Genomic DNA, 144,179 nt, shown 5'->3' with positions numbered 1-144,179 from the left:
ATGATATGATGATGATATGAATGCATTATGATTTGAGAAGTTATGAAAGTATACAGTACATTATGATTCTGACAAATATATGATTAAATGATTATTTTCAGAATGACGTATCTATGTATGATTTCGACGCAAGGCCGTATGTATGTATGATTTCGGCGTAAGGCCGTATTTATGTATGATTTCGGTGCAAGGTCGTATCTATGAAAAGTTCGACACGAGACCGTATTTATGAAATGTTCGGCGCAAGGCCGTAATTATGAAATGTTCGGCACAAGGTCGTAATTATGAAAAATGCTATAATATCACGTATTATATGTTATCAGAACCCGGATGTTAGTTTAGTTCAGTTTCAGGAGCTCGGTACCGTAGGTATATAGATAAGATATCTATGTTCAGATTTGTGCTAACCACCCCACAAGGGGGTGGGAAATGGATAGTCGATGCGGCTTTCAGTGTAGAGTTATAGATGTCCACCTAGTAGTCCAGACCAGGGTGAGGAGAGCCCATCATACTTACAGACATATTTTTGACTCGGCAGTGGTCGGCCAGCCATTGTCGGGTCCCGCCTTCGGGCCGCACAACCTGTCATGGGGGGTAATACATAACATTAGCTAACCATTCATCCTGTGTATGTTTTCAGTATTATCAGTTATAACAGAGGTTTTGTGTATGATATGACTTATTAGAAAATATGAAAGCATATGATTATTTAGTATGATATGATGAACGCTTACGAAAATATGAAATTTACTGTATATGTATAATTACATTAAATATTCATGTTGCCACACAACTGTATTTAGTTTATTTTTCCCTTACTGAGATGTGTCTCACTCCCAACATTAATTAATTTTTCAGGAGACCCTGAGTGATCGGCGGGTCGTGGCTGCCGTTGAGTTAGTGATATTACCCCGTTAGGAGGGTAAGATTTTGTACTAGGGTCAGAATTATTTTGTGTTTGATCCTAGAGCTATTTTGAAGTTTATGAGGATGTATATAAATACTGTATTATGATATTGTAGTAAACTCTGGTATTATGCTTGATGGATGAATGATTTAGATTTTACACTTACTACTGCTTAGGTTTCCGCTGTGATTGACAGGCGTCCCCATTACCCATGGGTTCAGGTCGACTTTTCCATTTAATATATTACATTTTATGTTAAGGAATTTGAGGTCGTTACATGTTATCTCAGGGGACGGAATTTCTGTGGATCCTAGTAAAATTGATGCAGTAGTGAATTGGGCTAAACCAAGGAACGTCCAGGAGATTAGGAGTTTCTTAGGGTTAGCTGGTTATTAATATCGTTTTGTTGAGGGGTTCTCATCATTATCAGAGCCTTTGACACGACTGACTATAAAAAATGTCATATTTGAATGGGACGACAACAGTGAGCAGAGTTTTCAAGAAATGAAACAGAGACTTGTCATGACACCAGTACTGTTAATCCCGTCAAAGGGTGAAGGTTATGTCATTTACAGTGATGCGTCATTGAAGGGACTTGGTTGTGTACTGATGCAGCATGGTAGAGTGGTAGTGTATGCTTCCAGACAGTTGAAAGAATATGAAAAGAGCTACCCTACCCATGATCTTGAATTAGATGCAGTGGTACATGCATTGAAGATTTGGAGGCATTATTTATACGGCGAGCGATATGAGATTTTCTCCAACCATAAGAGTTTGAAGTATTTCTTCACTCAAAAGGAACTGAATATGAGGCAGAGAAGGTGATTGGAGCTTATTAAAGATTTTGATTGTACCATCAATTATCACCCAGGAAAAGCAAATGTAGTAGCTGATGTGTTGAGTAGGAAGTCTACGAGACCAGTGGTAGCAGTTATGGAGATCCAGTATCTGATCATGATGGATCTGGAGAGACTCAGCATAGAGTTAGTAGAGAGCGATCCTCCAGTGTGTATCGTCAATTTAGTGGTACAACCTACTCTGTAGGAAATAATTAAAGCTGCTCAGAAGGAAGACCCAGAATTAGTAGAGGTATTAGTCAGAGTGCAAAATGGTTAGGGGGAGGAATTCTATTTGTCAGATGACAGAGCTTTGTGGTTCCGTTCCAGGTTATGTGTTCCTACCGATACTGACATCAGGAAAACCATTTTAGAGGAGGCTCACAGATCTTTGTATATAGTTCATTTTTGTAGTACGAAAATGTGCAGGGATCTGCGAGAGTTTTATTGGTGGAGTGGTATGAAGTAAGAAATTGTTGAGTATGTAGCACAATGTCTGATGTGCCAGCAGGTAAAAGCTGAGCACCAGAGACCAACAGGTCAGTTGTAGCCGCTATTTGTCCTAGAGTGGAAGTGGGATCATATATCCATGGACTTTATTTCAGGGCTGCCATTGGCGCCGCATGGCCAGAATGCGATTTGGGTGATAGTGGATCGGTTGACTAAGACCGCCCATTTCCTTCCTATCAAGATCAGTTACTCCCTCGACCGTTTGGCGGAGATTTACGTTCAAGAGATAGTTCATTCTCACGAGGTGCCAGTGTCCATAGTGTTAGATCGAGACCCGCATTTCACGTCATGTTTCTAGAGGAGTTTGCAGGAAGCTTTAGGGTCTCAGTTATCATTTAGCATGACATTCTATCTTCAGTCAGGCGGGCAGACTGAGAATACAATATAGATATTAGAAGATATGCTTTGAGCGTGCGTACTGGATTTTTGGGGTAGTTGGACTCAGTTCACGCCGCTGGTGTAGTTCGCGTATAATAACAATTATCAGGCCAGTATTGGCATGAAACCGTTTGAGGCACTGTACGGTAGGAAATGTCGTTCTTCGTTATATTGGGACGAGATGGATGAGTGGCAAGTTGTGGGACCAGAGCTTGTGCAGCAGGCGTACGATAAGGTTCGGCTTATCAGAGATAGAATCAGTGCAACTCAGAGCCGACAGAAGAGTTATGCCGATAATCACCGCAAGAAATTAGAATTTAATAGTGGTGATCATGTATTTTTTAAGATAGTTCCATTAAAAGGGGTTATGAGGTTTTGAAGGAAGGGTAAACTTAGCCCTAGGTTCATCGGTCCGTTTGAGATTCTAAAGAAAGTAGGGTCGTTTGCCTACAGGTTAGCTTTACCACCTGCGTTATCCAGGATGCACGACGTATTCCATATTTCCATGTTGAGGAAATACGTCCCAAACCCTTCTCATATAATCAGTTATGGAGAATTAGAGCTTAGTGATTTACTAGTTTATGAGGAGGTACCAGTACAAATACTGGATAGAAGAGAACATGAAATGCGTAACAAAAAGATTCCTCTCGTAAAGGTTCTATGGATAAATCACACGATAGAAAAGGCTTTTTGGGAGCTCGAGGAATAGATAAAACATAAATACCCGCAGTTGTTCCAAAAGGTTCAGTCATGATCAAGAAAATGTAAGTGATTGTATAATATTTCTTTTACAGGTACATGTAATAATTTAGTTAGTAAGTAATATTTTAGTTTTGGGAAATTTTTTTTATTTTACTTATGTAATCTCCTAGGACTTGAAATGTAACCACGGTATTCCTTCGCCATAAGTGAGGGTAAGTAATAAAATAAGTAGATCGTTTATCTTTAAGGGATGATGAATTATATGAATAGTAAATTTTGAGGACGAAATTTTATAAGGAGAGGAGAATGTAATGACTCGAAGAATAATGGTATTTAAATAATAAAGAGAGGGGAAAATGGAAATAGTAAAAGAGGGCAGTAGACTTCGTTGACTACATTGCATTTTGGGCTCGTTGACGAGGGTACACTTCGTCGACGAGAAGATACCAAGAGGATGTTTTTGGCAATTCTGAATTTCATTGATGAGGGGAGAGTTGGTAGATGAATTACCTTCTTAACCTCGTCGACGAAGTGACATGGCTCGTCGACGAGGCCAAGTGTATAAATAGGCTTAAAACTCATTTTTGGTCGGAAAATTTCGTTGAACTCCTCTCTCTCTCTCTCCTCCTTTCATCCCTTCTACCTTTTCTCTAAAATCTTGGGCCGGATTCTCGTCGGTTCGACGATCTGAAGCTACCACGACGCTCTTGGGAAAGTTCTCTACAAACCTACCGGAGTGGATCGTTGGTGGAACTACTTTGGAATTCATTCCTGGTTTAAGGTAAGGTTTTTTACTCAAAATTTGGTCTTTCCATAGTTATAGGAAATGTTGTATACGAAGAAATACTGAAGTTTAATTCTAAGAGATGTTGATTTCAGGGTGTTGAAAGGGGAACCCTGCGGGTGCAGGACGAGTGTATTTTAGGGGGGTTCTTTTCAGAAATCAGGTAAGGGAATAAACTAAAGCAATTATTTTCCATACAAATTATTATTATTTATTAGAAAATTAATTTTCAGGAAGCATGTATTATTTATATATGAGTAGATTGGTAAAAATGCATATTTGGGAAAATACTGCTATTATGTTGAAATGTGTATATATTATGAAGTGCCAGAAAATATGATTTTAGAATAGAAAGTATAGTTTTATTCAACATTGTGTGGCATGAATATTATTTTACGTGAGAAGTACTATCTTATGGCAATCTTTACGAGTAAAGTATGTTTTCAGAGATTATGAAATAATGCAGTACATTATGGTTTCAAAATACATGATAAATGAATTATTTATTCGGAATGATATTTATGAAATGTTCGGTGCAAGGCCATGATTGATAGCCGGCGCAAGGCCGTCTATGATGTATGATTTTGGTGCAAGGCCGCATATATGAAAGTAAATGGCGCAAGGCCGTATGTATTTATGATATTGCAAAAAATAATATCAATTCATTTATGTTAAACACTATATTATCATATATTATATGTTATCAAAACCCAAATGTTAGTTCAATTCAGTTATAGGAGCACGGTACCGTAGCTATACAGATAAGATTATTATGTTCAGACTTGTGCTAACCACTCCTACAAGTAGAGGGGTCGGAGATGGATAGTTGATGTGGCTTTCAGTGTAGAGTTGTAGATGTCCACCTGACAGTTCGGATGAGGGTGTGGCAGGTCCATTGAACTTATAGACATTTTTTACTCGGCAATGGTCTGCCAATCATTGTTGGGTCCCACTTTCGAGATGCACAACTCGTCATAGGGGATAATATATGACATCAACTAGTTATACATCCTGAGTAAATTTCAGTATTATCAGTTATATCAGACATTTCATGATGAGTATGACTTACTAAAAATTATGAAAGTATATGATTATTCAATATGTTATGATGAATGTTTTCTAGCATATGAAATGTATTGTATATGTATTATAACACTAAATATTCATGTTATCACACAACTGTATTTAGTTTATTTTTCCTTACTGAGAGGTATCTCACACCCAACATTAAATCATTTTCAGAAAACCCAGAAAGACTGACGGATTAAGGCTGCCGTTAAGATAGGTTGATACTACCCCACTAGGAGGGTAAGTTTTGATCTAGGGACAGGAAATTTATGTTGTGGGTTCCTAGATATGTAAATATTTTTGTATTTTTGGAGATTGTATATAAACACTGTATTTTGGGAATGTAGTTGGCTTTGGTATTACGCATTTTATGGTTATGAGAATGTGATTTATATTTACTGCTGCTTAGGTTTTCACTGTGAATGTCGGATGTGTCCCCGATACCCATGGGTTCGGGTTGACTTTATTATTAAATATGTTTTATTATATGATAAAATAAGCAGGTCGTTACAAAAAACATGTACAACAATCACAACAATATAAATATAAACATGCACGTGGGGGAATTTAAAAATTGTAGGGATAAAGAGAATGACACCGTGATTTTCAAGGTTCGACTATACCTGCCTACGTCCTTGCCTCAAGACAACCACTTGAGGATTTCCACTTTCTTGCTCCTTTAAACCAGGGGGAAACTGCTATTACAATCCCTCCTTGTAGGTGGAGACACCTATCGAAGTGATATGCCCTCGCTCAAAATGGTTCAAACTCTTAATCCCTCCTTGTAGGCAGAGATACCTCTCCAAGTGATATACCCTCACTTGGAATGGTTCAAAACTCGAACCGCAAAGAAATGAATAGAAATAAGGTTTTTGTACAATGGATGCTCCTTCAAGAGCTGATAAGTACAAATACAAATCAATCTAATACACTCTCAATGATTTGAAAATGAAGTTCAATAGAATATGATATAAAAGATGAATATGAGTTTGCTAGAAGATTTAAGGATTTTCAAAGTAGTTCAAAAGTTTTCTTCAAATGAGTTTTCAAAAACAAGTGTAGGAGAACTTGAAAATGATGTATAAAAGTGTTTCAATGATGCTCAAGAATCAAAAGATATTTAAGATAGATCAAAAGTTGTTCTCCAAGTGTTTAAGCTTGGTATTTATAGGCAAAACTCAAATATGGTCGTTATGTGACTGGTGGGGCTTTAAAATAATATTATCTTTAAAAAATATTGTGACAACCCGAATAAAAATGATATTTAAAATAATAAAGAGAAAGGAGAATTATCATAGGTCTCGTCAACGAACACAAGGGATTCGTCGACGAGTGCATAAGAGGGCCTCGTCGACGAAGTCAAATTTTGTTGACGAGGAAATACCGAGAGAGGTTTTTAAGCAGATTGAATTTCGTCGACAAGGAGTGGATTTCGTCGATGAAATTATTGAAGGACTCGTCAACAAGATGACGTGACTCGTCAACAAATCCAGCCCTATAAATATCAAAAATCGGGATTTTAACTTCACCATTAAGAAATCTCTTATTCTCTCTCTCTCTCTCTCTCTCTCTCTCTACTGTTTCCCTCTCCTTCTTTCTTCGATTTTGGGCCGGATTTACGTAGGTTCGACAATATGAAGCCACCACGACGCTCCTGGAAAAGTTCTTTGCATATCTGCCGGAGCGGATCGTCGGTGGAACTTCGTTGAAAATCATCCCTAAGTTGAGGTGAGGTTTTTTATGCCGAATTTGGTCTTACGGTAGTTATAAGAAATGATATACATGTGAAAATACTGAAATTTAATACTGAGAGTTTTCATTTTCAGGGTATTGATAAGGAAATTCTACGGATACCACAAGTAATGTCCCCCTTTTTGGCGTTGTCACTTTCCCTTAGGGGCCTTGCGCCCGTGGCAACAACGGGTACCTATCAGAGCACTTACTGAGATTGAGGTGTTACGTATCGCCGTCCCTCAATTCAGCAAGCCCTCGGGCGGAGAGTCTTACTTCCCCACAATCATTCATAAGCGAGAGTTCCCGAGGATTGGGGGTAACTACCCCTTTGCTCTGATACCACAATGTAATGTCCCCCTTTGGGGCATTGTCACTTTCCCTTAGGGGCCTTGCGCGCGTGGCAACAATGGGTACCTATCAGAGCACTCACTGAGATTGAGGCATTACATATCGCCGTCCCTCAATTCAGCAAGCCCCCGGGCCAGAGAGTCTTACTTCGCCACAATCATTCATAAGCGAGAGTTCCCAAGGATCGGAGGTAACTACCCCTTTGCTCTGATACCACAATGTAACGGCCCAAACCCTTACACCCGGGTCCGACGCGTTATACCTGATAAAATCCTAATAGTCCATAACCCATAACATACGCAGCAGAAAACATAACCATAATCTCCATATGACATAATACCAGAGTTTACTAATTCTAACTACCAACCATAATAAATTAATCATCCACCAGTATTCAAATATATACATGTCTTCAAAACATTATCCACTAATACCAGTATGTTTCGTAACCATCCATATCTTATAAAACTTAAAACATAAATTATAAAACATAAAATATACATATCAAAATTAACATAAATATATACCCTTTTATCGATATCTTCCAAAAAATGTTATAAAATCTCGAGCTCTCAAAGCTCGATCCTGAGAAATCCTGAAAAAGATGAATTCATATTCAGGTGAGACACATCTCAGTAAGGTAAGAAACAATATATTAAACTCAGCGTGTGACCATCATAAGATTATACATATCATTTTATAATATTTGCAAATCATTAACATAACACTGAAAGTCATTTTCTGAACCTAACAATCACATGCAAATATTTAACCCACGAGATTACCCGAGGATAGGGGTGATTACCCGCCCATACAAGTAGCACTCCTCTGCTTTGATACCTAGGTAATTCTAAGGTCAGAATTAAAACATACCAGAGCACTCACCTTACTCAGTAAGCCCTCAAGTGTAAGATTAATCTCGTACTCACACAGTTCAACAATAGTTTCCCGGCAAAGGTCCTAAGGATAGGGAATTCTACCCGCCCATATAAGTAGGTTCCCTCTGCCCTAGCGCGTTATGCAGCTACTGCCACATCTGAAGCTACTAGTGCACTCGCCTTACTCAGCAAGCTCTCAGGCGAAGAGTATGTCTCACCCAATCGTAACATGTTCTACGTACATAGATACTTCTAACATCATAATACATCATTATTTCCATCGTTATTCAATCATTCACATTCTTTCATGTTCATAACTTAACATTTCCTTATGTTTCACTTTAAGTGACTCTTTTCCATTTGTATCATTCACATTTCACATTTCATTTTATTGCATTGTCATTCCTTGTCATTTCATTTCATAACATTTTCATTCCATTCCTTTGTACTACAGCTGCGCTTTAGCCATCATTTGTTAGTCCACATAGAAATGCGTTAGAATCTAACACAACTCCTTTTAGCTGTCATCATTTAGTCCACATAGAAATGAGCTAGATCTGCTAACCCGGCTTTTAGCTGTCGTACATTTACCCAGGATCTTTCAGCTATTTTACCCAGCATCTTTCAGCTGTTTACATCGTTGCATTAACACACACAAGCAACATAGTCCATGTCACATTTTATTCATAATGTCTTACTTACTTAGTCTGCATCTCATACATTTAACATATAATTTGCACAAATTCTCATGTCACACAATTTAGTAATAAAATTCATACATATTTCTCATAAAATAAGCCAACCCACATTTAACATTTATATGCTCAAAATACATTTCATTTCTTATTTAATTCATCAGAAAATTCTTTCCACTTTCATTCGTTCATTTTCACATATGCATAATTATATTGACAATCCTAGGCTCAGAAAACATAAATTTCATGACTGAGATTTTAAACTCACATAAAAACATATATACATAAATAACACATAATCATTTTTAATTCATGAAAAACTTGATTTAATATATAAATTTTCCCTTTACCTGATTTCTTGAACTATGCCAATAGGGATCCCGAAAAATACCTGCGGCGCTCACCCGGACCCTGAATCAAAAATCCTAATTCCATTAAATTATTTCTGAATAAAATATTATTTTAATACTTCTTAGGGCCATAAATTCTAAATAATACATATACCCTTAAATTTAGTCAAATTGCCAAATTTTTCAAACCTCACTCTCACTTTAGAGTAGGGCCTAGAAAATCTCAATTGAAAAATTACCTACGCCAAAATGACGACAACGACGATTAGGACCCCATGGTGGTGCCTGATCGTCAATTTAACGGCATATTAAAAGCGAAATTGAGAAAATGAGAAAAAATTACATTTCCCAAGAAGCAGTGCCTAAGCTGTTTCCATGAAAAATCTGCTCTAATAAAAATGTCGGTGGCGGAGTCAGGAATCCAATGACACCTCCCGTTTCCCGATTGGTTGAATATTCACCAAGAAATGAGAGGAGAGACATAGGCGGAGATGGAGGAGTGGAGAGTGAGACGGACTGAAAGAAGAAGAAAGTTCACAGAGAGGAAGTGACGCAGGCCTCTGGACTTCAGCTTCTTTAATCTTCTTTTATCCTTCTTCCTTTTTTATTTTTTATTTTTTACTTACTTACTTTAACTTAACTTTTATATATATATTTTTATACATTAACTTATACTTTAACTTATATATATATATATATATATATATATATATATATATATATATCTTTATTCCATTTTTTTTCTTTACTACTTTATTTATTTATTTATTTATTTAATAATATTTAATTAATTCATTAATTAATTAATAATTTTTTTTTCATACTATTTATTTTTATTTGTTTATTTAATACATTAATTTAATAGTATTTAACCACTTAATTAATTAATAATTTTAATTAATTTAAATTTTTTTCCGAGTTATTACATGTTAGACAAGGATATTTTAGGAGCTTTCTCAGTAATCAGGTAATGGAATAAACTAAAGCAATTATTTTTCCACACGTATTATTATTATTATTATCAGCAAAGTAATTTTCAAGGAATATGTATTTTATTTTAATATTATTGAGAAAGTGTATGTTATTGGAAAAATACTGCTGTTATACATGAATGTGATATTAAAATGAAACGTACGTATTTACTCAACTTTGTGTGACATGAATATTATTTTTCATGAAATGCATTATGTTACGACAATTTTACGAATAAGCATGTTTTCAGGAATTACGTAATAATGCAGTATATGATGATTTTGAAATACATGATAATTGATTTATATTCAAAATGTTATATATGAAATGTTCGGCACGAGGCCGTAATTATGAAATGTTCGGCACGAGACCGTAAATATGAAATTATGAAAGATGTTATAGTATCATATATTATATGTTATTAGAACCCGAATGTTAGTTTAGTTCAGTTTTAGGAGTTCGGTACCGTAACTACATAGATCAGATATCTATGTTCAAACTTGTGCTAACCACCCCACGAGGGGGTGGGAGATTGATAGTCGATGTGACTTTCAGTGTAGAGTTGTAAACATCCACCTGACAGTCCGGACCAGGGTGCGGCGGGCCCATCGTACTTACAGACATTTTTGACTCGGCAGTGGTCGGCCAACCATTGTCGAGTCCCGCCTTCGGATTGCACAACCCGTCATGGGGGGTAATACATGACATTAGCTAGCTATTCATCCTGTGTATGTTTTTAGTATTATCAGATATAACAAATGATTTATGAATGATATGAGTTACTAGAAAATATGAAAGTATATGATGATTCAGTATGTTATGACGAATGTTTACAAATATATGAAATGTATTGTATATGTATAACTACATTATATATTAATGTTACTACACAACTGCATTTAGTTTATTTTCCCTTACTGAAAAGTATCTTACTTCCAAACTTAATATATTTTTCAAAAGACCCTGAGAGACTGGCGGGTCGTGGCCGCCGTTGAGCTTATTAAGTTACCCTACTAGGAGGGTAAGATTTTGTTCTAGGATTAGGATTATTTTTTTGTGAGGTCCTAGTTGTATTTAGAACGTTATGGGAGATTGAAAATATATGTATGCTATTTTGGTGTAAATAGACTCTGATATTATGTTTTATGGTTGGATGATTGAGATTTTATACTTACTGCTGCTTAGGTTTCTGTTGTGATTGACAGGTGTCCCCGTTACCCACGGGTTCAGGTTAATATTGTTATTATTTATATTTATTATGTGATAAGTTAAGGAGGACGTTACAAATATAGCCATTTTTCTGACCTTCCTTAGCCTTGCCCGAGAGTTCCGATCGACTGAATAGAGGTTTGGTTGACTGAACTAAAGGCGATTTTCCATATTCGCGAGATTCAGTCGACTGACCAATGATCCGGTCAACTGGATCATAACAAGGATGAACCTCGATCGACCGGGCTTTATATCTGGTCGACTAAACCCCTTATAAAATTGAGATTTCAGCATTTTTGAAGTTCAAGCTTATTTCAAACCTTTTGAATTAGTTTATCACTTTTAGTAAAAAAGTTTTATTCGAAAACTTGAGTTCCTAAGGTCAATTTACGGTCATGAATGAGTCTCATATAAAATCAAAGAGCCATGCATGTACAATTGAAACTTGAATGCATTACAACTAAAAAATACATGTCTTCAAGTTTTACTCTTCAGTATGCTTTGGAGTGTGCCATATAATGTGTCAATTAGAGTGTTTTATGACTTCAATTTTGCATCGGTCATTCGTACTTTTTGAAACTTATTCCTGTTCATATACTTAACACACAAATGAGGTATTTGTCATTATTAAAACAGGATAGAACTCAAAAAGTCAACACATAAGATAATAATATCTACACTCGTCGAAACTCAAAAAATATTAACAATAGGAAAGCAAAATATCAAAGAGTTTATATTTATATTTTTAATTATCAATGAATGTAAAAAAAAATAAAAAATATACGAATTTTATGAATAAAATTTTGATTTTGTACCTTATCAATATTTAATTTTTTCTTATTTTTGGTGTAACAAACTTTTGCTTTCAATAATTTTTAATATAAATAAATATAATAAAAAATAAAAATTCCCGTTATTTTCTTTTCTTTTTCTTTTTTCAATCCAAACGACCATTAGAGCTTCTCGGAAATTGAAATTTGGGGGCTAATTTGAAAAACTACAAAAAATTAACCGGAGTTTTGACTTTTAAGTCGTCATCGCCAAATTTTTGCGCGGTAACCAGCGCACTTGGCATCTGGGTTTTGATGCTCCGAGCAACTAAGAACATAATCGAGATTCGAGAACCACTCGACGAAGTTTTTCTATGGTTTCTGGAATAGAATCGAGTAGCGAATTGGAAGCAATGCTTTGGTTGCAGAAATGCAAATTAAAATCGCTGTTAGGAAATGAGTTTTATTCGCACTGAAGAGAACACTATCTTAGTTGATTTTGAAAACCCAGATCCTAAATACGTTGGTTAGTGCGCATAATCTGTAGTTGGATGCTGTGATTCCACTTCTCAAAAAATTCGATGGCACAATTCTACCGAGTTTTTTCCGATTTTAACTTTTTTTAAAAAAATATATATTAAATAATACCTCATTCTAGGAAGTATTTCCCAGAATGACTCTGACGTAATCTCACTACTTCAAGTAGTGAGATTTAAACAAATCTCGCTACTTCGAGTAGCGAGATTTACTTTTGACTAAAGGGCTCGTGCCAACGCGTGGCAAATCTCGCTACTCCAAGTAGCGAGATTTTATTCGGATAATTAATGCTTTGTCAACTGCCTTTCGACGCATGGTAAATCTCTGCCAACTGCCTTTTGACGCGTGGTAAATCTCGCTACTCCAAGTTGCGAGATTTTTTTGGGATAATTAATGCTCTGCCAACCGCCTTTTGATGCATGGTAAATCTCGCTACTTCGAGTAGCGAGATTTAAATGACCATCCACCTGCTTTCGACGCGCGGCGAATCTTGCTACTTGGAGTAGCGAGATTTGCTTCAGAATAACCTCGCCTGTTCTTCCTCCTTTCTTGCGCGAACAAACAGTACCTTTGTTGCAGAGCCGAGCAGGTTATCGTTGAAGGAGAGGAGACTCCAGAGCAAGTGACTGTTGCGGGCTTCATCAAATCGAGATGGGGTAAGTTATGTTTTCCATGTTCAGTGCATAGATTTTTAAATTATTTTTATTTCATCCAAAGCTTTGATAATCGGAGAGACAGAGTTTGTGATTTGTGTTGAAAGATTCGTGGATAAACACTTTTCTTAAGGTTTGTATTTCATTTTTTTGGTATTTGAATTTAATTTTTTGCCGAGAATATTTTATTTTTTCCATTCAAACTGTTGTTCAATATTTTTTTTTTTTTTTTTGGATTGTTGTTTCATTGTAAAATGTATTATCTTTCCTGCCCTATAATTTGTTGAAGTTTCCTCCACTCACTAAATTTGTTGAATTTCCTTCTACTCTTTTTAATACAATTGTGCAATTATAATTAGATCATATGGTTTACCTTCAAAATGGAAAATTTTATTATTCAATCCTTGAATTTCCTTTTACTGTTTTTAATATAATTGGGCACATCCACTAAAGTTTTTCAAGAACATGTAAATTGTATGGTTTTAATTGATGCTTTGAGTTAATGTGAGTACACATTGCAATTATAAATTGTATTGTCATTTATCGTATTAAGTGCATATACTTTTCTATGAGTTAACGAAATTTAGAATTTTAATTTTGACTTATTTTATTTCCTACACAAACTTTAATAATTTTAGCTCATTTAAGAATGTAATGCCTATGATATATTTCATAGATAACACATAGAGTATATATATACGTGCCTTTGATGTTTCTTATATTTAATTTCAAGCTTTAGTTTTCCTTGAATTTTAGTTTCAATTCCTAATGAATCAAGCTCATACCTTGAACCAACCACATAATAAAGTTCAAGTTGAGCCGCATGTTTGAAACATTTGGAATAGATTAGAATAGAACTTTATAATTATAATATAAGGAGTATCATTTGTGAATTTTATATTCTCAAATAAGAGGTCCTAGTGACGAGATTAAGTCCCCTCTCCCTCTCTTATGATTACTAGAATACAATAATTAATAGGATAAAAGATATTCATTTTCTTAAAATTTGCTTAAAAGACAAATATCTTTCCTGAAATTTCAAAAATGTCACGGACGTCTCCTAAGATATCAAAAATGTTAAAAACCTCATTTGATGTTTGTCAAAAGAAAATGAAATTTCTCTTAAAAAAAAAAACTTGTCTTTTTGCAAAATTTAAAGTGAGATTTGTGCATTTTTAACAAATCTCAAGAGAGATCCTTGAAATTCTTGAAATGTCAACGGACGTTCTACAAATTCTTAAAACCCTTGGTATCATATTTAAAATTCTTGAAACCTTAGGAAATGTGATTGTCTTTTTATCAAATTTTTGGGAAGATTAGTGTCTTTGCCTAAATTAATATACTTTATTAAAACTACCTAATAATTTAGTTCACCAATCACACTAAAAAACTGAAACTTGCAAAAATTATATTTAAAATAAATAAAAATAAATAAAAATATCCAAAGGAAGTAAGAGCAGATAAGGTGGGGAATTCATCATGAGACAGGCCCCATATGTATAAGATCCTAGGGTGGGGGGTGGCTGAGGAGGCCACAGTCCACAGAGCACCATTAAAGATCCAACGGTACGAGGGAGAAGCCGGCCTCGACTATTCACCGTCGATGACGCTGACTAGGAACACCGTAGAGATGATAGCTAAAAAGGGAGAGTAGTAATGAGTTTTTTCCTCCCCAAATTTATGTATTTTTCACCAATATATCGATATAAATGTAGTGTTCACATTTTAAAGCACTTGCCATAAGACGATCCCATTCCTATTTCATGAATCGGGATGTTATGCGTCCTAAGTAACATTTTTCCAAAAGATCCCTTCAACTCCTTTGAGTATGGCTGTTCGGATTAGCAATGAATCCTCAAAAGGCTACTGAACAAAATTGAACTTCAAATTAAGTGGCAACCCAACCCATAATAAGGCAAAGTACGAAGTACCATTTTGGAAAAATTACTCTTAAGAGCACCATTTCATAGTTCTTTGGATTATAAGTTGAATTACAATTTTGGGAAAATTCGAAGTATATGTCATATGGGGAAAATCAATACATATTCATGTTGTTTATTCATAGACGCTGAATTCATCTATTTATTTTCTTGGTGGGAAAATTAGGTCCAAACTCTAAGTTCATTCATTCATTAGAATTTGTATACATCTATTTGGTTTATAGTTATTAGTTATTTCGTCTCATTTACACATCACTTATACATACAATTTTGTCTTGCGTAGGTTTTTTTTATTTCCCGATCGCCGATCTAAATGGCAGGAAGCTCAAGCAGTGATCCGACCACGGTATTTTTATATATAGGGGGGAACATTATAATCGTATTAGATGGTGTTAGGTATAGTAGTCGGCCAGTTCGACTTATTCGAATTGGCCGTAGGTGTAAATTAAGTAAATTATATACGAAAATATATAAATATTTGCATGTTGATCCAGATCAATATGCATTGCGGGTGACCGCAAGATACCCTGCGCGAGAGTTAAATAATACAGCGTTCTACGAGGCTGTTCCAATATCAGATGATTATGGGTTGCGCATTGTATTGAACGCACACTGTGTCAGTGAGACATATTTAACGATGCAATTGTATGTCAAGACCATTCCTCAAGTGGGTGTAATCGCAGTTAGGCAACCAGACGAACCCGCAGAGCAATTGGATGAAGCCGGTGAAGACACTGAACAAACACATCAGGTCGATGTTGGTGGGGAGGTTCGTGCTATGTCCACGGTTGATTTTAACGAATATCCGGGATCATCATTCCAGCCGTCAGAGTACGAATCCTCACACGTTTCCGCACGGAGGTTTCGAAGACGTCCCGAGTGCGGGACCAGCATTGTTGTTCACCATTGCGAACGATGCATTAGACGAGGGCATGAACATTACGAACGATGTTCATATTGAAGACGAACACATGCACGAGCAGGAAATGGGTGAAAGGTTAAATGATGTCCCCGATGATGTGAACTTACCTCACCATGACACGGACAACGCAACGTTTGACGCGCAATTCATCGGCAAGCTTCCGATGTACGGTCATATTGACCTAGCTGCTGCAGATTTAACTGTGGTCGATGAGCTTCCCATACGCGTCACTCGTTGGGAAGAATCCTCTGAGTTGAGTAAGGGGATGCTCTTCGGATCAAAGGATCAGCTGATCGCCACAGTGCGAATATGTCACTCTCGTACCCACCATGACTTCCACGTGGTGCAATCTACTCCTGAGTTGTGGGTTGCTAGGTGTAAGGACCACGATTGCGCATGGAGATTGCGTGCCATGTATCGGATGATACAACGTTTTTTTGAAATCACCCAATATGGTGGTCCGCATACGTGTCTGAATGAACTTGTATCGCAGGACCATAACCAAATCACGTCGTCCCTCATTGCTGGGGAGATAGTGAATATGATCAGGGGAGATGCGTCAACGTCGATCGCTACATTGAAGGAGTTCATTGATCGTCTATTCGAGTATTCAATCTCTTATAAGAAGGTTTGGTTGGGCAAACATAAGGCAATAGCCCAAGTCTTCGGTGATTGGGAGAATCGTATGAAACGTTACCGAAGTGGATGGAAGCGATGCGCAAGTACAATCCTAGGACTATAGTCAGGTGGAGGTCAACTCCTGTTCCAGGTAGCACTAACAGCGCAACCTTCGTATCTGTATTTTGGTCATTTGCAGCATCTATTCAGGGTTTTTGTCATTGCCCTCCCGTTATATGTGTGGACGAGACACACTTGTACGGTAAGTACAAGAGCAAACTCCTTATTGCGACGTGCCCCGATGCAAATAGGCAAATATTTCCCCTTGCATTCGCTATTGTGCAAAAGGAAAGCCTTGACACATGGAATTGGTTTCTGTGTTCTCTGCGTTTGATTACCGACAAGGACGACATTTGCCTCATATCAGATCGACATCCAGGGATTATCGCTGCAGTGCAGCACAATCCTGATTGGCAACCACCACGTGCGCACCACCGATTCTGCCTTTGACATGTCGTGAGCAACTTTAATACGAAAGTGCAGAGTGTCAATATGAAGCAAATGGCTGAGCGAGCAGGAAGGGAGCATCAGGTGAGAAAATTTGACACCTAGATGGAGAGGATATTCGATGAGGGTGGAGAGCTAGCCAAGTCGTTATTTGATCAGATCCCTCCTCATATGTGGACTCAGTGCTACGATGGTGGAAAGAGGTATGGAAACATGACCATCAACCTGGTCCAATGTTTCAACGCCGTCTTAAAAGGCGCACGTAGTCTTCCCATAACGGCTCTCGTGCAACTAACATTTTATCGCGTTGCACATTACTTTAATAGTCGACGGGAGGCTACTCGTAACGCAATATCTGGAGGAAATATGTTAACTCCGCATATATTGCTAGCGATGGAAAGAAGGAAACTGAAGTCGACCGGACAACGAGTCACGACGTTCAACTGGTCTAGGGGTACTTTTAGCATCACGACCGCGCAGCGGGGATGTAACACCCCGACCGCAATGGGCCTGGGATATTAACTTTTTACTACTAATTTACAGCGGAAGCAAAATAAACTCAATTATTATTAAACCAAAGCACTAATTATCCATATTACAATCATTTATTTCAAAAGAAGAAAAATTACACAAGCATAAATATCTGACATCATACGAATATTTCTAAGCAAATCTTTATTTTTCTATCCCCACACGTATGCTTACTAAGCCTGATTTCCAACATGCTCTTCAGAGTTATCTGAAATAAAAATATGATTGGAGTGAGACGACGCTCAGTAAGTAAATAAAATTATTATTAGTGTGTGGCCAAAATGAGTTTTTTTAAAAATTTCGTAAAATAATATTTAATACTATAACTTCAAAATTTCTTTTAGAATAAATATAAATTTAAAAATTTCTGCATAAAACTTTTGTCATCAATTACAACAGTAAAATTTTATAATTATATACTATAACTGTTAAATTAAACTTTTAACTTTAAAACTGTATAAACATTTAATGATAAACGTACATATACTTTTCCTTATACGTTTTCCTTAGATCGTCATTTAAGCACCAAAATGATCATTTTCACGTAAACTTATACTTTTCCTTCAAATCATCAGTAACTTTGTACACGTAATTAAATATGTATAAACATATATTATAAAAACCACCCTTAGGCCTGTTTGCCGTAAGTCATGTTTACCCCCATGACTGGGTTGTGCAGTCCAAAAACTGGACTTAGCTGGCTGGCCGACCAAACTAAATCAACGTACGTAAACTTTAAGTGAGATTTTCCTTATTAAAACCTGGTCCGGAACCAGGTGTGCACTCAGGAGAAATCCACTAACATAAATAACCACTCTGTAAACAGTGTGGGTGCACTCTGATCCGTATAAACTTTAAGCTGCGGTACCGAACATCTGTAACTTTGAATTTTCACTGCCATAAGGGGTTTTAAAATCATCTTATTATAATTTATGCAATTTAAAATAATATCGTAAAAATCTCATCTTTACTCATATTTTCAAAAAAATGCAACGTAAAAATAAACTCATGCCACATAATTTTTGTGTTAAAAATATATATAATTTTATTTTTGAATAGAAAGAAATGCTGAAATTTTACTCGAGGAGATTAGAACATTTCTTAACCCAAAAATAGATGCAAGTATATTAAAGATAGAACTGGTATAATTAAATATGCGTAAAAATAAACTCATGGAAATTTTGTGGAACTAATTAAAATAATTGAAATTTACTTATAAAATAAACTCGGGTATAAATAAAAAAAAAAAAAAAAAAAACTAACATAATCAAAATTTACTTACCTTTTTCCTTACGAACACTGTAACTATCTCTAAGAAATGAAATCGGAAAGAGTGGGTGATTGAGAATTTATTCAAAAATTCTCTTTCCACCACAAATTCTTTCACTCACTAATCCTTCTCTTCTTTGAAAAATTGTTGTGAAAAATGAAGGTTGAGAGCTCCCTATTTATAGGAAAATTTTGGGGAAGAAATGAAATTTATAAAAGTGTGGGGAGATGGGTGAAATTATAATTTTTTTAAAATTAAAGAATGGGCAAGGGATGGGCAAGGTATGGGTTGAGTATGAGATAGGGATGGAGGCCATGTGGGAGTGCTTGCCACCATTCCCATTAAATAAATTTTTAATTAATCACTTACCTAATTAATTAGTCAATTAGTTAATTAATTATTTTATTATTTTATTATTTTTCTTAATTATTATTATCATTATTATTATCATTGTTTTTACTTTTAAACTATTTTTAGTATTTATTTATTTTTGAACAAAAATTAAATTTAAATTTTGAAAACTCATGTGGGTCCCACATGGTATTGTGGGCCCCACACAACTTCCAGACTCGAATGGATCCTACGTAACTCGAATAACTCTTATACGATTTTATGCATCCTACATAGTTTTGAGACTCGTGTAAACCTCCATACGGCTTCGGGACTCATGTGGGCCCCACACAGTCCTTTGAGCCCCGCATAGGATACCTATATTATTATTATTTTATCATATATTTCTACAAATTATATCAGTCAAAACATTATTTTATGTACTTATTTACGTATATAAATAGTGTCTTATGACTCTAGGACTCATGTGGACGCCACATAGTCTTGTGGGCCCCACATATGATACCTATATTATTATTATCTTATTATGTATTTTTACAAATTATGTCTGTCAAAACATTATTTTATGTATATATACTTATTTACGTATACAATCTGTGATGACCCAAAAATATATATATATATATATATAATTAAAGTACAATAATAATAAAATAATAAAAATGGTCATTAAGTTAATATTAATACAGAAGTGTTTTTCTGTAAGATCCTTGATTCCATATTTGATGCCTAAGAAAGACCTTGTCTAAGCGAGTGCTCAGAGACCATTGCGGCTCAATCGCTCCCTAGAGGTCGGCCTGGTCAAAATGGAATTTCATAAGATAAACAGGATAAACACTATTTGTATACGTAAATAAGTATATATACATAAAATAGTATTTTGACAGACATAATTTATAAAAATACATATTAAGATGATAATAATATAGGTATCATATGTGGGGCCCACAAGACTATGTGGAGTCCACATGAGTCCCGGAGCCATAAGACACTGTTTATATACGTAAATAAATACATAAAATAATGTTTTGACTGATATAATTTATAGAAATATCTGATAAAATAATAATAATAATGTAAGTATCCTATGCGGGGCCCACAAGACTGTGTGGGGGCCACATGAGTCCCGAAGCTATATGGAGGTTTACACGAGTCTCAAAACTATGTAGGATGCATAAAATCGTATAAGAATTATTTGAGTTACGTAGGATCCATTCGGGTCTCGAAGTTGTGTGGGACCCACATGAGTTTTCAAAATTTAAATTTAATTCTTGTTCAAAAATAAATAATAAAATAAATAATTACTAAAAATAGTTTAAAAGTAATAACAATGATAATAATAATGATAATAATGATTAAGAAAAATAATAAAATCATAAAATAATTATTAACTAATTGATTAATTAATTAGGTAAGTAGTTAATTAAAATTTTATTTAATGGGAATGGTGGCAAGCACTCCCACATGGCCTCCATCCTCATCCCATACTCAACTCATACCTTGCCCATTCTTTAATTTTAAAAAAATTATAATTTCACCTATCTCCCCACACTTTTATAAATTCTATTTCTTTCCCAAAATTTTCCTATAAATAGGAAGCTCTCAACTTTCATTTTTCACAACAATTCTCTAAGGAAGAGAAGAATTAGTGAGTGAAAGAAATTGTGGTGGAGAGAGAATTTTTGAGTAAGTTCTCAATCACCCACTCTTTCCGATCTCATTTCTTAGAAATAGTTACAGTGTTCGTAAGGAAGAAGGTAAGTAAATTTTAATTATGTTAGTTTTTTTTTTATTTAAAATTTATACCCGAGTTTATTTTATAAGTAAATTTCAATTATGTTAATTAGTTCCACAAAATTACCATGAGTTTATTTTTACGCATATTTAATTATACTAGTTCTATCTTTAATATACTTGCATCTATTTTTGGGTTAAGAAATGTTCTAATCCCCTCGGGTAAATTTTCAACATTTCTTTCTATTCAAAAATAAAATTATATATATTTTTAACACAAAAATTGTGTGGCATGAATTTATTTTTTATGTTGCATTTTGTTATGAAAATATAAGTAAAGATGAGATTTTTACGATATTATTTTAAATTACATAAATTATAATAAGATAATTTTAAAACCCCTTATGGCAACGAAAGTTCAAAGTTACAGATACTCGGTACCGCAGCTTAAAGTTTATACGGATCAGAGTGCACCCACACTGTTTACAGAGTGGTTATTTATGTTAGTGGATTTCTCCTAAGTGCACACCTGGTTCCGGACCAGGACTTAATAAGAAAAATCTCACTTAAAGTTTACGTACATTGATTTAGTTTGGTCGGCCAACCAGTTAAATCCAGTCTTCGGACCGCACAACCCAGTCATGGGGGTAAACATTACTTACGGCAAACAGGCCTAAAGGTGGTTTTTACAATATATGTTTATATATATTTAATTACGTGTACAAAGTTACTGATGATTTGAAGGAAAAGTATAAGTTTACATGAAAATTATCATTTTAGTGCTTAAATGACGATCTAAAGAAAACGTATAAGGAAAAGTTTATGTATATTTATCATTAAATATTTATACAGTTTTAAAGTTAAAAGTTTAATTTAACAGTTATAGTATATGATTATAAAATTTTACTGTTATAGTTGATGGTAAAAGTTTTATGTAGAAATTTTTAAATTTATATTTATTCTAAAGACAATTTTGAAGTTATAATGTTAAATATTGTTTTACGAAATTTTTAAAAAGCTCATTTTTACCACACACTAATAATAATCTTATTTACTTACTGAGCGTCGTCTCACTCCAATCATATTTTTATTTCAGACAACTCTGAAGAGTATGTTGGAAATCAGGCTTAGCAAGAATGCGGGTGGGGATAGAAAAATAAAGATTGTTTAGAAATATTAGTATGATGCCAGATATTTATGCTTTCTTCTTTTGAAATAAATGATTGTAATATGGATAATTAGTTTTCTAGTTTAATAATAATTGAGTTTATTTTGCTTCCGCTGTAAATCAATGGTAAAAAGTTAATATCCCAAGCCCCTCGGGGTCGGGGTGTTACACAAACAGTGTCAATCCTGTTTATCCTATGAAATTCCATTTTGACCAGGCCAACCTTTAGGGAGCTACTGAGCCGCAATGGTCTCTGAGCACTCGCTAAGACAAGGTCTTTCTTAGGCATCAAACATGGAATCAAGGATCCTACAAAAAAACACTTCTGTATTGATATTAACTTAATGACCATTTTTATTATTTTATTATTATTATTATACTTTAATTATATATATATTTTTGGGTCATCACAGGGGACCCCATAAAGGAAACAATGTCCAAACTTTGAGCATCCAGAGGCGCGAATGCTGCTGCGGGAAGTGGCAATCTTTACACTATCCCTGCTGGCACCTTCTTGTAGCCTGTGCCGAGACACGGCTAAATGCGAGCCAGTTTGTTGAGCCATATTGGAGTACTGCCGAGCACTATGCAACATATGCTGCCGAATTTTATCGAATCATGCATGAGGCATATTGGCCAACTTGCTCGTTGCCAAAATTGCAGGCAAATCCTGCATACGCTCAACATAAAGGTCGGCCTAGGAGCTCACGTATGCATAATGAGATGGATGCTCGGGAAGGTCGGAAACATATCACGTGTAGCATATGCCGTCAAGAAGGACATAACCACACAAGATGTCCGAGAAGGACACAACATGGGGATGCAGCTGGACCTTCGTGCTGACCTATAACTTATAGGTTATCCGGGATTTGCGTACTCATACTCCTCGCGTCACGACAAGTTTTTAGCTGCCATTCTACTCCTTCCTTCTGAACAAGGCGATTCCAAATGTTAAATCCTCAGACCGCTTTCATTTTTCGGTGAACACGCGAATGCTCCATGCTCAATTTGGTTCTGAGCAATTGAGTCACTGTGTTCATCAATCGAGAATAGTGTATGTTCAGATGAAAACTTGGTGAGATATTTTCATTTGTACACATATAGAATAAACCCTGAGATTTTTGTTCGGTTCCACCATACAAAGCACCGGTGACAGATACTCAATTCTGATGATTTCTATGTTAATGCTTTCAATATTCTGGTTTGTTTGCAGGATCGATCCAGAGCCGTCTGATACTACTGTACTGAGTATGGGCGATCGGCATCGGTCCAGTCGGGCGTGGATCGATTCGCATGCTGACGTGTTATATTGCCGAGGGGGCAGTTAGAGCGTACAGGATAGGATAGGCGCAGACCCTCGCATTATTGATTGGATACGTGACGCGGGTTTTTATGAGATATATCAGATTGGACATATCCAGTTGGATTGGCATCTTGTGACCGCATTGGTGGAGCGATGGAGACCAGCACTTTCCACTTGCCGCACGGGGAGGCGACTATCACATTACAGGATGTCGCGGTGTTGTTCGGGCTACCGATTGATGGGTTGCCTGTCACTGGTCGTACAGCTGGACCAGTACAGGATGGATGCGTTGGTTAGGGGGGAGGACTTCGCCGCATGTGTGAGAGATTGTTAAGAGTGGTGCCTCCAGATGGTGAGCTTGTTGGTGCCCGCATTCGCATGCGGTTTCTAGAGGGGGAGATGTTTCACCAGCTTCCGGCTGATGTCGATGATCACACTATAGCGTGTCACGCACGTGCCCACATGCTGCGATTGATATGTGGTACGCTGTTCTGTGACCTATCGGGGAGTTACGCACACTTGATGTTCCTTTCACTGCTCGCGGAGCGAGCAGAGATACGCCATTATAGTTGGGGCGCTGTGACGTTAGCCTGGCTGTACCGGGAGATGTGCCGCGCCGCTGACGTTTCGCACTCACAGATCGGAGGAGCACTCCACTTATTGCAGGTTTGGGCGTGGGAGAGATTCACGTCGTTAGCTCCTACGCGCCACGGTCTCCAGTGTCTTATTCAGAGGGACGAGGACGGACGGCCGATTGACCCAGCTCCACTCGCGTGGAGGTTAGTAACTCCACTTACAATCATTTCCTTCAGTTGTACTACGTACTAGTGGTTACACCTTGTTAACTTACGTTTCATCGTGTACAGGTGGAGGGATCAATTGTTGGCGCCTAATGTTGCGCAACACACTCTGCCCTAGTACAAATTCAAGCTGGACATGCACCGGGAGCACGAGGTAGTCTCGGTTATGTGTATTGATAGTATTTTTCAATATTTGCATATATTCCCGTCCCACCTCTAACATTTACTATATGTATACGCGCAGTTCGTATGAGCGCCCTACACTAATGACATTGTTGCCGACCTACCAACTGGCTATGCAGTTGGGTCGGACCTCTGGGTTGCCCGAGTGCCACTCATATGTTTTCATATTGTCGAGTGGCATCTCCCATACTGAGTGATGCGCTAGTTTGGCTTTCGACAGGGCATCCCTAGTCGCTTTTGTACTTTAAGGGTCGATGTACGTGGGGAGGACTTGCATGATATTGATGGTCGCGGTCGGGGGAACACAGATTGGGCTGCGGAGCACGCCATATACGTGAGTGTGTGGGGACATAGGCGGGAGTACATCGTCAAGGGAGTGCGGGCAGACGGCCTGATGCGTCCCGAGGATCCGTATTACACGTGGTACAGGTCGATCACACGTCGCTTCATAGATAGGACTGCGGCGGTTTACATGAGCCTCGTACACTTACTCAAACGTATACCTAATTTTTTACCGTTTACATTAGTAGTTCAATGTTGTAAGCACTATTTTCGTATGCTGCAGGCTGACGTATTACACCAGGTCGACTCGCTATCATCAGACCCCGTTGTGAGCGATTTAGCGAGAGCTGGTTTGGACATTGTCTACGAGGATGGGCGACGGATCCCTACCCCACGCCGGCCCCCGGCCCCACGAGGTGGTCGAGCAGCTCCAGTATGAGGGGGTCGAGCAGCTACCTCCAGCCGTCCATCGAGTCCGGCCTTCTCACCACCCATTGTACATGAGGAGTATGTGTTTGGGCCGTCCGCACCGTATGCCCCATCGACAGCTGCTGATTTTGCGGGACCCTCCAGTAGACTGGCGGATTATCGATCTGACTCTGCCGCGACGCCATCAATGTCGTACTTACTAGACGACCCTTTCGATGCGGAGGAGGTGGACGCACCTGGGTTGCCAGCTCGGACTCGTCTAGAGACTACATACGACATAGCTCCCCGTCCGCTTCACCTAGAGATGGATTATCCAGTATGAATGGGCAGAGACGACAGACATGTAGCCCCTCGACGTGACCGGATGCTAGACATGGACGAGCAGCTAGGTGAGGGCAGACGCAGACGGCAGCCACCCCGACACCAGAGACGACCTCCATGCGGTACCGAGTAGGCGATATATGTATTTGTTGATTAGTTCATACTTTCATTTGTACATCAGATATATGTTTACAACTTCATTTGTACATAATGATTTATTCATTATTCATTTGGGCATAATGTATTTATTAGTGACTTCATTTGTACAGCATCTATTTGTATAGAATATATCATTTGTACATAATGTATTTGTTTGGAGTATCATTTGTACATAATGTAATTGTTTGGAGTATCATTTGTACATAATGTAATTTTCTTAATTCTAAATCTATAGAGCAGCAATAGGTAAAGTGCCAAGCAGGTATCATTTAGTGTAGTAATTTGATATGTTGAATGTATACGAATCTGATGAATGTAACGTTGTGAACATACTGGTATCAATTGTATTTGAAGAATATTTTCTTTGCACAGGTGCGTGGATGGATATGCTCAATTTGTAAATAGGACTCTGCCGAAATTAGTATAGTATTTTGATAGGTTCAATGTATACGAATCTCGTGAATGTAACGTTGTGAACATACTGGTATCAATTGTATTTGAATAATGTTTTCTTTGCATAGGTGCGTGAATGGATATGGTCAATTTGTAAACAGGACTCTGCCGAAATTAGTATAGTATTTTGATAGGTTCAATGTATACGAATCTCGTGAATGTAACGTTGTGAACATACTGGTATCAATTATATTTGAATAATGTTTTCTTTCCACAGGTGCGTGGATGGATATGCTCAATTTGTAAATAGGACTCTGCCGAAATTAGTAAAGTATTTTGATAGGTTCAATGTATACGAATCTCGTGAATGTAACATTGTGAACATACTGGTATCAATTGTATTTGAATAATGTTTTCTCTGCACAGGTGTGTGGATGGATATGCTCAATTTGTAAACAGGATTCTGCCGAAATTAGTATAGTAATTTGATAGGTTCAATGTATACGAATCTCGTGAATGTAATATTGTGAACATACTGGTATCAATTGTATTTGAATAATGTTTCTTTGCACAGGTGCATTGATGGATATGCTCAATTTGTAAACAGGACTCTGCCGAAATTAGTATAGTAATTTGATAGGTTCAATGTATACGAATCTCGTGAATGTAACGTTGTGAAATATAATTTAGTCTCTCTATGTATGCTTCTTAGGTTTTATTTCTACTTTTATTTTCACAATATTGAAAGTAACACCAAACGGGCCCCCGAGGAAAAAGGAAAGAATTCAATTAGGTGCAATTCAACTTGAATAGGGTTGAAATGTATACTCAGTAAAAGAGCTGTATGATATGATGATTTATCTTTAGAACTACCCAAAAAAATAAAATCCTAAAAAGTGTATACCGAGCCATTTGTATTTCTACAACAGTTGGTTCGTGGCATCATTATATCCTTCCACTTTCAGATGCTTCAGAATTGTGTTACTCAAGATACAAAATTTTCATGAACATAAGAATTTTAATGTTTTGACTACAAACATATTGCTAATAGATTCTTTGGCATGGAGCATTAATCTTTTGTTCATAATAAGAAATATGGAAAGGAGGGTATGCCTTATTTTTTTAAATATAAATTAAGATTTTTTGTTAATTAATACCAAGTTGCGAATTTAGATATGAATGAACAGCTTCAATGAAAAATCTTTATTCTCGATAATGGAATTCGAACTAAACGAGGGAAAACATTGGAATCATTGAATGCACAAACCAAATGCTAAGCAAAGGCACAATAGAACCAATCAATAAATCAGAAATGTAATGACAATCCAAAATGTAGAAAGTTAAACATGAGCCGGACGAAAAAAATAACCTATGATCTGTAAAGGAGGAAGTTCTATTAACTCCTATCGATAATGGATACATATATGATGAATAAGTAAAAGTTAAAAAACATTAAATGCAGGACAGTGTTGTCCCAACTCTATATGCTAGAACATGTTAATAACATAGAAGAAGGAAATTATTTACAAATCTCTAAATTTTGTAGGATTCATGAAGGGTGAAACCGTTTAACATTCGGAAATGTAAAGACAATCCAAAGGGGGATTGTCGTCTAAAAGAGAAGCAGAATCAGAATTCAGCTTCTCTTAGCTACTCGCTGCCTTCTCTTCATTACCACCTACCCTGCCGAACACTGAACTACTCTTCTTCTTTGGTGAAATCCATGGATTCTCTGCAGACTTCAAAATGTCCGTCAGCAGCTTCTGGCCTACTAGCTGAGGCTATTGCTTATTATTTTGTCCTCTTTTCTTTCATGCAGCTGTTGTTGTCGATTTGGCATTTGTTGCTACTTGTTTTCTTCTACCCCTATTCTTTCCATATTCTGGGCCACCAGCTACCTCATCCACCTTAAAATCTTCATCGCTGAAATCATCGTTTTCATCTTCCCCATCAGATATCTCTGTAACAGTTAACGACTTTTCTGTGCTGTAGCCTTTGATACTTTCTTCCTCGCTGGCACTTGGGGAATTTCATGTTAATTCCCAACATCAAGAACAATAAGTTTTAAAATGAGCAGAAAACTCGATAAGTATAATTGTAGTAGTCATTGGAGGAGTAATGACTAGTTTATCTGATTTGAAAATCATCAGGGTGTTCCCTTACTTGGACAAATGGTACGGTTTTCAGCAAATTGGCCAGGGTGATTGCTAATCAGAGATAGATTCTGGGGGATCTGAGGGCTAAGGTTGAATTCTTTTTCCCTATGATTCTCTCTAATCACTCATTCTGCCTAATTTCCCTGTTTAAAGAGGGGTGTCTGGGAAGACGATCTTTAAAAATTTTCAACATGTGGACTCTAAACCATAACTTTCTCGACATTATCAGACAAGGTTGGGATGCGCAGGTCCAGGGCTTTGACCAATTCAAATTGGTGAGGAGATTTCAGGGCCTTAAAAAACCTGTAAAGGCTCTTAATGCATCCCATTTCTCCCAACAAAAACTGCACGACAATCTCTCGGATGGTGACCTGCAACTACTACTGAATGAAAGGAGAGGGATTGTGAAATGATAGATGGGAAAGGAGAGGGAATGTGAAATGATAGGTGGTCTGGGTGTGCTGGATCTAAAAGCCTGGAATCTTTCCTTGCTCACAAAAACACTCTGGAATGTCCACTCTAAAAAAGACTTTGTTTGGTCCAAATGCGTCAATCAAATCTACCTGAAAGGTTCAAGTCTGTGGGAGGCCAGGATATCAAATGATGAATTCTCACTATACAAAAAGCTCATTATAATTAAGAATCAGATTATGTGAAGATGTGCGAACCACTTGGATGCATTGCTTCAGCTTTTTGAGGAATGGGACCTTGATCATTCTAGCTCTTTCATTTGCTATAACTTCTGGATAACTAAAGGAACTACGGTTCCTTGGTCCATGGTGGTTTGGAAGAGTGGAAGTATCCCTATACATGCTTTCACTCTTTCGCTGGGAATTATAAGGAAACTACCTACTTGTGATAGGCTTATTGGGTTGAAGGAAACCTGTATTGTTCCTTTTGGTTGGTAAGAAAGTTGGTTTGACCTCTACTGTTTATCTCATATGGAATGCCAGAAATAGGAAAAGGTTTGAAGGAAAATTCATATCTCCAATGGAGTTGATTGTGACCATTCTGAAACATATATACACAGTACTAGGCCAAAAGGTCCCTAGATTTGTTCAGGCTCTCTTAAGATCCTGAGTGTTAACTTTATTGCTTCTAATTTTGATGGAGTTCATTCCCCCCCCTATATCTGCCCGGTGTTCCACGTAAATACTCATTTTGATCAATATATTTACTTTTCGATCAAAAAAACAGTATGATAAATTGATGGATCATCGACTCTCTTTGTGTTACAGATAGCGGTAATAAATGGAACATAACATTTAAATATTTTCTACTTAATAATAAATAATAAAATATATAAAGATTTTCCTATTTAATTAAATATAGTTAATGTATGATTGTTATATATTAGATTTTAACTAAATCACAAAATTGTAAATTCAGCAAATCTTGCTACTCCAAGTAGCGATATTTAAAGGCGAGACTCTATTCTTATGGAGACGCGTGGCAACGAAATCTTGCTACTTGGAGTAGCGAAATTTTCTTAATTTATAATTTATAATTTACAATTCCCAGCCTTAATACACGTGGCAAAATCTCGCTACTTGGAGTAACGAGATTACGTTAGAGTCATTCTGAGAAATACTTATCTGAGGTATTATTTAATATATTTTTTTGAAAAAAAGTTAAAATCGGAAAAAACTCCGATTCTACCGATTAAAGCCCTGCAGATTTGACCACTCAGAGCTTTATTATTTCTTGCAAGGAGATTTTCTCGGCAATCCGCTCTTGAAAGTCGAATCCCAGAGTTTTTCAGTTGTCGAATCTATTCTAGTTATGTTCATCTCAAACCTCTGGAGAGAAAGAGAGAAGCTGATTGCTGCTACGGTAGAACGTGTTCCGCGTGGAGGTTCGAAGAATGCAGATTGTAGAGCTTCCTTGCTGAAATCAGAACAACTGCTCGCTTGGGTGAGACGCGATTCCTGTGAATATATTAAAATGCACAACTGGGTACGTTGCTTTCTTATGCCCACCTTCATTCCTTTCACCTATACCCAACAAGCAAGCAATCCCTTTCAGTCTCCCTTTTCTTCTAGCTTCTCAATTTGTTTTCTGAACTCATACAAGTAAGAAAAGGAAGAAAGGAGACAGTATCCATCTGCGCCCCATCTCTGTTGCTTACAGATGTCCAAGCAATCTTTCAAGGTTTGCTTCTGTTTCAGGCGTATTTTCAGACTCAAGGCGGCTGAACCACCGGAAGAGATCAAATTGTTGTTTGTTCGATACTCTGAGAATGGCTACATGAGTATTGATCAGCTTCACAGATTCTTGGTTGAAGTTCAAGGAGAGAAAAACGCTACTGAAGAGGATGCCCACTTTATCTTCAATAGTGTCAAACATCTTAATATATTCCCAAGAAGGGAGCTTCGTCTTGACGCCTTCTTCCGGTACCTCCTCGGCGACCTCAATCTTGCTCTCTCTCCATCCCTTGGGGTAATCTTATTTTCCTTTCTGTTTTATTTGCACTAACCATCTATGTGTGTGTGAGCGTGTGTGTGTGTGTGCTTTCAAGATTGTGTTCACTGCTTAACTCTCCCTTCAGAATTTAGAAATCATCAAAGAAAGAAAAATGAAGACATTCGTTTGTTTTTTTGTTTTTGGGTAATGAACGAAAATGAGAAAGAAAACAAATGCCTAGTGAAACACCGGATAAATTTTTATTCTTAATCATATTTGAGGCAAAAAATGTGATGGAAAACTGATTTTCATATTATTATCTTTTTACCGCTTCCCTCACAAATATTTAATCCAAACAAAGTCTAAAGTCAAGTGATTCAATCATGGGTTTTTGCCATTTCTCCTCTTCTTCTTCTTCTTTTTGAGTCAATTATCTTCCATATTGTATATAGTTACTGCCCATAAAAAGAAAACAAAATACTGGTTTGTTCTTGGCATAGCTCTTACACATGTAACACCTTAAACTAGATTCAATCATTCCCTCTCATTAATGCAAATGAATGTTTCTTAGATAAATCATCTGCTCCTTGAATGTTTCTTATATAAATTGTCTGCTCCTTGCCCTAAATTGGTGCCAACTGTATCTCAGATGACTCTGTTCATTTCTAGCTATTTTCTTCCTCTTGTACTGTATTAATCCATCTCAACACCCTCATTTTATTTACCCTTGTTTTTAGGCCCGACTATGCAATCTTTTCCATCAAAAAGCATAGCCAGGTTTTTCCCTTATGATATGTTCCTGTAATGTAATAGCCTAATAGTTGTTAAACAATCCAAAACACTCAAATATTTTTCCGCTTCATGCTAGCCACTTTGAACTATCGCTTGACTTCTTAGGTTGTACTGTTTCCTTGTTTCTACATTCTTTTTACTCGAGCTTTCACATAAAATTATGATTTTTAATTTCTTTTCTTTTTGTCGTAAGGTTGATTTATTTAATTTTTTGATTTTTTATGTTAATTATATTATTTTCTGATATGGCTGTTTTGAATATTATCCAGTATTCAAGCACGAAAGATTAACCAACTGATTGAAAAACTCAAAATTGGCTCTTGCTCAAATTGCAGTCATATGTCCAATGTTTTCCTCAGAATTGATTGAGCAATATATCCTATTCTGTTAGATTAATATTGTTAAAGTTTATTCATGTATGTGCATGTTTTTGTGTAGCACGGAGTTATATGCATGTAGACATCTATTTATATACTCACATAAACATACTCTGACATCATCATATATGGACATCTAAGACTTTGAGGAAGGAAATAATAATCTAGTTGGCCAGGAGATCGTGTGTGGGTACTTGGTCTTCATTATTTGATGTCTAAAGACATTTCTTTAATAGGCGATGACAGGTTCATTTGGAAATTTATTCCCTTAGGTATTGAAAGCTAAATTTGGTATGCAGGAGAGTGGCAGGGATGTTAGAACTAGTATTGGAATCACACATGGGAGTCCTCAGAGATTCATTTCATACCTTTCATCATTGTTCTTTTGATCTATGGAATATAAAGTTGGTGATAGTTCTTGTATATGTTTTGTTAGGAGGATTTATGGGTGGGGTAAACTTCTTTTTATTTCATTTCCGTCTACACCAGCTTTCTTTCATACATATTAGCACCCATCTCTTATTTTAGGATTGTTGAGGTGGAACTTATTTGTTGGAATTTTAATCTTTGCAGAAATCTTAAGGTTTGGGAGGCTGTAAAGCTTTCTTTCTTGTTTAAGGATAAGCATTTTAATGGTTTTGGGATTTTTTTTCTTGAAAATGTATTTTTTAATCATCTGATTCATTCTGTCTTATCTTTTCCTTTTGTAAATCATATTTGCAGAGCTAAGTTTCCTTCCAAACTCCAGGCTTTATTTGATTTGTAGTTCATAACAGAGTCAACACCCAAGAGTTTGTTTCAGAGTAGGTGCCCTTACAAGGCTTTATACCTAGGTGTTTGTGGTATGTGTTTCGACAATGCTGAGACTTGAATCTTTTAAGGTGACTCACTCTAAAAATGAACAGTGCAAAGGCTATCTCAAGTATAGGAGTTCTGTCGTGTAATAATTAGTCTAAAAGGTCAGATGGTCTCCTTAGGGAATGCAGATTGGTTTCACACTCACGTAAATAAAAAGAAAAAAATGAGAAAACAATTTACTAAACATAGTTCAGATTCGATTTCTTGGGGTTTTTGAAAGTTTGTGATGAAATTAAAATTACGCGAAACCTAAACTATGAACCTAACATGCATGAACAATAAAGTAAATACTATGAAATTAAATAGACCAAATAACTATGCCAACCCATTATAATCCATTTAATAACTCAACAAAAATAACCATACTCCAACTCAACACAATAATGGCTTGAATAAAATAAATAGATCCAACAATCTCTAAAAATAAATTGAACTTAACAATGGTTCAACTAAAAATGAACTTAATCTAGCAATATCTTAAGCATAAACAAACCTAACACTAATGTAAACAAAAATACCCAATCCAATAATCAACTCAACTAAATATTAAAATAAGGAACAAAAAGTAAATAAACAATAATGAATTCTTCAACAATGAAATAGACTAAACACACTAATTAACTTAAACAAACATTTAATTCCAACACTAACTTTAAATAAAAACAAGCTAAACTCAACAATAAATATAACTCAAACAAGATTTAATGACTTTAAATAAAAAAGACAAATTGACTTCCATAATAAAAATAACCCAAATATGATTTCATTCCAACACTGATTTTAAATTAAAAAAACAAACTGAACTTAATAATAAGAATAACCCAAATAAATATTTAATTTCAAACAAAGAGAGAGAGAGAGAGCTTAAAAAAAACTCTTTAACAATGAAATAAATTAACACACCAATCAACTTAAACAAATATTTAAATTCAACATTGACTTTAAATTAAAGTAAAGTAAAACTCAATAACAAAAATACTCAAGTAAATATTAAATTAAAACTATGTGGGGGGGAGAGAGAGAGAGAGAGAGAGAGAGAATTAAACACTCTAATACCATAAACAAAATTTAAATGCAGCAACACTTTGAACAAAAATAAAACAAACTTATCATTAATTTAGCTGCAATTAAACTTGGTCTAACAATATTTTAAACATAAATAAACCTAACAGAAACTTTAAATATAAATACTCAATGCACTAATTAACTCAAACTAAACACTAAAATAACAAGTAAACAAATTAATTAATTAAAGAGGTATAAAGAGAGAGATGAAAGAGAGATGAGAGCAATGGCCGTGACTGAGGAGCTCCTGCGCACACTCTGTGTGCTCTGCGGCGCGAGACCCTAGGAGAGAAGACCCCAACTGCCCCCTTCTAAAAAGCCTCCATAAAACCCTAGCCACCTACTCTCTTTATAGCTGCCCTACTCCCCCCTAGGCTAATAAAATAAAAAACCGTTTAAAAAGCAGCCCCCAAAACCCTCTAAAAACCTACGGCTGCCCCCTAGAAAAACATTTAAAACCCTACTCAAAAGCAACCCCCAGGCCGTCCTCCTCTTTGAAGTCCAGCGCACGGCCTTTTCATGTGGTCTCCAGCGCATGGCCAGCTCACTGAAACCCAGCGCACAGCCCGAGACCCTGCTGCCAGCCCACGTTCTTGCATGGGCCTTACGTGCATGGCCCATGCAAGAGGTTTGTACACGGCCCACATTAAATGCTCATGGCAGGCCCCCTTTTGTTGTTATTGATCCCAGCTCCCACGGCCCGGAAGAGTGCAAGGCAGCGTATAACATCTTCTTTCACGTGCCTTCTCATGCATGGCCAGCTCCCTTCTATTCTTCCATGCACACGGCCTGGCCTCTTTTCTTGTTTTCAATTGCAAGCTGCCCTTCTTAACGTGCATGGCCCGTGTGGTCTTCTCACACACAAGCACATACAACTCTCCTTGTCATTGCATGCATGGCCCGAGACATTAAATGTATGGCCTCTCCAAATTTTCGAAAATTATCTTGCGATAATGAAACATGAATATTCGTGAATTTACGGCAAAAATAGGATAATTATCTCAAGATTATCAATTGAGCTCAATGATCAAAATACTAGATATAATTAATTATTTAATTAAAATTGTAACACTTAATTAATGCATTTAAATACGTAATTATGCAACTTTGATGTGTAATTACACCCTTCAACTAACGTTTTGTTAGTTTCTAGCAAATGACGTGAATGCATTCATACCAGGGGAGTAGCAACCATAATTCCAATATTTTTGAAAATCACATGCCATAAAATATGCTTAATGAGTTTAGGAACATAGGAAACAGATTAATCCAAGTTAAATATCAATTGAGAGATTTATACACCAATTAGTAAATCAACCAAGGTAATGGAATGTAACAAAGCTCAAGTGCATGAGAATAAGGTAAGAATTCCAAGATTGACTACCAATAGACATTAACGGTTTCAATCACAATAATTAATCTGAGACAACCACACAGTCTTACTCTAATTCAAAACCATTGTATTGGCGGATTTTACACTATTACACTTTAAAAGACACCCCTTTCTTGTTTAGTTAGGACCTCGGTAGTAGGTAGCCGTTTCCAGTGCATGAATGTACAATGGTGGCTTTCACGCTACTACACTTTAGAAAACACCCACTTTTTTATTTAGTTAAGACCCCGGTAGTAGGTAGCCCTTTCCAATACACAATTGTTTCCTTTTTTTATTTCTTTTCTTGTTATTTTCTCTATTTTTCTTCTTTTCTTTTTGCAATTGATCCCTGGCTTGTTTCTCATTTTCATTTGCTTCAAGCTTTTTCTTTTTCCCTTTTTTCTAAGCCATTAGGATATGGTTCATTAGAGTCCCAAACAACTGAAGTATACATCAACCAAAAACGATCTAAGGTAGTCTTTCTAAGTCTTCTGACCTGTGTAGTGTGTGTTTAGCAAAACTTTCAACATATTTCCCTTGGTTGAAACTAAGTGAAATGGGTAAACGTCACTTTTGATTTAAACTCTGATTTGCACTACATCCTATATGTTCCATATCCTTAAAAAGAAAAAAAAATTGACATTTAATGTTCACAAATAAGGAATTCAGCATGCTCTGAGCTCAATACCAGTATTTCCCAAAGAAGGACCAAACTGACATGCAAACAGCACATGCAAATATCGCATTAAAACTCATCAGATGGAAGCGCACAATTGCATATGCAAATTCTCTCTCCCCAACTAAAATGAAACATTGTCCTCAATGTGAAAGCATAACGGAGACAGAAAAAGATGTGCACGGGGGAAACAAAGCAATTGAAAAACAACAGAAAATCACAGCCAACAAATGTAGTAGAAAAAGAAAATAAAGATGCAAATAATAAAACAAAAAAGAAGAAGAAAGACAATAAAAGAGAAAGGTCAGAGGACTCCCCTGTGGTCTTGTAGAAGCAAGACCTCTTCATGTGGATTGAATGGAGTCATGAATGACTTGAGACGTTGTCCATTGACTGTGAAGCTATTGCTATTCTTTGGATCTACAATGTCTACTGCTCCATAAGAATGAACCTCTTTAATGATGTATGGACCACCCCATCAGGACTTCAGTTTCCCAGGAAAAAGATGCAGTCTAGAGTTATAGAGAAACACTTGCTGATTAGGGAAAAGTTGCTTGTCTTTAATTTTCTTGTCATGCAGCAACTTCATCCGCTCCTTCGCTAAGTGGGCATTGTCATAGAGTTCCTTCCTGGATTCTTCAAGCTCACAAATTTACAACTTTCTTAAACCTTTGGCATCATCAAGTGAAAAATTAATTTGTTTTATAGCTCATAAAGCACGATGCTGAATTTCAACAGGTAAATGACAAACCTTACCATAAACTAACCTGTAGGGAGGCATCCCTAAATTTGTCTTGAATGCAGTTCTATAGGCCCAGAGTGCATCAACCAATTTTTCTGACCAATCCTTACGAGTAGGACGGACCGTATTCTCAAGTATGATCTTAATCTCTTTATTGGCCAACTCAGCTTGATTATTAGTCTGAGGGTGATATGGAGCAACGACCTTGTGGGTCACTTCATATTTTTGCATGAGTTTTTCAAAAGGTTTATTGCGAAAATGCAACCCTCCATCACTAATGATCGCCTTGGGTATGCCAAAACATGCAAACAAGTCTTTAAGAAATTGGATGACAACCCTATGATCATTTGTTCTACAAGGTATGACTTCCATCCATTTTGACACACAGTCTACAACAACTAAAATGTAGGAGTTCCTAAAAGAGTTCGGGAAGGGTCCCATAAAATCAATTCCCTAACAATCAAAGATTTCAAGAGTTAAAATAGGGGAAAGAGGCATTTCATTCTTTGCTGTAATTTTTCCAAGTTTTTGACAGGGCTCACAGGTCTTACAAAAATATTCAACATCTTTAAACATAGTAGGCCAGTTGAGTCCACTTTGCAAAATTTTTGAAACAATTTTCTTTGTGGCAAAGTGGCCTCCACACGCTCCGCTATGGCAAAAATGCATCACAGAGGTAAACTCATGATTAGGCATACATTGAAGCACCAACTGATCAGAACAATATTTAAACAGATAAGGATTGTCGAAATAATAGTGCCGTACCTTTGCAAGAAACTTATGCTTGTCTTGAGCTGCCCAATGCTCTAGTATTCGGTCGGTGACAAGGTAATTCATAATATCCGCAAACCAAGGAGCGTGTGACACTGCAAAAAGATGCTCGTTAGGAAAATCATCATTTAAGGGAGGAAGAGATAAAGATACATCAGGTAGCTGCAAACGAGAAAAATGATCAACTACAACATTTTCTACTCCCTTTTTGTATCGTATGATAATGTCAAACTCCTGAAGAAGGAGAATCCATTGGATTAATCTGGGTTTAGCATCCTTGTTTGCCAACAAGTACTTTAAAGCAGAGTGGTCAATAAAAATAATAACAGGTGACCCAATAACATAAGAATGAAATTTATTTAAAGCAAACACTATAGCTCACAACTCCTTCTCAGTGGTGGTATAGTTTTTCTGAACATCATTTAAAGTACGACTTGCATAATAAATAACATAAGGCTTGTTATCGACTCTTTGACCAAGAACGGCACCAAGAGCGAAATCACTAGCATCGGTCATGATTTCAAAAAGCAAGTCCTATCGAGGAGGTTGCATAATAGGTGCAACTGTCAAATGTTTCTTCAGGGTCTCAAAGGCCTGTTGGCATTCATCAATTCACAAGAAATCAATATCATTTTGCAATAAAGCACACAATGGTTTAGAAATACTATTGAAACCTTGAATGAAACATCTATAAAAGTCAGCATGGCCAAGAAAAGAACGGATATCCCTCACTGTCTTAGGGACAGGTAACTGGGAAATCAGCATTACCTTGGCTCTGTCGACCTCTATACCACGCTCAGAAACCAGATGACCAAGTACCAAACCACTGCTTACCATAAACTGACATTTTTTCCAATTCAACAACAAATTCTTCTCTTCACATCTTTTCAAAACAGCAGTTAAATTTTTCAAACAGACATAAAAAGATTTACCAAATATAGAAAAATCATCCATGAAAACTTCACACATATCATCTAACATGTCAGAAAAAATGCTCATCATACAGTGCTGGAAAGTAGCAGGTGCATTGCATAAACCAAATGATATTCTACGAAAAGCATAAGTACCAAAGGGACAAGTCAAGGTGGTCTTCTCTTGATCCTCTAGTGCTACAACAATTTGATAGTATCCAGAAAAACCATCCAAAAAACAATAAAAAACATTTCCAGCTACTTTCTCAAGTATCTGATCTAGGAAAGGTAACGGGAAATGATCTTTTTGGCTAATCGAATTCAACTTACAGTAATCGATGCACATTCTCCAACCCGTTACCTTCCTAAATGGGATCAACTCTCCGCTAGTATTTTCAATATCAGTTAAACCAGATTTTTTTGGAACTACCTGTGTCGGGCTTATCCACTTGATGTCGAAGATCGGATAAATGATGTTTGCAACTAACAATTTCAGCACCTCTTTCTTGACCACCTCCTTCATGGTGGGATTTAATCTCCGCTGTGCATCACGAATTGGTCTCGCGTCTCCTTCCAGGATAATGTTGTGGGTACAGATTGAAGGGTCAATACCCTTTATGTTTGCAATAGTCCAACCTATTGCTCCTCGATGCTGCCTCAGTACCTGCAATAATTGAGCTTCTTGCTTCAAAGTAAGATGAGAGGAAATGACCACCGGGAATGTGCCCTCAGCTGGGCCTAGAAAAACATACTTCAAGTCCTTAGGTAGTGGCTTCAACTCAAGTGTAGGGACTTCTTCTTCCGATGACTTCATGACTTTTGGTAAGTCAAGAGTTTCAAAAGTTGGCTTACGCCAACTACTCGTGTAACCTGCATCTAACAATTGAGCGGGACCATCTATCTCTGTGAACTGCCCCTCTGATTTCGTCAACTCTCTAGACAAAGGAATTGTCTCATCAAAAGCATTAGGCTGCTCGGAAGAGTCATTGTCAAATGCACTATCAGATGGGCATTGAACACGTTCATCTCCAATGTCATATTCCTGAATGTGAGTTTCAGTACTCCACTTCGACAATTGATTAATGCATTGGAGGTAGCAAGGAACGGACGTCCAAGAATGATAGGTGCCTGGTAAATGGTGGTGACCGGCTGTTGCATATCCAAAACTACAAAGTCCACTAGATAATAAAATTTGTCCACCTGAACCAACACATCTTCAATAATATCTCGTGGTACCTTTATTGATCTGTCAGCCAATTGTAGCATCATGGAGGTGTTTTTCAGCTCACCCAACCCTAGCTGCTCATATATCGAGAATTGTAGCAAGTTCACACTACTCCCCAAATCAAGTAGAGCTCTTCCAATGCGAGATTCACCGATTATGATGGAAATAGTGGGAAAACTAGGATCCCTAAACTTTTGAGGAGTTTCACTTAATATCAATGCGCTTACTTGCTCTGTTAAGAATGCCTTCTTCTTTACATTCAGTTTCCTCTTCATTGTGCACAAATCCTTCAAAAATTTTGCATATGAAGGAACCTGTTGTATGGTATCCAAAAGCGGAATATTAATCTTCACTTGCTTGAAGATTTCTTGAACCTCAGTGTGGTATTTGTTCTTCTAACCAGCTGTCAACCTCTGAGGATAGGGTACCACAGGTCGGTACTCCTTACTAGTCTCGGCCTCCACATTGACTGACTTTTTCAATTCTAGGCTTGCTTCCTCTGATTTTTCTTTGATTTCATCTGTCTCAGTTGCAACTTCAGGTGTCGGGACAACTGTTTGTCTATAAATGGATATCTCAGGTTGGGGAACTTCTTTTCCACTTCTCAAAGTAATAACGGCCTTCGCTTTCTCAATAGAATCCCCTGAGACATTATGTACCTGTTGCTGTTGTTGCCGGTATGCTTGAGGATTAGGCTGAGGCTATGTTGGAAATTTCCCTTTCTCTAGGGTACCTCAATGTCATGCCCATCTTGTTAATGGTGCCTCGCAGTTCATTTATGGCTTGAGTGTTCTGATTGTTAGTTGTGACTTGAATCTACATGAATTGCTTAAGAGTATTGGCCATCTGTGCCATGCTATCATCAAAAGATCTTTTCGGTGGAGCGGGTGCTACATTGGATTGAAATCCTGGAGGTGAATAGTGTTGAGAGATCTGATGTGGCTGATACTGATGCTGAGGAGCAATCGGATGATATGTCGGCTGAGAAGGTGGTGCATAAGACTGAGGAGGTTGCTAAAACTGCAAAGAAGATTTACTAGACTGATCATTCCTTTATGAGAAATTCGGATGACTCCTCCATCCCGGATTGTAAGTGTTCGAGAAAGGCTGATTTGGTGCTCTGTTAACCAAATTTGCTGATTGCATCTGATCAGACCTACTCTCTTGTAACACTGGCATAATCGGACAATCCCAAGTCTTATGGCTAGAATCGGTGCAAAGAGAACACACCTCAACTGGTTTCGTAGCTTTCACCTTCTCTAATTCCATAACCTCTACCCTCTTGGCCAAAGCAACAATACGAGCTTGGACATCAGTTTCCTATTTGACCTTATATTTATCTTCACCACCAATTGCTCTGAGAGGTTGTACTGCCTTTGGTGCCCGATCAGATCGTGTATTCCATTGTTGGGCACTTTCTGCTAGATAATCAAAAAATGACATTGCTTGATCCGGTTCCTTGCTAAAGAATTCCCCATTGCACATAGTCTGAACAAACTGCTTACATTTAGGAGTGAGAGCTGTGTAGAAATAGTTAATCAGCCTCCAAGACTCAAACCCATGATGTGGACAGATATTTATCAGCTCCTTGAACCTTTTCCAACAAGCCTGGAAAGTCTCATCACCTTTCTTCATAAATTGACTGATTTGCTCCTGCAGGAATTGGGTTCTCTGAAAAGGAAAACATGTATGTAAGATCTCACGCTGCATATTAGTCCAACTAGAAATAGGCTTAGGCCTTAAAGAATTAAAACAAATCTTAGCCTTATCCTTTAAAGAGGAAAAAAATAAGCGAAGTTTGATATACTCATCAGTTCTAGCTCTAGTGATAAAAATGGTGCAGGCCAATTCAATGTCTGTCAAATGCTGATAAGGACTCTCAGATTCCATCCCGTGGAACTGAGGTATCACTGACAACATCCCATGCTTAATTGTGAAATTTGGTGCATCATTAGGCAAAACAATGCAAGATGGTGTAGTGGTGTGTGTAGGCTACAAAAAGTCTTTAAGAGTGTGTGGTGCAGGTGCAGCCATAGTTTCTTCAAAAATTTCTTCCAAAAAAAGTTCTTTTAAATCAATTTCAGAATCCTCACTTTTAAAAGAAATAGGAGAATTATCAGACTCTGTGCTGTGTGTGTCACTATTGGTACTGAGCGAAATTTTGTATAACCTATTCAAAATGTTTCTAACCCAATGCATCAAAAATCAATTCAAACAACATACATTCACCAATATAGTAGCAAACAAGCATGATCAATTATATATATTTGTGTTTTTAGATTATGAGAAAAATCAAAATGAAAGGAAAACAATAGTATGAAACTAAATCTGGCGATTCCCCAATAATGACACCAAAAACTTGACTCACTCTAAAAATAAGTAGCGCAAAGGCTATCCCAAGTATAGGAGTTCTATCGTGTAATAATTAGCCTAAAAGGCCAGATTGTCTCCTTAGGAAATGCAGATTGGTTTAAAACTTGCGTAAAATAAAAAGAAGAAAATGAGAAAAAAGTTTACTAAACATAGTTCCGATTCGATTTCTTGGGGTTTTTGAAAGTTTGTGATGAAATTAAAATGACGCGAAACCTAAACTATGAACCTAACACGCATAAATAATAAAATAAATACTATGAAATTAAATAGACCAAATAACAATGTCAACCCATTATAATCCATTTAATAACTCAAAAAAAATAACTAGACTCCAACTCAACACAATAATGACTTGAATAAAATAAATAGATCCAACAATCTCTAAAAATAAACTGAAACTAACAATGGTTCAACTAAAAATGAACTTAATCTAGCAATATCTTAAACATAAACAAACCTAACACTAACGTAAACAAAAATACCCAATCCAATAATCAACTCAATTAAATATTAAAATAAGGAACAAAAAGTAAATAAACAATTAGGAATTCTTCAACAATGAAATAGACTAAACACACTAATTAACTTAAACAAACATTTAATTCCAACACTAACTTTAAATAAAAACAAGTTAAACTCAACAATAAATATAACTCAAACAAGATTTAATGACTTTAAATAAAAAAGACAACCTGACTTCCATGATAAAAATAACCCAAATAAGATTTCATTCCAATACTGATTTTAAATAAAAAAAACAAATTGAACTTAATAATAAGAATAACCCAAATAAATATTTAATTTCAAACAAAGAGAGAGAGAGAGAGAGCTTAAAAAAAACTCTTTAACAATGAAATAAATTAACACACCAATCAACTTAAACAAATATTTAAATTCAACATTGACTTTAAATTAAAGTAAAGTAAAACTCAATAACAAAAATACTCAAGTAAATATTAAATTAAAACTATGTGGGGGAGAGAGAGAGAGAGAATTAAACACTCTAATACCATAAACAAAATTTAAATGCAGCAACACTTTGAACAAAAATAAAACAAACTTATCATTAATTTAGCTGCAATTAAACTTGGTATAACAATATTTTAAACATAAATAAACCCAACAGAAACTTTAAATGTAAATACTCAATGCACTAATTAACTCAAACTAAACACTAAAACAACAAGTAAACAAATTAATTAATTAAAGAGGCAGAAAGAGAGAGATGAAAGAGAGATGAGAGCAATGGCCATGAGTGAGGAGCTCCTGCGCACACTCTGTGTGCTCTGCGGCGCGAGACCCTAGGAGAGAAGACCCTAGCTGCCCCTGTTAGCCTAATAAGGCTTTCACCTCTTGTTTTGATGATAACAAATGAAGAAAAGGTTAATGACATTATGTGTTCAAGTAATGATGTTTTCAGGAATCTGAAAAAGCTAAACTCAACAAAGCTTCAAAAGATCACTATTAAGCTTAAAGGTGTATGGTGTGTCAAGAAGTGATCAAACCGGGAAGCACGAAGACATTTGAAGATGAAATGAACCTAAAGCTTCAAGATGATCATGAAGTTTCAAAGAACAAGAAATGTTCATATTGTTAGGAAATCTTCATGTAAGTACTTCAAAGTTAAAAATGTCATTATGAATGAAATGAAGCTCATTAGGGGATAAATATGGACTTAGAGACTTTATTTTAATACCCCAGAAAATGTTTTTTAAAAGTAAGAAAGCAAAGAAACCAAATGTCTTTGAAAAAGAAAGAAGGAAGGTGGTTTTGTACTGCCCAGGCGACTGAGGTTAAATCCTCAGGCAATCGAAGATTTTTGTTGAAGAAAATCAAACAGGCAGTGTACTTTCAGGCACCTGACCCTGTGTCTTCAGGCTCCTGAACGTACCTTAGGCTATTGAGGTTGCACTTCAGGCAACTGAAGTACGGCAACGGGCAGATTTTTTAAACTTCTCTTTTTCAAATCTAATTGACTTGCGCCCTAATATTTTTGGAAACTTTGGGGGCACTCCAAGTAAACTTGAGGAGCACGAATGAAAGTTTTTTTGAAGCCTATATATACATGGTTTATGAGAAACAAATCAACCAAGCATTGAAAATTTCTTCAAGATCTCTTTCACTTAAAGCTCCTTGCTATTTGTTTTTAAAGCTCTGAATTGCTGCGAAATTTATGAGAAATCTCTGAGCTTTTACAACTTCTCTAAAGCATCTGATTTAAGTTCTTGATCCTCCTCAAAGAGAAGTTAATCGGTGATATTTATATTGAGCTTCTTACTTCATTCTTTTGATATTTTGAATTTGAAGTATATTAGTTGTGCTGTAATTGTTGTACTAATCAGCTCTTTGAGGAGCAAGATCTTTGTACACATCTATTTGATTTTTATCTTGTAGATTGACGAATCCAAGGATTGTTTGGATCGTTGGCTAAGCAAGGGGATATTGCTTAGAGAGGCGGGCTCTAGCCTATTTGAAGGAGTGACCGAGTGAGGGGATATCGCTTGGAGAAGGCGAGCTCTCGCCTTAACAAAGGAGTGTGTAAAGGTTTGTTCCACCCGTTAACGGAACAGGTTTAGTGAATCCTTTGGTGGTTTTGCCAAATGTGAGGACGTAGGCTGTGTTGAAGCCGAACCTTGTAAAAACCTCCGTCTCACTCTTTCTTTCCTTATTCTTCACTTTCAACACAAATACAATTTGCTATAAATGTAAGAAAAAAGAGCATATCAAGTTTGAATGTCCATTTAAGAGAAACGGTGTGAAGACTAAACAGGTGTGGAAAATAAAAGAAACATCCCTTGACAAATCAAAAGGAACCAAGAAGATATGGGTACCAAAAATAAAATAAAGAGTAGAAGGATCCATAAAGGTTGGATGATTAAATGAAACAAAAAGGAAACTCTAAAAGCTTATAACCTAAGTGCTGCTAAAAGATAAGAATATATCAATAATAAGAGAAACTTTAACCATTATACAATAAGGGAAATAAGTTAGAAAGGTTCAAAATAAAGAAATAAGGAAAATTCAGAAGTTGAAGCACCTCGGTTGACTGAACAGATAACCTCAGGCTCCTACATGTACCTCAGGCGCCTGTACTTATTCTTCAGGCTCCTGAAGTCGCGAAGTCCTCATATTTTAAACGCGTGAAACCCTATTTCTTCTAAACTCTAGGCTCCTGAACCAAGACCTATCACTCACCCAAAGTTCCAAACACCAAACCCCCTTCAATCTCCGGCGCTAAATCTTTTGATTCCAAGCTTCTAAACTCAATCATATGTCTTCTAGGGTTTGAAAGAAGGTATCTGCTGCTCCAAGAAAACCTCACAATGCCTCAAACTAAGCAAACGGCAAATCGTGGCTCATCTTTTGGTAGAGGTGATCCTATATCGATCAATGGCTGGTTTCCTGTCATGCAAAGTATGTTTATCGAACCCGTCTTCAGTCCATAGATCCCATATTTGGTAAGGTCCTTGATGTTCAATTCTTCAACTCAGAATTTTTGGATATTTTGCCGTTGTTTCAAAACATAGGATGGAAGAACTTCATAGTTTACCAAGCTAAAGGACTTTTTCCAAATCTTGTCAAAATATTTTATGCTAATTTAGTTCAAGAAGAGAATGGCCTATCAACTGAAGTAAAGGGTAGGAAAATAATCCTCACTCCTCAATCGTTGGCTCCCATTCTTCAAATTTCTCCAGGAGAGTTTGAATGTCCTGCATTTGCTCAATCTTGGATTCTTCAACAAGAGTTTACACCAGAAGAGTTTTTGCCACTAATTATGGAAAATGAACCTATCTACTTTGGACATCTGCCACTTTATAAGCAGTTAAATTTGAAAGCCCAAATCCTTTAGAAGATCATCACAAATAATATTTTGCCACAAGTTGGATCTTATGATCATCTCTCGTATATCGATTGTTTTGTGTTATGGTGTTTATTAAAAGGGAAGAAACTTGATTTGGCTAGTCTCATTATGAAGTGGATGTGGGCAAAGATGGATGCAAAACGAGTAACTCTTCCATACGGGGGAGCGCTTAATATGATATTTGCAAATCAGAATATCACATCTTCATCAGACTTTTTCATAAAAAGGACCAGATATGAATTTTTCACCTCAACCACTCTCAAACAAATGGGATATGAAAAACGAAATAATGAGTGGTTCTTAAAAGGAGGGAGACAACGGAGAGCACCTGCTCCACCTCCTCCTTCACCTCAGGGTCAGCCAGAAGGTTCAGCCTCTGAAGCTCCCTCATGGTTCACACCGTTCTATAATGAATTCACCTCTTTTGGCCGAGATATGCGCGAAGGTCTTAAAACTCTATAGGATACCTCCTTAGATCAGCGTCTTATGTCCATTGAGATGATTCAGGGTAGTTCCTCACACGGTGATCCTATGGACACTAGCTTCATACCCCATAGTGATGATTCATAAGCTGAAGAATCTGAAGAAGAGGAAGTTGGTAATGATGAGGAAGAGGAAGATGATGAAGAAGAAGAAGAAGAAGGCTCACAACAATCCAAAGGAAAAGGAATTGCTGAAGATAGTGACACTAATTTTGATACATAGACTTTTGATGGCATTTTTGCTACTTTGTATGCTACACATGCTTAAATTCTGAATGTACTTTCTTTTTGTTGATGTAAAAGGGAAGTATGTGTAAGCAAAGACTATGAATCTTTCTATGTATTTGTTTCTAGCTCTGCAACCCTGAACCTTAGAAATGCTTTGTTATCAGTCTGATGTATTATAAGTTCTACTGTTAATGATAGATCTGCAAACTTTGAAACTTTTGAACTTATGACTTAAAAGAAATTCTTGAGTATGCTAATTGTCAGGGGGAGTGTTATAATTTATCACTTGGTTCTCTAAATGCATATCTATATAGTTCTTTGCTCTTTGTATTAAAATTGTGTACCCTTTTTGTATGATGTCAAAGGGGGAGAGATAGTTTAGAAAGAGCAAAAATATTTGAGCTAAATTGAATACTTGAGCTGAATATGAATTGAAATATTTGAGTTGAATGAAATATTGAGCTGAATGTTGAAAAATGTAATATGAAAATTGACTATATAAATAAACTATGCAAATACAAGTTGGGATATATTACTTGAATCTATGCTTATTGTAAGGGGGAGCGTTTTACAAATTTTTATAAATTTTGCTCCTTATTTGTCATCATCAAAAAGGGGAAGATTGTTAGCCTAATAAGGCTTTCACCTCTTGTTTTGATGATAACAAATGAAGAAAATGTTAATGACATTATGTGTTCAAGTAAAGATGTTTTCAAGAATCTGAAAAAACCAAGCTCAACAAAGCTTCAAAAGATCACTATCAAGCTTAAAGGTGTATGGTTTGTCAAGAAGTCATCAAACTGGGAAGCACGAAGACATCTGAAGATGAAATGAACCTAAAGCTTCAAGATGATCATGAAGTTTCAAAGAACAAGAAATGTTCATATTGTTAGGAAATCTTCATGACTCATTAGGGGATAAATATGGACTTAGAGACTTTATTTTAATACCCTAGAAAATGTTTTTTCAAAAGTAAGAGAGCAAAGAAACCAAATGTCGTTGAAAAAGAAAGAAGGAAAGTGGTTTTGTACTGCCCAGGCAACTGAGGTTAAATCCTCAGGCAACCGAAGATTTTTGCTGAAGAAAATCAAACAAACAGTGTACCTTCAGGCGCCTGACCTTGTGTCTTTAGGCTCCTGAACGTACCTCAAGCTACTGAGGTTGCACTTTAGGCAATCGAAGTACGGCAACGGGCAGATTTTTTAAACTTCTCTTTTTCAAATCTAATTGACTTGTGCCCTAATATTTTTGGAAACTTTGTGGGCACTCCAAGTAAACTTGGGGAGTACGAATGAAAGTGTTTTTGAAGCCTATATATACATGGTTTATGAGAAACAAATCAACCAAAGATTGAAAATTCCTTCAAGATCTCTTTCACTCAAAGCTCCTTGCTATTTGTTTTTAAAGCTCTGAATTGTTGCGAAATTTCTGAGAAATCTCTGAGCTTTTACAACTTCTCTGAAGCATCTGATTTAAGTTCTTGATCCTCCTCAAAGAGAAGTTAATCGGTGATATTTATATTGAGCTTCTTACTTCATTCTTTTGATATTTTGAATTTGAAGTATTAGTTGTGCTGTAATTGTTGTACTAATAAGCTCTTTGAGGAGCAAGCTCTTTGTACACATCTATTTGATTTTTATCTTGTAGATTGACGAATCCAAGGATTGTTTGGATCGTTGGCTAAGCAAGGGGATATTGCTTAGAGAGGCGGGCTCTAACCTATTTGAAGGAGTGGCTGAGTGAGGGGATATCGCTTGGAGAAGGCGGCTCTAGCCTTAACAAAGGAGTGTGTAAAGGTTTGTTCCACTCGTTAACGGAACATGTTTAGTGAATCCTTTGGTGGTTTTGCCAAAGGCGAGGACGTAGGCTGTGTTGAAGCCGAACTTTGTAAAAACCTCCTTCTCACTCTTTCTTTCCCTATTCTTTACTTTCAGTACATATACAATTGCGTGGATGGTTTAAATTTAAAAATCATATAAGCTACGTATATTTGGAAATCAAGTAAACTTTAAGTTTAATTTTGATTTGGGTTGCGGAAACCGAAAGGGAGTACGTTGGTTGAACCATTCTTTGCGGAAACCATACGGGAGTACGTTACTTGGCTAAACATCCCAAAGATAAATAAACTTAAGAGTTTATTTGAATTCTGAAGTTTGGAAAGAGAAATTGGATTTTATATTGAAGAAGAAATTTCATATATACAGGGCTTTGTTCAAACTCATATTCACAACATGACTGAAAACATCAAAAGCAGAAAGTTACATATATCATATTGATTGTGATTGAATGGTATAAAACTTGAGATTAATTGAATAGCGTTTATATTCCAAGAGATCTAAATCTTGAATCTTAGATCAATCTAATAGTGCTGCAGTAAACTTATATTTGGCAAACAAATTGGTTGTTGGTTTGAGCATTGTGATTGATTGGCTTGATTGGTTTAATTATTTGTGTGGTTGAAGATTGAATGTTTTATTAGTTGTCTTGTTATTTGTTTAAAAGAAACTGAGTTCTTGTTTGATTGACAAAATAAGATAAACAAGTAAAAGAATTGGTTAAATATTAAAAGAAGTTAAGGACTTTAAAAAGAACTAAAACAAAAGTTTTAAAAGCCAATTCACCCCCCCTCTTGGGAAGCTATCCTGATTTCAGCCCCCTTCTAAAAGGCCTCCTTAAAACCCTAGCCACCTACTCTCTTTATAGCTGCCCTACTCCCCCCTAAGTAGCTAATAAAATAAAAACTGTTTAAAAAGCAGCCCCCAAAACCCTCTAAAAGCCTACGGTTGCCCCCTAGAAAAACATTTAAAACCCTACTCAAAAGCAATCCCCAGGCCGGCCTCCTCTTTGAAGTCCAGCACACGGCCCTTTCACGTGGTCTCCAGCGCATGGCCAGCTCACTGAAACCCAGCGCACAGCCCGAGACCCTGCTGTCAGCCCACGTTCTTGCGTGGGCCTTAGGTGCATGGCCCATGCAAGAGGCTTGTACACGGCCCACATTAAATGCTCATGGCAGGCCCCCTTTTGTTGTTATTGCTCCTAGCTCCCATGCCAAGAAGAGTGCAAGGCAGCGTACGACATCTTCTTTCACGTGCCTTCTCATGCACGGCCAGCTTCCTTCTATTCTTCCACGCACAAGGCCCGGCCTCTTTTCTTGTTTTCAATTGCAAGCTGCCCTTCTTCATGTGCATGGCCCATGTGGTCTTCTCACACACAAGCACATACGGCTCTCCTTGTCATTGCATGCATGGCCGAGACATTAAATGCATGGCCTCTCCAAATTTCCGAAAATTATCTTGCGATAATGAAACATGAATATTCATGAATTTATGGCAAAAATAGGATAATTATCTAAAGATTATCAATTGAGCTCAATGATCAAAATACTGGACATAATTAAGTATTTAATTAAAATTGTAACACTTAATTAATGCATTTATATACTCAATTACGCAACTTTGACGTGTAATCATAAAGTAGCTTGAAATTTGTGGAAAATATTTTTTGGCTTCTTTGCTATAGTTGGGTGTACTTGGATTTGCTAGGGGGTTTTGTACTTTAGAGGATTTGCTAAAAGTAAGGATGCTACAAGATTGTGGGCTTGTGTCGGTGGCCTTACAAGGCTTTATTCGTAGATGTTTGTGGTATTTGTTTTGACAATGCTGAGACTTGAGTATTTTTCTGTTCATTAGCTTGGAATTTCTGGAAAATATTGTTTTTGGTTTCTTCTCTAGGAATTGATTGCCCTTGGATTTGCCAGAGAGTTTCGTACTTACTTCCTTTACAAGATTTGCTAAAAGGAATTTTGTTTGGCCTGGCTTTATAAGATTTGATGTTAGTTGCAGCCTACCTGCTGATCAAGCTTATCCAAGTGGAAGATTTAACGCCCTCAAAGCTTTAAGAGTTCCTTTTGTCTATAAGAGCATTTGAAACTGCTAATTGTAAGGGTGTTCCATACAAAGTTGAAGGTTGTAGGTTCAAGTCATAGAAACAACCTTTTCAAATGCAGAGGTGTGTACGTCACGCCCTTCCTAGATTCCCAATATGGCCTGCGAACCTTGTGCGATGGGGTGTTTCATTCAGCATTTGGAACTGCTAATTGTTTCATATGAAAGTAATTATGATGGATTTGTAATTCATCTTATTATGAACTGATTTTGTTTTGTAGTGGTTGGAAGCTGTTGTTGCATCTGGTGGTTGCAGTTGCTGGTCTTGGTGTGATGGAGGATCACTAGCAAATATTTCTTAATGATCATATTATGTTTGAAGATTCAGAAATTGTACATTTTGTTTAAATTAGTAAATCTAGATGTTTTAGAAGTTAAGTTAATTTAAGGATTTTTTTTTAAAATTTTTAATATATTTAGGGTTATTTTATATTTACTTGTTTTACTTGGTGTTATTTTGTATTATTAAAACTTTTTTAAAAAAAAATGATCATTTAGGATTATCGGTCAGTGATCCTCCATTATGGGGTTTCAACAGCTTTTGCGCAACTGCCAATTGCGAAAGTTGGAGCATTGCCCAATGCTTGAAAAGGAAGATTTTGGCATTTGCCCAATTGCTAATGTAGAAATCCCGAGTATCCTCTTGTATATTGAGTAAATCAGGAAAGTAGGTAAATATAGAAGATTGTGTATTATTGAGAGTGATTCTGTTATGAGATTGTTTCCATATTTAGAACCTTCGATTGTATTATATATATTGTAAATTGGTTTGTACAAAATAATATAAGAAATATAGAAATTCCATTCTGTTTTCATGGTATCAGAGCTAGGGTTTCTAAACCTTAGCTAGAAATGGCCGACAACACCGTCAACAGTAGAGGGTTGATCTCCTTTGAAAATCTCGACGGCGACTCTGAAGCCACATCCATCGTGGGTTCGAATGGGCTAGACAACTCCGCCTTTCCACTCTCGGTGGAGAAATTGAACGGAAAAAATTTCCGTGAGTGGGCTAATTCCATCAAACTTGTGATTGAAGGCAAAGCGAGGTTAGGATATCTTATCGGCGAGAGGAAGAAGCCCACCTCAACCGATGTTGCAGCCCTGCAAAAATGGAAGTTTAAAAATTCCATGGTGACTGCGTGGCTTGTAAACTCGATGAAGCCTTCAATAGGAAAGATTTATCTGTTCTTAACAACAGCGAAGGACGTCTAGGATGCTGTTCGCGAGACGTATTCCAATTTCGAGAGCTACTCTCAGATCTTTGAGATAAAGACTCGATTGTGGCAGATGAGGCAAGGTGAGAGAGATGTCACCGATTACTTCATTGAGATGGCACACCTCTGGCAGGAACTCAACCTGAGCGTCGAGGAGGAGTGGGAATGCTTCGGTGACAGCACACGCTACAAGAGACGACTTGAGAACGAACGATTCTTCGAGTTCTTGGCCGGCCTTAATTGCGATCTGGACGACGTGTGAGGAAGGATCCTTGGCTGACGACCCCTAACATCGATTCGAGAGGTCTTCACAGAGGTGAGGCGTGAGGAGAGCCGTCGAAATGTGATGCTGAAGACACCTATCGGCCATATTGGGCCTGAAATTTCAGCCCTAACCCCGAAACCTATTGGGCCTGATGTTTTGGCCCTAATTTCGAAAGCCCCTGTGGGATCTTAGCAAAAGCCACATAAAGGGAGATTATGGTGCGAGCACTGTCGCAAGCCAGGCCATTCAAAAGATACCTGGTGGGAAATTCATGGAAAGCCTGCAAATTGGAAACTGAGGCAAAATAAAAAAACTTGTGGCTATCAGGCTACTACTGATAATTTAGCTGAGAAGTCACAAGGTGAGAAAAATAACAATAGCACTCCAAGTGGCGTCTTTAGTTCAGAACAGTTGGAACAACTATATAAAATGTTCTCCTCCATTCAAACATCGGGTCAGTCTTCCATTGGTTCTTTAGCCTACCGAGGTAATTTTTTGTCAGCCTTAAATACTATATCCCATTACAAATCACCATGGATAATTGACTCAGGTGCCTTTGATCATATGACTGATTCTTATTATTTTTTCTCATCCTGTTCACCATGTGCTGGAAATTTGAAAGTAAAAATTGCAGATGGATCTCTCTCATTTGTTGCAGGCAAAGGAAGTATTCGAATATCTGATTCTATAACTTTAAAATTTGTCCTACATGTCCCTTAGTTGTCTTGCAACTTGTTATCCATTAGCCAGTTGACAAAAGATTCCAATTGCTCTGCTAAATTTGTTTCATTTCACTGTGTTTTCAAGGACCTATCATCGGGGAAGACGATTGGTAGTGCTAATTCGTGTGAGGGACTCTACTACTTTGAGGAGGCAAATACGAATGAACAATGTAATACTACAATTTGTGATTCTGCATCTATTTCTAGAGATAGTGAAATTTTATTATGGCATTCTAGGATGGGTCATCCAAATTTTCAATATTTAAGACGTTTATTTACTTCTCTTTGTTCAAATAAAACGTCTTCTGATTTTCAATGTGAAATTTGTGAGCTTGCAAAACACCAGCGTAATTCCTTCCCAAAGTTCACATACAAACCATTTCACCCTTTTACTATGATTCACAGTTATTTATGGGGGCCTTCACGCTCTCTTAATCACACTCATACGAAATGGTTTGTTACTTTTATTGATGATCATACTCGTATTTGTTGAGTTTACTTGTTGAAAGATAAAACTGAAGTCTATTCTGTTTTTGTTAGTTTCCACTCCATGATTCAAACACAATTCCAAACTCACATCCAAATTTTACGTATTGATAATGGTACGAAATATTTTAATGATATCTTCGGACATTATCTTCAAGAAAAAAAATTTTTCATGAAAGTTCGTGTGTGGATACCCCTCAACAAAATGGGGTTGCTGAATGTAAAAATAGACATATTCTTGAAGTAGCTCGGGCATTGATGTTCACTATAAATATGAAAAACTATTTTTGGGGAGATGCCATTTTAACAGCTACACATCTCATTAATCAAATGCCGAGTCGAGTTCTTTCTTTTGCCACTCCTCTCCAGAAATTCCAGGAATATTTTCCCAACTCTCGACTCCACTCCAATCTCTCTCTGAAAATCTTTGGATGTACTGCATTTGTTTATGTTCATGCTCACAATCGAGATAAATTGGAACCTCGTGCCATTAAATGCGTCTTTATTGGTTACTCTCCTACTCAAAAAGGCTACAAATGTTATGACCCTATCTGAAAAAGAATGTTTGTTAGCCTTGATGTCACGTTCTTTGAAACCACTCCTTATTTCCCAAAGCCCTCTCTTCAGGGGGAGAAGTGGAGTGAAGATCGGTTCTTTGATTTCTCTATTACTGAGTCTATGCCATCTACTGAGTCTCACATTGCATCATTTCCTAATCTATCATATGCAAATGATCACTTAAACTTAGGGGGAGATGTGGAAAAGCAAAATAATAAGGAAATACTTGTTTACTCAAGAAAGCCAAAAATAAAGAACAGGCAGAATCTCATATTTGAGGCACCAAAAGAGTTGGAACCGGTGATAACTCCAAGCAACCATGAGTCCACGCCGAGTTCCGGTTAGCTAATAAATGATCATGAGCTTCCTTCTGATAAGTCTGCACCTGATAACATCAATTTACCCATTGCAGTTAGAAAACAAACGAGGTCATGTACTTTATATCCCTAGTCAAAATACATGTCTTATAAAACTCTGTCTACAGGGTATCATGCTTTTACCTCTAACCTTGACAGGATAAAAATTCCAAAGAACATTTAGGAAGCCCTGGAAATTCCTGAATGGAGGGAAGCCGTCATGGAAGAAATGTGGGCCTTGGGAAAAAATGGAACTTGGGACATTATTAATTTTTCGGGAGGAAAGAAGCCAATAGGCTGCAAATGGGTCTTCACAGTGAAATATAGGGCTGATGGGACAGTTGAATGATATAAAGCCAGAGTCGTTGCAAAAGGGTTTACATAGGCCTATGGCATTGACTGCACGGAGACATTTGCACCAGTGGCAAAATTTAACATAGTTCGGGTCCTCCTGCCCTTGGCAGCTAACTTAAATTGGCAACTACAACAACTCTACATTAAGAATGCATTTCTAAATTGCGAGTTAGAAGAAGAAGTCTACATGATTACACCATCAGGTTTCAGTAAGAAAGGTGAAGAAAACAGAGTATGTAAGCTCAAGAAGTCCTTGTATGGACTCAAGCAATCTCCCAGAGCATGGTTCGACAGATTTGCGAAAGTGATTAAGAATCAGGGATATCGACAAGGGCAATCAGATCACTCTATATTTTTCCAACAGTATGAAAGTGGTAAGAAAACAATTCTGATAGTGTATGTTGATGATATAATCCTAACTGGAGATGATACAATGGAGATGAAAAGATTAAAGAAAGTCCTAGCTGCTGAGTTTGAAGTTAATGACTTGGGACAAATGTGGTACTTCTTGGGAATGGAAGTTGCTAGATCAAAAAAGGGTATCAGTGTCTCTCAACGAAAGTATATCCTTGATCTCCTAACCGAAACTGACATGCTTGGTTGTAAACCCAGTGAAACTCTGATTGAAGCCGTAAAAAGGGTCGAAGACTGCGGAATACCAGTTGAAAGGAAAGGTATCAGAGATTGGTTGGTAAACTAATTTACTTATCGCATACCAGACCTGACATTGCATTTGCGGTAAGTGTGGTAAGCCAACACATGCACTCACCGAAAAAGACTCACCTAGGTACTGTGTATAAGATCCTCAGGTACCTCAAGGGTACTCCGGGCAAAGGACTTTTCTTTAAGAAATGTGAAAGCAAGGAAGTAGAAGCAGTGCTGAAGCTGAATTCAGGGCAGTTGCACAAAGGATATGTGAAGGACTGTGGTTACAGAAATTCTTAGAAGAATTACAAATTCCGGTGAAATTCCCTATCAAACTCTATTGTGACAACAAAGTAGCCATCAGTATCTCTCTCAATCCAGTTCAACATGACAGGACTAAGCATGTGGAAATGGACCGACATTTTATCAAACAGAAGGTTGAAGAAGGAACCATCTGTATGACTTATGTACCTACCAAGGAACAAACTGTAGACATCTTTACTAAAGGGTTAGCTCGACAAAACTTTGATGATTTCATTGGCATGTTGGATATGATCAATATCTATGATCCAACTTGAGGGGGAGTGTAAAAATCCTGAGTATCTTCATGTATATTGAGTAAATCAGGAAAGTAAGTAAATATAGAAGATTGTATATTATTGAGAGTGATTCTGTTAGGAGATTGTTTCCATATTTAGAACCTTCGATTGTATTATATATATTGTAAATTAGGCTATACAAAATAATTCAAGAAATACATAAATTCCATTTTGTTTTCAGCTAAGGATTGCCAAATGCCTAAGATGCTAGCATTGGCATTTAGAGAGTGACACCCGGCCAAATGTTCCTGGAAATTTTTTGCCAAACATTTACTAGGTTTGGTGGTATTTTTTCCTCTCCTTTTTATCCTTTTCCAAGATTACATTGTGCATGATGTAACATTAAGAAAAGTAATAGCTATGTTGAATTGTACAACTAGACATACAAAAACAGAACTTCTGTTGACTGCATTGGTAAAAAATGATAATGTTAAAATCCCAAGTATCATTTTAAATAATAAACAATTAGGAAAGTGGGTAAATGTGGGGGATTTGATATTATTCGGTAAAGGGATTGTTTCCTTATTTAGAATAGGTGATTGTATTATATAAGATTGGGATGTACATATGAAAAAATTAATTCAATGTAATTCAAGGCTTCCGCTTACATGGTATCAGAGCTAGGGTTTCTTAACCTTAGCTAACAATGGCCAGTAGCACCAGCAAAGGGGCAACCTCATCTGGAAAATCCGACAGGGATTCCGAGGTTACGTCCGCTGGGGGTGTGAATGGGCTGGACAATACAACCTTTCCACTCTCAGTGGAGAAATTGAACGGGAAAAACTTTTGAGAATGGGCTCAATCCATAAAGTTGGTGATTGAAGGAAAAGGGAAACTAGGTTACCTTACTGGAGAAAGGAGGAAACCCGACCCTACTGATGCTGTCGCCTTGCAAACATGGAGATCTGAAAGCTCCATGGTCACGACTTGGCTTGTTAACTCGATGAAGCCAGCTATTGGTAAAATATACTTGTTCTTACCCACGGCGAAGGATGTCTGGGACGCCATTCGCGAAACCTACTTCGATGTTGAGAGCTATTCACAAATCTTTAACATCAAATCTCTGTTGTGGTAGATGAGGCAAGGTGATAGGGAAGTCACGGAGTATTTCATGGAGATGACCCATCTCTGGCAAGAGCTCGATCTGAGCATCGACGAGGAGTGGGAGTGCTTCGGCGACAGCATACGATACCGAAGGAGGCTCAAAAATGAAAAGGTCTTCGAGTTTCTTGCCGGCCTCGACCGAGATCTGGATGATGTGAGGGGACGCATCCTTGGCCGGCGATCTCTTCCTTCAACCCGAGAGGTCTTCGTAGAAGTTAGGAGGGAGGAGAGTAGGAGGCGTGTGATGCTGAGGCCCCAAGGTGATCGGGTCGGGTTGGACCTATCCGTATCCGCCCCAAATTCAAATGGAAACACTAATGGGCCTGATGTCTTGACCCTTGTATCAAAAGGCCTAGGGGGATCCAGTCAACGACCACAAAAGGTAGATTATGGTGTGAACATTGCCGCAAAAAAGGTCAATCAAAAGATACCTGCTGGGAGATTCATGGAAAACCGGCAGATTGGAAGCCGAGACAATACTAAAAAAATTGTGGGTACCAGGCTAGCACTAATGGGTCAACTAAAAAATTACAAGGAGAAAAAACCAATAATACCTCCCCAAGTAGTGCATTCAGTCCTAAGCAGTTAGATCAGCTGTATAAAATGATTTCGTCAATTCAAACATCGGGTCAGTCTTCCTTTGGTTCCCTGGTTTACTGAGGTAATTATTTGTTAGCCTTAAATACTCCATCCTGTTACAAATCTCCATGGATAATTGACTCGGGTGCATCTGATCATATGACTGGTTCTTATCAATTGTTTTCATCTTACTCACCATATGTTGCCAATTTGAGAGTAAAAATTGCAGATGACTCTCTCTCAATAGTTGCCGGTAAAAGAAGTATTCGCATATCTGACTCTGTAACTTTAAAATCTATCCTACATGTTCCCAAGTTATCTTGCAACCTGTTATCCATCAGCCAGTTAACAAAAGACTCAAATTGTTCTGCTAAATTTGTTTTATCTCATTGTGTTTTTTAGGACCTATCATTGGGGAAGACGATTGACACTGCTAAGGCATATGAGGGACTCTACTACTTTGAGGAGGCAAGCTTGAGTGAACTATGTAATATTGCAATTTGTGATTCTGCATCTATTTCTAGAGATAGTGAACTTTTGTTATGGCGTTCAAGGATGGGTCATCCCAATTTCCAATATTTAAAACGTTTGTTTCCTTCTATTTGTTCAAATAAAATGTCTTCTGAGTTTCAATGTGAAGTGTGTGAGCTTGCAGAACACCGCCGTACTTCTCTCCCATCATCCATATACAAACCATCTCGCCCATTTACTATGATTCATAGTGATTTGTGGGGTCCCTCACGTTCCCTCAATCGCACCAATACAAAATGGTTTGTTATTTTTATTGATGACATACTTGTCTTTGTTAGGTTTACTTGTTGAAAGACAAAACTGAAGTCCGCTCCATTTTCATCAGTTTTCATTCCATGATTCTTACACAGTACTAGACTCATATTCAAATTTTACGTACTAATAATGGTACAGAATATTTTAATACTATTCTGGGAACTTATCTTCAAGAAAATGGGATTGTTCATCAGAGTTCTTGTGTGGATACCCCTCAATAAAATGGGGTTGATAAATGAAAAATTAGTCATATACTTGAAGTAGCCTGGGCATTAATGTTCACTACCAACATGAAAAACTATTTTTGGGGAGATGCCATCTTAACAGCTACACATCTCATTAATCGAATGCTGAGCCGAGTACTTTCCTTTGCCACCCCTCTTCAGAAATTCCAGGAACACTTTCCTACCTTTCGACTCTCCTCCAGTCTCCCGTTGAAAATCTTTGGTTGTACTGCTTTTGTTCATGTTCATGCACACCACCGGGATAAATTGGATCCCCGTGCTGTTAAATGTGTCTTCCTTGGTTATTCCCTTACCTAGAAAGGCTATAGATGCTATGATCTTGTCTCAAAAAGGCTATTTGTTAGTCTTGATGTTACTTTCTTTGAAACCACTCCTTATTTCCAAAAGCCCTCTCTTCAGGGGGAGAAATGGAGTGAAGATCGGTTCTTTGACTTCTTTACTACTGAATCTGCGTCATTTGAACCCGTACCACCTATTGAGCCTCCCATTGCTTCATTCCATGATCTATCTATCGAGCCTTCCATTGCATCACTTCCTGACTTGCCAAACACAACAAAACACTTAACCTCAGGGGGAGATACAAGAAAGCAAAACAACGCAAATATACTTGTTTACTCAAGAAAGCCGAACACAAAGAACAGGGAGAATCTCATACCTGAGGCACCAAGAGCGTTGGAACTGGTGATGGCTCTGAATAACCATGAGTCCACCCCCAATCCTGCTCTGGTAATTGAGCTTTCTTCTGATAATCCTGTATCTGATGATATCAATTTACCTATTGCAATCAGAAAACAAACCAGGTCATGTACTCAATACCCTTGGTCTAAATACATGTCTTATAAAAGCTTGTCGACAGGACATCGTGCTTTTGTCTCTAACCTTGACAGGATGAGAATTCCAAAGAACATTTAGGAAGCTCTAGAAGTTCCTAAATGGAGAGAGGCAGTCATGGAGGAAATGCGGGCCCTAGAAAATAATGGAACTTGGGAGTTGATAAATTTGTCGAGAGGGAAGAAGCCAGTAGGTTGTAAATGTGTCTTCATAGTGAAATATAAATCTGATGGGACAGTTGAAAGATATAAAACCAGACTTGTTGCAAAAGGATTTACATAGACTTACGGCATTGACTATACGGAGACATTTGCACTAGTGGCAAACTTAAATACAGTTTGGGTCCTCTTGTCCTTGGCAGCCAACCTAGATTGGCCACTACAACAACTTGATATTAAGAATGTATTTTTAAATGGCGAGTTAGAAGAAGAAGTATACATGACTATACCACCAGGATTTAGTGGGAAAGGTGAAGAAAACAAAGTGTGTAAACTCAAGAAGTCCTTGTATGGACTCAAACAATCTCCCAGAGCTTGGTTCGACAAATTTGCATAAGTAATAAAGAATCAAGGTTATCGACAAGGGAAATCAGATCACACCCTGTTCTTTCAACAGTCTGAAAGAGGTAAGAGAACAATTCTTATAGTATGTGTTGATGATATAGTCCTTACTGGTGATGATATAGTAGAGATGGAGAGATTAAAGAAAGTTCTGGTTGCTGAATTTGAAGTTAAAGACTTGGGACAAATGCGGTATTTTTTGGGCATGGAAGTTGCGAGAACGAGAAAGGGAATTAGTGTGTCTCAGCGAAAGTATGTTACTGATCTCCTAATTGAAACTGACGTGCTTGGATGCAAACCCAGTGAAACCCCGATTGAAGCAGTAAAGAAGGTTGAAGACTGTGGAATACTAGTTGAAAAGGAAAGGTATTAGAGATTGGTTGACAAGCTAATCAACCTATCACATACTAGACTAGATATTGCATTTGCAGTCAGTGTAGTAAGCCAACACATGCATTCACCAAAAGAAGCCCACTTAGATGCCGTGTACAAGATCCTTTGATATCTCAAGGGATCCTCGGGAAGAGGACTCTTCTTCAAGAAATGTGAAAGTAAAGAAGTAGAGATCTTTACAGATGCAGATTGGGCAGGATCAGTAGAAGATAAAAGGTCCACCACAAGTTATTGCATATTCGTTTAGGGAAATTTGGTAACTTGGAGAAGCAAAAAACATAATGTAATGGCTTATAGTAGTGCTGAAGCTGAATTCAGGGCAGTTGCTCAAGGGATATGTGAATGACTGTGGTTACCGAAACTCTTGGAAGAATTAAAGGTCCCGGTGAAATTTCCTATCAAACTCTATTGTGACAATAAGGCAGCTATCAGCATCTCTCTCAATCCAGTTCAACATGATAGGACTAAGCATGTGGAAGTGGACATACACTTTATTAAAGAGAAAATTAAAGAAGTAATTATCTGTATGACTTATATATCTACCAAGGAACAAAGTGCAGATATCTTTACTAAAGGGTTGGGACGACAGAACTTTGATGATCTCATTAACAAGTTGGAGATGATTAATATTTATGATCCAACTTGAGGGGGAGTGTTAAAATCCCAAGTATCATTGTAAATAATGAACAAATTAGGAAAGTGGGTAAATGTGGGGGATTTGATATTATTCGGTAAGGGGATTGTTTCCTTGTTTAGAATAGGTGATTGTATTATATAAAATTGGGATGTACATATGAAAAAATTAATTCAATGTAATTCTAGGCTTCTGCTTACAGATAATGGTATACACGAACCATCTTTAAAATGCAGTTTCCAAGTTTGCATTATTCTTCTTTAATTCCATATTTACTGCAGATTTGAATATCATGTTTGTAGTAATTATTCAATAGGATCATTTTAAACTAGATACTGTTACCGCTGCTCAATTATATTTCTAATATTAATTCTGTGAAGATATCTTTGGATCCAGGTGCATCATGACATGAATGCTCCATTGGCTCATTATTTCTTATATACAGGCCACAATTCCTACTTAACTGGGAATCAGCTCAGCAGTGACTGCAGTGTGAAGCCAATCATAAAGGCACTGCTGCAAGGTGTAAGAGTAATCGAATTGGATTTGTGGCCAAATTCCACGGGAGATATGGTGGAGGTTCGTCATGGAGGGTATGAAGATAATTTGCTAGTGTGTCCTGCTATCATCATTGTTGTTTGAGTTCTATATTAGTAATAATTGGCATTTAAAGTTTTTTTCTTGATCAATATTTGTTAACTTGTTGAAAATATAAAAAGGAAGAGCTGATAGGTTAAGGAGATCAAAGAACACAATTAAAATGATACTCAAAATTTTATAAAAGAAATGATTGCTGCTAAGATTCTTTCCCAAATAATGCAAGCATGAAATGTGCTGCTTAAATTTATAGAACTTAAATATGTTTTGACCTAGAATATGCTGACATTAGGATACCTTTTCCTTGATTTTTTTTTTCCTTTTCCACAGTAATTCTACTTGCTGCCAACTAAGGTCTATTTTTCAAAATTTTTCAGCCTTGGGATTACACTAAAATTCAAAAAAAGGGAATATGTAACATCCTTGTGTTTCAATTTATTTTCCTGAACTTGTGTAAAAAGGATTGTTTTCAAGCAATCGATGTCTGAAACTGTAGGACGCTGACTAGCCCAGTGGAATTCATCAAATGTTTGCATGCTATTAAGGATAATGCTTTTTCTGCGTCTGAATTTCCTCTTGTATTAACATTCGAAGACCACCTTACTCCTGTTCTCCAGGCTAAAGTTGCCAAGGTATATAGAAACGGTCTATGGATTTTAAACTATTCCTTTGGTTTTCAATGTAATCTATATGAACTGTATACAAATTTGCTCGCAGATGGTCACAAAAACATTTGGAGCCATGTTGTTTCGCCCTGAATCAGAATACTCACAGGAATTCCCCTCACCAGCATCACTGAAGAAGAGGATTATTATCTCCACCAAACCACCAAAAGAATATCTTGAATCCCAGAGTAAGAAGAGGATAAATAATTCACAGAAGGATAATGATTCAGGAGAGGAAGAATCTTGGCAGAAGGAAAATTCAGGTGTTAAAAATGAAGTAACTGAAAATAAGGTGCATGTAAAAAGGTTTATTGTGTTACCATATCTTGGTAAATATTGCTGTATTTAGTATTGTGTCCCTGATGATTTACTATCGACCAGAAGGATGAGTCAGACGAGGGAGAAGACCATCAGGATGAAGATATTCAGAGTGCATCTCCTGATGAATATAGACGTTTGATTGCTATTCATGCTGGGAAGCCAAAAGGTGGAGTAGGGAACTGGCTAACCATTGATTCCAATAATGTTAGACGTCTGAGCTTGAGTGAGCAGGATCTTGAAAATGCTGAAAAAACACATGGAACTGATATTGTCAGGTATTATCATTTTTTTTAGTTACAAGGCTTGTACCTAGGATGTATTCCCACCTCCATGTGTCTGAGTAAAAATTGTCAATATTATCAACTACAGTTTTCTCAATCTCTTATGTCCTGCATGTTGGGAAAAGCACATGACTATGCAAATTAGGGCAGCGACCAAGCAACTAGATTTAAAGCAATAAAACAAATTAACGAGATCCAAAATTTCGCCGAAACTCCTGCTTGAAAAAAACCTCAGACTGAAGTTTGTTTCTAACTTTCACTATGATCAATAATAAGATTACAATTCACAGCATCAAGAGCTCAGATCTTGGCTTCCTTACCACGTAAAAACCTCAAGAAACAACTTATTGAATGACTCTCAACAAGCAACAACCTCATATATTGTTTTTGCCTCTTTTCTGTTAGTCACTCTGTTACTATGGGTGGAGTCCTTGCATAAACTTGATATTCATGAGTAAGCAGCAACTTGATCCAAAAGCTTAAGCCTATTGGGTCTTGGGCCCAGCCATGTATATAAGCACCCATCCTCTAGTTTATTTTTCCAATGTGGGACAAACTCAGAAGTGAAATTCTCAACAACTCCCCCTCAATTGTGAGTTCCAACTATTTATATTTTGTGTAAAGGTATTCCAAAGCCTTCACTACTCTCCTCTAATGGTCGTTTTTATTTATTTATTTAATTTTATTGAAAGTTATATCATTGGTTATGACCATTTTGTGACCGCTGTTAAACATTTGTTTGACTGTTTTTGTGGCCATTTTAAAATTAATTTTGAGATAGCTAATCTTACTGCAAAGGTGAATGTGATGGTTTTTGTTATGGGAAACTTCAACACTCCGAAGCTTATCAGGGCCAAGGTACCAGAACCCAACACGTAAGGGGGTGCCCATGATGCCAAGGACTTGGAGAACTTCTTGCTTGATATGAAGTAGTACTTTCGCACCATGAGGATATACTCAAAATAGGTGAAAGTGAATATTGCAATTATATACTTGGTGACACTAAACTATAGTAGCGTACCAAGTACGATGAAATTGAGAATGGACGTTGTTTCATTGATTTTTGGGCAAACTTGAAGAGAAAACGTCCAATTCTTTCCTGAGAATGTTGAGTATGATGCTAAAAGAAAATTGGAGACCTCAAGCATAGTGGGTCAATCAGGGAATCTGTGAAACAATTTTTTACTTCGATGTTGGATATCCAAGACATGTTGGAGAAGGACAAGTTGTTCTATTTTCTTTAGGGGTTGAAATTGTGGGCAACAACCAAACTTCATATACGAAGAGTTCAAAACTTGTCTACCACACAAGCTGTCGTAGAACACTTGAACTTCATCCAAAGAGAGTGGCGTGGGTGGACATAGCAGAAAGTTTTTCAAAAAGGGCAAACCCAAAAGTGGGGGAGTTGACAGTAAGACATCAACTTCAAAAGAAGCTTTGTCTTCTTGATCATCCAAGACATCCAATGGTAAGGATAAGATTACATGCTTGTTATGTCAAGGCCCTCAAAGAGTTGTCATGCCCTTGCAAATCATCACTTAATGCTTCATAAGCTTCCATCGTGGAGGGAGCATTAGAGGATGATGGGGATGAAGAAGATATTTCAACAATGGGTGCAATGCAGCTAGTGAAATGCATTGGAGAGGCATGCAGAAGAACCAAAAGTTATACAGACAAAAGGATTGATGTTTGTAGACTTGAGGATCAATGGGAAAAGCACTCGTGCTATGGTTGATACTACGCTATCCACAATGTTTCAAAGGTAGAAGCAAAGTGACTTAACTCATTACTCGGAGAAGGATTTAGGACGCATGAAAGCTGTTAACTCTGCTGCCCAGCCTACTATAGGAGTAGCCAAGAAAATCATTATAAAGCTTGGGTAGTGGGCAACACATGCGAATTTCATAGCTATGCCTTAGATGACTTCCAAGTCATTCTTGGAATGGAATTCCTAAGGGAGACTAAGGCAGTGCCAATGCCTTTTGTTGGTTTCCTTTTTCTGATGGGAGACCATCTTGCATGATGCAAAGTTGTTGCGAAGAAAGGTGACAATGAGAAGTTCCTTTTTACCATGTGACTTAAGAAAGGATTAAGGAGGGGTGAACGAATGTATCTACCCATGCTGGTGGTAGATGAAGAAGAAGGCCAATAGTTGGTGCCTACGACCTTCTAAACTGTGTTGGATGAGTATCAAGAGGTGATGTTTGATAAGATACCTCACAACTTGCCTCTATGATGGGGTGTGGAGCATGGGATCGAGTTGTTCCCATGAGTCTCCAGAGCTAGTAGAGCTAAGAAAGCAACTTGATGATCTATTGAAAACAGGGTATATTTGTTCTTTCAAAGCATGGTTCGAAGCACTGGTGTTATTTCAAAGGAAACATGATGGGAGCATGCAGATGTGTCTAAACTATCGCATGTTCAACAAGGTGGCAGTGCGCAACAGGTATCCTATTTTGTTGATTGCCAATCTGTTTGATCAATTTAGTCATGCAAAGCACTTCACTAAACTTGACTTGATGTTAGACTACTATAAAGTGAGAATAGCCGATGGGGATAAACCAAAGACGACTTGTGTGACACGGTATGGGGCATATGAGTTATTGGTGATGCCATTTGGGTTGATGAATGCGCTTGCAACATTTTGTACCTTGATGAACTAGGCCTTTCGTGAGTTTCTAACAAGTTTGTTGTGGTATACGTGGATTATATAGTTGTTTGCAGTTCCACTTTGGAGGAGCATAAAGAGCATCTACGGAAGGTGTTCGACTGGCTAAAGGAGAACAATTTCTATATGAAGAAAGAGAAGTGCTATTTTGCTTAGCGGAACATAAAATTCCTTGGTCATGTGATTGAGCAAGGTCATATAAGAATCAATATGGAGAAGGTAAGGGCCATCCAAAAATGGAAGATCCCAATGATGGTGAAGGAGTTGCGTTCCTTTCTTGGTCTTGCCAATTATTATGGAAAGTTCGTTGAGGGGTACTCCAGGAGAACTGCTCCTTTAACTGAACTGCTGAAGAAGGGTTAGGAGTGGAGCTAGATGGAGAAGTGTCAGGGAGCCTTTGATGACTTGTCATGATGAGAGATCTGGTACTACCATACTTGCTCTTCTGAATGTTATTAAACCTTCGAAGTACAAACAGATGCAATGGACTACGCCCTTTGAGGAGTCTTGTTACAACCTTATAGGAGGGACATCCTATTGCGTATGAGAGTCGTAAGCTTAGTGAAGCTAAATGGAAGTACACAACTCAAAAGAAGGAGATGGTAGCAGCGATCCATTGTCTTCGTGTGTGGGGACATTACCGACTTGGATCAAGGTTTGTGGTGAAAATGGATGACTTAAGTGTTATCTACTTCTTTACACAATCGAAGTTATCACTCAAGTAGGGCCGATGGCAAAAATTTTTGGCAGAATTTGATTTCTTATTTGAACACAAGACAGGACCGATGAACCAAGTTGCAAATGCACCAAGCAGGAAGGCTGAGTTGGCGGCCTTACAAATGGTAACACACTTGACTTTGAGTATAGTTACCACAATGATGTAGGAGCGCATGAAGGAGAACTTGGCTAAAAAATCCAGTTGCCTGGAACCTCATGAAGCTGATAAAATAGGGCAATACACGCCAATTTTGGATGGAAGATGGATTGTCGATGAACTATGGTAGTCGACTTTTTGTGCCATGAACTGGTGATCTGAGGAAGACATTGTTGAGTGTCATGATACTAGGGTTGGACATCGAGGATGGCGGCGCACTTTGGCATTACTGAAGTAGAGATATTATTGGCCTCATATGCGGGATGTTGTGGTTGATTATACTAGAACATGTCTCACCTGCCAACAAGACAAGGTGGAGCGGAAGAAGATTGCAGGGCTGCTAGGGCCTCTACCAATACCAACCAGATCATGGGAGAGTGTCTCTCTAGAATTTATTACCAACATGCCCAGAGTGGGAGATGTAGGGTCTATATTTGTGGTCATAGATAAATTTTCGAAGTATTCATACCCGCATCGAAGTACTGTTTAACAGAAGAGACGACAAAACTATTATTTAAGCAATGTTGTGAATTATTGGGGTATTCCCTATATTTCATCAGTGACTAAGACTCAAGATTCACTGGCAAACTTTTCAGAATCTTTGCTTCACATCTTGACATCTCTTCGAGTTATCATCCACAAATAGACGGATAGACGAAGAGATTCAATGGGCTACTAGAAGAGTATTTGCACCATTTGTCAATGCCAATCAGAAGAATTGGGTGCAACTACTTGATGCGGCTCAGTTATGCTTCAACGGTTAAAAGAGCTTAATTGCCAACAAAAGTCCTTTTGAACTTGTTATAGGTCAGCAGCCGCAACTACCTCACACAGTGGATGAGTCGTGCAGAGGAAAAGAGTCCCAGAGCATACACTTCACCAAAGAATGGAGATAGAATGCAAAGATTGCCCGAGCCTACTTGGAGGAAGCTTCAAAGCTAATGAAGAAGTGGGCAGATTGGGAAAAAATCGTTGCACTTCAATGTGAGTGACTTGGTGCTTGTTAAGCTCAATCCTAAACAAATCAGGTCACTACGAGGTCGAGATAGAGGGCCGCTCGTAAATATGAAGGACTAGTTGCCATTTTGGCAAAAGTTGGGAAGACTTATTACAAGATTGACGCTTTGGCTTAGATGAAAGAACATCTTGTGTTTCATTTTAGCTGCTTCAAGCCATTCAACGTAGATACTGAAGATCTTAGTAGAGGTCAGTCAACCAGAGCATCAGTGAAGACAATGCAACCTGATAGATGAGAAGTTGAAGTCATCCTTGCAGACAAAGAGTTCACATCCTCAAGGAAGAAGCAGCACAAGTTCTTAGTAAAGTGGAAAGGCCTTGGAGAAGAAGAAATCAGCTGGATTTATATGGAAGATATGCAACTGTTCATGAAGAAAGTTGAAGAGTACTTAGCATCAAAGTCTACAAGTACATAGACTGCATAAGTGGGGGAGTGTCATAAGCCAAGGTTGTCCAAGGCATTATGCTTTTCTGTGACCGCTTGTCCCGTGTGTATGGGATGAATTACCATCATGTATGTACTAGTGTAGGTTTACTTTTCAAAGATAATTCTGTCCTAGGCTAAAAATGGGAGTATGACTCTTCGAACAAGTTGATGTTTCATAGTGTCAGATTTGCATATATAGCTTTTTAGAGGAGGGTGAGAATCATCAATCTGTAAAAATCACTAGTCATTGTAGGCTACTTGCCTCCCTTACTTTACACACATTGTTAACAGGGTGTTACTTTAATGAATTATGTTGCTGATGTTTACCACTTGCTTGTCATCGCTTTCATGAATTGCTTATTGCGTCCACTTACATTTTTTTCAATGACAATGAAAGTGTTCTGTTGGTAAATTGTGGTAAACTTTTGGCTAGCTAGTTAAGCAAGAGTGCTTTAACTAGCGCAGCGCGGTCCTTCACAAAGGTGTGAAATATTCGGCTCGTGACACCCGGATTGCATTCCACGTGCGTCCAAACCAATCTTTACTCCCACATCCTGTCCCTATTCGGATCCATCTACTAGGCTTAGATTCCTTTTTGGCTTTGGTCACATACTTGGTCTTTTAACTGTTAGTATGTCAGGAGAATTAGCTTTCGCACCCCGACTTTACGATGTTGCTCACCCAAAATTACGAATCATCAACTCTGATATCACTTGTGAACATTGGGGGAGCCCTCGCATAGACTTAATATACATAGGTGAGCACCAACTTGATCCAAAAGCTTAAGCCTATTGGGTTTTGGGCCCAATCGTGCATATAAGTACCTATCTTCTAGTCTATTTTTCCAATGTGGGACAAACTCACAAGTGGAATTCTCAACACACTCCAAACCCCACACGCATGTTCACATTATTTTTCTAGTAATGTGGCTCCCTTGAAAAGCCAACAAACAAAGGGGTTATTTGGACAAGAGGCTTTTAATTCATGTACCACGAAATAATATGGTTGTAAAACCAAACATCCCTTTCCATGGGCTTCTTCATGGGCTGCCACCAAATTAATTTGGCCAAACTTAAGAATGGGCCTTTCCTTCTTCCAACAGAGGAGGGAAAATCCAACATTGCTTATGTTCTTATATACAGGCTTGTATATGGCATGGAACTCGATTTAATATATTTCAGTTATTCAATTCATTCAGTTTTTGAATAACCATATAAAAACATGGTTACTGGATTTTCTTTTAGCATGCCTAATTTTTCAGGAAATGAAATAAATAATCTTGGTTGATCCAAATAGCATTTCTCTAATTTAACGTCTTAAAATAGCCTGCATGTTGACTGCAACTCAGATTTATGCTTGGAGAACTGAAGTTTTATCTTCTACTCAACTGACCCCAATTCTAGAAGAACACAGGAACAGCAAGTGGAAGAGAAAAGGCAAGACTAGCATTTGGTAGAAAGCTAGCAATAACCTTTTTGGAAGCCATTATGAATTCTGTCATTTAACAGGCACGATGCCTGCACTCTTAAACAACTTGTGACGTTAGTGTTATTTTTTTTATCAGTGCAGCATTGTGGTTGCTCTTATGGGTTCATGATCTTTTTTTTTTCTAATTTTTTAGTACTTCATCAACTGCTGATCTTTTTTGGACATTTAACTACATCTTGCTATATAATATTTCACAATATTAATCATCAGTTGTTGAGTTAATGTTCCAGGTTTACCCAAAAGAATCTGCTGAGAGTATACCCAAAGGGTACGCGTGTTAATTCATCTAATTATAATCCTCATGTTGGATGGATGCATGGAGCTCAAATGGTTGCATTTAATATGCAGGTCATATTTCCTGATTCTGGTAATTGTATTGTATGACAATTTTAAACTTTAATCATACTTTTCCATTATATATATAGTTCTTAATTTCTTATTTATGCATATTAACCTACTAAAACTACTATATTACACTGCTCCTTGGACTAAAGTGATTTAAACAGGAGCTGCATGTCGTCCTATTAGAAGGGACCATCTAATGATATTCATATCCATGATTCCTTTTGTTTCTTTTGCTTAAAGGTGGGGGATAGGTTATCATTTAGAGCAGTGTTATATGGGCCATGGAGGATATTCACACTGGATGACGATACCCTATTGCCAAAGTATTTTAGGGCCCTAAACTTTGGTGTTAGATTACCACTTGACCTAAAAGCTTAAACTGTTTGGTTGTGGGCCAACAATGCATATCAAGCTTTAACACTCCCCTACATGTGCAGCCTGACAGCAAGTGGAGAGATAAACACGATAAATAACACCCATGATAGGGGACAATAATTTTTTTAAACGCTGCACAATAAACGCAGGCAACAAGACTAGAACCCAGAACCTCCAAGTTAGATTACCACTTCCCCTAAAATCTTAAGCTGTTAGGTTGTGGGCCGACAATGTATATCAAACTTTAACGGTGACAATGACTTGTGAATTCAGCAAACAATAGTCAGTTCTGCTTTAGTTGTTTTCAATACCATTATATTATATTAAACTATGCGCAATTTTAGTACCCTGAGACTGATTTCTGGCAAGTTATGCTCAGATGAATTGTTTGTTGACAATATGTTGGGACATAACTTCAACATCAATAATGGGGACAAACTGAGAATTGTTTACTTTGAAAAAGAGGGTTTTTTTGTGTGGCTGATTCTTCAAATATCTTCCCATTTCAGATAGCAACTATTAATTTGTTGAAACATTTACACGTGCTATATGCCAAGTGGATTTGCTTCTTTCTCACCTATCTTCGTTTTACAGGGATATGGAAAGTACCTTTGGATTATGCATGGAATGTTTAGAGCCAATGGTGGCTGTGGCTATGTGAAGAAGCCAGATTTTTTACTGAATATTGGCCCAAATAATGAGGCTTTTGATCCTACAGAGAAATTACCAGTTAAAACAACTTTGAGGGTATGGAGAACATAATGGTCCCTTTCATTTTATTAGCTTCCCTTGCCATCTTGCTGGGGTTACATTGATTTTACCCACATGCTAATGACAGGTAAAAGTATACATGGGAGAAGGGTGGCATGTGGATTTTCACCATACACATTTTGATCGATTTTCCCCACCGGACTTCTTTGTGAGGGTACGATGAATGGTTTCAATTAAGATTCTCTACTTCTTGGGGAACTCAGTACTCATGTAACTGAGCTTCGGGAACTTCTTATTTGCTTGACTGTCCTTACTGGCTGATCTGCTCAGGTTGGAATAGCTGGTGTCCCAGCTGACACAAAGATGCACAAAACACAGGTGATTGAGGACGACTGGCTCCCAGTCTGGAACAAAGAGTTTGAATTCCCGCTTACTGTTCCCGAACTGGCCTTGCTTCGGATTGAAGTTCTTGAGTTTGACACATCTGGAATACACGATTTTGGAGGCCAAACATGCCTCCCCCTAACAGAGTTGAGAACCGGGATCCGAGTCGTCCCCCTCTGTGATGAAAGGGGGCAGAAGTACAAGTCTGTAAAGCTTCTTATGTCTTTTGAATTTATTCAATACTAGTATGGGCTTGTGTGCTGTTGTTTAGAAGGTAGCTGTGTTATATGTGTGGCATTCATTACGTCAGTACATTGTTCTTTGTTGCTGTTACTAAGAAGTAAGAACTCTATTTTAAACTTGCAATAAGGAAAATATATTGTAAAATGGGCCTTCCTCATGCAAGCCCAGACACTTAGATGAGCCCACACCAGCCTGCCAAGCGGGCTCTTACGTGCTGTTGGGCTCATATGAGCCAGGCCCGTTCATGAAATGCTTCACTTGTTCTATTTTTATTTTTCTTTTATTTTTATTTTGATTTTTATGATAATAATATTCAGCAGCAAATGTTTTGTGATAAAGTCAAAGTCAACGGAAATGATTGAAGAAGCTGGCTACAGGCCTGTTATGGAATTCTTTGACACTAACACCTCAGTCCTACATGACAACCCAAGATCTACCTAGCCCATTATTTTTTTTCTCCCTCAAATTGGAGCCCACGTTCAGGAGGTGACCCAACAGCTTGCCCTTGTTGTGGACCCATCTTGGGCTGGGCTTGAACAGCCCATTAATTTTTATTTTTATTACCCACCATATTAAAATTTTCTAAACATTTAGCTCGAGTTTGGATCTTATGCTCTTCGTCATCGTGTAGTTTCCCTTTTTTTTTTTTTATTATTTCTTTTGGCTTCATTATAACGAGATATAGGGTGAATATGCAATTGTTGGGATCGAACTCAGTTCAGCCCACATTGGATGAGATTTCGGTCCATTTTGAGTTTTGATTTGGACTAGAACAGCCCATTAAATTTTAACGTAGAACATTTTAAAAAACTTTTGAGCATTTAACTGGAGTTTGGATTTGATGAGACCAGCTTGATATTTTCACACACACACACATATATATATATATATATATATATATTTATATACAATTTTGAAGTTTATTATTTTTGGGGATTGCCTGTTGAAAAGTTATGGTTTGTCTTGTAGGTGAAGTGACCTATTCTGATAATTATAAAAGTAAAGTCAAAGGGAATATGATGATGAGTGAGGGCATACAATTTGCTCTTTGAATAACGTTGATTTATTTGTGTGATGGTGTTTGTTGGTGGGAGTGGGAGAAGGAACATGTATGATTCATCATTTGGTATGTCCAGCCACCATTATTTTTTCTTTTCTTTTCTCAGTAACAGCATTAACGTTAGATACTAATTAGCCTCTTAGTAGACCAAGTTTGATTTGGTTCTAGCCTTGATCATAACAGCTGTGCCTTTTGTCGGTGAAATTGCATCTTATAAAATGCAAAGTATGATTGATTTAAAAGCAAATATAAATAATTATAACTTGGCAAACTTTTACTTCTTCTTAAATGGATTTAGATGAATTTAATCCATCATCTCGTTTTCGAAGGAAGATCAAGAGGATTGAGGGTTGAAGGAGTTGAAAAATAAATTGTAATTTGATTGTTCCTTCAAGAGTGCTTGTCAAAAGAAAATTATAAGAATAGTCTCGTCTGAAATCATTTATAAAAATATTATTTAAAAAAAAAAAAAAAGTAATTATCTAAGAGTACTCTGTCATTACTTCTTATAAGTACTTTTTAAGATATTTTTTTAAAAAAACTTATATTACAAAATACTTATTTTTCTAAAAATAATTAGTTTGGAAAAGTAAATTTTGAAACATATACTTGTTTTAGAACTTAAAAAATGAAACTGAAAATGGATATGGTATATAATAGTCACTTAAAAAAAAAAATTCATGGATGACAAATTATTCCTCTCTGGCATCAAAAGTCAACTCTTTTGTTAAGAGTTGCCTACTAATTCAATGACTTAGATTAACTAGTTCTATATTAAAATGTTACCTTCTTGCAATTATACTATTGTTTAATGCCCTATCGCCAAATTTTTAATTTAATTATGAAACAAGATCATTTAGTTTATTGACTCATATCCATTTTTTTTTTTTTAAATAAAATGAATGAGTAGATAATGCAAAGACATGGAGAAAGAGACGGCAAGGGAGGGGCGTTATGCAATGATATTTTTGGTTCTCAATACTATTACTATACTAGTAAATCAATAAGAAGAAAGATCACAACTATATTGACCGTAGCAAATTGTTACTGTAAGACCATTATGTAAACCACTATAAAATTGTTAGTGCAAAACAAATAATTTTACTCCTATAATTGTTACTTTTTCTTTTCATTTTTTCTCATTTCCCTTTCATTAATCGTTCTCATAAGCTGTTGGGAGGAGGAGGAGGAGGAGATTATAGTAAAGAGGTTAGTGATTCAAAGATGATTTCTTTTTTGTAATATTCACAAAAGTTGCATAAGGTAACAATTTTATATGAACATTGTTGTATTAAAATATACAAAACAAGTTAAAAGTTGATTAAAGGATCTAAAATACAGTAAAAATACTTTCAAGAAGGATTAAGAGGTTAACACATGTACAAATACCAAAATAAATAAGATTGAGTGTGCTTGAAAAAAAAAAAATCATGGTTGTTATACCCACCTTCACATCCTTAATGTGATATCCATTACCTTTAACTCCCGATACATATCTTTTGGTTTTTGTCCCACATTGATGGGAAATGTTTATTGAACTTAGGTTGAAGCTAATGGTGGCATATGCCCTTCCAGTTATAGATGATAATGTTCCTTACACTTTCAAAGAAACAGTGAGGAATTTTGAATCAGACAAATGGAAGAAAACGATGAATGGAGAAATGCAATTTTTTATAAGAATCAGACTTGGGAGCTAGCCCAGCTACCCAAGAGTAAGAAAGCAATTGGTTACAAATGAGTTTATGTAACGAAAGAAGGATTTCCAGAAGAAATAATGTTTACTTCAAAACTAGATTGGTAGCTAAGGGCTACACACAGAAGGAATGTATTGATTATAATGAGGTATTTTCTCTAGTTCTTAAACATTCTTCCATTCAAATTTTGTTGGCTTTGGTAGCACAACTTGATCTTAGACTAGTTCAGCTTGATGTAAAAACTGCATTTTTACATGGTGATTTGGAAGAGGAAATATATATGACTTAGTCAGATGGATTTAAGGTTGCTGAAAAAGAAAATTGGGTATACAAACTGGAAAAATAGTTGTATGGTTTAAAACAGTCTTCAAGACAGTGGTACAACTAATTTCATTAGTTTATAATTGGTCACAAGTATATTAAAAATAGACATGATCATTGTGTTTATTTTCGTAGGCTACAAAATGGATCTTTTATATATTTACTCTTGTATATTGATGATATGTTGATAGCTTCAAAGAACAAGGAAGAAATCAACAAATTGAAAAATTAGTTAAATCAAGAGTTTGAAATGAAAGATCTTGGTGAAACAAATAAGATACTTGACATAGAGGTATGCAGAGACAGAATGATAGGAAGAGTTAGTTTGACTTAGAAACAATATTTGAAGAAGGTAGTACAAAGTTGTGGCATATCTGAGCAGTCAAACCAGTTAGCACTCTGCTTGCTCCTCACTTCAAACTTAGTGCATCTTTATCTCTTAATTCAAATGAGGAATGTAAGTATATGTCACAAGTTCTTTATGCAAGTGCAGTGGGTAGTCTGATGTATGCAATGGTTTGTACAAGACCTGATATTTCACAAGTTGTTAGTATGGTGAGCAAGTATATGCATGATCCGAGTAAAAGACATTGGCAAGCTGTGAAATGGATTTTACGATATATTATGAATACTATTAATGTTGGTACAGTATTTGAGAAAAATAATACTATTGATCAACATGTTGTTGGATATGTGGATTCTAATTTTGCAGGTGATTTGGATAAACATCGATCAACTACTGGATATGTATTTACATTTACTAATGGTCTAGTAAGCTAGAGGTCTACCTTACAATCTATTATTACTTTGTCTACGACAGAAGCAAAATACATGGTAACTTCAGAGGCTATTAAGAAAGCTATTTAGTTTTAGAGTTTACTTGAATTTTTGGGAGTTGTTCAGAAGCACATTACCGTATTCTGTGATAACCAGAGTACTATTCATTTGGTAAATAACCAAGTCTATCATGCGCAAACGAAGCATGACGACGTTTATTTTCACTTTATGTGGGATATAATTGATGAAGGCAAAATACTTCTTCATAAGATTGCTACAACTGAGAATCCTACAAATATGTTGACCAAGATTATGACAACAATCAAGTTCAAACATTGTTTGGACTTGATCAATATCCTGTAAGTCTGAATATTTTTGGAAGGCACTAATGATGTGGAACTCCAAAGAGTATTGGTTACTGAAAAATTTGTTAAATTTATCATTAAGGTGGAGATTTGTTAGTTTTTGTCTCACATTGGTGGGAAATGTTTATTGAACTTTAGGTTGAAACTATATATAGAACTTCCCTCACCAATCACACCTCAAATTTGTAGAGTTATAAATAGTGTTTGTACTCTAGGGTATTTCTAATTACTATTAGTAATTTGAAATTTTCCCAAGTTTTAATTTTTTGGAAGTAGTGGATTGATTGTCAGCGTCCGAGAACGTAGGTAATTCTATATCGAACCTCGTAAATTCTTGTGTTGTTATTTATTGCTGCATTTTATTATTAGTTTCTGCATTACTTTTGTTTTGATTATATATTCAATAGCAATAGTTGCAGTATTGGTGTTTGGCACAAGTGGAATGTCCAATATAACAATATCCAGGAAAAAAGTTTCAGCATTGACTTACAATAAATTGAAAAGGGAAGCACTAACGACTTGGGTCAATGGTAAATTAATGATACAAATTAATTGGGGACAAGGAAATAATGCTCCATTTAATTCTCTTTAATAAAGACCCTAATTCAAAATGTAACTCCCATGACTTTCAATGATTGCTCATTAATGGGGAAATCAATGAGAGGAGAGCTGAAGAGGTAAGATTATCCCACTTTTATTTGCACTCATACTATTGCAACTTTAAAATCTTTCAAAATTCCTTAACTTAAGCATCAGAGTAATCCTTGAAATACACCCCAAGTCCTCCAAACTATTTTTTTTCTTTATTCTCACAGATAGTCGAGGTTATGAATAATAAGGATTACCTAGCCAAATTCTAGTGGTATATGCATGTATAATGAAAAAGTTTATTTATAACAAGAAACTTATCATAAGAATTAGAAATGTTATCCCAAATTTTGTTAAACTTAATTGAATTTTGAAATGATTAATAAATCCAAAAAGTCCATTTCACTTGAGAAAAAAATTGTAATAATTTTCTCACAAAGAATGACTATTGCTATTATTAGCAAGCAAAAAATCATTTTTTTTAAAAAAAATCAATTTCCTTTAGCAAAAAAAATGCAAATTTCCTGAGATTTCAAAAAATGTGAAAAAAAATTATGAGAAAACTCAAAAAGGAGTATCAGTATCCAAAAAAATCAAGTATCAATAAAAAATTTATAAAATTTTTATTAGATTTGTATAATTTTGTCAACCAGGTGATTAATATTTAAATCAGAAAAAAAAACAAAAAACGAAAAAAGGTTTTCCTTGAGATGGAAGGATTCATTCTCCTGCGAGTAGATGGATACTCTCTCTATTCTTTTTTGGCAACTTTGGTTGGTTAACGCCTAGCCCCCACCGCCCACCATATGCATCATGTATCTTCCCACTCCCATCATTTTTGTCACTTGACTTCTACTCGTACTTCTATAGGGATGTGTTCCAGTTGAGTTCAAACTATCCGGACTCGATTCAAAAATATGAAACTCAAAACTTAACTCGAATTCGATAAAATCAATTCAATTATAGATTAATATATTTATAAAATATTATTATATATAATATAAAAATAATAAAATAAAAATCTATTAGGCTTGAAATTTGATTCGAGTACTATTATTGAAATTGAATGGGATTCGTTAAAGTATTTGAATAGATTGAAATCCAGTATCTTCTGCAACTCTTGCCAACTTCAAGCGCAGAAACAGAAAAGGACATTCCTTCGCACACCTCATAGACTACCTGGTTACTAGGGAAAAAAAAACACACAACACACAAACCAAAAAAAAACACTTCAGAAAAGACAGCCCAAAACCAGAAATTAGAAATCCCCATTTCATTTTCTAAGGCTCTCTCCACAGCATGCATATATTAATGCTTCTCCTTTGCATCAAGAACATTAACAAAAAGCAAGTGTACTATAATTTGGGTGTTTGCCCAGTTGAATAAATAAAACAATACTCAAACTAGGAGAAAAATGAAAACAAAAAAATAATGAAGGACTCAATTTTGAACTGGGATCCAAATTTCAGTCTGAAGGAATGGAGAATGCAGCATTAGAGACGCTAGAATGGCCGTCCTCCTCACACAGCGCCAATGCTCTCTCCAAATTGGTGGCAATATCAGTCACACTAGGCCTCTCTTTCCCTTCCAAGCTCACACACTGCACTGCAGTGTAAGCCACCAGCTCCACCCCCTCCTCCTCCGCGCCGCCCGTCTCCGGCGGCCCAACTCTCCCGTCCAACACACTATGCAGCTCCCCCGCCAGAATCCTCGGCACAGCATACTCCACCACCCCCATCGGCCCGGTGCTCCCACCCTCTTCATTCCTAAACACCGCCCTCTTCCCGGTCAACAACTCCAGTAACACCACCCCTAGGCTGTACACATCACTCTTCGTCGTCAAAACATTCATGACATAGTACTCAGGATCGATATACCCAACTGTCCCGACCGCCTTCGTCGACATGAAGTCCTGGTCGGATTCAGGCCCCATCAGGGACAACCCAAAATCGGATACTCTTGCAGTCCAGTTTGCATCAAGGAGGATGTTTGAGGACTTTATGTCTCTGTGAATTATGGTGGGAACTGCATAGTTGTGGAGGTATTCAATTCCCCTGGCGGCATCTAATGCAATCTTGATTCTCATTTTCCAGGAATTGAGGATGCTGCAGGTTTTATCAATGATCTGCTTGCTGTGCAGATGATCATGGAGGGCTCCATTGCTCATGAACTCATAAACCAAAAGCCTCTCTTCGTTCTCGTGGCAGAACCCAACGAGGGAAACCAAATGCTTGTGGTGAAGGCGGGACAAGAGGGCTAATTCTGAATCGAATGCGCTTTCCTTGTCCTGAAATTTCTTCCTCCTTGAACTCATTTCCCCTCTTTTAATGGCGACTTCCCGGCCGCCGGCAAGCGTGCCTCGGTAAACCGTGCCGAAACTCCCGCCGCCGATCTTGTTTGCCGGGGAGAAGTCGTCCGTGGCAGCTGCGAGCTCTGAGAGGGAAAAGTTCTCTGCTCTCTCTGCGTGCTTCAAGGAAGTCCCACTTTTCTGGCGAGCGAGTGTGGGGAAATGGGAACAATTGAATGTTGTCATGGCCCGGGGAGGGTCCGCGGAATTGTGAATCCTCTTGTGCAAGAAACCTGAGATTCCCGTGCAGATGCCGGCGAAAGCCCCAATTGACCCAATAATGGCAAACGCCATTAACAGCCTGTTTTTGGCCGTCGATGGCCGAGAAGAAAGGGACTGAAAAACTTGTTGCGGCGGCGAAGGGGAGGAATGGGGCAATGTGGGAAGGGGTAGAGGAATCGGAATGGGAAGTTCAACGTCGCAGGAATTGCAGATATTCCCAGAACCGTAACAGAGAATCCCGGAATTGGGATACACCCCACAGTTGTTACACGAAGATTGAACGCACGGACCTGGAATCACCATTGCCGACGGAATCTGAAGCTCATTCGCCAGATTAGGGTCCCGGCTAGACCACCCTGGTCCCCAGCAAACCAGAGATAAATCCCTAGTCGCCAATCCGCAAGTGAAATCCAAACCCGCGACAATGGATTCGAAGGAAATGTTTTCAATTTCAGAATTATTATTCGCGAATCCGGATGTCTTCGTTTCCTCTCCCCAACAGAGCACGAACCCATTTTTTTCCCGGATTGCGCAGGTGCGATTCGCTCCCAGTGCGAGGCCAGAGAACTCGAAAGCCGAATCGGGAGGGACCTCGAGCTGCCCGGAAATGTTATCTCCTTTACAGACCAAGAAACCGTTCTTGTTCAACCCACAAGCGTGAGTCGCTCCGGCGACTAAGGTCGACATTGAAGAACTGCCGAACTGTCTCTGTATCTCAGCCCCAATTAAGCTTTCTCCCCAGCACAAAACCCTACTGTTGTTCTTCAAAATCCCACACGAAAACCCTGTCCCGGAGGTTATATACCGGAGCTTGGAATCCTCCGCCGGAGACGGAAACGACGGCCCACCCGTAATGTTTTTATCTCCTCTCCAGCATTTTACTTCACCGGTGTCGCCCGCGATGGCGCAGACATGAGCGTCCCCTACCGTTAGATCCGTTAATCGGACGGTTTCGCTGTGGTAAATGCGCCTGGCTTGGAAGCAGGAAGTGTCCCAGCAGAGGAGGGTGAGGCCACCAGACGTCAGGCCGCAGAAGAAGGTCCGGCCGCCGGAAATGGCTTCGTAGGATATGGTGGGTTGCACGGGGATGGTTTGGCCCGCTTGGTAGCACTGGATTCTCTGGGTGGGCTCTCCGGCGACGATGCCGCAGACAGTTGCGGAGCCGTAGCCGACGGCGATGGTTGAGCCCGAGCCGAGGGAATTAACTTTGGTGACCAGGACCACCGGCGGCCAGATGAATCCTATGACGACGACGGCGAAGGCGACGGCGACGGAGGAATGGGGCTTTGTCGTCATGTGAAAGATGAGCTGATAGGATAGGAGATTGTACGGCCTGGTGGCTAGCTCATTAGCTTTGGCTTCTTCATTGGCTGGTGCACAGAAGAGAGAAAGAGAGAAAGAGAGAGAGAGAGAGAGAAGCTCAGAGATGGCAACGGAAGAGAGCGGGAGAAAAAAGACGCAGCCACGAAGGTGGTGTGGAAAGCGTGGTCCCGTTGATGGGACATTCTTCTGTAAGCAAATCCATGTATGAGAGAGAGAGAGAGAGAGAGAGAGAGAGAGAGAGAGAGAGAGAGAGAGGGAGGAAGTGATGATGACGATGAAAATTAAATTGAAAGCTAGTTAAATCCATCCGGATGGTACAGTATTGGTTTCGGTAAGTTCCCAAATAATTTCTAAGCTCGAATTTCTTGAATTCAATTTTTTATAAAGAGAATTAATATTTGGCTAAACAATAAATTGGCATATTAAATATTTTGTAAATATATAAGGGTGGAACGTGAACTTTTAATTTTGGCAAAAAAAAATTTATATGACATTTTATTTAAAATAAAGTTCTATTAATATAAAAAAATATGACTTTTTTGTAATTTCAAAATTTCCAAAAACTCTACTAAGATTTTAAAATTTTTATAAATTTGTAGTTATTAAAACTTCAGGAGAAGTAGTTAAAATTTCTGAAGTCTCAAGGAAAATCAGTGTTTTTGTCTATAACATTTAAAAATATTAATTTTATTTTTATTTTATTTTATTTTTTTCCCCACTCATTAAAATGATGAATATATTCTATCTTATTTTTAGGCTTGTACTTCTCTTTCTTTCTTTGCTCAAGTGCTAGAGTTTAAATAAATATTTTTGAATTTTAGCTTTACAAACAATAAATCTTGACACTCTTTCGAGAATTTTGTAAGGCTAATTGATCTAATAGTAACTTTTACACTTGAATTTAATGTCATCTTTTACTAATTATGCTCTATTACTTCAAAAGGATGACTTGTGATTTTTATGACCGCAAGGTCACAAGTTCGATTTTCCCTTAAAACATTACGTCGATAAATTATCAAAAGTGCATCAATGGACCGACGGTTTTTACCTCTCGAGTTTGGTACCGCACCATAGTATCCAAACTTTGGACACTATGGTGGTTGCAGGTTCCAAATTATCAAAAAATAAAATAAAAATAAAGGCCCTTATAAGTATACTTCTTCCTTCTACTTCAATTTCTTTTATGATTTACTCAATTTTTTAACATGATCATTTCAGAAAATATTTTATCTGGTGCGCTATTGTGAATCAACTTTTAAAAAAAAAAAAATTAATAGAACTCAAGAATTTGCTGTAGGTGAAAATTACGTTCCGTGTAAATTACTCTAATGTGACACTTGGGAAAGAGGCATGCATGCATGGTTTTAGTTGGGCCATGTACGTAGGCACGTGGACCACCGCCTCCTACCACCAGCCCAATTGACTATCTTGAATTATCGGCAATGAGTTTGGCGTGCTCCTTTCTTAATTGAAGGTTAAATTAATATATAATCCTCTAAGCTAAATCATCAATTTAGGCAAATTTCATTTTTGATCGAGTATTCAATTTGAGATGTCGATTTATATTAAAAGTCTTGAGTTCAAATTTTATGAGTAAAAAATTATGTTACATGAAATATATATTATAACTCAAATTCGAAATAATTAAACTTCTAATAAAAAATATATAAAATTACATACATTTTTCTTTGTTCCAGGAAAAATGGAAATATATATTCTAGGTCATTGATTCTAAAAAAAAAAAAAATGAGCTAGAAATTGGAATATTAGACCTATTTAAACGTGGAAAATATTTTTTTATTTTTTAAAATATTAAAGGAAATTATTTCTAATTCTAAACTGTTATACAAAAGATTAAAAATAATATAAGTTTTTTTTTTTTATCTAAAATGATATGAAATAATAAAAAAAAACAAATAAAGTGAATTTAAACTTTTTAAAAAATTCATCAAAAAATATTTTCAATTTTTAAAAAAAAAAAAAAACTTAACAGACCTATCATATTGCATAAAGGAAGAAAAAAGCGAGAGGATGAAGTTTTTCTATAAAATTTTGACAAAAGAAGAAAACTTTAAAAAAGAAAAAAGAAAGAAAATATTTTCCCTTTTCCCCTCAAAATTGAACTTTTAAAAGATATAGAAATTTGTCAATATAATTATCTCTTTTTGGTTGATTTTTGTTTTTTTCCTTTAAAAAAGAAAAAGATGAATCGTGTATTTTCTTTTATTTTTACCATACCTTTTTTTTTTTTCGTCGCTTTTCCTTCGATTAAAAGATAATCTTAAATTTTATCGCTTGGTAATGATCGTCAATATCTTAATAATTGAACTTTTTTGTAATCCTTAATTATTAGCAAACACTAAATTGGTTCCCCATCAGCTAAATTGTTAGGTCGATTCTTCCTTTAACTACTGATAATTACAATCAACTAGCTTACTCATTAATTTATTTATTATTTGATATATTTTTCAAATGCCCAAATCAATTCGACTACCTTAGCTTCCGAAGATATATTACCACAAATATGTTTATTCCTCAATTTATCTTTTAGAATTATCATCCACCTTAATATTCTGATTCTAAAAATTTTTATTTTTAAATATTTTATTTCTTAGTTGCTCAAAACTCTAACTCACCGAACCTATCTAGACTTGCATACAAACAATAAAACTTTTACTTCAATTCTAAAGCTCCATTTGGAACTTGAAAAGTATTGGGTGAAGGAAAGGAAGATATCAAAGAATTTACATTTTTCATGGATGGTTATCAAGGAATATATATATCAAATTTAGAAACAAAATTTTGATTTTAAACGTTATTAATATTTAATTTTTCTAAATTTTTAGTTTTATTAAAATAAATTTTTATTTTTGATAATATTTAATGGAAAAAGAAAATATAAGAAAATTTGGGTTTCTTTCTTAATTTTCTTTCCGTTTCCCAAGCAAAAATCTTGATGCAAACAAATCCTAAGAGTATTTTAGGATCAAACAATATACCTAAACCACTCCTCAATTTTAACCAACCTATATAACCCTGTATATTACATCATTTTCAATTTCTTCCTTAACTTACATAATAGATTCATTGTCGAAACCTACTAGTGTTATTAATTTTTTAAAGATTGAATTTATTTTTTCTCCAATATTCCCCCTAGTGTAACTAAAAGTTATATTTGTATATTTGTATATTATTTTTATTTATCTTAAAACCTTTAAATTCTAAAGTTTTTCTCCTTATTCTAACTTAAATTCTACTATATCTTTAGTTTTATAGGTAAAATCCAATAATATCCCCTAAGTTTTCCGAATGTGACACTCTTATCTCTTTTAAGTTTTTGAAAAAAAAAAAACTCCCCTAGATTTAATTTTTTTTAAAAAAATAAATATTTTATTAATTGAAACTATTAGACAATCATTAAGTCTAACAAAAATAAATAAAAATTATCTTCAATAAATTGATAATTTTACCCTTTCATTCAATTTTGATAAGACAAATTAATAAAATGACGTATTAAATTAGGAAAACTAGTCAATTAAGTACAATAACTTATAAATGAATTAAACACCCAACAATTGATTTCGAATCAACTAGTTGATATAAACATGATGACATAATTAAATTATTCTTTATAAAATTAAAAACATATAAAAATAAATAAATAAAACTAATAATTCAAGAAGACTTGGAAAATTATATTGTTCCAATATATTTGTTCTGTACATTTCATGCAAATTAGATGACTAAATATATTTTAAAAAATAAATATAATTTAAAAATTGATTTGAATTTACCACTTGGTCAAATTGCAGCACGCTTTTTGGATCTAATTGAATACCATATTCAATAACATAACAAAAACAAAAAGCTACGAATTGCCTCAAACAAATATCAATCTACTTATAAAAAGTTAAACTTTATTTACCCATTTAGCATTCATTTTTTTTATAAATAAAGACTAATATTCAATTTTATAATTCTAGTTTATAATGTATGAGTTTTGAAATTTTAATTTATGTTTTTTTTTTCTAACAATTGGTTACTTGAAATTTAAAATATTAAACAACATTTCTTTTGTTTTACAGTCATTAAAACTTTGTGAAAATTACATCTAACAAACATTTTCTATCGTTCTAATTACTAGGTATTTTTTTTATAATTTATCAGTAATTTTTATTTTTTTTCATATATTTCTTTTAAAAAAAATAAAATAATAATAGATTTTTTTTTTTATATTAAATGATTAGATCAACTAGCCCAGTCAATTCAAGAATTGGTTAGATCTCCAATTCACTTAGTTTTCAAAACATTATACCAACCTATTTTCTCTATTTAATTTATTAAATTGATATAATTTTTAAATATCATTTTATTATGGAAAAAAATATATTTTTCCCCATATTTACTTAAACGTAGGCCAATGATCATCTAATAAAAACTTAATTTTATCAATAAAATTGAATCTAAAGAAATTTTTTTTTGTAGTTTTTAAAAAGTCAAGAATGGAACACCATATTTAGAAAGCTCAAGAAACATTGCTAAATTTTACTTTAATTTTATTAGTAAAAACAATATAATTAACAAACAACATATGCCATGAAACCTCATTATATATTCTCCTAATTTCATCCGCAAGCAAAGTTTTGATGTACACCTATTGCAATTGAGAATTTCCTAAGCTCTTTGCCAATAGTCTTAACACTAGTTATCATTTAGCATACATATCAACATCTACATATCCACTATACACCCTTTTCGATCTTCCCTAAGCACTTGGTAAACTTTCTCTAATTCAAAAAACCTTGTGCAAGTCTATCTTCCTTTTTCTCAAACTATTCTATTTATATAAATGGATATAATTTCTAATCCCTTAGACATAAGACCAAATGGGATTTCTTAAAATTGTATGCAAGTTCGTCTTCTTTTTCCCAAACTATTCCATTTATACAAATAGATATAACTTCTAATCTCTTAGACATGAAACCAGATGAATTTCTTAGACATCAAACCAAATGGATTTCTTGAAATCCTCGACATAAAACGAAACGGATTTCTTAGACATACACCATCATCTGCAACAATCGCCAACCGCAACAACAATACCAAGCAAGCCCTTGGACCAGGCTTCATTTAATCACATTCGCACAGCTAAAAGTATAGTAAACATTGTTTTATTAACTTTTCTGAACACATTTATGCAAATCTATACCTATCTACACAACATTTGTGCACAATTATATGCCCAAACTTTATTACTCAAATCTCCCAACCTGACACATCTACCCACTACCCTTGATCTTTCAAAATTCAGCCTAAATTTGGATCATCCAAGTTGGTGAAATGAGCAAAATATATTTCAACTATAGTGAACTCCCTTCAAATTTCCAAATATCCTAGTTCTTGCCAAGCCCAGAGACTAGACCACAGAAACCATAATGGGGGATGACTAAAAGAGTTTCCTGATTTCCTTCTGCATCTGCAATCACTTCACTATTGTAATGGTAATATTCAAAATCCTAGCCGAGATTTCCCTTTGTTTTTGGTTTTTTTTCCTGAAAACAATAATTTCATTCCCATTGCAGTAAATGGCATTAAGACCAAAAGCTCAGGCTGTTTTGATCTCCCTAGCAACCTTACTCTGGGCCTTGGAAAAAAAAAAACACTTTCTGAAAGTAGGAAAGAATCAAAATAGCTGAGGCACCCACATAGAAAGGCTCAAGGCAATTAATAAAACACCATTCAAGAATTGATTAAGATAAATAAAACAAGAACTTTCTTGAAAAGCAGATACAGTGCAACAGCCGGTGGGGCTAAAAAGAAGTCTACAATTGCATGCAGCGCAATATTTATGCACACGAAAAGACAACGATCAAGGGTTGTAAAAGTTCCAACCTTCCAAATCGGGAGTCGGCATTGGTAAAAGTTGGTAACTTAGAGAAAAAAAGGGTTGTAATAAATTCCTCTGTACCAAGTCAAATGATACACTACCATTTTCACACTCAGAATGCAACTCAGGCAACCCTTATCATAAGATGGGAATCACAAATATTAAGGTATGCTAACTAGGTATGCTCACCCTGAAATCTGCTTTTCTTAGAACCTCCTCAGTAGTTACTTCAAACTCTGGCCTTAAAGGTCCACGTACGCCTGGTTTTTTAAGATCAAGATCCTGCATAGAGCCGTTCAACACATAGATGAGAAAACTGTAAACAATAAGATGGTACATAAAATGATGATAATAATAATAATAATAATAATAAAGAAAAACCAAAAAAAAAAAAATGGTACATAAAGGGACTAAATGAAGAAACAGGTGGTCCTTGAGGACTAATAATCAAAGTACTGCTACATAAGGTAAGCTATAAACAAATAATAAATCAACTTTCATAGGAAACACAGAAAACACAAGCAATGCTGGACCAGCGCCCAAATAAGACTAGAGAGCATTTTCTCCCTGCGACAGTTCATGTTGTAATTTAGTAACAAATTGGTTGCTATATATGTGCATATATATTGATGGAAGAACTTTTTGTCTAAATATACAATACATTAAACAATTAGATAACTTCTGTAAGTGTTTCTATTTTCTAGAAATTTTTACAATTATCCATGAACAACTTTAAGCCGAGTTGGGAGTATGGAGTTTGATCCTTAAATATGGATTTGTTACATTTGCATAATGAAAGCAACAATGACTATCTAGAACTTGGAAGGTTCTGTTTCTTGGTGGGGAAGTGAGAAACATGATATGGCACACATCCTATAAAACGGAGAATGCTAGGGGTATACTTACATAGATATATATATTGGTGAAAAATATGCAATGACACTTGTGTATTTTGGAGAGCATGTCAGGGTTTCAAAATCTGGAAGAGATTTTCTTTCATGAAATAGATTAATAAGTGAATAGAATAGTAAAAAGAAATAATTCTGAAACTTTAACCAATATAAAATATGTAAATTAAAAGAAAATATTGAATTGAACTTTGGATTGTTAAATTTAGTGTGTTCCAAAATGAAAATGTACCATGTTTCATAACAATTGCATCAATTCATAGCTAAATTAGAGTTCTAGTGTTTTATGTGATTGTTAGAATACCACTTGATTATGTTTTATGGTGATTGTTAGAATGCCACTTTATTATGTAAAAGCTTAAGTTGTTAGGTTGTGGGCCAATAATGTACATCAGGCCTTAACACTCCCCCAAACATGCAGCCTGACAGCACATGGAGAGATAGACAAATGAAAAAAACACCCATTATAGGGAATATGATAATTCTCAACAAACAAATAATAAACACAGGCAAGAAGACTAGAACCTAAGACCTTTTGGTAACCAGCTCAGTTACCATATTAGAACAGCACTTTACCTAAAAGTTGAGACTGTTAGGTTGTGAGCCAACAATGTACATCAGGCCTTAAGAGTAACTATGGGATGTAACACACTCGGTGCACAAGTCTCTCAACCCGGAAGGGCAAAATGATGCACACAATCTTACCTTTATGCTTGGAGGAGACGGTTCCCCTTATTTGAATCTACGACCTTCATGTTGGATGTAACCCCCTTAATGTTAACCCAAGGCTTGCCCTCTCAGATAAAAAAAAATTCTATTTTTCTTTTTCTCAAAACCACATAATTCTAAATTCTAAGGCTTAAAATTCATGCTCTCAAATGTATCATTAGTCTATTTATGACACAAATAAACAAAATTCATATCAAGGCATAGACTATTACCAGTTGAACACGCACAAGGCCATTTAACTAACATGAAGACAAATTCAATAAAATAATTTATTGCAAATGCACACACACAAATCTCCCTGAAGTGACAGCATATATTCTACATATAATATAGTTAATTTCATATTTTTGTTTTCCTCACATTATGCAGTGTAAATAGTATATAGAACTAGGATCAATCACAAATGTGGTTGGGTGCTTGGGTGGAAGCTATGGAAGGTGCTTGGGTGAATCCTCAACCCATTCACCCCACTTCTCCAAATCTCAAGAAAATTCTTGGCAAATCAGAATTGATAAGCAGAAATGAGAAGAGAAATTATGCACAGCATTCTTCATTATCTAGACTAGCATAAATACAAGTAGAGCCTTGACCATTAAATGTGCCTAGGGAAATGACTATTTCTGACTACAGCTGTTTCTGACTTCTCTAGACTTAAAAGACTTCAGAGTTGAAAGACTTCATAAATAAACTTCGGAACTACTCATAAATGAACTTTGTAATGAATATAGACTTGGGATTTGGGAACTATCACACTTGGCTAGACCATAATAATGACACAAGGATACCAATAATTAATAAGTATTGTTGCAACTAACTAGGCAGAGAGTGGAATACTTCTAGAAAATACTAGTTGATGGTTCAAATACATCATTCCCCCTTGTTAGAAGAAGCTCACCTCGGTGTGAGGCATCATCTTTGACGGTTCACATATCTTGGCACCTCTCCATATAAGATCTTGTTTTCTTATCCCAGAGTTACAATGGTCGGGCTTTCATTTTGACATGACAAGAAATCAAATATGAGTATCAATTTTTTTGCTTTAATTTCCTGCACCTTAATCGTCGTTTTCACCCCATCTTCTCCCTTGTAGTCATTTTTGGAGATTTTTTCCCATAGGGATTCATCTTGAGGACTACAATTTGCAGGCCAAGTTCTCACATGATCCTTTTTGAACTTGCAGTGATAGATTAGCATATTCCTTTTAACTCATGCTTGCAAAATTCCTTCAAGCTCATTGAACATCATGCACATTTCTAGCATTCTTGGCCCCTAAAACATGTTTTTGTTGTTGTTCAACTCTTGATTCAGCATCGATAACTACATCGTCAATTCCTTGTACAATATGCTGATCGTAAATAGCTTTGTTGTGGTGGTAACCATTTAACGAAAAAGGTCAACAATATTGACATGTCGCTTTTGTTGTTACAACACTCATTTCTATATGGTCAATAAATGAACCAAGAGTTTCATCTGTTATAACTTGATTTTCAATTGAGGAAGCACTTAGTAGCTCCATTAAGCCCTTCTCATTCTGAGTGACATGTTGGTTTGTTTTGTCAAAACTAGCCTGCACTTCATCCTTCTCCTTTGGCTCATCAACATCCTTCATGGGCTTTAAAACTACCTTCTTCTTCATGGGCTTTTGGAAGAGGTTACCTGGAGCCAAGGTACAGGGTGCAAGGCAAAGGTGCAGGCCTCATGAAGGTGAGATGCAAATTTATTAAAATTATCAGCAAAATGCCCTATATAACGGATTATTGATTGTAAACACATTAGTCCTATAATTGAATTTAAAATATTAAAACATTCAAAATGAATGTTATCACATTAATTTTCAATAATATGAGATGTTCACGCCATGATTCCAAAAAATAGAAGCAGAAATAAGCAGCAGCAAAAATAGGGGAAAAAAAGCAAAACAGAAGCAGTGCAGCTCTGACTGAAGAAAATCCAAGAAAAACACCCTATTGGGGTTAGATCATGGGCAATTATCACACACAAAAGAAAATAAACATCCACAATGTAACACCGGAAATTACGTGATTCGGTCGAATCGACCTACGTCCACAGAGCACACACCACTGCACTATACTGGGAGAAAAAATACAAGGAGCCTCACTGCTCAACTCTCTCTGTCTCTTTCTCTCTCTCTCTCTCACCACAACTCTCTGCTTTGCACACACACTCTCTGTGCACAATACAACACTTCTCACAGCTTACACTACACAACACATCTGCACAATCTCCACACACATATATATATAGGGAGTAATATTCAAAGAAGGTGGCTGCAGATTTCAGCATTGTCTGCAGAGGTTGGTGGCCACCAGTCTTCAATGTCAAAGCAAACGGCTGGGCTGGTGCGGCTTTCGGCGACTCCACACCTCTAATTTCAACAATCTCCCACTTGGAGACAGAGACAGCATCTCAACTAGTGTATAGGCAAATGATGTGCTCATGTTTGTCTTCAAGCATGAAGACCAACTGAAGTTGAGCACAACTTCAGCTTCTCTGTAGTCACCACCTTCGTCAACATGTCAGCTGGATTTCTGCTACCTTGAATCTTTTTAAGTGTCAGTACTGCATCCTCTAATAGAGATCTGATGAAGTGATAACGCAATCCGATATGTTTAGTTCTGGAATGAAATGTAGAGTTTTTTGTCAGATGTATCGCACTCTGACTATCGTTGTACAAAACATTCCTCTCCTACTTTAACCCAAGCTCTGTCAACAAACCCTGAAGGCAAATCATCTCTTTGCTGGCTTCTGTCACTGCTACGTACTCAGCTTCTGTAGTGGATAGGGCAACAATCTTTTGTATCTATGACATCCAACTAACAGCTGTTGTGCCAAAAGTGAACACATATCCAGTGGTGCTCATGCGGTGATCAATTTCACCAGCAAAATTGGCATCTACATACCCTTTTGACTTTCAAGTCTTCTTTGCTGAAACATAAGCACTTATCAACATTGCCTCTGAGGTACCTGAAGATCCACTTCACTGCTTCCCAGTGAGTCTTCCCTGGATTAGACATGAATCTACTGACTGCTCCCACTGCTTGGCCAATGTCCGGTCTGGTACAAACCATGGCGTACATGAGACTTCTAATGGCTGAGGCGTAAAGTACCCTAGCCATGAAGTCATTTTCTTCATCTGTCTAGGGAACCTGATCCTTGGAGAGGCGAAAGTGTCTTGCCAAAGGTATATTTACTGCTTTGGCGCTGCTCATGTTAAACCTCTGTAAAACATGGCTAATGTACTCCGACTGAGATAATGTTCCCTGTTGCTTATCTCTGGAGATTCGCATCCCAAGTATCTGCTTCACTGAGCCTAAGTCCTTCATGTCAAACTCCATTGACAATTGCTTCTTCAATTTCCTGATCTCTTCTATATCTGGTCCTGCGATCAGCATGTCATCCACATATAATAACAGAATGATATAGCTATACTGATACCTCTTAAAGTAGCAACAGTGATCGGCGTTACACTTTAGAAAATCATTCCTATGCATAAAGCCGTCAAATTTCCGCTACCATTGTCTGGGAGCTTGTTTGAGACCGTACAAGCTTTTTTTCAATCTGCACACCAAATTCTCTTTACCTTTCTCTAAGAATCCTTCTGATTGATACATGTAAATTTCTTCATCAAGATCACCGTGAAGAAACGCAGTCTTCACATCTAACTGCTCGAGATATAGGCCCTCTGAGGCAACAATGCTTAAGATTGATCTGATGGTTGTAAGTTTTACAACTGGTGCAAAGATGTCGGTGTAGTCAATTCCTTCCTTTTGCTCGAAGCCTTTAACTACCAACCGAACCTTGTACCTCCTGGAGCCGTCATGCTCCTCTTTGATTCTGTACACCCACTTGCTGTGAAGGGTCTTCTTACCTTTGGGCAACTCAGCTAGTTCCCACGTTCTATTGGAGGTGAGGGACTTCATCTCGTCCTTCATCGCAAGCTCCCACGGGCAACTCAGCTAGTTCCCACGTTCTATTGGAGGTGAGGGACTTCATCTCGTCCTTCATCGCAAGCTCCCACTTGCTTATATCTGCCACCTGACATGTTTCATCATAGCATTCAGGCTCTCCTCCATCTGTAAGAAGTAAGTAATCTATATACCTTCTGCTTGGTACATGGGGCTAAAAAAATCTCCTAAACTCTGGAACTGGAGTAGGAGGCGGTGGTGCGACGATCTGCTCCACTGGTTCCTCCGCCTGAGGATTCTCGGCATTCTGCTGTTGTGTCCCGACACATTTTGGGACATCATCCATATCTACATAAGTTGATTCTCTCTGAACTAGTTCGGTGGATTCTGTTGTGTGTCTGTCTTTGTACATCACCTTTTCGTTGAAAATCACGTCTCTGCTTCTGATCAACTTCTTGTTTTCATCATCCCAAATGCGATACCCATATTCATCTTCACCGTAACCGACGAAGGTGCATTTTCGGGACTTAGGATCAAGCTTGTTTCTGACATGATCACTGATATGTACATATGCAACACAACCAAAAACTTTCAAATGTGAAAGTCTCACCTCTTTTCCGCTCCATACTTCTTTTGGTATACGGTGGTTCAAAGGTACTGATGGACCCCTGTTAATCAAGTACATTGCTGTGCCAACTGCTTCTGCCCAGAATTGCAATGGTAAGTCTGACTGTATACGCATGCTTCTGGCTCTTTCAGTCAACGTTCGGTTCATTCACTCTGCTACACCGTTGTGCTGAGACGTACCTGGCACAGTTCTTTCCATCTTGATACCGTGCTCGTAGCAGAATTTCTTGAACCCAGTGTCTTGATACTCACCACCGTTATCTGTTCTCAACTTCTTGATTCTCAAACCAGTTTCGTTTTCAACCATAGCTTTCCATACCCTAAAAGCATCAAATACTTCCGACTTATACTTCAAAAAATAAACACATACCTTCCGAGAGTGATCGTCAATGAACGTGACGAAGTAATTCCTTCCGCCTATGGATGAGACAGGCATCAGTCCCCATACATCTGAGTGGACTAGTTCTAGTCTCTCCTTCTTTGGGGCACGGGATGTTTGTCTAGAAACTGACCCTTTTCTGTTTTCCAAATATGCAATCCTCAAACATGTCAATCTGCACTGACTGTAGACCACTCAATTTTCCCTTTGAGTGCATCACCTTGAGTCCTTTCTCGCTCATGTGACCGAGTCGTTGGTGCCATATGTTGCTGTCGTCATTTCCTGCAGCAACTGAAATAGACATGGAGGCATTGGAGGTTAGATAAAGTGTTCCGCTTTTCTTACCTTGCACAATCGTTAGTACACCCTTTGAAACTTTCCATTCATCGCCAATGAATGTCATCGTGTATCCCTCATCTACCAGTTGACCAACTGAGATCCAATTCTTTCTCAGGTTTAGAATATGTCTGACATCCTTCAACTTCCATACTAACCCGTTTATATTGATCTTCACAACTCTCTTGCCAGTTATATCGCAAGGTTGATCGTTGCCAAGGTACACCTTACAAAAACTACCTAGTGTGTAACCCTCTAGACAATCTCTGCAGCAAGTGGCATGAAATGAGGCCCCGGAGTCTAAGACCCAAGACTCCTGCTTGCTCTCCATAGAGCATATCAATGCATCTTTTTCTCCTGAGGAAGAGGCGAGATTTGCTTCTGTCTTCGCCTCAGATTCCTTTCTCGGACCTTTGCACTGATTTCTGAAATGTCCGGCCTTTCCACAGTTCCAGCACTCAACGTTCTTTGTGCCCTAGGAACCTCTGGGATTTCTGGATTTAGATTGCCGATCCTAGATCTGCCGCAATTGATTGATCGTCCATTCCCGCTTCCTTTTTCTTGGCTTTCCACGTTCAAAGGTAAACTTGAAGTGGAGACATTGTTCGACTGCATTCTGATCTCTTCCGTCAAAATTATGCTAATAACCTCATCGTACTTCAGCTTCAATTTTCCTGCGGAGCTACTGATCGCAGTGACAAAACCTTTCCAACTCTTAGGCAGCTGACTGAGAATCAGTAGGGCACGGATCTCACTGTCAAATGTAATTCCAACCGAGGCAAGTTGATCCAACAGCTCGTTGAAATTATTCAGGTGTCTGCTGAAACTTTCACCTGCAGACATGCTCATGGTAAACAATCTTTTCATTAGATGTACCTTATTCGTGGCTGATGACTGCTTGTACATATTAGATAGCGCATCCATAAGGGACTTGGTGGTTGTCAAGTGCTTGATGTTGAAGACAACAGACTTTGCCAACATCATTCTAATAGCTCCGAGAACTTTTCGGTCAAGCAACTCCCACTCGCTCTCCTTCACGGATTCTAACTTCTCCTTCAGTGGTAAGTGCAACTCCTTACCAAACAAATAGTCCTCAATCTGCATTTTCTAGAAACCGAAATTTGTGTCGTCAAACATATCGATCTGAGAGCTTTTTTCGTTCGACATCTCGATTCGCTGATCTAGATACGGAATTAGCTCAAACGGATAGCACAGTTGGATCCGGAATGGCCGAAAACCCTAGAAATGGCTTAAGTCGTTTGAAAAACGGACCTGAAATAGCTTCGAAAAGCCTGGTCAAACCCTCGGTCAAATATGGTCAACTTTGACAGAATATTCCTCACTGATGGAATATTCTTGATGGCGTTAACCGACGCCGTTAGCTTACGTGGCAGCATGGGGCCCACCGCTGATGTGGCACTGTGGGGCCCACCTACTGGCGAGTGAATGTGGGGCTCACTGTGGGTCCCATTTGCTGGCGTGGCGTGAGCCCGAGCTGGCGTGGCGGCTAACTCAGCTGCTGACTGGGCGGCTTACTCGGCACCACGTGGAGCTGACTGAGCGCGGGTCGCGGTTGACGTGTCCGATGACGTGGACCGTCTTCTTCCTCCCGCTGATTCGTCGGGCATTTGCCGGCGCGTGGCTGCGCGTGGAGAGAGCTGCCGACTATCTACAGGAGCGTGAAGGTGCGTGGAATGTCCCCCAGACGTTGGCGGCACGTGTAGGCGCATGCGGCGTCGTATGAGGTCGTTTGGAGCTCCGGTTGCCACCGTTAGCTTCATCTCGACGAGAGGAATGCGGTGGTGGCCTCAAAATTGAATTTTGAGCTACTGGACAAAGGCTCGAATCTAAGAATTTTTCTTCGATCTGGCAATTTAATTCCAACCACGCTTTGATACCAATTGTTGGGGTTAGATCCTGGAGCAACTATCACACACGAAAAAAAATAAACATCCACAATGGAACACCGGAAATTACGTGGTTCGGTCGAATCGACCTACGTCCACGAAGCACACACCACTGCACTATACTGGGAGAAAAAATATAAGGAGCCTCACTGCTCAACTCTCTCTGTCTCTTTTTTTCTCTCTCTCTCTCACCACAACTCTCTGCTTTGCACACACACTCTCTGCACACAATACAATACTTCTCACAGCTTACACTACACAACACATCTGCACAATCTCCACACACACACATATATATATACAGAAGAGGGAGTAAAATTCAAAGGAGGTGGCTGCAGATTTCAGCATTGTCTGCAGAGGTTGGTGGCCGCTGGTCTTCAATGTCAAAGCAAACGGCTGGGCTGGTGTGGCTGTTGGTGACTCCACACCTCTAATTTCAACACACCCGCTTCCAGGGAAAAAATTAAAAATTAAAACAGCTCAGCTTCCAACAAAAAAAGAAAAAAAAGGAAAAAAAAAAGTCAAAAAGAGAGAGAACATAAAAAAGGAGCTCAGAGCAGCAGAGAAGGCAAAGAGGAAGTAGAAAACTGAGAGCAGCAGAGCAGAATGCTAAGGAAAAAGGAGCAGAAATTCCCAAAAACACAAAAGGGACAGAAAAAGGGAGAAAAATCAAAAGAGGGGGGGGGGGGGGGGTTGGTCGCAGAACAGCGCAGCAGGTCAGCAGAAGACGGAAATAAGATAGAAGAAATATGAGAGCAGTTGAGCAGGCATGCTGCGAAAAAGTAGCAGAAATTCTATAAAAACAGGAAGAAGAAGAAGAAGAACAACAACAACAACAACATAACCACCGTCCCCACCATAACCACGATTGCCAATGCAGCAAAAAAAAAAGGTCTCAAGACATCTTATCACCCTTCTCCAGCCACCGTCACCACCCTGCTCCAGCCACCGTCACCACCCAGCACCGCCATAACCACCGTCCCCACCATAACCACCGTTGCCACCATAACCACTGTAAAAACAAAGCATAACCGCTGTAAAAAAAGAGTCACGCCTGCAACCGCATAAACAGGCATTTTCCAAGATTTGGGAGGGTGATTAAGTTCATCCCTTCCCCTTTCTATTGTATTTTTCTTTTGAGAGGGAGGATTGAAGCCTCTTGCTTCTCGTTCCTTTAATATAATTTTACCTTCTTTTAAAAAAAGAAGAAGAACAAACAAACATGAGGAGAAGAGTTTGGTCGATCAAGATGAAGAAAAGACTGAGTTGACCTTCAATTAAAGCTTGAGAGTTGGCCTCAAAGAGTTGGCCAATGGGTGAAGCTCTACCTGTATCATAACATATCTTTTTTCTATTGGAGAGAGAATGCTATCTTGCTAAGAGTAAAAAGATATTAGACACAAGTAACATATTATATTGTATTTTTCACCTTTTTATACAATCACACAACCAAATCAGATGGCAGAGATTTAAAGAGAAGGAAAATATATATAATAAATAAAGCAAAGTGTAAGGTAAAGACGTGTGAGGCATGCCTCGTGCCTCACTGCACCTCACTGCACCTCTTCAAGTTTGCCTCTCCTTGAACCCTATGCAGTGCAAGCCTCATCGCTTTATTGTGCCTCACTTCTAGGCATGTCTCAGGCACGTCTTTGACTACTATGAGGCCATTTGGTTGGAGAGGAATGCTCGTATTTTCTTGAGAAAGAGGATGTCTTGCTCTATGATCTGGAATTGGATACAGTGTCTGGCTTTCTTGCGGGCTTTTGCAGATGGTTGTTTTAAACATTATTCTTTTTCTGATTTTAAGCATGATCGGGTTGCAGAACTGTTTTGATATTTTTGCTGTATTTATTTTCTGATTTTTATCTCTTTAAGGAGGATTTCTTATGCTCCCTTTTTTTCTCCTCTCAGTAAAATTTCTTTATCCAAAAAAAAAAATCTTCTTGTCAACATTTTTGACATAGAAAGAGCAAGTATTGTTATGCTCGTCATGGATAGCATTTTGGTCATTTTGCCAAGGATGAACAAGTAGAATATGGAATGACATCAATACTACATCAACACCAAACAAATTCTTCATAAGAGAGTCCGTTTGAAAAATTAACCATGCACCTACTTCTCACAAATACTTCCTCCCTTTTATGGGACCATAGAATATGATACAGTCATGGGTGTTCCACAACTTCAAGATTCAATTTTTTCCACCACTGCTTCAGCAAGCAGATTTTGCTACTGTCATTGTCTACTAACTTACAAAGCCTTCGTGCTGTGTTTCTTGTTCTAAAGTAGGTTCTCTGCATCATCGTTTATCTGAATATTTTCACAATTTATGCTTTGCTCTTCTTTAGAGCTTGCTATTACCATATGACCCATTCGATAAAACTCATCAATGAAGGTCTTCCTTCTAGTTGCAATAACAAAAGGTTTCCTTGACAGACAAAATAATCTATATTTGAAATATAGATGGGCAGCCATTTTAATAATTGAAGCTTCAATGAGATATGAGCATGCATTTCAACAAACAAAACAAATGAATCGCAAATCAACTCATCATATGCTCCTAGCTTGTTACAAATGACCTTAACATTAGCACCCCCCAGGCCAACAAGCTGCAAATCAAACTTCACTGAATGGTTGTAATGAGCTTCTGCACAAGTTTCTCCAAACAAAATGACAATCAACTCCAATGTGTTTTGTCTGTCACGGAAGACTGGATTGGAGGCATTATGAATGGCAGCTTGATCATCACACATCAACACATAGATCAAGAATATGTATAGCACATAGGAATGGAATAGAATCGAGGGGAATGGAATGAAATTTATCACTCAATTTTTTCATTTATGTCTATTCAAATTTTCATTCCACTCCTTTCCTACTCCCACTCCATCGGCAAACCAAACATGGTACCAATTCTTCCAACATGTTCTTCAACCAAACGAGTCCATATGTAGTGTGAGCCCATAGTCCTATACTCTAACTAAGCACTTAACATGGCCACCACAATTTATTTCTATTTCTTTCGGGAAACCAAAGTACCCAATTGTGGATCTTTTGTTGTCAAAAGGTTACCTGGCCCAAGCTACATCTATATATCCCTGAATATAAGTGTAACCCGATGTGACCCTAATCCAAACATAGGAGACCTACCAGGTGCAATTTGAGATATCGCAAGATGCAAATTATTGCATCCTATTGGCTTGTTTTCGGAGAATGAAGAAATTAACTCTCAACACTTGGAACGAAAGATATATCCGATCGAGAGACTAGAGGATAATTCAACTTTCGAACGAGTCTCTGATACCATCTACATCAAGCAACAAGTCACCTACATCTAGCACTAACATTTTTTTTGTTAGGATCCGTAAGTGTATTAATAGGTTTGGATCCTAATAGCTCAGTTTCATCTAAAAGAACGAGAACATACTTCCTCTGTTACAAAGTTGTTCACATACGATATTTGGATACTTTATACCTAAGAACAATGTTTTAAAAGGCGAAGGCATCAAGCGGGGTGTTTTAACCCTTAAGAATAGGGTTGGAAAAACGGGTTCACAAACCGGGTTCAAGAGGACTGTAAACAGGTTGGGTCATAAACGGGTTGGGTCGTGAACGGTTTGAGGCTAAACGGGTCACAACTATATAAACCCTAACCCGTCCGCTTAATAAATGGGTCACCCGCGGGTCACCCATTTAAAAAAATAATTTATTTATTTCAAATTTTTATGACAATTTTTTTTACAAAAAACAAACAAACAAAACTCTAGAACCTGCAGAGACCCATATGGCCATGTTGTACAGCATTAGCCCAAACCCAAACACAATTACACAACAAATACAAAGCTTCTAGAGGATCTGCTCCTCCATAGTCCACACCTTCTCTCTTCCGCCGGCTCTCGTGAAATCCGGTTATCAGAGACTAAGACTTCTTCTACGAAGCATCCACGCCGGTTCTCGACGAAGCAGAGAAAATAGGGATCTTGAGGGACGAAGCCTGCCACAACCTCCTCTTCGCCACTTGCTTCAATTGCTTCGGCAGGCTAAAGATCTACTTCCCCAAGGTGCTGAAATGGATCGGCCGCGCCAGTGTTCAGCTCCACACGCGACTGGCTGAGGAGATCAGATCTGCTGCTAGATCCAACGGTGGGAAGGTGACGATGGCGGCGATGGAATAGATGTCGTTGATGAAATTCATCGTGTATTCTGAATCGAACCAACGGTGCTGTTACAGTTCTCAAGGGTGAAGCGAGACCTGGTGAGTGATAATCGAGAGCCACGACACGGCATTCGAGGTGAAGGAAGGTGATGGCCGTGAGCTGAGGCCTGAGGGAGAACCAGGGAGTCACCAAGTCAGGAGATGGGGACCTGGGTCAGTGGGTTAGGGTTTATATATATATATATGAATGGGACTCAAATAAACCGGTCACCCAACGAGTGACCCGACCCAAACCCGGGTTGACCCGTTTATAAACGGGCGGGTCACAGGTTGACCCGTTTATAAACGGGTTGACTTCCACAAACTCGGACCCATTTTAAATGGGCGGGTCCCGGGTGACCCGACGGGTCTGGACCCGTTTTGCCAAGTCTACTTAAGAGTCAAGGTGTAAACCTTTTGAGAATTTTAGTTTTAGGTAAAAATATGTAACTAAATTACATATATTTTTAAAACAAATAAAAAATTAAGAAAATCACAAATGTAATGTAAGCAAAGAAATCAAATATAATTTTCTTACTACTTGTTGGAAATTCAAAAATTGCTAACTTGAATTCATCACATAAATCATGACAAGAGATAACTGTAGTGCCCCGACCGTCTACTCGGGTCCGGAGTGCTACTAAAACGTAACATACACATTTCTCTGATACCATAAATAAATACAACCCGCCCTAACAAGGAAAAACGGGTGTTCCATCCTGATCATCATATACATACACAGCGAAAATTACATACTAATACATCAAACACATGCCACAGTTTCTAACTGTTCCCAACTACATACCAAATTCATATCATAATATTACAAACCCCCAAAACATAAAAACTGCTATCTATGTCTCACCAGTTCTGCCAATGTCTAACAACTGTCTATCACCAGCTCGACGGTACGCTAGACTCGATCCCTCAAAGGACCTGAAATGATAGGGTGAGACACCTCTCAGTAAGAAGGATTATATTATTATCAGTGTGTGGCTAGCATGAGATTTCGTGTAAACATATATCTAATAACATTTAATTACATTTAACTGGCATTTTAAAACTATACTGAACTGTATATCTAAAAATACATAATTTCTGAGTAATGTACTGCTGGCTCAATATAGCACATTCTATAGTAAATATGTCCATATATGCCTAAAAGATACAACCTGGACTGCTGAATTAGCGTCGTCACGCTGTCACATACTACTACGACATGCTTACCCCCATGACGGGTTGTGCGGCCCGTAAGCTGGACCTAGCATATAGGCGGCTGACTATAGCTAAGTCAAAATAAATAGTAAGTACGATTGAGCCTACCCCATAACCGGAATTCTATATCGAAGGGTCACCCAGAATTCACATTAGATGGGGCCCCGAAATTCTACATCGGTGAGTACTCCCCAGGACTCCAATCAACTATCCAATACCAAACTCTATTTAAGACGTGTAGTTGCACTATCTCCCAACATATAGCTACGGTATCGTGCTCATAACATAACATCATATTCACAAGACTCTAAAATCATATATGACAATATACATCATAATACTGAAATCATAATTCATTTTTATAAAACTGTATAAAACATAAATTGTTCATAATTCTGAGGAATATCTGTCATATACTGTCTCGGTATAAAACCGGCATATCAGACTCGGCATTTAGCCGTCATATCACATATCGGCTTATAGCTGTCATATCATATCTCGGCATCTAGCCGTTATAATTCAGTATTACACAATACATGTTCATTCATACCAAATAAAACTATGCTCATGCCACACAATTTTCGTCTGGTAATCATAGATAAAATAACTGCTTGAGAAAATAGACACTGTGCTGAAAATAGGGGTATGAGTATCTCCAAGTTGTTAATTTACTAAAAATATAGATACATAGGTAGGTACAGGAAAAACGAAGATAATCAACCCTACTTCCTTTGGTTCGTATTAAAACATGCCTAAGGTTTGAAATCACAAATTCCAACCAGTGAAAACGTTCAGAAAGCCCAGTACTTTAATCCAAAAATATCATATTCGAATTTAATCAGTTGGTTTTGAAAATAACATCGGTTAACCAAACCCTAGGCTCAAAAACCCTAGAAAAGTCGTAACTTATACATATAAATATTTCCTGCATTTTCAACTGGTAGAACTCATAAGATTAGCTGACATAATATAATCTCCTTACCTATTTCCCGAAAAACGACCCGAGACGCTCGAAAATCGAAACCCTAGCTTTTTCCGAACCGCTCGAAAATGAGCTCCTACGAATCGGAACGAAAGAACCACGCCCGAAGCGTATGCACGTACTTTGAGTAGCCTTAGGAGAGCGAGAGAAACCCGAGAGAACCCCTAAAATTCAAAACCCTAGCAAAGCAAAAGAGAGGGATTTAAATTTTCTAAAAAAAAATGAGCTCACATCTATTTATAAGTGAGCAGCCCAGGAAAAAACTGTCGACCGTTTTTGGTCGCCCAGGAGAAAACCGTCGACGGTTTGGTAGTTGACTGGCCCAGTTGACCGAAAATTGTCGACGGTTTTTCTCACACTCTATGAAACAGTCGACGGTTTGGGCTCTGCCATACCAAAATCCTTCCTTTTCTTTGATCTTCCTTTATCACTCTATTTTATATTTATTTTCTTTTATTTTTTGGGTTCGGCTTACTACAATCTCCCTTCCTTACAAAAATTTCGTCCTCGAAATTTGCTAATTGTATCTATCACATCCACTGAACTATCATTGATCTAACTCTACATAGCAGCCTCATCCCAAGTTTATTACCTACCTTTACTTATGACGGAGGAATACCGTGGTTACATACAATGTCTCGGGAGATTACAATATCCATACAAAACTCTTCCGAAGACCAAACATATACTAAACTATAAACAAACCTACTATAAACACTATACATACAAACCGATACTTACTGTTCTACTCACCTGTCTAGCTCTGAGCGTCTCTGAATAACTGTGGATACTTCTGACGTATCTCTGACTCTAACTCCCATGAAACTTCCTCCACTGCGTGATTATGCCAAAGTACCTTTACTAGCGAAATCCTCTTAGAACGTAGCTCCTGCTCCTTACGATCCAGGATCTGAACTGGTATCTCCTCATATGCTAACGTGTTCCCGAGCTCCAAAGACTCATAACTGATCACATGCGAAGGATCTGGAACATATCTCCTAAGCATGGACACATGGAACATGTTGTGGATCCTAGACAATGTCGGGGGTAATGCTATCCTGTATGCCACCAGACCGACTCTTTCCAAGATCTCGAACAGCCCAACGTACCTCGGGCTCAACTTGCCCTTCCTACCAAACCTCATCACTCCTTTCATCGGAGCAATCCTCAAAAATATTGCATCACCTATATCAAACTCCAACTCCCGTCGACGTGAATCTGCGTAGCTCTTCTACCGACACTGTGCTGCTTTAATCCATCCCCTGTTAAGCTTGACCTTCTCAAAGGTCTGCTGAACGAGCTCTGACCCCAAAATCTGCTGCTCGCCAACCTCATCCTAATACAACGAAGATCGGCACCTCTGACCATACAATGCCTCATACGGTGCTATCCCAATACTAGTTTGATAACTGTTATTATATGCGAACTCAACCAACAGCAGATATTTAATCCAACTACCCCCGAAGTCCAGTACACACGCCGGCAACATATCCTCTAGAATCTGAATGGTCCTCTCTAACTGACTGTCGGTCTGTGGATGAAAAGCAGTACTGAACGTGAGTTGAGATCCCAACGCTTCCTGTAGACTCTTCCAAAACCGAAAAGTAAATCGTGGATCCCTATCCGAAACGATAGACACCTGCACCTCATGCAATCTAACTATCTCCTGAACGTAAAGCTCTACCAGCTTATTCATAGAATAACTAACTTTAACCGAAATGAAATGGGCAATCTTTGTCAATTTGTCAACAACTACCCAAATAGCATTCTACCCGTGAAGTGCCGATGGCAACCCCATGACAAAATCCATAGAAATGTGCTCTCACTTCCATTTAGGAATGAGAAATGGTTGTAACGGTCCCGCCGGCATCTGATGCTTGGCCTTTACCTGCTGGCATGTCAGGCACTGCTCAACAAAACGGGCAATCTCTCTTTTCATATTAGACCACAAGAAAGATTCCCGCAAATCCCTATACATCTTCGTACTCCCTGGATGCACTATATAGAGTGAGCAATGTGTCTCCTCTAGAATGACCCATTTAATCTCAGCATCATTCAATACGCATATCCTTGTGTGAAATCTCAACACCCCGTCATTTGATATATTGAAATCTGGTTTCAATCCATTATGCACTCCCTCTATAACTTCTACCAGTTCTATATCTTTCATCTAAGCTGTCCTAATCCTTTCCTGTAAGGTCGGTTGCACAACCAGGCTAGCAATGAACGCCTAGTGATTTCCTTCCACCATCTCCACACCCAACCTTTCTAGGTCCATACTGATCTGATGCTGAACTCCCACTGCCGAGACTGACACATCTACTGACTTCCAACTCAAAGCATCAGCTCCCACATTAGATTTTCCTAGGTGATAACTAATGGTACAATCGTAGTCCTTTATTAGATCAAGCCATCTCCGCTGCCTCATATTCAACTCCTTTTGGGTGAAAAAGTACTTAAGATTAAGATTTTTATGATCCATAAAAATCTCGCTTCTTTCACCATACAGGTAGTGTCTCCAGATCTTTAGTGCATACACTACCATTGCCAATTCCATGTCATGTGTCGTGTAGTTCTTCTCGTACTCCTTGAGTTGACGAGAAGCGTATGCGATAACCTTTCCCTACTGCATTAAGACACACCCGAGTCCCTTCTTAGAGGCATCACTGTAAATCACAAATCCACCATCTTTTGATGGAATGGTCAATACTGGAGCAATAATCAGCCGCTACTTCAGTTCCTAAAAGCTCTGCTTGCACTCATCGATCCACTCGAACTTCATGTTCTTTCTCGTGAACCGTGTCAGCAGACCTGATAGTTTAAAAAAACCTACTATGAACCGGCGGTAATATCCTGTCAGACCCAAAAAACTTCTAATCTCATGTACATTCTTTGGTCTCGCTCAATCAACTACGGCTTCAATCTTACTCGGGTCCACTAATACACCTTCTCGGGACACTACATGGCCCAAAACTGCCACCTGCTCTAACCAGAATTCGCATTGCTTAAACTTCGCAAACAGCTTCTTCTCCCTACGTACCTGAAGTATCAAACCTCAAATGAGCTGCATGCTCCTCAGGACTCCTCGAATAAACCAGGATGTCATCAATGAATACCACCACGAATTGATCTAGATACTCATTGAACACCCTGTTCATCAAGTCCATAAATGCTGCAGGAGCATTGGTCAATCTGAAAGGCATAACCAGAAACTCATAATGGTCATACCTAGTACGGAATGCAGCCTTCGGTACATCTTCTGATTTCACCTTCAGCTGATGATACCCGAATCGCAGATCGATCTTGGAGAAAACTTGTGTGCCCTGTAATTGGTGAAACAGATCATCAATTTGAGGTGACGAATATTTATTCTTCACTGTTACTTTATTAATCTCCTTGTAGTCGATGCACATCCTCATCGACCCATCTTTCTTCTTCACGAATAGCACCGGTGCTCCCTAGGATGATACACTCGACTGGATGAAACCCTTGTCAAGTAACTCCTGTAACTGTTCCTTTAACTCCTTCAGTTCTGCTAGGGCCATTCGGTGCAGAGCTTTCGAAATCGGTGTCATCCCTAGAGTCAACTCAATAGCGAACTCCACCTCACGATCAGGAGGCAATCCTAGTAAGTCCTCAGGAAACACATTAGAGAACTCCCTTACTACAGGAATATCCTCCAATTTAACCTCTTCCCTCAACGCTTCCTTCACAAATGCAAGATACCCCTGGCATCCCTCCAGAAGTAACCTCCTTGCCTGAATGGCTGAAAGGATCCGTGGTGCAGAGCGCACACACGATCCTACAAACTTGAATTCCTGCTCCCCAGGAGGTCTAAATACTACCTCCTTTCTATGACAATTGATATTTGCATAACTGGCCGCTAGCTAGTCCATCCCCAAAATGAAATCGAAGTCGTGCATATCAAAAACAATCAAACTGACCAGCAGCACTCCCCCCCTGAATCTCCACTGGAAAATCTCTATTCACTCTACTACATATTACTACTAACTCTAAAGATGTAGCCACTGCTAACTTGGTACCTAATAACTGTGCCTCTACCCCACATAATTTGACAAACCCCCGGGAAATGAACGAATGTGTCACTCCTGAATCAAATAATACAACAGTTTTATTTGAAAGCATGTAAATGTTACCTGTCACTACATCTCCTGCATTCTCAACGTCGCCAGGAGTTAAAGAATACACACTCGCCTGGGTCGTACCCTTCTGATATCCGCCTCACGGTGCCTGATTACCTCCCCGATATGGCTGCTGTGGGAGTGCGTTGTTCCCCAACGGGCGGCAGTCTCACGCCAAATGCCCGGGTTGACCACATTGGTAGCAGCCACCTGATCCAACCATACACTTCCCTAGATGTTGCTTGCCACAAGTAGGACAAGCATGGTATGATGTGGTACCCTGAGACGCATTACCACCCGTCTCTCGTCGTTGGCCTCCGCCACTACCATATCTCTTCCAAGGACCCTGCCTAGCACTTGTATGAAAACTAGAAGGCATTGGCCTCTTCTTCGAGTTCTGAGCCTCCACATCCCCCTGCAAGCTCGCCTTTGCCACAGTAGCTATCTACCAGTGTAGCGAACTCATGTACCTAAAGCACCGCCACCTGCTTTTTAATCTCCCGCTTCAAACCCCTCTCGAAATTCCAAGCCCTCACAGACTCATCTGGTACCATGTAGGGAGCAAACCGTGATAGCTCCATAAATCGGGCAGTGTATTGCTGAACTGTCAGCTATCCCTGAGTCAGGTTCAGGAACTCCTCTGCCTTCACTTTCCTGACAGAGGCTAGAACATACCGATCAAAGAACACCTCTCTGAAACGGCTCCATGTCATGGCCACCGGTACTAGTCTCTGCTCCTCTAGCAGCTTTACCGCTTCCTACCATCTCTCGGCCTCTCTGATCAACTTGAATGTCGCATTGAGTATCTTCTGCTCATCCGTGCAACGCAAAACCATCAAGATCTTCTCAATTTCCCGAATCCAATTCTCCACACGGATCGGGTCTGTACTTCCCGCGAAGATAAGAGGCCTCAGTCGAGTGAACTGATCAATAGAACCTCCCAGCTCAGTGGTGGGACAGTCCTATCCCCTAGAACTCCACATAACTTCTGCCATAAACTGCTGGGTGAAGTCTCGCAATACCACCGTAGAGTCACCGCCAGCCTCATGGCCAGCCCCCTCACTGCTACTCCCTTCGGGATTAGCAGTATTGTCCCTGGACTCCATCTTGAAGAGATAACCGCGAAAAAATTTTAGAAACCTGATATCCTACATATTTGCTATTACTACAATACTATAGGACTCACTTTAATAAATTAAGGTCCCTAATGACGACATGCTTTGCCAACTTAATACTCCCATTCTAGCTCAAGTTCCGCCCCTCCACTAGGAAACAAAACCATCAATGGATTGTCGTGATTTTTTGAACCCGTCAACTGATCCAGAAAAACACAGAAGTCCGTCAATGGAATTTCTGCCTCCAGGCTTACGAAGCAAAACTCAACATTCCTATTCTACCCAATTCGATCTTCCTATACTCTGGTATGACCTCCTAACCTCGTCTAACCAAGTCTACAAGACCTAACAACCTGATTGCTCTGATACCACCTTTAGCGCCCTGACCCTCTACTTGGGCCCGGAGTGCTACTAAAACATAACATACACATTTCTCTGATGCCATAAATAAATACAACCCGCCCTAAAAAGGGAAAACAGGTGTTCCATCCTGATCATCATATACATACACAGCGGAAATTACATACTAATACATCAAACACATACCAAAATTTCTAACTGTTCCCAACTACATACCAAATTCATATCATAATATTACAAAACCCAAAAACATAAAAACTGCTATCTATGTCTCACCAGCTCTGCCACTGTCTAACAACTGTCTATCACCAGCCCGGCAGTATGTTAGACTCGATCCCTTGAAGGACCTAAAATGATAGGGTGAGACACCTCTCAGTAAGACGAATTATATTATTATCAGTGTGTGACTAACATGAGATTTCGTGTAATCATATATCTGATAACATTTAATTACATTTAACTGACATTTTAAAACTGTACTGAACTATATATCTAAAAATACATAATTTCTGAGTAATGTACTGTTGGCTCAATATAGCCCATCCCATAGTAAATATGCTCATATATGCCTAGAAGATACAACCTGGACTGCTGAATTAGCGTCGTCATGCTGTCACATACTACAATGACATGCTTCCCCCCACGACAAGTTGTGCGGCCCGTAAGCTGAACCTAGCATATAGCGGGCCGACTATAGTTAAGTCAAACTAAATAGTAAGTACAATTGAGCCTACCCCATAACTGGAATTCTACATCGGAGGGTCACTCGGAATTCACATCGGATGGGGCCCCGGAATTCTACATCGGGAAGTGCTCCCCAAGACTCCAATCGACTATCCAATGCCACACTCTATCTAAGACGTGTAGTTGCACTATCTCCCAACATATAGCTACAGTACCGTGCTCATAACATAACATCATATTCACAGGACTCTAAAATCATATATGGCAATATACATCATAATATTGAAATCATAATTCATTTTCATCAAACTGTATAAAACATAAACTGTTCGTAATTCTGTGGAATATCTGTCATATACTGTCTCGGTATAAAACCGGCATATCAAACTAGGCATTTAGCCGTCATATCCCATATCGTCTTATAGTCATCATATCACATCTCGGCATCTAACCGTTACAATTCAGTATTACACAAAACTTGTTCATTCATGCCAAATAAAACTATACTCATGCCACACAATTTTCACCTAGTAATCATAGATAAAATAACTACTTGAGAAAATAGACACAGTGCTGAAAATAGGGGTATGAGTATCTCCAATTTGTTACTTTACTAAAAATATAGATACATAGGTAGGTACAGGAAAAACGGAGATAATCAACCCTACTGCCTTTGGTTCGTATTAAAACACGCCTAAGGTTTGAAATCACAAATTCCAACTGGTGAAAATGTTCAGAAAGCCCAGTACTTTAATCCAAAAATATCATATTTGAATTTAATCAGTTGGTTTTGAAAATAACATCGGTTAACCGAACCCTAGGCTCGGAAACCCTAGAAAAGTCATAACTATATACATATAAACATATCCTGCATTTTCAACCGGTAGAACTCATAAGATTAGCTAACATAATATAATCCCCTTACTTGTTTCCTGAAAAACGACCAGAGACGCTCAAAAACCAAAACCCTAGCTTTTCCCGAACCGGCCGAAAACGAGCTCCTACGAACCAGAACGAAAGAACCGCACCCGGAGCTTATGCACGTACTCCGAGTAGCCTTAGGAGAGCGAGAGAAACTCGAGAGAACCCCTAAAATTCGAAACCCTAGCAAAGCAAAAGAGAGGGATTTAAATTTTCTAAAAAAAAATGAGCTCACATCTATTTATAGGTGAGCAGCCCAAGAGAAAATCGTCGACGGTTTTCCCTATACCCACAAAACCGTCGACGGTTTGGGCTCTACCGAACCAAAATCCTTCCTTTTCTTTGATCTTCCTTTATCACTCTCTTTTATATTTATTTCCTTTTATTTTCCAAGTTCGAGTAACTACAATAGCTATAACATTACGAAGTTCAAATTATATTGAAGATCTAAGATACAACTCTCAATTATTTTGGACAAATTAAGGTTCAAAAATTTTAGAAATCAACACATATTATGACATCTCTTTTATATAAACATGCAGTTAAAATTTTCCAGCCAAATCTAACTTGGGAATCACGCACCTAAAATAAGGAAGCCTCAACTAGAAAGGCGCAAAAGTCGTGCCTTTTGTATAAATGCATAAGCCTCATTGCGTAATGCATTAGTCTTTTTGGGATTTGATATTTTAGATCGAGTCTCAAGGCATTTTAGGCATGCTTTGCCTTGAGGTGAGCCTCGATCGAGCCCTTTAAAACATTGGCTAAGAATTCCCTCAATTGTCCCAAATCTTTGGTCTGAAATTTCATCTATAGAAAATGCTCTAGGCCCGGGATACCTTGATCATCACCACCAATAATTATAATATCATCCACACACACAATAAGCAGAATCCTATTAGATGTAGTATGACAATAAAATAAAGAGTGATCTATTGTATATGTTGGAGACCAAACTCAAGTACTACAACACTAATCAACCAAATCATACTCTAGGAGACTGTTTTAAACCATATAATGATTTATTGAGCTAACACACTAAGCCTGATTCCCCCCGAGCAACAAACCCAGTTGGTTGTTCCATATAAACCTCCTCCTAAAGACATCTATGTAGGAGGGCATTCATCACCTCTAATTGATGAACAATCAAGGCAAGATTGGCAATTAGAGAGAATGTGAAACGAGCAACGGAACCATCAAGATTAATTTTCAACGTATATGCCCAAAAAATCCAACAAGAAGTCTACAATTCCCAAGTATCATTTTCCTATAATGCACACATCTCTTCAACCATTGCAAGCCTCCATCCAAAGTGGGCCAAGGTTTCATAAACATATTTAGGAAAAACAACTTAAGAAGGAGTACTAAGTACTAACAAAACAATAATATGAGGGTGGCAAAAGTCATAGAAAACAAAGTTAGAGATGGGATGTTGTGTATAGGTGCATTTACCTTTCCAAACAACATTGCGAGGATCAACATAGTGGGAAATGGGATCATTAGACAAGGAAACCAAAGGCATATCGATAGAAGTTGGAAGGGACTCTCCTCCCTTCAGCCTCCTTTGTGAGTACACCTGCAAATTGGGATGATTAACGCGACGAGAAAGACTCAAATTACATGGAGAAATAAGTGGATGACTAAGAAGATATAATAAGCTAGAATCTAGAAGATTAGGTAGCAAAAGAGACTCATTAAGGTCAAAAGCGCACAAGCATCAAGAATAATACGGCATCAACTCTAAAAAGGTAACATCGTACAAAGAAGCAATGCAAAATAGGACTATATGAGTGCACGAGTGGCCCAAAAAAATAAACATTTTATAGCATGAGGATCCAACTTATCCACCCAAGGGTTAATTGACGCACACTTGAATATACGAGGTGGTAAAGAGAACAAAGGAGCATTTGGGAAGAGAATGGAAGGAATTCTTTACCATCAAAAACTAAGGATGGCGTTCTATTGATAATATAGCACACAATAAGCACAACATCACTCCAAAACACTTTAGGAACATGCATATGGTCAAGTATGGTCCAACCGTCCAAGTGACTTCAAGGATATGTCTATATCTCCTCTCCGCAGCCACATTCTATTGTGGAGTGTGGGCAAAAGATAACTGATGAACAATACCAAACTAAGTCATATAAGCCCCCATTTGGAACATCTTAAAAAATAAGTACTTATTATAAGAAGTACTTAAATTAAGTACTTGTGTCACTAAGTAATGTTTGGTTTACACTTAAATAAGTACTTATTTCAAAAGTACTTCTCCAAACTGTAGGAAAATAGGTATCTTTTGAAAGTGGTTTCAATAAGTACTTACTGGAAAAAGTATTCATATGAAAAAGTACTCATCCAATAAGTACTTTTTTGTAAGTGATTTCAAACAATCCAGAATTGGGTATTGAAGTACTTTCTAGCAAGCTGCATTATTACTCCGAAGTATCAAGCAAACCAAATTGAGTCCTTCTTCGGGACAAAAGGCACAAAAGATGCGAAATAGCTCAAAAAAATCTTTTATTAAATAGAACCAAGTCATCCTTGAATCATTATCAACAAAATTTACAAAGCATCAAAAACCCAAATTGGATACAACCTAACTACGACCCCAAACAACATAATGGACTAACCAAAAGGGCTTGCTGCCCATTTATTGACTTTGGAAGCAAGTGGAATGCAAAGATGCTTTCCCAATTGATAAAATTCACAATTAAGACTAGATAGAACTCAAAGTAGCAACTAATTGTTTTAATTTTCCAATGAAGGATGGCCAAGGCGACAATGGATTTGGAGTGGAGTTTCAGCAACAGTGCATACGATAGAAGGAGATAGCGAATCAAGGCGGTAAGGTCCACTTGCTTCTTGTCCCTCTACCAATTGTCTTCGTCTTTAAATCCTAAATGACCAAGAAATCAAGAAAGAATGTTTCTGAACAATTCATGAATTTGATAATCTTGCTAGATGGCATAAAATTAAAAGGAAACTTGGGAATATATAAAATAGAAGAAAGAGAAACAAAGGAAGTGGGATTTACAGTCCTTATTCCCTTAACAATAGTAGTCAACCCGTTAACAAGGGTAACATCAGGTAAGCTTTTAGAGTATAGGAGAGTAGAAAAGAAATTAGGTATACTTGTGATATGATCAGTGACGAATGAATCTATAACCCAAGGACTAGGGCAAAAAATACTAGATGATTGGCAAGCTATAGGGTTACCTGCCTAAGCAAAAGATGCAATGGGAAAGGAAGCTTGCTAGGATGCTTAATACTACTGAAATTTGGAATACTCTTCCTCTGACATAGATACAGTATGTTGCTCCCCACTTGAGCACAAAAGTGTAGAATCTATGGTGGCTACATTGTTGATGCGAATCAGTTTACTATGAAGATCCCAACACTACTTAATCATATGACCTCCTAGTCCACAATGCGTACACTTGCAAGGAGAGCCTCTATCTCATCCATCTTTTCCACCATGACCATTTAAACCATCCCAAGAACTTCTGCCACTGTTTCATGGAAAACCATAATCACCTTGTGTAACGAAAGCAATCCTCTCAGAACCAAGGGTTGAAACACTAGTTGTAAAGGCTAGGGAATGTGTGCTGGAGGAAGCACAAAGAACCAGAGAATAAGCGTCAACAAAGGATGGCAACTTTGCACTACCAAGAATCTGGGACTGCCTCAAACTCAGGTTTCAAACTAGTTAGAACCCAAAGAACTATCATATGCTCTCTTTGCTTTTGCATCTCACAATCATCAGCGGGTATGGGTTGCACAATATTAAGTTCCTCATGGACACGATTCATCTCTGCAAAGTAATTTGTCACACTCCTATCTCTCTGTTATAACTGAAAATACTCCAAGGAGAGATCATACATATGTGTAATGTTACTAGAATAAATGAGCTTGACATAATCCCAAGTCACCTTGCATACTTCCATATGCACATTCTGCAATATAAGGTTCCATTGAGTTCCACAGGAGGGAGAATAAATGCATCTTCCTAAATCCACACTTTTTACCTTTTATCATTGGCAGGCCCGAATTGGAATTAGTGTTCAAAATTACCTAAGAACACTGAACATAATTCTTTCCATCCAACTTTTCGGTTGTTATCTATGGCAATGATGAAGGAAATATACTTTTGGTATTCATGGACTCCATACCAACACTCACAAATGAAACCAATGAAAAACAAGGTGAACAGACTGAACAACCAAAACAATGACAAATAAGGTGAACCACTAGAACAACCATGAATGAGTCACCAGCAACCTGACATAACACTGCCACAACCCCAAAAAATTAATCTACAAACACTGCCACTGCCCCAAGGGAGCAACTGACAACCTTAATAGTATTGAACAACAATTAATAGGTTACCACAAGTGAATGATCAAAAAAATTGTTTGAATAAAATGCATGACCAACAACTTGATACATTGTCTATGGAAGGATCTAATCCATGCTGGAGGAAATCAGAGCAAAAACAGGCCAAAAAAAAAAAATAACAAAGCACTCATATGCCTGCCGCGCGTGGGGACTGACTTGTTGTCAATTGGCTGGTGCATGGGGGGCGCATGGCTGCTCTTCCAATGGTGACATTTCAGCCTTTTATAGATCAAAGGGTTCTATGACTGGGTATGGTGTTGGTTTTGTGAAATATGGAAAGGTTCTAGAGATTCTGAAAAGGGCAGCACTGTCCAGGAAGTTTCTGGCGACTGTTGTGTTTTCTGGCTACCTCTAGACTTGTTTCTGATCTTGCTCTGATACCATGTTGAACTATTAAGTAAAATGAAAGACTTAATCACAACAATAGGGCTCTCCCTCTATTTATAACATACGTGAAGTACATAACAACAACCATAACCCTTACAAACTCAAACTCACATACAGAAAACTAGCATGCACTAATGCAAAATGACCAAAACAACCATTAAAACTTGCATAACAAACATCTATTTGCTGCACATAGTCGTCCCTCATCAAATAATCAACAGTTAGAAACTTAGATGCTTTTCCATGCAGTGTCCCAAGCAGAAAAATCTAACTATAAAGGGACTTTAGTTTTCCAGATTGCTCTCCAAGCAAAATAAACAGCACATCTCCTCTCTCGCCTCCTTAATCCAAGAATATAAGGAGGATACTGAAAATTTTCAACTGTTTGTATTCACCTACCTGACATCCTCCCCCCCCCCCCCCCCTCGAATCCCCACCGTCACCCCCTGCACGAGTTGCAAGAATATACAATATTCCTCTAATTATGACTCTCCAAAATTCCTTCATAAACACAAGTCCCACTGAGGTTAGCCTCTTCCATCATTAAGAAGTTTCAAACCAAAGCATCTCTATCAGGAACCACTCTAAAAAGACTTGAGAATATTTTTTGAGGGGTTTCCCAATGACAAAAGATCATGCCAAAGAAAACTGACCTTCCATCTCCTACTTCAAAGCAAATGCAAGAAAAAACTCCTCCCATCCATTCTAGTGCTCCTCCATGCATTTCTCCCATGTGGCCTTCTAATCTCATCCACTACCCATCAATTGTAAAAATTTATCTTTCTTCCATCCCTATTTAAAAGGTTAGGACTTATTTTTCTTGTTAGGGTTTTATGTTATACAAGGGGAGGCATTCAATAAATTCCAGAGAGATACATTCTTTCTTTTCCATGGATTTAGACTCCAGAAAGCCAGTCTCAAGTTTCCGTTCTCTCTTTAGATTCTCTAACTCTCTTCACGATAAAATTCTGGGTAGGGCTTGTTTCCCACATTGATCCGCAACAAGGATGGATAGTGGATACTTGAGTTTGATCAAAAACTTTAAGTTAATGAACTTTTTTAAGAAGAAAATGAAAGGGCCACTATGTCAATACAACTGATAATCTTTTTTTCAAAGAATGCTGCAACAATTTTCAGCATAATTCATGCCTACAGCCCCAATCAAAAAAATTTGAAAAAGGAAGAAGAAAAAGAAAGAAACATAAACTTGTATACAACAACTTCTCCACAAAAATAAATAGAAAATCAACATCTACTGATATCTCATATATATGACAACTTTTATAATTAAACTGAACGATGATATTAAAATTTCAATAGCTGAAGATTGATGCCTCAGCTGATCTGTAACATATCTCATTAGTCATCCCAGGCCAGAAAATCATAAGTGAACTAAATGAATAATCATCTTTTAATATTTCATTTGGATTATATTTAAAATATATCACTTGTCTCTTCAACTTCCCTTCAATCCCATCTGACAAAGTCCATTTAGGGACTCGATTAATGGATAACCAACCCACGCCTCTACAATATCCCATCTTATAAAGCATTGAAGCTCTCATCTAAACCATCCAAAATTTCAGATTGGTTTCCACCAGTCAAATTAGAATAAAACCAGATCTGTCACAAGCCTTCAAAGCCTTTCATAAAAGGCATCAGAATTTGGACCATTCCTAGAAATATTACCAAAAACCCGCAGCTCAAAATCTTTGACAGACAAATGAGTTAGAATTTTGACTATCATTAGTGCTATTATTACCTTTTAATAATTGAAGATGAGTAAATTGAAAATAAATAAATAAACCAAGCAGACCTTAAAAAAATCTTTAGCCTTTCCAAATTAAACCTTTGAGAGCACAACCAACTAAATCTAGCCCACCACCCTCCCAACAGCAAAAAAATAAAATAACATAACATAAAATAAAATAAACAAAACAAAAAAACCAAAACCAAAACAAAAAGAACAAAACAAATGGTTCAAACAAGAAAATTTTACAAAGCACGACCAATTAGGTTCATCTTAAATAACATAAGCAACAGCAAGAAAACCCATAAATTTCGATTTTAAGCATCAAATGATAGCAAACTAAATGACCTGGGAACAAGTCATCAAATGGTATCTGTTGGCTAAATATCTTTTTCTTTTTTGGTTGCATTAATATAAAAAGAGGAGTTTGGTACATAGAAATCTTGAGATATCAAGCACAAGTCAGTTTAAGCCTTGAGCGTGGCTTTTGGGCCAATATGCTGCAGGTTAGGAGTGTACCCAACTCATAACTCTCAGGCCTCAAGCCTCAAGCCTCAAGCCTCAAGCCTCATGACCCCCACAAATGGGAACCAACAGTAACTGTTGCCTTTTCACCTAGAAGCTTAAGATATTCTTTTGATCATACGCACATTTTATAGCCTAATTTTAACACAATATACCAAAAATTTGTAAGCTTGGAACATCTTTTGATTTAAAAAAAACAAAAAACAAAAAAGAAACAGCAACATTAGGGTCACGTGACAAAGGAGACATAAAGGCCATGGTTACCTGCACAAGCACTTAGAAATCTATGAATGCAGTGTTGTGCCAGCTTAACATTAAGTCATCAGACAAATTGGCTCATCTAAATATCTTTTACGGAGGAGGAAAAAAGAGATCCAAGCTTCAGCCTACATTCGATACTATAGCTAACTTAGCATAAGGTCAAAAACTGCATTTCAAATCCAAGAAATGATTGCAAAGCATAGTTCCACAAAAGCAAGAAAATATAAATTGAGAGTACCTGGAGAAAATATAGAGAAAGTTCTTAGCACCTGAGGCCGCTGAAATTGGCATGCTAATCCATCACTAACAAACTGCATTATGGATCATATTAGTTTCCTCGCTATATCAAAATAAACATGTCAATATGCAATTTATCTCTCAAAGTTAAGTGCCATTGCAACAAAAACCTAAACAAAGGGAAAAAAAAACATTTCTTTGGTGCGTGTACGTGTGTTTGCTTGATATGAGAGAAAGAACTATATTTTAAGAAAATTGAAATATCTCAAAAAAAGTGTTGTACATGGATTGAGGAAAAAAAAAAAAAACAATAGCAGGCCAAAATATATCAGTCCTACCAATGCATCAAAGCCTGCCCTCCAAATAAGCAAAAGAAACAAATAAAAAAAGTAACTAACTAAAACAACCATATGATAAACCAATCACAATAACCTATTGAAATTTTTTTTAGCTTGGTTTTCAGAATCTATCTCAAAAATAGCATAAGTGGGTCCAAACAACACTCCATCAATCCAACACTCTTTAATACATAAAAATAAATTACGTAGTATCTGCGAAAAAATTATAAAAAAATCAAAATAACCAAAGAAAAATGCAATGCATAAGCATGGTTGTTAAAATCACTTCAGATCGTAGGATTGAACAATCCTATTTTGACAAAACAAACTGGATCTTACATAGAAATGCAAATTTGCAGGATCGCAGTAGGATCATCATAGGATTTTACATTATTTCCTATCTTCTGCATTATTTGTAAAAGAAATAGAAATCAGTAAACTAACACAATTGATGATAATAATGATGATGGGGCATGATGAAGACCTTAATGATCTCAATGATTTTAATGAAGCAAATAATAGCTTAAATGATGACATTAGTATGGAGAAACCAACTTGATGGTTCAGCTTTTGTTATTTGTTTGCTAAATCATCTTTTTGCTTTTGAGCCTCACATTATATAGTTGTGCATTGACTGATTTGCTTTACAAAGTATGTTATTCTTTTCTTCTTTTAAGTATTCGTTAATTCATAATAAGTTGTTTTGTGGTGTTAAGAATGCAACAATTTAAACCTTAATCTATTTGTTGTGCTAGAAGTCCACTGTAGCTACTTTAGTTGTGATTTTCTTAGTCTTGAGCACTTAATAGTCAAGTTTATTTGTCTATACCATTGAAAAGTATACATAGACGCATTTTTAAACTAGACTTGTCTCCCAGGGGCATTCCCAATACTTAGGACTTCCATGTTGGAGGTCTCTAAATCCTGCATGGAAAGAGGTATGGATTGTGAGATGGGTTACCGTCGTTATATAGTGCAAGTCTAATTGGAGCTTCTTAATCCTAATCGACAAAAATTAAGAATAAATAAATAAATTATAAATGACCTGTACTATACTTACTAGTTTTACATCATTGGTAGAATTTAAGGATCCTCAATCCAATCCCTCTATCAGCAATCCTACCCAGGATCTTGATTTCAACAACTTTCGGCATAATTTCAATATTAAGCAACGAATGCCTCCCCAAACTGTCCACAACAACATTATATGTTATAAATTTATGCCCCATACACCCTCATTAGCTTCTTTTGTCATTATTTACTCAACAAACCGATGCGATACTCAAGATGAAAAATAGTTAAGTTCGAAAAAAATTATTACTTTCTTCTCTTAAATAGTATGAACGAAACTCTTATTTTGTACAATTTTGAGGGCAATAGAAAAACAATATAGAACGAAATAAAAACCCTATATATATATATATATATATATATATATATATTCTTAGGATTAGATTTTGTTTATATCGTGTATTAAATCTGATAACCTAAACCCAGAAAAAACCCACGTTATAATAATAATAATAAAAAGAAGAAAACAGTACAGCAACAACTATACAGCCCACAAGGAACGGGAAATGTCAAACACAGAACAATAGAACGAAATAAAAACCCTATATATATATTCTTAGGATTGGATTTTGTCTCTATCGTGTATTAAATAATAAATATGATAACCTAACCCCAGAAAAACCTCCCTTACAATAAAAATAAAAAATAAAAAATAAAAAATAAATAAAAATAAATAACCGTACAGTAGCAACTATACAGCCCACAAGGAACGGGAAATGTCAAACACAAAACATCGACAATTGACATGAAAAAAAATAAATTAGAATAAGAAGAAGAATACAGATAATGAAACAACAAAACATGAAACTATTGAATCTAATGCAACAAAGCCACAATTTCACAACAACGAAAATGGCAGATGGTTGGCATGAACAATGGAATATTCAAAACACAGAAGAGATGGGTCGATTGAAGTATGACCTAGGAAGCACGAGGATCCGCGGAGACAGAGATTTCATAAAACCCCAGCCTCGAGAGGAGAGAGAGAGAGAGAGAGAGAGAGCGAAGAACCAAAGCTGAGGAGAGTGATGCTCCGCTGCATGCCCTGCAACCATGACTAGAAAGTGAAGGGCTTCGCAAAATTTGTAGCAAGAGAGGAAGATCAGAGCATGAAGAAGGGCGAAGAAGAGAAAGGTCGAAGAACAGAACAGAACAGAACAGAGCAGAGCAGAGCAGAGTGGCTTTGCTTAAGGAAGTTTCTACTAAAGCTTTGTTTTGTTTTTGGTATTTACACAAATATCATCATTTTCTAGTTTTATTAAAACTGCATTAGATTTCCAATATCTAAGAAATAGGCATTTCTAATTGTTCAATTTCTAATTTGAATTTTATTCTTCCCTTCTATTTTATTTTGCTTCCCAATTCCCATTTGCTCAGATAATCAGTTATGTTTACTGAAAATGATGAGCTTATGGGTTTATCATGATATACAACATGTATTTCATATTTAATTGAATTGTGGTCTTCTGTGTTTCTATGGATGCAACAAACATGCCAAGAACCCTAATTTAAAGTAGTAACAAATAATATATTTAAAGTGCAAAAAACATATATTTGAAATTTGAAAAATAATTATATGTTAGATAGGGTAAATTCATAGTTGATACTTCCTTAAGACTTAAAAGTTTAACTATATCTGAACTTTCAAGCGGCATCTTTTTGAAATCTATATTTCATTAATTGTGTGAATTTTAGTGCATGAAACAATTAAAATATAATTCAATGGTGATAATTTGGGAAATAAGACAAATGAAAATTTTATATGATCCTAAGTCTTGTTATATAAAAGATATGCAACTATTGGTATAGGGTCACAAATCTAAATAAAGGAAGGTAATGAGGTGATGAATTTACTATTAGGAAAAAAATTTGCGACTTGAATGGTGAGGAGGACTTCAAATTTATGATTTATCCTACTTATATTGTGTAGTTGTTTGTTTTGTTTCATTTTTCTATTGGTCACTGTTGCAGTTAAGAATGTCGATCGATCTCTGACGAGCTTTCCGATCTCGAACACCTAAAATAGATAGAAAGAAAAATGACTTAGAGGACCCGGGTTGTACTTCGGGGATCTCTCCGATGCCTACGTAAGGGAGTGTTTTAAAGAGGTTGTAAGTAACAGTGAAATTGGGTTAAAATAAGGTACTTTTGCCTCTCCTCTGAATCCCTATTTATAGTGATAGAGTTTGACCCTGAGGAGATTCGTCATTATGGTGTTTGACGTGAATCACTCCGACCATTATAAGGCGGATGTCTATTGCTTTCGTCGGGCGGTTGACTTGGGCGGTAACGACCCTCATTAATGTTGGGTTCCCTCTTGACTTATGGTAAGTGATATATTTTGGGTATATCAGTCACTTTAGCTTCCCTTTGAACAATTTTTTTTTTTTTAATTACAAGTTAAAATCTCTTGGGTCATGGAAAACATTTGGTTTGTGGAATCCATAAGATTTTTGTACAATTACATTGAGGAGAACTTGATTCTTGAAATGGAATTTCAGCTTCCCGTAAAAATTTTAATTTGATTTGCTCTAAATATTGTAAAGAGGGGTGCTCACATCATTGCTTTTGTTTAACATGACTTCTTGCCAAGTATTTAAAAGAGAATATTATTTTACTTTTAATTTATGTATCAACAGTATATGAAAAGTATTTTAGCCAAAAAAAAAATCTATTAAGGATATCTATCAAATTAAATTCATGTCCTAAAAATTTCAACCATCATAGGCAACCACTACAACAAACCAAGCTTTAAGATTTATTAGGTGAAGTCAACTATATGAATAATTTTTCACCAATTTACACAATCATGAGCAATTTCCTTCTACAAATTAAGTGCTATCAAATAATTATTCATTATCTATGTTTACAATTACCCTTTCTATTGTCTTTTACAGTAACTAATTCACTATTCCTCATTTGTGCACTATTTAGTTTATATTGCAGGTGTCCAAACCTAATAATCCAATTAATGAAAACAATGGAAGACAATATCATTTTAAATTTTTTATTATTATGTAGAACAATAATATAATTTTTTTTATTTTTCTTAATCTATATATTTGTTATTGTAGCACGTCATTGTTAGAATTATATTTGTGTAGAAATTCTATATGATAGGGGCATTTGTATGTATTTGACCAAAATAGTATGGGTGCTTTAGTCTAAAAAAGGAGGTTGCCACAAAAATGAGATTTTCTTAAAGCTTGCCCATGGGAGGCACAAGAGCGGGATTCCTTGTTTTCCGAAATCTTTCATTCTCAATGAATATGAGATTCCTTCTACATCAAATTTTAGATCAAAAAACAAATATAAGAATATCACACTATAGGTAACGTTGAAAGATGTTGTGAACTAGTTTCGTTAATTTGGATGCCCCAACACTTTGATGGTGCTGTGGAACTTGGTGATTGGTTGTGAATGTGTAAAATTGATGAGATCGACTAGTTATGTTGGCACCGTCAAAGGTATTAAAAAGTTAAAAAGTTTTGCTAAACTTAATAATCATACACTTGTCCCCATTTTAGTATTGGTATTTATTGTACTTAGTCATCCACAATTCTTCCGACATCTAGTTAAATTTGGACAGTGCTCATCATGTAACTCACTTAAACAACTTTCCTTAATTTTTAAAGTAACTTCCTTAATTGGGCGATAATCACTATATTCCAAGGGGATGCACAACAATTGCATAAATAAAATTGAATGCCCCAAAAGGACATCTCAACAATTAGAGTATGAGACTTCTATATTGAATATTTTAAATTCTAGTTTTGGAGGAACTATAGATGAGGCTCCATGGATATTTGATTTGTTAAAAAATATATTTTATTAATTTTATTAAGTGTGTATGTTACAAACTATACCTTCGAAAGAAATTTCAAAAGGAAATTAACCCCCGCTTGGAAGTACTTTAAAAAATATTTCTAGCACTTATCACTTAAAATAAACACTTTTACAAAAATAAATAAATAAATAAATTTGTGTTTGAGTTGTACTACAACAAAGTAACAAACACTTGTTGCAATAAGTGCTTTTCCAAAACCACTTTTCTAAAAACTATTTAAGTGAATTTTGAGAAGCAATCTAAGATAGTTTTTTAACCACTTATAAGTAACATTGTTCATGAGTGAGGTCAATTTATAAATATAATAAAATTCAATGGTTATTTTATAATTTAAAAAATACATTAGAAGATAATCATATATTATTTTATTATGTATTTCATAATTTTAATTATTAGGGGAAAATAATTGAATTATAGAATGAAGAAAAATAACTATCTATTAATTTAAATTAATATAAAACTATAAATATAATTTAATTAGTATTATTATTTTAATATAAATTAATACGATAATCATATATAATAAAAATAAGTTAAGAACAAGATTATTGTTAATAAAAAAATAATACTATACAATTTTTACTTAATAAAAATATTTAAATATTAACTAAAAATAACAATTAAAATAGTTATTAATTATATTGTTAATTAATAATTAATCATATATGATTTTACTACGCACTATAACCCATTAATTATTAATAAAATATAATTCAATTCTAAAATGATAAGAACCATCTGCAAATTTAAATTAGCCTTAAATAAAGTAAAAATTTTAATTCAATTATTAATATTATTTATTGGAATTGATGTGATCCCAAAAGGGGGGTGAATTAGGTTTAAAAATTTTTTTTGTTAAATTTAAACATTTCGCTGATTCACCATAAATCATATCCTATTCAAAATATACACGTGTATGAAAAACAATTTAACAATAAATTCATAGATACACGAGTGGTGTAACTTTCATTTAAATTAAATATGTATGCATGCAAAATAGTTATAATCATGAATGAACATGCATACACAAACTAAATTTAAAATGTGGAAATTTAAAAGAGATAGGGAGAGAGAGACACACGGTATTTGTTATCAAGGTTCGATCAAACCAGCTTACGTCCCCGTCTTGGGCATATGCCTCAAGAATTACACTAAACCTAATGACTTAAATGGGCGGAGTAGAAGCCGTAACATCCTCTCCTTATGGGGCGAGGAAAACCCCAATTCAAATCCTTTTTAAGCCTTTCTTTCACGGGATATCACATTCTCCCCCACTTACAAAACGCAACGTCCTCATTGCGAACCCACATTTCCAAATTCAGGCAATGTAAATCTCATCACACTTCCGGTTAGGTAATCATCTTTGATACCATTTTGTAACGCTCCAACCTGGTTCTGCCAGGGAGCTGTGCGCCTCTCCTCTTCCACCTATACCAGACAACAAGGAACGAATCTTATCGGATTAATGACTGGACCCACAGACCAACATGTGTCATTTTCAGTGTGTTTTGTCCTCATCACATACTTTTTGAGAAAACTTCCTAGAATGTCACTTATCCCAATATTACTCAAAGCCAAGCACGCTTAACCGTGAAGTTTTTATGGGAAGCCTCCCGAAAAGAAAGGTATATCTTGTTAACATGAGTAGTAACATTAAATCTTTTTTAAGTTTTTCTTCCACGGGGTATCACACTGCAACTCCCCAGTTCAATTTCAGACTAAATCCAACCAATACAATAAAAACCATTTTTGTACATAATAAAATACTTCTAAATACAAACAGAGATGTACAACATTTAAACTCTAAAATACATGCACTTTAATATGATATGAAATGTGCTCAGCAGAGTAAATGTGCTATCAAATAGTTTTGCACAAATAAAATATATATGAAAAATAAGTATTATTGTTCTCTTGTAAATATTTTTGCAAACAAAAAATATTTGGAAAATTTAATAATTTAAGCTCAAGAATTTAGTTGTACTATAAATAATTTTCTCCGCCAAAATATTTATCAAATAAATAACCTGGAGAAAACCTAAGCAATACTCTCAAAAATATTTTCAAAGATAAAAGCTATGTGAAAGTAAAAACAAATAAAATGCTCTAAATAAATTACTTTCCTAAAAAATGATTTTGAAAATAAATGTATGTAAGAGAATTTGAGAGATTTGTATAAACGATTTGGCCCTAAAAGAATGATTTAAACAATAAAAAATGTTTTGGGGAAACTTTGAATAATAATGGATTAAAGAGAAAATTTGGATTAATCAAAGTTACCAATTAAAGCAAATGAGAGGGTATTTATAGATTTTTCAAAAATTATGACCGTTGGGGATACGCCCGATATTTTAGAAAAGTTTAATTAAAAATTAATAACGTTTTAGAAATTTAAAAAATTTGCAACCCAAGAGGTTCGGTCGACCATTTTTAAGGTTTGATCGACCAAATTACTTAGTTCAGTCGATCAGGGCATCCTTGAACTGAGGTTTTGGTTGGCCATATTTGAGGGATTTTGAACCTCCGAAGTTCGGTCGACCAGGCTGAGTTTGGTTGACTAGATTTGCACGTTCGGTTGACTAGACTATTTTATAACTAAAAGGTTCGGTCGACCAGGACATTGGGAAATCCCCATGTGCCAATTTGGTCGACCAGAGCGTTGAAGTTCATTTCACATTTGGTCGACCAAATGGTCAACTGTTGACCTTGGGGAGGTTCGGTCGACCGAAAGTCTATGTGTGTTCAGGTTTAGTCAACCGAACATACTAAAGTAGGGGTGAGCATAATTCGGTGAAAACCGAATTAACCGGCCGAAATTGGTCGGTTCGGTTCGGGTAAAAAACTCGATTCGGTCGGTTCGGTTGGGATTTTACAAATATTCGATTAATCGGTTTAGGTTTGGTTAACAACAAAAAATAATTCGGTTAACCGATTAACCGAAATATTAATTAATTAAATTTTAAGTATAAATTATGAATATAATTGTTTTTTATTATGAACATGGATATACTTGTGGAAATTAATGTTGTCGTTGAAGGGGATGACGACGGCGAGCTTGGTGCGGCTGCGGAGGAAAGTGATGGTGTTTTGGCAGATGGGGAGGAGGATGAGGGTCATGTTGAACTTGAGAGTCTCGGTAGCGCCCTTGGTGGTGGACCGGTGGTGACGCATAAGCCCATAACGTCGAACACCACCCGGTGCTTGTACTGGATGAACTTCCAGGTAAAGAGGGTGGCGAAGACGGCGAGCCACAGCAGGATCACCCACACGCGCTTCTAGTTGTCCTCCACGAATTACTGGAGGTTGCGATAGCCTCGCCGGAGCAGGTTGGGTACTTGGGTTCCATGGTGGGCACCAGCTTCTCACTCAGTAGTTGACTCAATACTCGGCTGTTCGTCGCCAGGTTCGCCAACTGCTCCGGCGCTTGCAGGCTTGCAGCAGTAGCATCTCCATACAACTATTCAATACCATTGCACCACAAAAATATATAAATAAATAAAAATTATTGCACCTCAAAATAAATAAGCCTATGTGATAGAGTAAATGCATTAACACAATTATTAAAATAAATTAATTATGAAATATTTATTTAATGTATAATTGAATAAATTCGGTTAAAATCGGTTAACCGAATTACCCGAATTGTAATTCGGTCAGGTTCGGTTCGGTGTGATTCAGTAGTTCAGTCAGTTTGGTTAACAACATTATTTAACATAATTTTTTGGTTAATTCTGTTAATTACCCGAACTTGGCCGAACCGACCGTTTACTCACCCCTACACTAAAGTTGTGCAATTAAGTACTATTTTTGAAAATAAATTTCCCTTTTATAGCATATGTGAAAATGAGGATTTTCCTAAGTGTAAGTGCAATGACCTAGGGTCTCTCTAAGGTTTAGACATTTTAATTTACCCTAAAAAAGGTTGACCGAAGTCAGCCCTAAGGTCTGCCTACGATTCTATCTGCGTAAAGACATATCATGCAGGATGCATGCAGTTATTACATACCAACATATAAAAACTTAAATGCATTATACAAATAAAATAAAAATGTCTTATTCTTGATCTTTTTCGCTCTTTAACCTTCATGGAAAACGCCAAAAGAGTGTGAGCTTTATGTTCTAACTGACATCCATTTTTCGGTATCTTATGTTCGTGTTAAAATGAAAACTTGCTCACACAGTAAATGCACATATAAGATACTAGTAGTTTGTTAGCATCAAAATATGGATTTGACTTAAAAAGTCAACACTATTTTAACATAAATTAATGTGATAATCATATACCATAAATATACGTTAATAACAAAAATATAGTTAATTAATAAACAATATTATATTACTTTAGCAAGTAGAAAATTTAAATTATAAAATTATCATTTAAAATTAATTATAAAAATATTAACATTTCTATTTAAAATATATTTTAAAAGTACATATTAGTTGTTATAATTCATTTATAGATTGAACAAGAACTATTTAATAATTTAAATTACCATTAAATAAATTAAAATTCTAAATGTAATTAATAATATTATTTTTTATCGTAATTCAACATGATAGTAATATGTTGCAAATATACAATAATAACTAGGTTATTATTAATTAAATATATTAATCTTATATTATTTTTTAATAGAAAACATTTAAAATTTAATCTTAAATAATTATTAAAAAACTTTTAATTAAAAATATTGATATTTGTAATTTAAAATATGTTTAAAAACAAGCATATAATACTCTATAAAAAAATAAATATCCAAATACTACTTATTTTAAATACAACCAAACGCCACTTATAATATTAAGTACTTTTCTATTTCAACACTTATTAAATTCAATAGTTTTTTTTCTAAAAAATACTTCTTATAAGTAATTCTAAACAATTATTTAGACAATTCCCGTATTTTGTAGCCCATTATCTATGCTTGGTAAACTTTTCAATGGGCCAAAAAAACATTATACACATTCTCCTTGCTTATGGCCCATATGAAATATACTAGTATGGGCTGTGGTAAGTGTGGCCCAATGTGAACAAAATTAAAGATGAATGGTATTTTTTTAGTGCTTTTATTATAGTCCCTAGACACTACCTTGATGGACCCTAGTGATCTTTTTTTTTTTTGTTTTTTTGTTTTTTTCTGATTCCATGAATGGATTTAAGGGACAAAATAAAATATACTTTATTTCTTATCTCATATATATATATATGAGATTCGTATCTAAAATTTTCAATATAAAATTTTTGACATTAAACTATTGAGATGTTGTCTGGAGATCCTGATGACCAATTCTAACAAAATTTCCTATAATAAATACAACTATAAAGTGAAGTGCCTTGGGTGAATAAATAATAAAATAAACATTTGTCTTTAAATTATCTTATACCTATATTTGATTTTTAATATTCTAATTTTAGAGTAGATGGAGGATTAGATTGATAATTTCTAATTTGATAAAATGGCAAAAACACTTGGCCAGTCATTTAAAAAACAAAAAAAAAAAAGGCTCATTTCTCAAAAGGAATGAAAAGTAATGAGAGAGAGAGAGAGAGAGAGAGAGAGAGAGAGGAAGATTTGTTTCAAAGAAGGAGACTACATATTCCAAGAATAAAAAAGAGATTAAAAGTTGAAAAGAAAAATCACAATTTTGTTTACTAATAAAAGGTGAAAAAAAGGAAAGATATCACTTAAAGAGTAGGGAAAACTGAAAAATGAAGACATCATTTCCAAATAAAATAAAATGAGGCTTATGCAAAAGTACTTTTCAGAAAAGAAAAAAAAAAGTATTGAATTTAATAAATGTTGATAATAAGTGTTGTACTAGAAAAGTGTTGAAAGTTATAAGTGGTCTTTGGTTGTTTCTAAAATAAGTAATATTTGAACACTTGCTTTTATTATAAGGCAGTATAAGATTATTTTTAAACATATTTCAAATTAAAAATATTAACATTTTTTATTAATAATTATTTTAATTATTTACAATTAAATTTTAAATAATAAAAGATTATTATTTTTAATTAATAATAATTTTGTTATTAATATATATTTATAACATATTACTATCATATTAAATTATGATAAAATAATATTATTTGTTAAATTTAAAATATATTTCATTTAGTGTTAATTTAAATTAATAAATAGTTCTTGTTTAATCTAGAATTTAATTATAATAACTAATGTGTATTTTTAAATATATTTTAGATAAAAATATTAATAGTTTATAATAAAAATTTAAATAATAATTATATTATTTTTCTAACTAAAATTTAACTATTTTCTATTAACTAAAATAATATAATATTATTTATTAATTAATAATAATATTTTTATTCACGTACATTTATAACATATGATTATCACATTAATTTATTAGTTTTTAATTTACTTAATATTAATTTAAATTTGTAAATGGTTTTTTTATTTATTCTAGAATTTAATTTAATTTTATTAATAATTAATAGGTTATAATGCATAATAAAATAAAATATGTTTAATTTTAATTAATAATTATTTTAACTATTATTTTTAATTCATATTTGAATATTTTTGTTAAATAAAAAATAAAATATCTTTTTTTGATTAATAATAATCATGTTCTTAATATATATCTATAACATATGATTATCATATTAATTTATGTTAAAATAATATTATCAATTTAATTAGTATTTTTAATTTTTAATATTAATTAATTTTATAGATGGTTTATCGTCTTTATTTAAAAATTTAATTATGCTTCATTTATAATTAATATATTATAACAGTAATAAAATAATATATGATTATCTTCTAGTGTATATTTTAAATTATAAAATAGTCACTTATATTTACAAAATTGACTATGTCTATGAACAGTATCACTTATGAGTGGCAAAAAACTATCCTAACTAAAAGTTATCCGGAATTGCTTTTCAAAATTCACTTAAATAATTCTAAAAAAAGTGGTTTAGAAGAGTACTTATTGCAATAAGTGTTTGTTGTAGTGCAAGCGAAACACTGCTTTTTTTTTTATTATAAAATTACTTATTTTAAGTGATAAGTGTTATAAGCATTTTTTTTTTTTTTAAATGCTCCCAAACAAGGGCTAAATTTTTTAAAAGGGTAAACAAAATAAAATAAAAAAAAAAAAGATAGAAGCGCCCACATTTTCAAAAGAGTGCAACCATTTTCCAGTAAGCAAAAGATTATTAATTATTTAAATTGAAAAGCAAAATAAAAGACCTTGCTTAAAAAAAAAAGAATGAAACTTAATCTTTTAGAAGACAAGGAAATGGCTAAAGTAAAATGAAAGAGCACAATTTCAAAAGATTGCATCTTTTTTCTTTTCCTAAAAAGAAGCAAAAAGTAAAAGAAAAAAAAAGAGACCCTGTTTCAAAAAATAAGACTAAATCTTTCATAGAAAAAAAAGGCTAAAAATTTAAAAGTAAAAAGTAGGAACATTTTTTTATTTTAAAAAAAAATACTTTCTTACCTAAATCTATTTTAAATCTTTCAAATTTATTATATTATTGATATCCTAACTTCTTTAGATATTTATTTTCCCTGCATAAAAAGAAATAATTATGTTTTTAAAATGTCAACTTAGACAATTTAAATACACCCTCACATTATTTTAAATTTATAAATTAGTTAGGCATGACCTGTAAATAAAATTAAAAATAATTATTTTAAGGTTTCATCTATTTGCAGTGATGCTTTTCACTAATTATTTTTGGTAGGGTATGCTCAAATTGGATAGGTTGAAGACATAAAATGGGCGTAGGGCTGAAGGTAGAGTTGGGCCTATATCTAAAATGCAAGGCCCGCCCTCTCCATGATTTTTCTGACCAAGGGGAAGTAGGAAGAGGACCATGGGCTTGGGCTTGGGCTAGTCAGGCCTATGACACTTTTTTTCTTTTTTTAATTTTTCCCCCTGCTCTTAAAAGCATAATTTGTTTTTCATTGCCGTTCTCTTTAAAAAAAAAAATTAAAGTTTTAGATAGATGGATTAATTTTTATTTTTAGTTTTATTATATTTATTATAAAAGACATCTTTTACGCTAACGCGATTTACCCATTAAAACTTTAGTACATAAAATATGTTAATTACTAGAGATATTCATGCGATAGTCAAAACTAAAAATGAAAATTAATCCATCTATCTTAAGGTAGTCTGAATTTTCTAATTGAAACTATTTTTTTTTTTACCCTTTTTAGGAATTTTTATTTATTAAAAAAATGTTTGGGATAGTGTTTTTTTTTTTTATTTCAAATAAGTACTTATTTTTAAGTGAAACCCAAACACTACTTATTAATGCAAATATTTAATTTAAATATTTTTCATAATAAAGTACTTATTTTTGAAGACATTCCAAGTAAGGATTAAAACTAAAGAAGAGAAGAAGGAAGGATAAAAAATCAAATAGCAAATAATCAATTGGGTTATGTGTTGTAAATTGACCTGTGAAGTCAAGTGCTTGAGCTAAATTTAAAGGGAACATTGCTTGGTCAAAATTTATTTAACCTATTAAAAGAGCTTGATTGATTTGATCATTAAATTTGAACATTCAATTCAAACCATTTTTTAAAAATGAAAAATTAAGAATGAGTTTAATTGTGAAAATTAACATTTATTTTTATTTTTACTTTATAAATAATTACAAAAAAAATCACATTTTAAAACAAATGGAATTATGACATTGCTTTTACCTTCTACGTGTTGGCTGTGGGCACGGTTGGCGTAGATGTGGGATTAGTCTGGCACGTAAGTCCAAGAAATCCAACGTATCCAAAAGAAAAACAAAACCCAATTATGATTGTCTAAAAAGTCATCTCTCATTATTTCTGAAAATCCATCTAAAATATGCATAAAAAGCACTTCTAAAAAAGTAATTTTTCCTATAATTACTTATTTTTGTATAAGCCAAACATCATTTTTTTAACTACTACTTATTCTAAGTGATTAGTAATATCATAAACCATATTTGGGAATTTAAAATTTGTGTATTGAATTTGGATTTGTATAGATTTAGATAATACAATACAAACTTATATTAAATTTCATTGGAATTCATACAAATCTAAATGCAATACTAAAATCCATGCTTTAAAACCCAATTGTAGATTTAAATTTTTGTCATTTTAGATTAAATTTAATACAATTTTGTACTACAACTTATCTAAATCTACTTATCTAAATCTACACAAATTTAAATTCAAAATCTAAATTTCAGACTGCTAATTAAACAAATAATAAGAAAAATGGTTAATATTTGGTTTTATGTCGGGGGTGTTCAATAACCTGACCCATGGACACCTTTATTTTCAACTTAAAATTAGCTTCTTGTCAAACTAACAAGATCGAATCAACTAAAATTTTAGGTCCAACCCGACCCAAACCAATCCATGACATCTTACCTAAGCAAGTCACACCAGGGGAGGTCCATTTATATTCACCCCACTCACTTAAGAAAACCTCACCAGCTATTAATAATTAAACATAATTAACGACATCTAATCAATCAAATTAATAAAAATGCTGCAAGAAGAAGCATCTAATCCAAATCCACAAACAAACCAGGCTTGTGCATTCATGAAATTTTTTCATGGCCCAAGACATTTTTAAAAGGCCTTGAGTGCCAAGCCTCATGCCCATGCTCATATTAATGACATCAAAATACCAAAAAAATGGAAGACCCATTTCAATACAGAAGTAGACCAAAGCAAGTGACAAGCATGTATGATGCACAACTATTAAAATGCTAACAAAATGTTTTATTTCCTTTGCATCGATCAGTTTTGAGACTCTAAAAATATTAGGAAAAAGAAATAAAAGTATCAAGGCATTCATGTTTTTATGTTTGGTTATCGGGAAAAGTAAGAAAGAAAATGAAAAATATGCCAAATTTATGAATAAAATTTTGATTTTACGCGTTATTAATATTTAGTTTTTCTTAATTTTTAATTATATAAAAACTTTTATTTTTAATATAATTTAGTGTAGAAGGAAAATATAATAAAAAATAAGTTTCCTTATTATATTCCTTTTCTTTCTCTTCCCCAAGTAAAATTCTTAATCCAAATAGACCTATAATGTGACGCCCCGAACCCGCCAAGTGGGGCCCAGGTGCCACGTGTTCCAATCACCTATATTTGATATCATAATTAACATGCACGCAGCGAAACATATATAATAACCTCAAATAAATACCAGAGTTTTATATAACAACCCAAAAACGAACACTAAAATATCTAGATATCCATATCCACAACCAGCATTTAAAACGTATACATTACAAATATGTATCTGTATATATATACCAGTATCTCATAATACCCAAAAAAAAACCACCAAATATAATCCCAGTCTAGGCCTTCAAACCCGGTCTCTAGAAGAACCTGAAAAATTATTAATCCACTAGGGTGAGACACTTCTCAGTAAGGGTGGAATAAATTATAACAGTGTGTGACACATGAGTTTTAATATCTACATATCAAAATAAACTGATTCTCATATAATATTAATAACAACTGGAAAAAATGTACCATTAATAACATCCCCGACATCTAATATCATACACACATCCAATATGCACAAGTACATAATTTTTATGTAAGCGAAAGTCCCCAAGGATAGGGAAGGTTATCTGCACATACAAGTAACTTCCCTCTGCTTTGGTACTAAAAACTACCTACCAGAGCACTCACCTTTCTCAGTAAGCCCTCAGGTGAAGAATTATCTCGTTGCCAGTATACACATATTTATTATTTTAAAGGCAAAGGTTTCCGAGGATCGGGATGTCTACCCGCCCATACAAGTAGCATCCATTCGCACTGATACCAATAAACTACCTAACAGAATACTCGCCTTTCTCAACAAGCCTCCGATGGTATGTTTACCTCGCCGCATGCACACACATGCATTCACAATAATGCTATACCATTATTTTTATGTTATAATTAAATTCACATGCGCACAACACATCTACATAGGAATCATGCATCTCATACTTCATTTTCCAATGTCCTCAGTACGTGGCCCACACAGAGCAACTGCGTACATGTTAGCACGTGGCCCACACAAGCACCTACGTACTTCTTATCTACACGTAGCCCACACAGGCACCACTACCCACATAGGGTACATAACATGGTTCATACAGGCGTCATTATTCACACATGATATAACGTGGCCCACACAGGCACTACTACCCACACATGGTACATAACATGGCCCACACAGGCGCCATTATCCACATAGGATATAACGTGGCCTACATAGGCACCACTACCCACACAGGGTATATAACATGGCCCACACAGACGCCATTATCCACAAAAGATATAACGTGGCCCACACAGGCACCACTACCCACACAAGGTACATAACATGGCCCACACAGGATATAACGTGGCCCACACAGGCACCACTATTCACTAGTATCCAATCCCCATGACTTACCTGTTATACATCAGTAGAACAAGCTCCTCAACCTGCCAATGTCCTACCCCATATAAATTACAGTATGACGAACTCCTCAACCTGCCAACGTCATATCATGATTTATATCTAGATAATATAACAACCTCCTCATGCCAACGTTATATTGAGATGCATACGAATAACCAAACTAGTTAGTTCACACAGACGCATCGATGCATTTCCACACATGAATCCAATAGATCAATTCATTTCCCACACAGTATCCAACAGATCAATACATTTCCACACATGAGTCAAACATAACAATTCATTCATCATGCCATAATCATTCCAAATAACGCCTCATGCAAGCCCAAATACCATAGAAATTCATATTCAATTTATTAGAAAGAAATTGTTCCCATGCCACACGGTTTTAATATCATAAGCAATTATCTCAAATATAACTTTAAACCAAAATCATCATTTTTCCAGTAATCAGGCTATTCTGAAAATCATATAGATAAATAATAAATTTTATATGCTCATAAATAGCCGGTTCACCTTAATAAAATACTGATATAATTTTATTCCCCTTTACTTGATTTCTTGAATCACGCCTGCAGGATTCCCAAAATTATACCCACGGCGCTCACCCGAACCCTAATTCAATCAAATCAACTCCAATAAAATATTATTTTAACATTTCCTAATTTACAATAATTAAATAACAATTAATTTCTAAATAACTCATTTATCCTAGTTTTGGGGCTATTCCTACAACGATCCCATAAGAAATCCGCTCCACTAAACTTGTAGAGAATCATCCCTAGATTCTCGTGGTGGTGTCCGATCATCAATTTGACTTAAAATTTAGGAAAAATTGAGGTAAAAATGAGAATTTATCTTACCCTAAGAGATATGCCCACGTTACTCCTACAACAAATCCACTTCGGTAGATATGTCGGTGGCGGAGAATGGAGTCTAGTAGTATTTTTGGATTTTCAATTGGGCGAGAATCCGCCGATAAATCGTAGAAAGAAGAGGAGTGGAGAGCGTGAGCTAAGAGAGTTTTTTTTTTTCTTTTATTTCCCTGCTGTTCTGCGTGAAACCTCTTTTTTTTTTCTTTCTTCTCCTCTTCCTACTTGTTGCAGGAAACTTAAGAATTAAGTTTTCCTTTTTCTTTTTTTTTTCTTTCTTTCCTTTATCCTTTAAACTATATACACTTATATATATATATATATATATATATCTAAAATCTTCAAATTTCTTAATTTAATTAATTTTCTTAATAATAATTAATTAATTAATAATATTTTTTAAAAAATTAATTTTTTTAATTATTATTATTATTATTATTACTTTTTTTTTTTGGGTCGTTACATATAATGTTTGCTAAAAATTAAAGTTATTGTTATATAGAAATTTACTAACTTATGAAAGAAAAAGCATTTCCGTAATAAATTATTATTTTTTAAATTGGAAGCCCATGTTGTGTCAAGGCTACATACACAACCCATCCTTTTTAGAATTCCAACTCGAGACTCTCAATATAAAAATTCTAAACTTAAATCAGTAGAACAATTAATCTCTAATTTCATCATAAAACATTTACTTTATCTTATTTTAAGTTTGTGGGTGTTTGCCAACATAAATTTAAGGTATTGAATTTAGATTTATATACACTATGTTTTGTTTAAATCGACACAAATTCAAATCTAAAACTTGAAATTCAAGCTTTTAAACATAGAACATATATTGTTTTCATCTTATTTCATTTCATAAACTAGATGCAACTTGAATACAATATATGCGAATAGATATTATTGAAAAAAAAATTGAGAATTTTATGTCATGTAAAGAGAGAAAGAAAGCATATATCACTTTAGTGGAAGGAAGGAGCAATTTGACACACACATAGTGGTTTTGAATGATGAATGAACTATAGATAGGAATGGAGGCCAGGTTGAATATGTTCTGTTTGGGGAGATTCAATTCATTTTCCCATCACATGCAATGGGGCATAGCAATCAACTAAGCACTGTGATACATTATGTACATGACATGTCCCATCGCTACCCAATTGTGACCCTCTTCCCATCCAAAGAAAAAGTATATGGGGTGTGTTTCTAAATTATAAACATATTAAAAAAGAGTCTTCTTCTGCATATAGAGGTAACTTGATGCACAAAATTTACGCTTATGTGAAGTCGAAAAAGAGACAGATCACGATGAATTTATAGTATACAGTTTTATCTTATATTTTTGTAAGAGATTGTTTTCACGTTTTGAATCCATGACCTCCAGATCATATGGTGACAATGTTACTATTGAGTTTATATTCACTTTATTTATACGTCTTATTCTAATGAACGTAAGATCAATTTGTCAGATGTTTAACATCTAAAACACAAATATATAAACATGTGAAGGGGACATATTTCCTATATAATTTCTTTCATCGATGCATGTATACATATATTATTATTTCCTTTTCGCCCTTAAATATTGTAGACACCCCATTTTGACCAGGGCCTCATATAACGAATTTTTTTTTTATTTTTTATTTCACTATCCATACAAATACATCAGAATAAAAAAAAAATACAGTAAAATATAGGGAAATACAGTGGAATATAGGAAAATACGATGAAATACAGAGAAATATAGCAATACAAAGAAAATACAGGGGGATACAAAATATATGAGAGTGTATAAGGGATATTCGGAAGGCCTCTACTAGCACATGCACACATGCACAAAGAAAAATTGGTTGATTCTTTAATAAATTGAAGGATTTGTTTCTTAAAGTTAAAAGATTTGTAAAGAAGAAGAATGATTTGTTTTCCAAACCAATTGCTCGACTAGAAACCCACATGGAAAGAAATTGGCGAAGGGAACCCGATTTCAAAAAGCCTCGATCGAGGATTGGATGTGACGCCCTGATTTCATACCATTTTTTTTCCAATAAATAACATATATATATATATATATATATATATATATATATATATAATACTCAAATATCGGCCACGTTAGAAATTCTGATACCGTATCAGCATAACCTGACCCAAAACAGGTACCAAATAATCAGTCAAACTTATATAAATAACCCTAATAGTGGAAGTCAACAATTACAACTCATTTAGAATACAAATACCTAGAGTAATATACATCCATATATAAATACAGGTCTAGCCCATTTCCAAAACAGCAAAACACCCTAGGGGTAACATACATCCCTAGCTCAAAACACTCACCCTGTCTATCAGGGTATAGACTCTCCTCTATCTCAGAGTTCTATCTCCTGGTCTGTCATAGTTCCCTGAAATATTTAGATATTTGGGTGAGACACATCTCAGTAAGATGGGATAAATTATTTATAGTGTGTGGCATTAAGACTTTCGTTATATCAAAATATTCTCATTTCGGTGATAATACCATTTGAGAAAAATATACCATTTATACTCATAATCATATAGATATAAAACACAAGCTTGTATAAGCTTTAAATTCCATTTTTCAACTCATTCACATGCAACCCATATTTATTAGCGAAAGTTCCTGAGGATAGGAGAGGTTACACGCTCATACATGTAGCTCCCCTCTACTCTGATATCGTTTGTAACCCTGTCCGATTAACTCGGGTATGACTACAATTTATATTTATTAGGGTACTCACCTTACTTAGTAAGCCCTCAGGTGGAGAGTTTTACTTTGCCTTATTTATTTATGTTATTAAACTCATGCTCATTCTTTCTCATTACCATTTCATCATCTAACTCATGAGTGTCCTCGGTAACATATACATGAGTGTTTGTAACTCATGGCTGTCCTGAGGATATTTTCCATGCCATGCTTTCCCCCATGGTCGAGGTTGTGCGGCCTGAAGGCTGGATCTAAACCGTAGTTCGTCTACCCAATTAGATTAAAATAAACAATCCATATACCCATCTGTAGTACGAATGATCTGCCTAACCATATTTTGGACTCCAGGGGGCAAAACTACCCTTCTCACTGGCTCATTCGACTGCCACGCCACACTCCCCACGAGACCATGTGGTTGCACTTATCATCCACTAACATCGGTTCCGTGCTTTCTATCACAATCCATCCATCAGGGTTCTCATTTCCACATTTCATCATTCATATTTTGTCTTCACGTTTCAGTATTCACATTGCAGTATTCTCATTGCAATATTCACACTTCCATATTCACAATTCCAGTATTCACATTTCACATTGCAATATTCATAATTTCATATTCATATTTTAGCATTCACATTAAAGTATTCACATTGCAATATTCACATTTTCATATTCCCATTTCAGTATTCACGTTGCAATATTCACCTTTTCATATTCACATTTCAGTATTCATATTGCAGTATTTACATTGCAATATTCATATTTTCATAATCACATTTCATTATTCATATCTCATCTCATAATGGTATATATCACATTTCAATATTCTCATATTTTCGATACAAATTCCATTCTCATAATAGTATATATCTCGTTTCACATATTTCAACATTTCTTAATAAAACATAATTCATCATTTCTCAGAGAATACCCTTCAATATATCACTTTTCATTATTTCTCAATAAAACAATTCTCTTATCATTACAGTTCAGTATATAAACATTACTGGGTTTCTCTTACAATCTTTTCTACACAAAAACATTTCAATATATGTTTATCTCATATTCATAATTCACCATGCAGTTCACATAACCCAGTTTCAAACATGTTCTCAGTATAATTCATATGTCACATAGTTTCATCTGTTATTTATATCATAATATATACAATTAAAATATCATATCACCATTTTCAAATATTTATTCAACCCATAATTCTAAAATACAGCTATAATTTATTCCCCTTACTTGACTTACTGAGAGGTCCACTAACACCCTAAATCCTATGCTCCATGACGTTCGCAAGTCGAAAGCCTAAAATTCACATTTCCCCAAATTAGTCAACTCAACTCCTAGAACAATTCTCATTTAGCACTTCCTAGGTTACGAATACTTCAAATAACCCATAAAACCCTAAAATACCTCACTTACCCCGATGATTTTGGAATGGTGCCCAAAAACTTCAAACCAACAATCTGCTCTGGTTAAGTTGTAGAAAATTTCCTCACGAACCTTATGGTGGTTCCTAATGGTCAAAACGGGCTTTAACAAAGTCGAAATCAGAGAGAGAGAGAGAGAGAGAGAAGGAAAACTGTAGGTTAGAGTGAGAGAGTAAGAAGAGAGAGAAAATTCACGCTGAAAATGACGGTTTCCCTATTTATAGGTCAGGCTTCATCGACGAGTTAAAGTGATTCATCGACGAACCCATGAAGACACTTCGTCGACGAGGAGGTTGGTTCGTTGACAAACCTGAATTTCTATAAAATTCCCTGACTCTCGGCATTCTCTTGTCGATGAGACACGTGTATTTTGTTGACGAGACCTAAGAGGATATTCGTCGATGAGGACTCTGGGTTTGTCGACAAACTCTTGTTGATGCCCCTTTTTCCTTTTCCTTCTCTTTCATTTCTTTTCTTCTATTACTTTCATTAATTAAATTTTACAGGTCTCCACATGGGAAGTCTCTGTAGGAAGGAAAACATGTGCATGGGAAGGTAGAATACAAGGAAATTGGCAATTCGAAATGGATGATTTATTGTTTAAGATGGTTAATTTGGTCTTAATTGTTGGTTGAGGCACTAACCCTATAAAAAGGGGCCTCGCAAAGGGAGAAGGACAGAAGCAAATTGAGAGGAAGTAATTGAAAAAAAAAACAAAAAAAAAACAAAAAACAAATGAGAGAGAGAGAAACATTCGAGAGGCCAGAGTCTCTTAGAGTGCTGAAGGACCAAAGAACCAACACAACCTGAAGGGTTTCAACAACTAAGGGGTAAAGGCAGAGGATAGAAGCAAATACCAGTGTTAGGAAAGGAGCAACCTAAAAGAGGAGAAGCAGGGATAAGAAGAACCGAAGGAGTAAAAAACCCAAGGTGAGTGTTTCATTTGATATTCATGAAATGCTTTGCTTCCATAGTTTCATGTACTTGTATGTGGCAAACTTGAATAAGGCTACCTCCCCATGCAACCCACCCTGAACCCATCAAGCCTTTGTTCCTGAAAAGTACCCCCATAGCCCAGTTTTAGAAAGCCTCGATCCATTGTTTTAAAATAAAAGCCTAGCCCCCAGCCTAGTTTTAAAAAGCTCCAAATCCATTGTTTTAAATAAAACCCAAGCCCAGTTTTAAAAAGCTTCAAACCCATTGTTTTAAAAAAGCACGAATCCTTTGTTTTAAAAGGCCCACAAGCCCATGGTTTTAAAAGCCCAGCCCCTAGTCCAATTTTAAAAAACCTCAAGTCCATTTTTTAAAACCCAAACCAACCCATTTTAAAATGTAACGACCTGCCACTTATATCATTTTTTTTATCAAATATAAATCCAATTTTCCTGTAATACTTCTAAAAACATCTCAGGCCCAAAAGAGCACTGAGGAAACTCTGTACTCCATACATTCCTAAGCAGCGGTGTACAAGAAACTGTAAACATCTATATACAATACCACAAAACTATAAGTCGCAAAGTATATACACATATATCACAAAATACCCAGTGAAATCATCAAAAACCTGGGATCAACCCCAAACCACTGGCACCATAGAAACACCTACCCTTCTAGTAAGGGCAGCGTAAGCAGTCCTCTACCCGCGAGCCTGATCCGCTCGCCTAGTTGGATTTCTTGAAAAATAGTAAGTCACTGGGATGAGACAATGCTTAGTAAGAGGAAATATGCTATTACTAGTGTGTAGCGACCGAGTTACGCTTTTAATATACAGATACAATACTGATACTGTAAAATAGGTAGGCTGATATACTGTCTAAATCTCATGTACTATAATTTAAAATATAATTGTGTATTTGAGTTTTCTAATTATACATACTTCTAATATCATAATATAACTGCTACTGTATGATATATCTGTACATAAGAACTTCTGTGATAATACCATAGGATCTGGTTGGCCTACTAGGCAAGTCAATCTATATCTGTTATCAACCGACAATCTAGCTCACTGCAGTCTCTCCAAGCAATCTCCAAGTCTATCTCGTCTAACCGGCTGCCTCAACGCAGCTTTCTGGGGAGACTGCAATCTCTCCTAGTGCGGTTAGAAGGAATCCACATACTATCTGAGATTTATTTGGTCCACCTAGAACTTCTACACTTAGACTTATTTGGTCTTACTAGAACCTTAAGCTTAGGTGGAAAACAATATGCTTTTGTAATAGTAATTTATTTTTCAAGATATACTTTGGTAATATTTTTAGCAAACAAAGATGAAGCTTGTAGTCAATTGATAACCTTTAGCAAGAAACTACAAAATGAGAAAGGTTATAATGTAACAAGCTTTAGAAGTGACCAAGGTAGAGAGTTTAAAAATAAGGAAGTTGATAAATTTTGTAATGAACATGGAATAACTCACAATTTTTCAGCACCTAGAACTCCACAGCAAAATGGAGTTGTTGAAAGGAAAAATAGAACTTTGCAAGAAATGGCAAGAACAATGCTCAATGAAAATAGTTTACCTAAATATTTTTGGGCAGAAGCTGTAAATACAGTATGTTATGTTGTAAACAGGGTATCAATAAGATCGAAAATAGATAAAACACCATATGAAATTTGGAAAGATAGAAAACCAAATATATCCTACATTCATGTATTCAGTTGCAAATGTTTTATTTTAAATACTAAAGATGACCTAGGAAAATTTGATGCAAAGTTAAATGAAGGTATTTTCTTAGGCTATTCTACAAATAGTAAAACTTATAGGATTTATAATAAAAGAACTTCTACAATTATGGAATCAATTCATATAACTTTTGATGAATCAAATCATTATACAATTAAAGATATGAATGATGAGAAAAAAGTCACTTCACAAAAGAAAGATGTACTTGAAATAAAAGAAGAAAGAACAATGATGCATTAAATGAAAATCTTCAAGAAAAATCAAATCTTCCTAAAGAGTGGAAATATGACAAAAATCACCCAAAAGAACAAATTCTTGGTGAAACATCAAAAGGAATAACTACTAGAGCCACACTAAAATATATTTGCAATCATTATGCTTTCTTATCTCAACAAGAACCCAAAAATATTGAAGATGTCTTAAGTGATGACTCTTAGATCATAGCTATGCAAGAAGAATTAAATCAATTCGAAAGAAGTCAAGTATGGGAACTAATACCAAAACCCAAAAATAAATCAATTGTAGGAACCAAATGGGTATTTAGAAATAAGAAAGATGAAAATGGAGTTGTTGTAAGAAATAAAGCTAGGTTAGTGGCACAAGGATATAATCAAGAAGAAGGAATTGACTATGATGAAACTTTTGCACCTGTGGCAAGGATGGAAGCCATTAGGATGCTCTTAGCCTATGCAGCTTATAAAGACTTTAAGTTATATCAAATGGATGTGAAGAGTGCATTTCTTAATGGATATATAAACGAAGAAGTATATGTCAAACAGCCCCCAGGGTTTGAAAATTCTAAACATCCAAACCATGTATTCAAATTGAAAAAAGCTCTTTATGGTTTGAAACAAGCTCCAAGAGCTTGGTACGAGAGATTAAGTAAATTCTTACTTAAAAATGAATTTACAAGAGGAAAAGTAGATAGTACCTTATTCATTAAAACTAAAAACAAAGATTTGTTATTAGTTCAAATATATGTGGATGATATTATATTTGGAGCTACAAATAAAGATCTATGTAAAGAATTTGCCACATGTATGCAAAAAGAGTTTGAGATAAGTATGATGGGAGAATTAAATTACTTTCTTGGATTACAAATCAAACAAGCAAGAAATGGAATCTTTATAAATCAAACTAAATACATTAAAGACATGTTTAAAAAGTTTAATATGGAAGAAAGTAAACCCATAGGAACTCCTATGAGTACTTCAACTAGTCTTGACAGAGATGAAAAAAGGAAACAAGTTGATACAAAGCATTATCAAGGAATGATAGGAAGCCTACTCTATTTAACAGCAAGTAGACTAGATATTATATTCAGTGTATGCATGTGTGCAAGATTTCAGTCAGCCCCAAAAGAATCACATCAAATAGCAGTAAAAAGAATTCTTAGGTATCTCCTAGGTACACTTGAACTAGGTTTATGGTATCCAAAGGAATCTGGATTTGAAATGATTAGTTATTCAGACGCAGACTTTGCTGGATGTAAAATAGATAGAAAAAGCACAAGTGGAACATGTCATTTTCTAGGACATTCTCTAGTTTCATGGTCTTCAAAGAAACGAAATTTCGTAGCATTATCCACAGTAGAAGCAAAATATATTGCTACAGGAAGCTGTTGTGCTCAAACTTTATATATGAAACAACAATTAAAAGATTTTCAAATACAGTATCAAACTATCCCTGAATCATACTAGGTTTTCCTAGCATAACATGCTTCCCTTACCGAACTATCGAAAAACTCCTATCGTATACTGGTCCTACACCAACAGGGCTTCTTATTCCCCACCCTGAAAACCACATTTTCCAGAACAGAATATCAATATTTCTTGGCCTACATCATTTCCTACAACTGCCAGAAGGTCAAAAACTGAATAAAAGATCTTACCCTAATTTTGGGGAGAAATTCGACTCAGTCCCACTAACGATCCGCCCCAGCAAACTTGAAGAGAACTTCTCCAAGAGCGTCATGGTTGCCTCATATCGTCGATCCAGCAATTGATGAGGCTGAAACCGAAGAGAGGTGGAGGAGAGGCCATAGAAGAGAGAGAGAGAGAGGAGAGAGAACGGCGCTGAATTTCTGAATTATTCCGAAGTTTTGCACTATTTATACTGCAAGATTCGTCGATGAGTCCTATGGAAAGTTTATCGACGAGTTTGCACCATCGTCGACGAATTTCAGATTTCTCAAAAATCCTCTCTCGGTATCTTCTCGTCGATGAGGTCCTGAAGAACCCTCATCGATGAAACCCCTATGTTCATCGACGAGGCCTGGACAAATTTCTTGGGCTATTATATCCAAAATGTAATGTAGTTGATGAACGCAAAGCGTTCGTCGACGAAGTCTACGGCCTCCTTCTGTTTCTGTTCCCATTTCCCTTTTTCTTTATTATTTAAATAACATTATTCTTCGGGTCGTTACAAATCATGTCATTATGAAAAATACTATAAATCATACTTTCTGCTAATATACTGTATAACTGGATATCTGTAAAGTTGTTTAATCGTCATACTAATCTGTAGTAAACTCATGCCACACATTTGAGTAATCAAAATCTCATGCTCAATTTCTGTAATTCTACTATAATAATAATAACAATAATATTCTGAAAAACTGATCAATAAGCTGATATATATACATAAACATAATCTTCTGACATACATTATAAAATCCCTAGCATAGCATATTTCCCTTACCTAATTATTGAAAAGCCCTTACTGTATCTGGTCCTACACCCGTAGGGTTCCCCACTCAACACCCTGAAAAGAACATCCCTCAGAACAAAACTTTAGTATTTCTCTGTGTACTACATTTCTTATAACTATGGTAAATCCAAATATTGGATAAAATGTCTTATCTTGAATTTGAGTTAAAATCCAAGGTGACCAACGATCCACTCCAGCAGACTTGAAGTGAACTTCCCCAGGAGTGTCGCGGTGGCCTCAAATTGTCGAACTGGCAAGAATCTGGCCCAAAAATTTAGAGAGAAGGTGAGAGAGACGAACAGGAGAGAGAAAAGGGGTTTTTTGGGTGAATTTCCAGCTGAAAAATGAGGTTTAGGCTATTTATACACTGGCCTTCATCAACGAGCCACGTCACTTCGTCGACAAGGTCAAGAAGGAAATTTGTCGACGAATGTTTAGCATCGTCGACAAAATTCAGAACTGAAATATATCCTCTTGATATCTTCTCGTCGATGATACACGCCCCCGTCAACGAGCCCCTCATGTTTGCTCATCGATGAAACCCCTGTGTTCGTCGACGAGACCCTGTTTAATTTTCTAATTTTTAATTCCTTTTCTCTCCTTCTCCTATTATTAAATTATGAAAATTATTTAAGTCTCTACATTCTCCCCTCCTTATAGAATTTCGTCCTCAAACTTTACTATTTGTACCATACACTATTCTCTGAAGAAAATTGTTTACTTATTTTATTACTTACCTTCACTTATGGCGGAGGAATACTGTGGTTACATTCTATGTTCTGGGAGATTACACATATAAAACTAAAAGACTACTTACTAATTGAATTAATACATGTACCTGCAAAAGAAACATTACCTAACTACTTACATTTTACCCGGTTATAACTAAATCTCTTGGAACAATTGCGGGTATTTCTGTCTTATCTGTTCCTTGAGCTCCCAAGCAACTTCCTCTATAACATGATTTCTCCACAAAACTTTCACCAGCTGAATTTCTTTGGTGCACAATTCTTATGTCTTTTGGTCAAAGATCTATACTGGTGCTTCCTCATAGGCTAATGAATCTTTAAGCTCTATTTCTGTGTAACTGATTATGTGGGATGGGTCTGAGACGTACTTCCTTAACATGGAAACATAGAATACGTCGTGTATCCTGGACAAGGCTGGTGGTAGAGCTAACCTGTAGGCAACTGACCTCACTCTCTCTATTATCACAAAAGGGCCAACAAATCTAGGGCTCAACTTGCCCTTCTTCCCAAACCTCATA

At 36.4% G+C, this 144,179-nt stretch overlaps 2 protein-coding genes and 1 long non-coding RNA gene across 12 annotated transcripts; 1 reads left to right on the top strand and 2 right to left on the bottom strand.

Moving 5' to 3' along the window:
* The first annotated feature begins 30,088 nt into the window (after positions 1–30,088).
* LOC131149091 (phosphoinositide phospholipase C 2-like) lies at positions 30,089–71,544 on the top strand. 10 transcript variants are annotated; one of them, XM_058099168.1, is made up of 10 exons: positions 30,089–30,312; positions 30,567–30,837; positions 61,207–61,403; positions 61,904–62,039; positions 62,125–62,364; positions 62,454–62,668; positions 69,379–69,496; positions 70,463–70,615; positions 70,707–70,793; positions 70,910–71,544. In XM_058099168.1, exons 2-10 carry the CDS (start codon positions 30,646–30,648, stop codon positions 71,207–71,209), a joined length of 1,638 nt encoding a protein of 545 aa, XP_057955151.1. In that variant the 5' UTR covers positions 30,089–30,312; positions 30,567–30,645; the 3' UTR covers positions 71,210–71,544. The 10 variants fall into 10 exon arrangements, with proteins under 10 accessions (XP_057955151.1, XP_057955153.1, XP_057955150.1 ...); XM_058099170.1 differs by having other exon boundaries at positions 30,090–30,312; positions 62,457–62,668; XM_058099167.1 differs by having other exon boundaries at positions 30,090–30,312; positions 62,125–62,370.
* A 5,697-nt stretch (positions 71,545–77,241) lies between these two features.
* Positions 77,242–80,128, bottom strand: LOC131149090 (putative serine/threonine-protein kinase-like protein CCR3). The gene has a single exon (XM_058099163.1). The coding sequence runs from the start codon at positions 79,874–79,876 to the stop codon at positions 77,477–77,479; it is 2,400 nt and encodes a 799-aa protein (XP_057955146.1). The 5' UTR covers positions 79,877–80,128; the 3' UTR covers positions 77,242–77,476.
* Positions 80,129–85,627: 5,499 nt separating this feature from the next.
* LOC131149089 (uncharacterized) lies at positions 85,628–118,405 on the bottom strand. Its single transcript, XR_009135127.1, has 3 exons — positions 118,105–118,405; positions 115,776–115,848; positions 85,628–86,072 (listed from the first exon to the last, which is right to left on the bottom strand). It is a non-coding gene; the product is annotated as an uncharacterized LOC131149089 (long non-coding RNA).
* Positions 118,406–144,179: the final 25,774 nt, after the last annotated feature.

This window comes from Malania oleifera, chromosome 2 (genome assembly GCF_029873635.1).
Source record: "Malania oleifera isolate guangnan ecotype guangnan chromosome 2, ASM2987363v1, whole genome shotgun sequence".
In the NCBI taxonomy this organism is placed as follows: Eukaryota; Viridiplantae; Streptophyta; class Magnoliopsida; order Santalales; family Ximeniaceae; genus Malania; species Malania oleifera.
Note: the sequence above shows the minus strand (reverse complement) of the source record. Positions and strands in the feature narration are given on the sequence as shown.

Excerpts from the sequence above, each read along its gene's own strand:
- LOC131149091 (XM_058099164.1), top strand. The coding sequence starts at position 30,529 with ATGTCCAAGCAATCTTTCAAGGTTTGCTTCTGTTTCAGGCGTATTTTC. Across the intron at positions 61,404-61,903 it reads GTGGAGGTTCGTCATGGAGG|GACGCTGACTAGCCCAGTGG; the intron begins GTATGAAGATAA and ends CTGAAACTGTAG. Across the intron at positions 62,669-69,378 it reads CATGGAACTGATATTGTCAG|GTTTACCCAAAAGAATCTGC; the intron begins GTATTATCATTT and ends TTAATGTTCCAG.
- LOC131149090 (XM_058099163.1), bottom strand. The coding sequence starts at position 79,876 with ATGACGACAAAGCCCCATTCCTCCGTCGCCGTCGCCTTCGCCGTCGTC.